Source organism: Pelodiscus sinensis, chromosome 1 (assembly GCF_049634645.1).
Source record: "Pelodiscus sinensis isolate JC-2024 chromosome 1, ASM4963464v1, whole genome shotgun sequence".
Classification (NCBI taxonomy): Eukaryota; Metazoa; Chordata; order Testudines; family Trionychidae; genus Pelodiscus; species Pelodiscus sinensis.
In genome coordinates this window covers 205787984-205932162 of record NC_134711.1, presented here as the reverse complement: position 1 = coordinate 205932162, position 144179 = coordinate 205787984, and the positions used below count along the sequence as shown (strand labels likewise).

The 144179-nt window shown below is 43.1% G+C and overlaps 1 protein-coding gene across 3 annotated transcripts; it reads left to right on the top strand.

Annotated features, from left to right (window-relative positions):
* The first annotated feature begins 55956 nt into the window (after positions 1–55956).
* PTCHD1 (patched domain containing 1) lies at positions 55957–105139 on the top strand. Of its 3 annotated transcripts, none has more exons than XM_075913318.1 (4): positions 55957–56448; positions 57722–58025; positions 73654–74314; positions 103061–105139. In XM_075913318.1, exons 1-4 carry the CDS (start codon positions 56381–56383, stop codon positions 104713–104715), a joined length of 2688 nt encoding a protein of 895 aa, XP_075769433.1. In that variant the 5' UTR covers positions 55957–56380; the 3' UTR covers positions 104716–105139. The 3 variants fall into 3 exon arrangements, with proteins under 3 accessions (XP_075769433.1, XP_075769432.1, XP_075769434.1); XM_075913319.1 differs by lacking the exon at positions 55957–56448 and adding an exon at positions 68790–68869 and having other exon boundaries at positions 57885–58025; XM_075913317.1 differs by lacking the exon at positions 55957–56448 and having other exon boundaries at positions 57597–58025.
* The last annotated feature ends 39040 nt before the right edge of the window (positions 105140–144179 follow it).

Here is a 144179-nt window from a genome sequence, read left to right as displayed (position 1 = left end):
TGAATGTAGTCTTCGGGGTTCCATTGTCTGTTTGCATATTGATACATATGAGATTTGCATGCATAGCTTTCATTAGCATTATCTATCTCAGTCCCTCTAGTGAGGCAGTAAGTCTCCCCATGTTTCTTGCTTGCTTCTCACAGAAAACTAGCAGAATTTTGATCAAATAAATACTTGTCTGCAGGCACTGCAGTGATTAACCCTTCCTGTTTAATGTCATTCAGTATCTGCCCTCAACATAATTGACCTAAAATGGAACATCTTCATAGAAGATCAGTCATTATAAGAATTTGGCCTATTGTCTTCACATTGTGACACATAGGTTCCCACTCGTTGCAAACAACTTTTCAGAACTGATAAACTCACTAGATAAAATACACAGCTGCCAGAGGATTTGTCCCTACAATATAACACGGTGTTTCTGTTGAAAGACTGCATCTTATCAGTGTTCCTAATCATGCTGTGGTATGTGTAAGGGTGAATATTTAAAGAGCAGTATAACTATTCTTAACTTTATACTCTTATATTCTTCAGATTAAAAGGAGTCACCAGGGAGTGATATTACTCAGTGATGGCCTATTCATGCAGGAGAGAAGTGTCACACCCCTTTGGTTAGCCAATTATGTAATGTAGCAGTCAATTGCTTAACCTTGCCCTACCATAGACAGTCAAAGAAAACGGCAAAGACTCAAAACCACCTGCAGCTAAAAGAGAATACGAATAGGAGATCAGCCTGTCCCTGAATAAAGACAAAAGACTTTTTTAGTTTATGAGGGGATACAAAACAGCTCTCTATTCAGTGAGGAGACATCTTGCTGAGCGGGGGTGTTTTTCATAAAAGATTGGATTCTGGTTCCTGGGAAGCCGGCCAGCTCTGCAACAGACTGATCTTTGGGTGGGGGTGAGGAAACCTACTTGACTACATAGAGAAGATAACTATTAATAACATGTAGAGCCTAGTTCACATTTTATTATTGTTTTGTATTATAACCATTTGTTTCCATCTCTGTTATTTCTTACTTCATTACAGGTGTTGTGCGTAAACCACAAATGGTGGTTTAAAATAAATCTGGCATACAGGGCTCCTTTGGGGGCAGAGGACCTCCATGTCCAGGGTTGGAGATCACAGGGGAACATTTAAAGGAGACTCAGATGCACCACTTTTTAATCTGTCAGGCAGAGACAGGAATGTCATAGCCCTGAGGAGAGTGCTTGAGTGGCTGGCAGGCAGATAGCACTAAGAAGCCAACACCCACTTATCCCAAGGCAAAAGGGGCTAACAGGTGATTCACAGACCTGGTTACCCAGTGAACTGTCACTGTGGTAATATACATGCTTGGAATCTTATTGACTCATTATTACTTTGGCCCAATCATTGGGTTGATGAGTGTAACTGAGGGATGACATTGGTTCAGAAAACAGTTTTGACCTCTAGCTATGGATTCACCAGGCTACTATGGCCAATACTGAGCCCCACCCCCTCGTACAGGGAGCCCTCCCCTGATGTGAAGCCAGAGGAGGCAACCCTATAGGTCCCGTGCCACATGTTGTTCAGGATCAAGATGATGAGGGAGAATACAAAATACATTCTAGGGATAGATGGGAGTTCCATGGCAAAGCACTGTTTAACTATGACTGAGCCTTCACTGGAGTAACCATTCTAGAAGACCACAAATGGTGATAGCATTAAGTTAAGTTTGCAAAGGGGTAGGCCTAACTTGTGCTAGTACTGGATGGCTATGAATCAGAGATGCAACCAGTTTCCTGCAGCCACCCCTTTCAGCTCTGTCCAAGTGCAGAAGCAAACCCATATTTTCTACAGAGATCCTAGACTCAACCTTTGGCTGCAGGTACGAGGCTTTTGGCACAACTCTGAAGGGTGTGGGGAGATGATCATAAGGAGATATGAAAAAGGACTGATTAGAAAGCATTGCATTTCTAATTGTATGATCAATAAAGTACTATTCTCCATCCCAGCTGAAACATGATTTTGGCTACTTGGGGCTAATGAGAATATTTCTTATTTCTAAAAGTTTGGTCAGAGATGTCTTACGCTAATGCCACAAACTAAAACCCAAATATTACTTAGTTGGAATGTCTTGCTTTAGAAAGGGGGATCTATATGGCTGATGTCTGAGGCTACGGCTACACTGCCTTTTTTTTTCTGGAAGAAGATATGTGAATAGTGTTCATATTTACATATCTTCTTTTGATTCTTTTCAGTTGGCCTGTCTACACAGGGCCAAATACCGGCAAAACCTCTTCCGCAAAAAGAATCAGAAGATATGCAAATATGAGCATGATTTGCATATCTTCTTCCAAAAACAACCGGCAATGTAGCCATAGCCTGAGAAGTGATGGGTGATAACAATGAGGCTTAGAATTTATTGGTAGATCATCTCCCTAATTCTTAACACAGAAATTAATGGGTGCATTTAAAGGTCCTTAACTATCTGGCCTCAAGCTTTTGGCATGAGACATTGGCCATAGATCTCTCATAACTGATTAAAACATTCCAGGTTTTCTATTGTAGCTGCAACTGTTACAACCACAGGAGTAGACACAGAGGATCCTACCTAGGTAAACAGCAAGAGTTCTTAAGCCAATTGTCCTCTGCATGCAGTTTAACAATCCACGTGCATTCAGAGAATGATGCTGTCTATGATCTTCTGAGGCAATTCTAAAATGTTATTTTCCTGATTTAAAAGAAAATCAAATTTTTGGTCCAGATCCTCCACTGCCGTGAATTAGAACAGCTATATTGGCACATATGTGCCTCGTGAAGATCTGGCCTCCAACATGTTTCTGTTATCAGAAGTGAGCTTGGTGTTTCTTGTAAATGGCAAATAGAAACTTTGGGTGAGGAAAGAGAAACAGTAAATTATGTGTAATACAATTAGTATTCTATACATAGGTTCCCATCGTAAGTTTTAAAAATGTGCTTGAGAATCCAGAGCTCTTGTACTGGCTAGAGCTCATGTCATAACATTCAACCCTGCACAGAGATGCCATGGTATTTTTGCTGAGTCACTTTGAAATAAGGTACATTGATATCACTCAACTCCAATTCAAAAGTGTCTGTGGAAAATATAAAGCCAGCATGTTCCATGAAAATATTCCAAAATCATATTCATCTCACACATTTGAAAAAAAAATTAGGTTGTTTAGAAAGTATTGAAAAAAAAAATAAAAAAAGTTGATGTTCCAGTCTTCATTTTCACCTTTTATATCTTCATCCCCTTTTTCTCCAATGCTACTGGAGGAAGATGGGTGAGAGAGAAAAAAAACTGAAAAGTAGGAGGAAGGAAAACAAAATGAAGGCTCTGTCTTTTGGGGTTTCTTTGAAAAAGAACCTGAAAACTTCAAAAAGTTAATTGCACAGAAAAGAGAAAATGCCCTGGATAATATCTTTTCCACATGGAGCCCTGGAGTGAGTTTCCTTAAAGTGGAAGTTCCTGGGAGCATGGTGCACTTGGAGTCTCACTGTACACATCCAGATTCACTGCAGAACTCTGGGGCAGATCCTCAGGATCTACACAGTTAAGAGGTAAATTGAGTAGCCTGTTCCACAGATAGGGGCCCAGTCACTCATAAGTATGTACCTCTGACAGAATGACCTGGGTTTTGTCTCAGTGACAGAAACCTTGTAGCTTTTACTCACCTCCCTTTGCCCCAGTGCAGTTTATCCATAAGAGGCAGTTGTCTGGCACATGGCCCTCAACAGCAACCTCTCAAAACAGGACTATCAGCGATGTTATATTTGCCACAGTGCTAATAAATGCGCTCAAGCCAATTGAATTATCCGACTTGAATAATTTACCTGATGATTTTGGAAAATACATTTTCTGTTATCTGGCCTACTTTACAGCTGGCTGACTGATAGAAAGAGATATATTTGAAAAAAATCAAATAAAATTATTTGACATTTTTCTCATTATGAAAGTCAGCTCTGCTATGACCCACTAAGTAAAGATTGGGCCTGGTGCTGGAAGAGGTTTCATTTTCATTGTTAAAAATCAGAATTTGGCCAGATTGAGACAGGCTTCTCATATTATTTTAACATACTGCGCGGTTTAGAAACAGAGATGGCATCCTGCAGAGAGCAGAAATAATTTGCTTAGGAATACATCTATAAACTTGACAAGAATCAGCACTGAGAGACCTCTCTGACTCCTGTCTGCAGTCTTCAAAGATTTCAGCCAAACTAGAGTGAAAATGACTTTCTGAAGTGCTCGATCCTAACCAAACCAGAAAACAGGTACTGCAGGTTTCAATCAAAATTCTTCACAAGCCACTACACAGTCACTTGCTAGAAGAATGAGTAGAAAAGTAGGGGGGAAGTCTTGGAATCCCTGCTTTTGTTGGTATCGGATTGTAAAATAAAGCTTCCCACGGAAAGCTTTGCTAGTAGAATAGGAGTTCATATTAAAGTCATACATAGGCCCAAAGGTCATCTCCTGGGTAAGATACCAGTTAAGGAATCCTCCACAATTGCTGAATGACAACTTTGCAAATCGTAGAAATGCAGAAATGAGAGGATGATCGGGTTTTACCAATACTACAGAGGGCACAAAATGGAATCTAGGTTCCAAATCCCCTCAAATGTTAGGAACATTCAGATTGAGATGTGAATTTAAAGGCAAAGACTGGATCAGCTGTGCCCGCCAGCCAAGAGTTCATCATGTTCCTTCACCCTAGGGGTGGCAGATATGTGTCCAGTCCCTGGAGTAAGCCAGAGCTTCAGCTTTTAGGGTATGAGTTAGAAATAGGTCCAAGGCCAGATCTACACTAGACCCAACAGCTTGGCTTAAGGTACTCAACTCCAGCTACATAGAAAACATAGCTGGAGTCAGGTTAACTTAAGCCAAGCTTGGTAGTGTCCCCACAGTGGGAGGCCAATGGGAGAAAACACTCCTGTTGGGTTCCCTTATACCTCATAAAAGGAGTAGTACCAGATGCCAGCGGGGACACCCTCTGAGTTTGATTTAGCGAGTCTTAACTAGACTTGCTGAATCAAACTCTGGAAGATCGATTGCAGCAGTGGTGAAATTCCATGTAGTGAAGACAAGCCCTAAGTTACAAATCTTGGATTTGCACACACCTTCCCTCAGAGGACTTTGAATCTGAGTTTAGATGTATGATTAAAATGCTCAAGAAAGTGGAGAATAACCAAATAAATCTCGATTGGACTTGTATTCAGACATTATAATACCAGACAGAACAAACCAATTATGAAAATCTAATTGAGACTGAATGACAGAGGCCACAGAACATAGGACATTCCCAATTAGTTCCCATCTGAACTAGAGCATATCTTTTAGGAAAAGATCCAATCTTGATTTAAAAGTTGCCAGCCATGGAGATTATCCCAATGGCTGATTTTTAAAAAATTGCACTTTATATATAGTCTGCACTTATTTTACTTCAACTTTCAGTCATTGGATCTTGTTAACCTTTTTCTCTATACTACAGAGCCCTCTGTTATCAAGTTTCTCTTTCTGTATAGGTGTTTAAAAACTGATCAACTCATCCTTTAACAGTCTCTTGGATAACCTGAAAGGATTGAGCTACTATAAGGCACATTTTCCAGTTTTTAACAGCAATACTTCAAGGCATTGTGACTCAGAGCTGGCTGTAAGGGGACAGTGAGAAAGGAGCTCTTTCCTCATGGCACATCCCTTGCCAAAGTGGTGGCCCAAGAACTGGCTAGGGCATGGGTATGAAGGATGTAGCCAGATAGTCTCCTGTACAATCTTCGATTGCTGAAACAGCCCCTAACCTTTTATGAAAACTGAGGCCTGCTGTCTCTGCTCACTAAGTCTTTAAGCTCAAATGAATTCCCTTTATTCCAGTACTCTTTTTATAAAGGGACAATACCCATTTTTTCACTCCATGCACAAATACTATCACTCAACATTATTGCACTTATGAATCCACATATATCTATCAGCAGGACACTGTCATTGACATTCTTTCTTGTTTTGTCAGATAGAAAACTGATAGGTAAAAGTCAACAGGAGAAGCAACAAAAGGTTAGAGCACAGTTGGAAAGAAGAAAGTGACTAGGAATGGCAAGTTTTGACAAACTGCAAGTTTTTCCAGTAAAGGAATAGGGAACGTTATTTTTATTGTATTCAATGCTTAGCAAAGTGAGGGATTGTGATCCCTCTAAGCCTTCTAGGTGCTACCCCAACACAAATTATTAACAAACAAAAATATGTTGACTGATGGAAACATGTTACAGTCGCTTAATGAATTTTTAGAGAGAGTGTAAGAATTATATAAGGGTTCTAAAGAATAACCAAAATGGTTCTGTCAAGAAAAAAATCATGCCAAATTAACCTATTTTCTTCTTTGACAGGGTTATTGACTTAGTAGACATTATATACCTTGATTTTAGTAAGTCTCGTGTGACAACATCAAATGCCTATCACATAAGCAACGTAGGGAAATGTGGTCTCGAGAAATGTACTAAAAGGCGGGTGCACCACTGGTTGAAAGATCATATTCCACAAGTAGTTATCAATAGTTTGTCACACATGGTGAATGTATCAAGTGGAGGTTTGCAGGGGTCTGGCCTGGGTCCAATACCATTCAATGTTTTCATTAGTGATTGCTTAAAGGAATGGAGAGTATGTTCATAAACTGGGAAGTGTCTCGAGCACTTTGGAGGACATGGTTAGAATTCAAACCAACTTGATAGCTTTCTTTGACAGGGTAATAAGCCTTGTAGATAGGGAAAAGCTGTAGATATGGTATATCTTGATTTTGGTTAGGCTTTTGATATAGTCTCTCATAACCTTCTCGTAAACAAACCAGGAAAATACAACAGATTAACCTATTATAAAGTGGTTAAAAACTATTCTTACTGAGAGTAGTTATCAGTGGTTCACAAGTCATGCTTGAAGGACACGAGTGGAGTCCATCAGGAATCTGTTCTGGGTCTGGTTCTGTTCAGTATCTTCATCAATGATTTAAATATGGCATAGAGAATAGACTTACGCCATTTGTGGGCAATACCAAGTTGGAAAGACTTACAAGAGCTTTGGAGGTTAGGGTTAAATTTAAAAATGATCTGGCCAAACCAGAGAAATGGTCTCAAGCTAATAGGATGGAATTCAATAACGACAAAAGGAAAGTACTTTACTTAGGAAGGAACAATCAGCTGCACACATGCAAAAGGAGGATTACTATGGAAACGGATCTGGGGGTCATAACAGACCACAAGATAAGTCAACAGCATAACACTCTTGCAAAAAATAATGTTAACACAATTCTGGGGGTATGTCTACACTAGAAAGTTAGTTCGAACTAACGGACGTTAGTTCGAACTAACTTTCCTATGCGCTACACTAGCGCTTCGCTAGTTCGAATTTGAATCGAACTAGCGGAGCGCTTAGTTCGAACTAGGTAAACCTCATTTTACGAGGACTAACGCCTAGTTCGAACTAGCTAGTTCGAACTAAGGGCTGTGTAGCCCTTTAGTTCGAACTAGTGGGAGGCTAGCCCTCCCCAGGTTTCCCTGGTGGCCACTCTGGCCAACACCAGGGAAACTCTATGCCCCCCTCCCGGCCCCGGACCCCTTAAAGGGGCACGGGCTGGCTACGGTGCCCGTGCCAGGTGCAAGCCTGCCAGCACCCAGCCAGCAGACCCTGCACCTGGCACGGCACAGAGCCACCCACCCGATGCCCCCCAGCCCACCCCCTCTTGCCGGGACCAGGCTGGCGGCTCCCGGGAGCTTGCCCTGGACCGCAAGAGGCGGGCACCTTCCTGGGCTAGTGCGGACATCGTGGACCTCGTCCACGATCTCCGCACTAGGCACAGGAAAGTGGCCGTCTAGGGCAGGAGAGCTGCCAGCCTGGCCACCCAGGACCAGGTGTGCATGAAAATCAAGGGGGTCCACTGAGACCCCCGACACTGAGCCCTGAGCTTACAATGGCCGTCCTGGGTCAGACCAAAGGTCCATCTAGCCCAGTAGCCTGTCTGCCGACAGCGGCCAACCCTAGGGACCCTGGAGGGGATGGACCGAAGACAATGACCAAGCCATTTGTCTCGTGCCATCCCTCTCCAGCCTTCCACAAACTTTGGGCAGGGACACCACTCCTACCCTCTGGCTAATAGGACTCCATGGACCCAACCTCCATCACTTGATCTCACTTCCCTTTCAACTCTGTTCTAGTTGTAGCCTTCACAGCCTCCTGCAGCAAGGAGTTCCACAGGTTAACTATTTGCTTTGTCAACAACAACAACTTTCTCTTACTAGTTTCAAGCCTGCTACCCAGTCCTTTCCTTTGGTGTCCTCTAGTCCTTCTTTATGGGAACTCAGGAAGAACTTTTCTGAATGCACCCTCTCCACCCAACCCCTGCTTTTAGAGACCTCTCGCCTGTCCCCCCTCCGTCTCCTCTTTTCTAAGCTGAACAGTCCCAGTCTCTGTAGCCTCTCTTCATCTGGGACCTGTTCCCAACCCCTGATCATGTTAGTTGCCCTCCCCTCTCCCAGCCTTTCTCTTCCCCTCTCCCACCTCCTTTTCCCAGTCTCCCCCAGTTTTTTTCAATAAAGACAGAGTCAATGTTGGAAGAAACGTTATCTTTATTTTGTACATCAATAAGAAGGGGGGCTAGGGAAGGGCAAGTGGAAGGAGGTGAGGGAGGAATGGGGTACGAGCCCCCGATGGGGAGGACTGGGCTGGCTCTGCGGGCTTCTGGGGTGGAAGCTCTCCTGCAGCCCCCCAATTACTCCCTCTCCCCAGATGGCAGCCTGCGGCAAGTGCAGCCGGGCTGATGGCCGAGTGGTGTGATGTGCCCAGTGTGGGCACTCAGGGCACTCCAAGCCAGAACTTCTTTGCAAGCGGGGCACCCCTTAGAACTGTGTGTCTGGGGTGGGGGTCGGGACCCTTTAAGCGCAGCCCTCGGCTAGCCTGAGACAGTATCTCCATGCTCTAAGTCCTCCTTTTATGCCCTGCCGGCACTGCTTCCGGCCATCATTAAGCCCTGTTCAGAGTCCACTCAATGTGGACTTACTAGTTCGAACTAGCAAAACGCTAGTTCGAACTAGTTTTTAGTTCTAGATGCGTTAGTTCGAACTAGCTTAGTTCGAATTAACTAATTCGAACTAAGTTAGTTCGAACTAGCGCTGTAGTGTAGACGTACCCAGGGATGCTTTAGCAGGCATGTTGTAAGACAAGAGATGTAATTCTTTTGCTTTCCTCTCCACTGATTAGGCCTCAGCTGGAGTATTGTGTTCATTTCTGGGTGTCACATTTCAGGAAAGACATAGACAAACTAGAAAAACTCCAGCGAAGAGCAACAAAAATGATTGAAGGTGTAGAAAACATGACCTATTAGGGGAGACTGAAAGAAGTGGGTTTGTTTAATTTCGAAAAAAGAAGATTGAGAGGGGACACGATAACAGCTTTCAAGTCCCTAAAAGGATGTTATAAGGAAGAGGGAGAAAAATTATTCTCCTTAACCTCTGATGATAGAATAAGAACAATGGGCTTAAATTGTAGCAAGGGAGGTTTAGGTTAGCAAAACTCTGTGTCAGGGTGATTAAGCACTGGAATGAATTGCCTAGAGAGGTTGTGGAATCTCCATCATTGGAGATTTTTAAGATCAGGTTAGACAAACACCAGACAAGGGTGGTCTAGATCAGGAGTGAACAAGATATGGCCTACTGGCCAAATCTGGTCTGCCAAGCCTTTCAATCTGGCCCTTGGCCTACCCCACTTAGACCCTCAGAGCAGCCCCACACAGCTCAAAGTGGCTAACTGCTTCATGAGCCTTTCTGCACTGTGCACACGTGGGGGGCATGCTTCATGCACTACCCCCACCCCAGCATAACCTCAGCATGCCAGAAACCAGACAATGAACGCTGAGAGATTGTGCTGGGGGAAGGGGCAGTGCACAAAGCCTCTCCCAGTGCATGGTGCAGAAAGCCCATGGTGCAACCAGCCACATTGAGGATCCCGCTCAGCTGATGGCTGGGAGCCCACCTAGGTAAGTACCTCTTGGCCAGACCGTAACCAGGCCTGCATCTGGCACCCTACCCCTTCCCGTAACCCAACTCCCTGCCTCGGTCACAGCACCCAAACTCCCTCTCAGACCCCATCCACTCTCCCTGCCTCCAGTTCCCTACTACAGCCAACCTCCATCCCAGACCTGCATGCCCTCCACAGAAAAGTGCAGCCCTTGACCACTTACCAAAATCTTGGAGCAGCTCCCAATCAAAAATTATTGCCCACCCCGGGTCTAAATAATACTTAGTCCTGCCATGAGTGGAGGGGACTGGATTAGGCAAGACAACCTCTTGAGGTCTCCTCCAGGCCTATCATTCTATGCTCAATAAAGGTCTAGCTACCAACAGACTTGCTGCCCTATATGCCAGTGGGTGTGAAGGACGATGATGATGACCAACAGACTAGTATATAAGCAGGTGAGAGAGATTGGAGAAGAAAGAGGAGAAAGACGACTGAAGGAAGTGACAGTCTAGAATGTTGAAGAGCTAAATGAAGGTGCTACCAACAGCAGCAGTCATCACATACAGATCAGCAATTCAAAAGTAATCACTACAGGAAGTAAGCTGGTCATTTTGTAGTATATAACATAGTACAGTTTATGCTAGCTAAATATTATTATGTATATCCTCAACGTGTGTGTATTTTAATTGCCCTGTGTAAATTTAATTTACACTTTAAGAGCTACTGTCAGTGACCTATTGAAAACTAGCCATCTGCAATAGAGCTCATTGCTTAGAATCATTTAAGCGGGAATGCTAGAGTTGCTTAGATGCTTTAACTCACACAAATGGGATTTGTGTCTAATGTTTATTTTCAATAGTAGTAGAGATTGCTACTTTAACAGAAAGATATTTTGTTTTGAAAAAAGGCTGCTTGTGTCAACCACTTTATTGGAAGGTTATATCTGTGTCCTTTAATGTTTCCCTAACAATGCTGGAAACTTAGACCTCGGGGAGGACAATAAAAGCAGGCAGTAAGCACATAATAAAAGGCGGGGTCTCAAAATTCAATTTTCAGGGTAAATGTCACAGGGCAGGAAGCCCAGCTCCCTGGGAGGCCAGGTGGGGTGCTTCTTAGACCCCGTCTTCGTTGCCTCACTCCATAATCTGGCTCCTGCCTATAGCCTCTATCAGCGGGACGGTACAGCTTGGTGGCCTAGTCTATAGTGGCCCCAGTCCACAGGGCAGTGAGGCCCAATGGACTAGTCTATATGGCAATTGAGGCACACCCCCTTTTGGGGTCCAATAGGGGGTGGAGTAGGGGCACCCAGGCCCTCCCTCTCCACGAGGCCCCAGCCCACGGCCCTGCCAGTGGTGGGCATGTCCCACCACTAGCTCAGCGGGGAATCCGTCCAAAACATGCTGAGCTCGCCAGGAGCCTTCTCGCTCCCCACCCTGGGCCACTTCCTACTCTGTCTGATAACCTGCCTCTTCCACACCTGTGGTCTCTGTGCTAGTCGCTCTCCCTGCCGTCCACTTGCTGTAGTCGCTGCTGCTGTGACTGCTGTCCTTGTGGTCGTGGTGGTCGTGGCTACTGGTAACTGCAGCAGTGGCAGCGGTGCCTGCTGCTGCTGCTGCAGCTACTTCTGATGCGGTGGTGGCGATGGCTGCTTCCATGCTCGGGCAGAAGCTCCTTCCGCTTCCATGGTCAGCCCTGACTGAGCTGCTCTCTTGGCTTTTATATGAGGCCTGCAGTTGGAGCATGCCCAGCAGGTCTGTGGGGGAGGGGCTCTCTCAGCCAAGCAGACCGATCAACCTCTCCTGGCCAATGTGGGGTTGGTACACCCCATCACAGTAACTTACCAGGGGCCAGACTAATCCACCACCAATAAGATAATCAAGAGGCCTGCTATCTCAGATACCAGTGGTAGATTTACTGAAGTTGGCTGTTACCCCTCAGCAAAGGCTGTAGTTGAGCTCCAGTCTTTCATATAAGTGACTACATCTGAATAAGAAGATGTGCATTGAATATGTGCTTAAAGCAGTCCATCCATTGAGTACTGAAAGGTAGTTGCTGATCCATGAAGCCTGAATGGCATAATCTCCAGCTGGAAGAAAAATGGTGTTGCAAAGCTCTTTTTGTCCTGAGAGTCAGGTGTCAAAAGGGATCTGCCAAAATCCCTTCATTAAATCTATCTGGGATGAACTGTGTTTCTCCCAATCAGAGCTCATTTGTTGGATAGGTATCAAATTTTGACACCACATTTCACTTTCCTAATGTCTATGCACAAAAAGACCCCAAGCTGGCTTTGGAACAAATACAATAGGACCTTTCCATGTGCTTTGCAATATTTCAATTACTAGAGTTCTAGCCATGCTTTGAGGGATAGTGGAAAATAAACACAGTCTGACAGACTTGCAAGTAGCCGTCTTATCACAAACCAGCTCTACAATCCAAATACACAGAGAAGCCCTGGAATCCCAGTTCATCCACAAATTCAATTCACATGCTAATGGACTCAATCGTGATATCAGCTGGTGGGGACTCTATCTACTTAATAACCACTGAAGGTGCTAACAGCTCCCTGAGTGGTATCCTTCCCATTTTAGGAATCTATCTATTGACTTTGATTTTTATCTGCTTAGCTTTAAGTACCCATTCTCCAGATACTTACTGATAATCTGTCTCCCACCCCCTCCCTTTTTTCCTTCTCTCCCCTCTCCTATTTATTTTGAGTTTTCATATCCCCAACTCATAACTCCGGTCATCTAAAGAAGTGGGCTGTGCCCACGAAAGCTCATGATACCATCTACATGTTTCATTAGTCTATAAAGTCCTACCAGACCATTTGTTGTTTTTTCAGTTTCCTTGGTATGTCACAATGCTTCAACTATTATTAAAATCAATGCTGATATGAGACTGGGTCATATGGCCTCCTGGGATAAGTAGAATACACATTTGAATATGCAGCCACAATTGGAGTGTACTTCAGTAGAGTTACTGAGTTGTAGTCCAAGCTCCAGTTTCTCAGGGTAAAGCCATAGATGAAAAGGCCTTCCTCGGCCTTCCCCAGCTTCAAATTTGTGTTATAAATCTGTTCTTTCTTTCCAGTTGTTGCATCATAGAATGAATCGTTTCTTCCTTTTCACCACTTCCTAAAGCCTCTACCATTGTTTTGATTCTGAGATTAAGGAACAACTTGTTGTCTGGTTGGAAGACCTGTAGAGCAGAGATATTGCCTTCTTAAAATATTGGTGCTGAAGTTACTGTGCATTCTGGAGGCTCTCTATGCTCCCATAGTCTCTATTTTAACAGAGAAGATTATATTGGAAAGCCCTCAGTTCTTGAGGCTTGGTTTTCTCACATCTCTCATACAAGATCTGGTATTTCACTGCATCCCATATAACAGTTCAAATCAAAAAGCTTTGATTGGTTATCCACATTTAATAGGATATAGAGGCCCCAGTCCAACATACATTGAAGTCAATGGGGTTTTGTGCAGGCCTCTAGGGGCAAACAGATTCCATGTTATTTCTTTGTACATCTGAGCATTTTGCCAGACAATAGACACTATGCGTGTGTCTACAGGGTTTTGTCGACAAAAGTGGCCTTTTGTTGACAAAACTATACCTGTGTCTAAACTACCGCCGTGTTCTGTCGACAATAAGTCAACAGAATGCGGCAGTTTTGTAGATGGTGGTAAACCTCGTTTTACGAGGAAGAACGTCTTTGTCGACATCCCCCCAGCCCCTCCTGCTCCCGAGCCCTCATAGGCCCAACAGCTGCTGCCCCCGGTGGAACTGGCTCTTGTTCCACCCAATCCCAAGGCCAAGGCGATGCCAGGATGCAGGAAGGTGGCAGGACCCTGTGATCAAGGAAGTAGCAGCTTACTTGAGCTCCCTCCCCTCTCCAGGTTTTCAGTTCCCCTCCCCCCTCCAGGTATTCAGTCCCCTACTACCCCAGTTAAAGGACATTTCAGTTATGTTACAAAATCTTTATTTTTGACTGACATTTACTTTGTGGATAAACAGGTAAACAGTTAAAAGAGAAAGTTTTGTTAAACAATTCACACATTTTCTTTCCTGCTAGTGTTTCTAATAAAGCAAATTTCTGTTTACAAAGAAAAGTGGGTTTATATATGTTCTTAATGGGAAGCGGGTGAGGGTAGTGGAGGGACAGGTAGGGGTGGGCCAGGCCAAACCCCCCATAGAGGAGGCCCTGGGGAGAGTCAGTGGTCTCCTTTTGAGAATCTCTCCCTCAGGGCCTCTCAGATTTGGACACCAGTCTGGTGAGCCTGGCGGATGGCAGATGTCCGGGGCTGCTGAAATGGCCTCTCCTCGCCATCAGCACCTGTCCTCCACCCCGGCAGGAAGGCCTCCCATTTCCTCTCCACCATGTTACAGAGGGCGCAACATGCAGCCACCACCTCCGTGATGTTGCGTTTGCCCATCTACAGGCATGTGAGGAGGCAACAGAACCTCCCTTTCAGCCTGCCGATGGCGCATTCCACCTGGATGTAAGCCTGGCTAAGATGCATGTGGAAAAGCTCCTTGTTCACATCCAGGTGGCCGGTGTAGGACTTCATGAGCCACAGCATCAGGGGTTAGGCCACGTCAGCCACTATGCACACCGGCATCTACATGTTCCCAGTGAGGTGCTGCTGGGGGAAAAATGTTCCTGCCTGCAATCTGCGGTACAGGTAGGAGTTCCGGAATATGCGGGCATCATGTGCCTGCCCCAACCACCCAACACAAATGTCCATAAAGTGTCCCTGGTGGTTGACCAGGACCTGCAGCACCATGGAATAGTAGCCCTTCCTGTTTATAAACTGGGCTGCTCGATGGGGCAGTGCACGGATTGCGATGTGTGTCCCATCAAGGGCTCCTCTGCAGTTTGGGAAGACAAGGGCGACAAACCCGGCAATGGTGTTGTCCAGGTCCCCGAGACGGATGAGCCTCTTCAGCAGCTCCACATTGATGGCCCTCCCCACCTGCAGCACGAGACAAATAGACAGAAACCAGTGAGTTAAACAGGTTACCTAAGCACTTGGGAGGAGAACCCTCCCCGCCCCCCAACTCACCCCTCCCCTTATTAGGATGCCCCCTTCCCCTGAATTAGTGCAGGGGTAGCCAAGGAGTAGCTTCCAAGTGCCACTCCATCCCCCACTCCCTCTTGCCCTTGCCTGGCAGTCCCCCTTTCTCAACCTCCCCACTCAGCAGGGTCTGTCCCCTGACAGTGACTTACCTCCATCAAGACGGCCCTGATAGTAGACCTCCCCACACCAAACTGGTGTCCCACGGAGTGGTAGCTTTCAGGGCTGGCCAGCTTCCACAGGGTGATTGTGACCTGCTTCTGCGGTGTCCTGGTGTCCTGCGCTTCTGGGTGTCTTGGTGTTCCAAAGAAGAGGTGAGCCAGGCAAACAGCTCCAGGAATGTGGCCTTCTGCATCTAGAAGTTGCAGCGCCAGTGGTCGTCGTCCCAGAGCTGCATGATGAGCCAGTCCCACCAGTCTGAACTCGTCTCATGCCTCCAAATCTGCCTCTCCACAAAAAAGTTTGGGGGCAAGGACAGAGCTCCTGCATCCCAGAGGAGGGTCTCCTCGGTGCGGTCCGGGTCCATATGGGGCAGGAGATTCATGACAGAATCATGCAGATGCAGCAGAAGCTGCAGTATGGCAGTATGGCCAGGGGCAGCTCAGGCTGCATGGCCAAAAACAGTGAAAATCAGAAAAAAAAAGAGGAAAAAAACCCAGAAAATAAAGTGCTGTGATGTCCGAGGAAGCAGGGCAACCAGAACAAGAACTGCAGCAGCTTTGATTTCCTTCTAGGAGGTAGGCAAGCCAGAATCAGGAGCAGAGCAACGGCTGTCCAAGGGGATCCCTTTAAGCGTGCGTCTCTGCAAAGGGCAGGCAGCAGCACCTGGAAATAAAGGCTGCCTCCATGCCCTGCCAGAAGCACTTCCGAGTGCCTTCTTTTTTCAACAGAGCGTCTGGCAGTCTGGACGCTCTTTTTCGAAAAAACGAATCGATTTTTCGATCCGCATAATGTAATCTAAACGCTCTTTTTCGACAGAGGCTTTGTCGTCAAGTATCTGTGGACAAAGCCTCTGTCGAAAAAGGCATGCAGTCTAGACGTAGCATCTGTAAATACAATGCTTTTTATTTTAAGAAGTATTGCCACATTAATTGTACCTTTTTCTGAAAGGGTCCTGAAGAAGGTTCCTTGGTACAAAACACTGGTTCCAATTAATGAAAAAACAATCTGGTGAATTTCTTTGATGAGAATTGAATATTATTTTACTGCAATTTTAAACAATTTTTGAAGTGTGTAAGATTATACAGAACCTGTCAGAGCAAAGAGCTATCTCTGAATAATACATGGCATCCTATAAATTAAGGAAGGAATGATCATACATAATAAAAGTGAACAAGAAGTTTATTGAAAGGATAGGAACCACATTAGCACTGAGCAGAGAAACTCATCACCTATGAATAAAGTAGTGGAAAGAGAAAATGACGATAGTGAGACTGGAAGAGTAAGATTTGACCAAGAATTTATAAGATATCCTAAATATTCAGATGCTTGTGAAAATCTAAATTAGGGCAGTCTCATAATATTCACAAATTTACTCAATAATTGCTCAATTAATATTTCTGACATTCATCAGTTTTCTTCACAATGGATTTCTGGCTGCCAAAATGGAATAATGAGAAGACGAATAAAGACAGTGGAGCATTAGCCAGAGGCAAAGATCTTTCACTATGCAAGTACTGCCAACCATGGTTCGTGGTCTCTGAAATGGAATGTAGCTGAGATCCAGTCTAATCAGACGCAATTCTTGAAAGAAAGAAAGAAAGAAAGAAAGAAAGAAAGAAAGAAAGAAAGAAAGAAAGAAAGAAAGAAAGAAAGAAAGAAAGAAAGAAAGAAAGAAAGAAAGAAAGAAAGAAAGAAAGAAAGAAAGGGGAAAAACCTTAGTTGCACAAGTTATTCACTTGTGTAACTCCAGAGGTCCAGTAGAGGATACTGCATGTGATCCTGTAATGAAGGACTGTTATCACAATGCAAAAGCATTGAGAGCACAAGAGAGACAGTGTCTCTCCTGCATTAGCAATTGCATATAACATCCTGCTCAGCCCCAGACTTGAGCATGCCCAGTGCAAATGAAATCTTTGAGGAATTTAGCTACTAAATTAAATTAAATTGCATTAAATTAAAACCTCTATTGAGCATATGCAAACTGCTTTTTTCCTCACTGTTAATTGCATGACCAAATTTGTACAGGTTTGCATGGGATGGTCAGAGGCACATCCTGAATACAAAGGCCACCTGCTGCTATATTTAAAGTCCTGTTCCAAACATGGAGGCACTATCTTTTCAAAGAAAAGGATGCCAGAAATTTTTAATGAGAGCAAAAACTTCTCCCAGGATCATTCTCTGAAATGGCTAAACTGTTTTGGCTGAAGTTTTCTTATAACAATTCAGTTCAAGGCAGATCTCTAACACAGAAATCTTCAGCCCAAATGGTTATAGTTTGGCAATGTTATAAACAACTGAAAATAGACTCTTATAATTGGAAGTGCCAAGCACTCTTAATAGGTGGCATTTCCAGCTCTTCCTATACTAAAATTAAATACAGAGATACAGCTTTTTATTGCATAACTGTTACTCCATGCATCCAGATACTGTAGCCCTTAGAGATATGTAATAAACAATGAAGAACTCCTGAATGCTTGATATCTCTCATTTATCTCCTCCTAACTTTCTAGATCTCTCACACTGTCACAGTAATAGTGGTATCCTTTGAAAAAAGACACAGATACCGGGTTCTTGAATAAAGAAAAACTGATAGATCCATCTTTTCATGATGCTGTTCATCATTAGCATGAGCTAGACTTTTTAGGTCCCATTGAATATTTTTGGAAACTCTTGCCCTTATAAAGATCATTTCAGTTATCAGAACTGTTGGTCTGAGTGTTTCAAAAATGTCTAGAAGTAAAGCCTGACCTCAGGTCTAGCTGATCTTCAACTCCCTCTTCCAAAATCAGCTTGTACATGACCTGGTAGGCAGCAAAGAGTCACACATCATTTTCTTTGCAGACCGCAGTTGCTAAATTCAGCTAACTGTTCCTGTGATAAACTCTCCCTTTTAAGCTAATTTCCTCCAAGCACAGCAGACTCTGCAGGTTTGCCTATTCAGTACCAACTGAGCCCTGGGGAGCTCATTAGCCTTTTCCTGGTTGTGATAGGGTACGCCTTCATCCCAATCACAAAATCTGGATTTCTCCCAAGTCTGTGGGCCAGATCCTGGCTGCATTCCAACCATACCTAGTACAGTTTGGGTGAAGAGAGAGAGAGAGACAGAAAGAGAGAGAGAGAGATGTGTATTCAAGCCCCATCTACTGCATAACTGTGATGCAGACGAGCATCTGTCCCCCTGGGACTGATTCTCCACTGCCTTGCACCTTGTCAGCTGTTTATATGTATGAATACAATGTGGGGCAGAATGTTGCTGATGAGTGTGAGTGGATAATTTTGATTTGGCAGCTAACATTCACTTTGCACAATTGTCCATGACAACTCAGGGTATGTCTACACTACCCCGCTAATTCGAACTAGCGGGGTAATGTAGGCATACCGCACTTGCAAATGGAGCCCGGGATTTGAATTTCCCGGGCTTCATTTGCATAAGCGGGGCGCCGCCATTTTTAAAACCCCGCTCGTTTGAACCCCGTGCAGCGCGGCTACACGGGGCACGAACTAGGTAGTTCGAACTAGGCTTCCTAGTTCGAACTACCTAGTTCGTGCCCCGTGTAGCCGCGCTGCACGGGGTTCAAACGAGCGGGGTTTTAAAAATGGCGGCGCCCCGCTTATGCAAATGAAGCCCGGGAAATTCAAATCCCGGGCTCCATTTGCAAGTGCGGTATGCCTACATTACCCTCCTAGTTCGAACTAGGAGGGTAGTGTAGACATACCCTCCAAGTGCAAGAGAATCAGACCCATATGTTATTTCATCTGCCTGAACTTGACAACATTGAACTGAAGTCCAGACAGAAATAAGCTTATGCAAAGAAAGAACATACCAGGGTATCTGAATGGAAACATATAAAGATATATTTTCAAATAAAGACCTAGCAAAGAGCAAAAGTAAATAAAACAGATGCTTTAGTTTTGCAAAGAGCAAAAGTAAATAAAACAGGTGTTTCATCTTACCTCTAAACCAGGGATGGACAAATTTCAGCCTGGGAACCAGATCCAGTCTGCCAGGGTTAGCCGACATATTTACCTGTGCCTCTGTAGGTTTGGGGGATCACAGTTTTTGTTGACCACAGATCATTGTTCCTAGCCAATGGGGGTATGTCTACACTACAAAGTTAATTCGAACTAACAGACGTTAGTTCGAATTAACTTTGATAGGTGCTACACATGCAAACCGCTAGTTCAAACTTAATTCAAACTAGCGGTGCGCTTAATTCAAACTAGGTAAATCTCATTCTACGAGGACTAACGCCTAGTTCGAATTAACTGGTTCGAATTAAGGGCTGTGTAGCCACATAATTTGAACTAGTGGGAGGCTAGCCCTCCCCAGCTTTCCCTGGTGGCCACTCTGGGCACCACCAGGGAAACTCTTCTGCCCCCCTCCCGGCCCCGGAGCCCTTAAAGGGGCACGGCTGGCTACGGTGCCCGTGCCAGGTGCAAGCCTGCCAGCACCCAGCCAACGGACCCTGCACCTGGCACGGCTCGAGCCAGCCACCCGCTGCCACCCAGCCCTCCGCCTCTTCCCGGGACCAGGCTGGCGGCTCCCGGGAGCTTGCCCGCCTGGTCTAGTGCGGACATCGTGGACCTCATCCACAAACTCCACCCTAGGCACAGGAAAGTGGCCGTCTAGGGTAGAATAGCTGCCAGCCTGGCCACTCAGGAGCAGGTGTGCATGAAAATCAAGGTGGTCCACTGAGACCCCTGACCCTGAGCCCGGAGCTTAGAATGGCCGTACTGGGTCAGACCAAAGGTCCATCTACTCCAGTAGCCTGTCTGCCGACAGCGGCCAACACTAGGTACCCCGGAGGGGATGGACCAAAGACAATGACCAAGCCATTTGTCTCGTGCCATCCATCTCCAGCCTTCCACAAACAGAGGTCAGGGACACTGTTCCTACCCCCTGGCTAATAGCACTCCATGGATCCAACCTCCATTAATTTATCTCACTTCTCTTTAAACTCTGTTAAAGTTCTAGCCTTCACAGCATCCTGCAGCAAGGAGTTCCACAGGTTGACTGTTTGGTTTGTGAAGAAGAACTTTCTGTTGTTAGTTTGAAGCCTGCTACCCATTCATTTCATTTGGTGTCCTCTAGTCCTTCTATTATGGGAACTAATGAAGAACTTTTCTTTATGCACCCTCTCCACACCACTCATGTTTTTATAGACCTCTATCATATCCCCCCTCCATCTCCTCTTTTCTAAGCTGAAAAGTCCCAGTCTCTTTAGCCTCTCTTCATATGGGACCTGTTCCCAACCCCTGATCATTTTAGTTGCCCTCCCCTCTCCCACCCTCTCTCTTCCCCTCTCCCACCTCCTTTTCCCAATCTCCCCCAGTTTTGTTCAATAAAGAGAGTTTCTATTTTTGAACACACGTGTCCTTTATTTTGTACATCAGGAAGGGGGGCTAGGGATGGGTAAGTGGAAGGAGGTGAGGGAGGAATGGGGTACGAGCCCCCAATGGGGAGAACTGGGCAGGCTCTGCGGGCTCCTCGGGGTGGAAGCTCTCCTGAAGCCCCTTGATTGACCCCTTCCCCCCCCCCCCCGGATGGCAGCCTGCGGCAAGTGCAGCCGGGCTGATGGCCGAGTGCTGTGATGTGCCGAGTGTGGGCACTCAGGGCACTCCAAGCCAGGACTGCTTTGCAAGCGGGGCACCCCTGAGAACTGTCTGTCCGGGGTGGGGGTCGGGACCCTTTAAGCACAGCCCTCGGCTAGCCTGAGACAGCAGCTCCACGCTCTAAGTCCTAACCTGATGCCCTGCCGGCACTGCTTCCGGCCATCCTTAACCTCGGTTCAGGGTCCACTCTGTGTGGACATGCTAGTTCAAATTAGCAAAACGCTAATTCGAACTAGTTTTTAAGTCTAGATGCGGTAATTCGAATTACCTTAGTTCGAATTAACTAATTCGAACTAAGTTAGTTCGAATTAGTGCTGTAGTGTAGACATATCCTAGGAGCGCTGATCACCCGTACCTGCAGAAGTACAGGTAAATATAGCAGCAGCCCACCAGGGGCTAATCCTGGTGAGCTGTTGCCATTTTATTGCCCACCTCTGTTCTAAGTACTTCCTTATTTCTGATGCCTTGACATTTTAACACTTGCTTAGTATCTAAAAATAGAAACACAAGTCTTTCTTCCCAGCCTTGAGGAGAAATGGTTTACAATTTGGGACACAGAAGGAGAAAAGGGGTGGAGCATCTATAGGTGCAAAGCTTGAGGGAAAGCTACATCATAGGGATGACTCTTGACTTCAGTTCTAAGTACATTAAAATTAGTACTTACTCTTATTCCATGCCAGAGTGAGTTCCTGTTCTAGCACTCTGGCTGTAATAGCTAAAATATGGGAGATTTCTTGGCAACATTATCTGTTGCCTCAGAAGAGGAAGAATGCCCTTTTAATTATTTAACAAATGATGCTCTCAGCTATTTAGCATGTGGACTTTCTAAATGTAATATACTATCTTCTAATAACAATGCTTAAAATCACATTTTAGATCATTTTATGTACAATGCATAGGTCTCCAAACCTTTGTAATTGCTTCATTATAAAACTATTAGTTACTATATAATTGTTCCTGCAACTCCCCCTACTACCGTCCATGATTGTTGCAGATCTCTCCTTTCTCATTATCAGTTTACAGGATGATGCATTCAATGATCTGTCTCCAGATTACTGTTTCCTTCTCTATCAACTCTGAACTACTCTCATTCCAAACAACCAAAGTAATTACAATTCACACCTGCATCCTCTGTTTATGCATCAATTTGACTCTAGTTGCTGTTATGGTTTCATTATAATGTCAGCACCCAAATCTTTGTTTTTAGCTTTCCGCTTCTTTTAATACCTATTAAAATATGGGGCCAGATTCTGGCGCCAGGGTAATGGAGAGAAATCAGCAGGAAGCCATAGGAGTTACTCCTGATTTGCCTAATATAGCCGAGAGCAACAACCAGCTGATTTTATACTTTACAGTTCATCCTCTATGGACAAGCGAGTTTACAAATTTTATACTCTTCCTACTTTCCTGTTAATTTATAATTTAAATGCAGGTTGAACCTCTCTGGTCCAGGACTCTTTGTCCAGCAACAGGACCACAGGGCAGTGGAATCCTGGAGCCTCAGGTCAGCCTTGGGGCTGCAAAGTGCCAGTGACCCCATGGCTGGCAATGGAGCTCTGGTGGCCCTGGATCAGCAGAGCCCTGGTGGTGCAGAGCAGCTGAACCCTGGCAGCCTTTGGGCAGTGGAGCCCCAGCATACCTGGGGCTGGCTGAGGAGCTGGGAGCACAGTGGCCCAGGGGCAGAGGAGCGTGGTGATTGGCTGACTGATCCCAGGAGAGCCCGGAGTCTGTCAGCAGAGGGGCCAACCTCCCTTGGTCCAGCGAACTCCCTCCTTTGGGCCCGGTCATGTCCTGAGGGTGCAGGACCAGGAAGTCTAACCTGTACTGAGAATACTTTACATTGAGTAATATACATGAATATGAATGGTAGGTGATCTGAGTCTCAGGAATTCATATGAAAAGAGACCCAACAACTACTTTTAAAACCCTTTTATTGCTCCACTGTCTGTCACCCTCTCCCAATGTATCCATTTCTAAACAGTTTGGACCAACTTCAATACCTGGTCATGCAAAGCAGCCATAAGCCACATCTCCCACGCCAGCCTCCTGACCCTGCGAGACCCACTGGCACTGCTAACCCCACAGGGACCTCAAGAAGGAACACACAGCCTTCCTCCGTTCCCTACAGCAGTCTCTGGAGCAGCAGGACCAGAGGTTGGACGCAAACCTGGAGGAGTGACATGCTGACTATGAGCTGAACTGCACCACCAGGCAGAAGCTGTCCCAGAAGGCCTGGAGCATGTGCAGCCACCCACCACCTGGTTGCTGAGATTGAATGGTCCCACAGCCTCCCCACTCCTGCTCCTGTCCCTGCCCTCCAGCTTCTCCCCCTAGCTGCCCTTGTAGCCATGGAAGGCCCCACACATGACACAGTGAGACCACCCGAGGCAGGCGCCACTCCCATCCCCATCCCTGAGCTTCTTCTTTCCCTCCTCCCCCTTCTACCTCCTTCCTCCCCTCTCCTAGGTTCTTTCCCCAGTCCTTGCCCAATTATATTTACCTCAATTTAAAATTACAGAGAGTTTATTGTTCCAAAACAAAAAATCTTGTTTATTTTATCAGCAAGGGAGGGGGAGAGGATTTAGGAGAAAGGGGAAGAGGGAGCATGGAAAGGGAGGGTTGGGGAAGGAAAGACACACTGGGGCACTGCACAGGCCCCTTGTAGGGAGGCCCAGGAGCGAGTCTCACAGGTGTCTGAAATTCTCCCTTAGGGGCTCTGAGATGTGCACAGTTCCCTGATCGGCTTGCTCTAAGTCCCTTGCAAGCTGATCACCCTCTGGCCCCCACCCTAGTTGGAATGTCTCCCCCTTATTTTCACAAATATTGTGGAGGGCACAGCAGGCCACCACCACTTGGGGGACGTTCTGCTCACCAAGGCCCAGCTGGGTGAGGAGAAAGTGGAAACTCCCTTTGAAATGGCTGAAGGTGCCCTCCACAACAATGCAGGCCCCGCTGAGCCTGCCATTGAAACTTTCCTTGCTTTGGACAAGGTGTCCCATGTAGGGCTTCGTAAGTCAGGGGAGCAGAGGGTAGGCTGCATTCCCCATGATGGCATGTCCACATCCACGTCCCCGATGGTGCAGTCGGGGAAAAATTGCTGGCAGGCATCTTCTGGTAGAGGCTGGAGTTACAGAAGATGTGGTCATCATGTACCTTCCCCAATCACCCAACGTTGATGTTGGTGAACTGCCCATGGTGGTCCGTGATGGTCAGCAGACCCATTGAAAAGTCCCCTTCTGATTAATGTATTCGGCTGCCCCGTGGTCGGGGGTCTGGATGGGGATGTGGGTGCTGTCAATAGCCCCCCTCCCCACAGCTGAGGAAGCCCTTTTCAGCAAAGCTGGTGACGATGTGATCCATGTCACCCAGGATGATGACCCAGAGCTGCAGGATGGTGTTGATGGCCCCCACCACCTGTAGAAGGAGACAAACAGGGAATCACAGAGTTGCCAGAGCTCTCAGGAGTTCCTCAAGCCCAATCCCACTTCCCACACACCAGGGCCAACCTCCAGCTTACCCCATCCCTGGGAAGGGCTTTGTGAGCACGGGACTGAAAAATCTTCCAGGGAGGGAGCTTCCACCACTCCCCTACCCCCTTCCCTAGGGAACCTTATTCCAGCAGTTCACCACCCTCCTGGGACAACAGCACAAGAGTGCCAATCCTGCATGAGACCGCCCCGATGGTCAATCTCCCTGCACCGAACTGGTTCCCTATGGAGCAGTAGCTGTCTGGCAAGCTTCCAGAGGGCAATGACCCACTTCTGGAGGGGGATTTCAGGTTGCATGTGGGTGTCCCATCACCTGAGGGCAGGGGCAGGCCATTCACACAGCTCCTGGAAGGTGTCATTCCACATGCTGAAATTCTGGAGCCATTGCAGGTCGTCCCATCGCTGATAACAATCCAGTCCCACCAGTCGGAACTGGTGTCTCAGCACCAGAAGCAGCAGTGCCAGTGTGCAGGGCAGACAGGAGGGGCTATACTGCATGAGCAGCATGTGGAGAGAGGAGTGGAGGTGTCCCAAAGGAAGCTGGAGGTCCTGTTCCTGCAGCGCCATGAAGGCAGCCTGCAGTAACTTCACCAGGAAGTGTGGCAGCAGGTCTAAGAGCTGGCAACTTCTTTCTAGCAGGTCCGGCTCCACAGTTGGAGTGCTGTGGTATCCGCAAGGGCAACCAGAGCTGTCAGTGAGAAAAGTTTGCTTTCCCTTGAGGAGGTAGGAAAAGATGAAGAGCCTAAGACATGACTGTACAGGGGGGTCCTTTTAAGCACAAGCCTCAGATAGCCTCAGGCATCATCTCCAGTAAGTGACTTCTGTCCTGATGCCCTGCCCGAAGTGCTTCCAGGGGGCCTTAAATGTGATTCAGGCTCCAATAAGTGTGGACACTCTATTTCGAAATAGCTCAGTGCTATTTTGATGGGTATTTGTAGCATGGCTGTGCTATTTCAGAGTTTTTATGCCAAAATAGCTTATTTTGAAATAAGTGCATAGTATGAACATACCCTGAGAGTGTCCTGGAATGCACAGTTATCTGGGATACCACCCCTAACATGGTAGCACTAACGTCAGGTACTAACAAGGGACAGTGAGGATGCAGGTTCATGCATGTACATAGTATGCACCCATGTCCAGAGCAGCATATGCGGATATTCGGTGTGGCTCTGGGGTACGTGCACTAGCATTACATGGGTAACTAGATGTAGCCTTAGAAACAAATTAGGGGATTGGATATGGAAAAAAAAAGTCTCACATGAGGTGGAGTTTTCTTGTAGCAGAAACAGACCTAGCTAGCAAAAGAACCCTTCTCTTCACTCCTGAATGGTGGTATGGCCACTTTTCATTTCATGCAGTGGCAGAAGGGAACTCTAGCACTGCTTGGGGAAGGTGGCTGTGAAAAGCCAAATCTATCAGTTCTTCTCTGCTTGTCAGGAGAGCTTCACCACCTCTGTCCCCACTCAATTAATACCAGACCCTAAGCTGCTGCCAGAGCAGAGCTCTGCAGCCAGTGGCATCAGAGAGCTGGCACTGACTTCCCCTGGTCCTGCAAATTCCCTGGTTCAGGGCTGGTCAGGTCCTGAGGGTGCTGGACCAGGGAGGTAAAAGCAGTAGTACAATGGAACCAGATTATATCTCAGAGGGTACGTCTACACTACAGCACTAATTCAAACTAAGCTAATTCGAACTAACGCGTCTAGAACTAAAAACTAGTTTGAATTAGCGTTTTGCTAATTCGAACTAGCATGTCCACATTAAGTGGACCCTGAACCGGGCTTAAGGATGGCCGGAAGCAGTGCCGGCAGAGCATCAGAGGAGGACTTAGAGCGTGGAGATGCTGTCTCAGGCTAGCCGAGGGCTGCGCTTAAAGGGACCCGACCCCCACCCCGGACAGACAGTTCTCAGGGGTGCCCCGCTTGCAAAGCAGTCCTGGCTTGGAGTGCCCGGAGTGCCCACACTGGGCACATCACAGCACTCGGCCATCAGACCGGCTGCACTTGCCGCAGGCTGCCATCTGGGGAGAGGGGGCAATTGGGGGGCTGCAGGAGAGCTTCCACCCCCAGAAGCCCGCAAAGCCAGCCCAGTCCTCCCCATCGGGGGCTCGTACCCCATTCCTCCCTCACCTCCTTCCACTTACCCTTCCCTAGCCCCTTTTCTTGATGTACAAAATAAAGGACAATTGTGTTCAAAAATGGAATCTGTCTTTATTGAACAAAACTGGGGGAGACTGGGAAAAGGAGGTGGGAGAGGGGAAGAGAGAGGCTGGGAGAGGGGAGGGCAACTACAATGATCAGGGGTTGGGAACAGGTCCCATATGAAGAGAGGCTAAAGAGACTGGGACTTTTCAGCTTAGAAAAGAGGAGACGGAGGGGGCACAGGATAGAGGTCTCTAAAAGCAGGAGTTGGGTAGAGAGGGTGCATACAGAAAAGTTCTTCATTAGTTCCCATAAAGAAGGACTAGAGGACACCAAAGGAAAGGAATGGGTAGCAGGCTTCAAACTAGTAACAGAAAGTTGTTCTTCACAAAACAAAGAGTCAACCTGTGGAACTCCTTGCTGCAGGAGGCTCTGAAGGCTAGAACTAGAACAGAGTTTAAAGGGACGTGAGATCAAGTGATGGAAGTTGGGTCCATGGAGTGCTATTAGCCAGGGGGTAGGAGTGGTGTCCCTGCCCAAGGTTTGTGGAAGGCTGGAGAGGGATGGCACGAGACAAATGGCTTGGTCACTGTCTTCGGTCCATCCCCTCCAGGGTACCTAGGGTTGGCCGCTGTCGGCAGACAGGCTACTGGGCTAGATGGACCTTTGGTCTGACCCAGGACGGCCATTGTAAGCTCAGGGCTCAGGGTCGGGGGTCTTAGTGGACCCTCTTGATTTTCATGCACACCTGCTCCTGGGTGGCCAGGCTGGCAGCTCTCCTGCCCTAGACGGCCACTTTCCTGTGCCTAGTGCGGAGATCGTGGACAAGGTCCACGATGTCCGCACTAGCCCAGGCGGGTGCCCGCCTCTTGAGGTCCCGGGCAAGCTCCCGGGAGCCGCCAGCCTGGTCCCAGGAAGAGGGGGAGGGCTGGGGGGCATCGGGTGGCTGGCTCGAGCCGTGCCAGGTGCAGGGTCTGCTGGCTGGGTGCTGGCAGGCTTGCACCTGGCACGGGCACTGTAGCCAGCCCGTGCCCCTTTAAGGGGTCCGGGGCCGGGAGGGGGGCAATAGAGTTTCCCTGGTGTTGGCCAGAGTGGCCACCAGGGAAACCTGGGGAGGGTTAGTCTCCCACTAGTTCGAATTAAGGGGCTACACACCCCTTAATTCGAACTAGCTAGTTCGAACTAGGCTTAATCCTCGGAAAATGAGGTTTTCCTAGTTCGAATTAAGCGCTCCGCTAGTTCGAATTAAGTTCGAACTAACGGAGCGCTAGTGTAGCACCTATGAAAGTTAGTTCGAACTAACGTCCATTAGTTCGAACTAACTCTGTAGTGTAGACATACCCAGAGAAACTTCACTATATGCTATACCAAATGCAGACCTGATTCAAGTCTCACTGAAGGCAATAGAAAGATCCTACAGGAACTTTTTCTTCACTGCTGGTGAAATATGCCTATTAGCATAGGGAGTGTGGAAGGCCTCACATAATGATGGAACTATTCCAGATGTGTTCTACAGAGGAGCACACACAATGAACAGCTGTGCAGAAGGATTTCCACACACACTGCAAGTAGCAGAGCTGGATTCTGTGTTAGCTCCATATGGCAGAGTGGCAGTGAGTTAGATAAATGGGGGCATGGTTGCTGGATCCACAATTAAATGGATCCAGTGGCTACAAATGCCCACACAGGGAGGGAGGTTGTGCACCTAGGTTACAGCTGCTACACAATCCCAGGGGGATGGCAGAGGAGCTGGAGAACTGAGTGGCTTATTGTATTATTATTTGTATTGCCCTAGTGCCTAGAATTCCATCGCAAACTCTTCCTGCAGAGTGCATTCATATACAGCTTGTGCCTAAGCAAAATTTAACTATCACCAAGTTACAAGCAAGTTCTGATATATCGCCATTAATAATGCTAATAGCGGAACAAATCCTGTAATATATGCTTACACTTTTTTAAGGGTTGTTGTGCTGTAAGAAATGTGTGCCTGGGGAAGCAGCTATGTCCCTCCAAGAAAGGAACATAGGATAAAAAGGGAGGGTAGGACTAAAATTTAGAAGCAGTGTGGGAATTGCCCAGATTATGATATTTTTTAAAGTATGCTCTTTTCTAAATACAGCTATAAACACTGCTATTAATAATTAATACTGTTTCAATAGTATCTAGAGCCCCCAGGTGGGATCTTCACATCACTGTGCTGGGTACTGAATAAACACATTTCACCACTCTAGAAAACAGACTATAAAACAGATTGTGACTCAGTGGGTCACAATCTGCCTTCCAGTTTCCCCCAGCTCTGTGAAAGATACACCCTCTTCCAGATTTATCCCTGGGACAATGTACTTTCCCCCATGTACTGGATAGCTGTAGGGTGAGCAGAGCCAAGACTTAGCCTATTTCTTATCCCCTCTCTGCCCATATATAGAGTGGGGGAGGCAGCATCGCCTACTGGCTACATCTCCCCATATGTTGTAGAGTAACTGCACAGCTGAGTAAGAAAGCATTTTATGCATCCTCAGTCTACCAGGTGCCACATGAGCAGGCCCACAAATTTGCCCACAGTGAGAGACAAGGATCATTTACCATCTAAATAGGCACAATAGACCTGGCACAAGAGAAAGAGGTTCTTAGTGTGTGTCTACACTGGAAATAAGATACATAATTTGCATATAGCATATTTTGTCATTTTGAAATAACCTGCTATACTGAAATATCCCTTACGCCTAATAGAATGAGGTTTACAGGGATGTCAGGATAGCGAGCCTGTTCTATTTTGAAATAAAGGGCTTGCTGTGAAGACATGGGATAGCTATTTCAGGACACTAGAGTATCCTGAAATAGTATTGCCATCCAGACATAGCCTTAATGGCCTGCTTTTGAAGAGAAAACTGGGAAATACAAGTCATTTTTCCCAGATTACACAGAAAGGATATGTCTCGACTGCGGCACTATTTTGGGATACTTCTGATATCCCAAAATAGCTATTCCATGTCTTTTGAGTGTGCCTGTTATTTCAAAATAGATTTTGAAATAACGGAATCGCAATTACAATGATCCTGAAACCCTCGTTCCATGAGGGTTAAGGGATGTTTCAAAATAGTGGTTTATTTCAAAATGAGATTAAAATAAGATACGCAATTTGCATAGCTCAAATTGCACATCTTATTCCAAGTTAAGCATGCAGTGTAGACGCACCAGAGAGTGTGGCAAAGCCAGGAACTGAGGCCAGATCTCCAGAGCCACAATCGAGTGCCTCAACCACAAGACTATCCTACCTGTTAAATAAAGCATTTCAATTTCTATTGACATGCATCTGACAAAGTGGGTCTTTGCCCATGAAAGTTTATGCTCCAACACTTCGGTTAGTCTATAAGGTGCCACAGGACTCCTCGCCGCTTTTGCAGATTCAGACTAACACAGCTACCCTGCTGATATTGAAGAATAGGTGATCATGTTTTATGTCATTTTCAATATAAATAATTTTTGACAAGGTCTGGATTACTTGGCATTTGTAATGGGTTACACTTTCACTTGTAGGTAACCAGTAAAAATCAGCTCGGATTGGTGGGGATGAATGCTGATTAATCTCTTTGATCCTATGACCAGAGAAATAGCTGTGCAAATCAGTGCCCTGTCCCAAAATCCTGTCCCCCAGCACCTGCAGTCCAACTCCTACTATGTCATCCTTTATACTGAACAAGTACATCTCTTCAGTGCCTCCAGCAGGCATACACTGTCTCTATGGTAATGGGAACCTGGAAGCATCTATGAAAGATGCTGCAAAGAAATACAGTGTATGGGTGTCAGCAGGAGAATGGAAGAGTATATAGAAGTATAAAAGAAAACATTCTCTGCAGGCTCAAAAAAAATGATCCGAAGTGACAACAGGATGATATGGAATGACCAAGAAGATCACAATAAAAAATTTGCTGTTATCCTTTAGTTAATCTTTTATTTCTACTACTGAGTGTTGTTCATTTTTCACTATTCTCTTTATAATTTGTTAATTGATAATTACTAACTGCTACAAAAGTGTTTACAGCTATTCTCTGGAACATGTAGATCAAGAGTCATCAGCCTACTGTAAATTGAAAAATGGGCCACAGAATTCAGAGTTTTCATTTGCAGAGTTCAGTAACACATTATTTGCTTGTTTTTACTGTGGGAAGGACTACTGTGAAATATCAGTTCTGGGTATAATTGTACCTTTAAAGTAGTCTCTGTATTTCTATCTGTAGTTGTGCCATGCTTTTCTTCGGTCTGGAAGAACGGTAAATAAAAGGAAGTGTCAGGTTGAAAATCATATTTAAAAAACTAATTCCCTTACTCATGTTACTAGCAATATGTTAAAATATTGAAATAAATATTATAAAAGTTCTAATTCACTCCACTCTGTTTGCCTCCTTTTTAATATTATGCTCAGACTGAACAATGAAATGGTTTAATCAGATTTATTTTTTGCTTATCGTCACCTTGTGGTTCTTATATACTAGCACAATCTTACCATGTTTATATTAAAAAAATAGCATTGTTATGTTTAAAGTGAAAAAATTGTCTTTTTTTTTTAAATGTCAATGAAAACATTAGCGTGAGAGTCTATAACCTTTGGAGGAGCCAAAACTCTCAAACACTAAGCAGTTGTTTTCTGGACTGTAAGGCAATACAGCTGGAGTTATTGCTCATTTTCATTGTTACAATTAATATTCCTTAACAGAAAAGGGAATTGTTTTATTTTAATCCTGCACGCACACAATTGCTCTCTACAAACTACCAGCATCAGGAAAGACATATGTATATGGAACATTATCTCTGTCCCCATTAGAAGGATATTATCCACAGGACCTAATACAGTTTGCATGTATAATTTTAGGGAGCAGATAAGGGGTCCATGTAAATTCTGCCTGGTTATTGGTACCAAATAAAACAAAAAAGCAGAACTGCATGTGTTTAAATGCTTATTCACATTCACTACATTCTTACTGCATGCTGTTTCACAGTCACAAAATCTCTACCATATGAAGGGTAAAACAGTGGGCAGACTACAAATATATAATCATGGAACTATGGAAGAAACTGGTGGTTATATCGAAATTACACATCTGTGCAACTACAAAAGATCAGAACAAAGACATAATTATGAATGTGGTGTGCAGGACATCTGGAACACCTTCCTTAGAGCACACATTGCTTTCTGCTGCTGCACATTTTAAACCTTAATCTTATTTTAAGGGAATAATATCTGAGACCAGTACATTTGTGGAGTATTTCACTGGCTCAGTTTCCAAAGAAATTGAACCCATTCTTTACCATTCAATGGCCTATACCATTCAAAAGTAATATTACTAATACAATGAATACTTTGAAGAGGAAAAAACACTCATGTCTGCACTGCAGATTTGCAACAACCAATTAATGGCCAGAGAGAGAAATGTTTCTGGAAATGCCATAGCCTCTATCACAAAATTTTCAGTCTGTCTCCCTACACCAAGCAAACAAGGCTTTACTCTTGATGCAAATATTTCGAAACCAAACCTAGACTGCTGTCTTCACGCACCACTGCACTGCCTACATGACGTGTTTTCTGCATAAGTGAAAGAAAGTTGCAGACATCTTGTACTGTTGCCAAGACACTCTGACACTTGCTCTGAGACACTCCCCTGCTGCTGCTACTCAAAGATTCTTTGACTCCAACACTTCAGTGTTGCATCAGTGTGCCCCTGGCTGCTTAAGCTTTATCTATTGTTTTTTCAGTGGTTTCGGATGTACCTTCCTTCTTTGTAACACAGTCCACCCATCTCAGAAAAATTCCCCCAAGAAAGAGCCCTGACAGTCTCCCTTTGGCAAACATTTTTGTGTATCATACAAACTATGTTATGCTAGTTCAATAACCTACCCACTTCCCAAATTCAAAGCAACTTAGTGCAAGTAAATGATACATCCTCTTTCATCTGAACTGTTTAGATATTGTTTGGAGCACATAAGGCAGTGTGTGATCCAGCGATGCTATGGACCTATATGGTACTAAGCTAGCACAGTTATTGTGTCTTTATAATCTATTAGGCGCATATACTTTAGAGATGTGGGGAAAAAACACTAGCTTGCAGAAATAAGTTATTTGGACCACAATCATTATCTATGTTTTGTTTGCATTGTGGGTTACTTTAATGCTCATTAAAGTGAAGTGAGACAAGAACAAAACCATGCAAGATCTCTGCTAGCTTGGTTACTAAGCTTTGCCAACCCTCTTCAATCTAACTCTCAGCAAAATTTTCATCCTAGCATGGCTCTTTCTCTGGATCACTGACTGCCAGTATGTTGAGGGCAAATAGCCACGAGGGACTAGGTTGAAATCACCAAACTCAGTTTTACTTGTGACCTAATAGATAGTGAAACCTGCCTTTCTTTAATGTGTTTCTTATTGGCAACAGTCAATGTAATTCCCAGTGATTCAGGCTGAAAATTGTTCCCAGAATAAGAGTATACACTAATGGGACTCAGCTTAGTCCCATAGAAATTCACGCCCCGCCACCCCCAACTCTGACCATTTTTAAAAATTGTGCCCTTCCAGCTTTGTGGTTAAGGAGAGTGCCAATTTGTTGTGATTTTTCTAGTACTGGAAATCAGTTCAGTCTGGGGGAGAGCTGGGGAGCAAAGCTGCCCCTCCTCTGTAATAGTCAGTGGTAAGGTCCACTATCTTCTCCCTTCCCAGACCACACATCAGTGCCTCTCCCACCTCCAGAGGGCTGGAATGTGCTCCACTGCCATTTCTAATGCTTGGAGTGGCTGCTGCAGGTGCTCCTCAAGCTGTGCCTTACAGAATGCTGCACAAAGCTATTTAGCTGCTGCACTGCTGCAGCCAACCTGCTGGGCCTTCCTTTCTCTCTCCTCCCCAACCTCACTTCACCTTAGCCCCCTGGCTCAGGAGAATTGTAGCCCCATCGAGTCACTGGAGATGCAGACAGGGACAGTTCCCAGATGGCCTTCTCATACACGCCAGCTGCAAGCGGCAGTGAGCAATGGGAGATGTGATGAACACACTGCCATCCTATCAATTGGCAAAGATTAAAGTAAAGGGGTGTGTTGGGAGAGGGAATATTCAAAGAGGAGCACTCACCTTCCTACTGCTCCCCTCGGCCTCTTCCCTATTCTCACCTCCTAACTGGGTGGGTAAGAAAGGACCCAGAAGGCTAAGGAACCTGGAGTAGAAGCATCAAAAAGAACCAGTGCCTAACTAGGAAGCATTTTGGGTTTCCACACCTCCAGCCAGTTGGCAGACAAGTAGCAGCCCCCTGGCAGAAAAAGGTTTCCCAGCTAGGATTACTCTCTTGGCCTCTTCTACAGAACAATCTGTTCCCTCCTCCTCTTCATCTTCTACACCCAGACCTCCAAAGACAGAAACCAGGTGACATTTACACCCCCTTCCATAGGCAGCAAGTTATATGGGCCTGTAGTACCTGTGCTCCACAAATATTGAGGAATATGGGCCTGGCTCCACCAATGTTTGGGCTTTTGTTTTCAGAGTCGTCCATCGGATAGTCTGGGGCAACTGCCCCAGACTCCATGCTTTGGGGGGAGCCACATTTTGGAGGATTATGGGGTCCAGGGTGTCTTGGAGGGTTCACAGTGGGCCTGGTGCCAGCAGCAGCAAATGACCTGGCCCTGCTCAACCCCACCCCCACTCCACCCCATCCTCCAAAACTCCACCCCGTCTCTTCCTGCCATGTTCCTGTCCCAGCTGACCTCTACCCGCACCCTGCCCCCATCTCACCACTTTCTTCAAGCATTCCTCCTCTCCCCTTCCCCGCCACCCTCCCGCCCCACCATCTTCTTTCCAGCTTCCGCCATCTCCTCCAAATGATGCCAGGAGCCAGCAAGGTGGAGCAGAGTGAGGAAGGCTGAGGCTGGGTTGCTCACTGCTGCCGGTTTGTATTTTTATTAATAAATGTTGGTAAAAGTTGATTTCACCATACATATTCACAAACCAACAAAAAAAATCCAACAATAATAATCAAAATGTAGACATAGCAAAAGTAAGAAAAATGCTGCTTGAGAAAATATTAGCACTTGATTTATGGATATTTACTTGGTATATTTTGCAATTCAGTGTTAACAATTTATGTGCTAACTTTCTGAATCTGAAAGTTTTTTGGCATTAAATCTTTATTGTCTGGCCCCTGCTATTGTTGCAGCACCATCCCATAATTTCCCACTTGTGAAAATTTAAATTGTTAAATATTAACAAAAATGCTTAAAAATAAATATCAAGATTATCTGTCAAAATTATACAAAAATATAAATTGAGTTCTCCCAGGCTTAAATATTCCTTAATGTTAGATTTAAATGCCAAAGACCATGACAGTATAGGAAGAGTGGAGACGGAAAGATCGTACTGTAGATGGGAGATGAATAAAGCTAGTCAGAACACAATTTGTGAAAAAATATGCTAAAAATACCTGTCCCTGTTTTCACTGAAAAAAAAAATTCTAAATGAGAAATGATTTGACCAGCTTTAGAGATGAGCTCAGCATTTTTATATCTAAAACCTGTCACACCGGGGTTCATTTCAACCAGGCACTTCAGAGGAGCTCAGCTTGTGAAGAGAGCTGTAAGAATGCACTAAATAAGTGTCATGGCCATGCACTCACCAAGCAGAATCCATTAACTCTTTAGGCTGTGTTGGCTCTCCAGAGCCTCAAGTACAGGGCGGGCTTAAGGCTGTGGCTGTCTTTTGCTATTGAAACACACACCCACCCCCCACCTCCGGTCAGTTTTGTGCCACATGTGCCCTTCTATCTTTATTTGTTGCCAAAAGTCAGTGTAAAATATGAATGAGTTTGGTTCATTACAGGCTTAATAAATCTAACAACCCCTGGCCATATTTTATTCTTTTATCCTGTATTCGTTTGTCATATTAAATGTCCCAAACATGGGAAAAAATTACTCTTGATTTCCCAAATGCTCCTCTCTTCCTGTGTACAGGCAAATGATTATATGGTATATCCTTTATATTCATCTCCTTTTCTCCTTTCACACGTGCACTTTTTTACTCTTGCTTTTTTTATTGTGCTTCATAGGATGTTTATGAAAGGAAAGCTAAATACAGGTGCCATCTGGCTTTAGACTGACTAGGCAATGGGATTGCATAGGAGAAAGAAAGGATTTGGCCCACTATGTTCATTCTTGTCATACTACACAGATCACTTTTCCAGTGTGTTTTTGTAAGTGTGGGTGAGGTAAAGATGCTGCCACCAGAGCAACTGTATACGGAAGGTGTTGTCTCCTCTTTATACAAAGCAACCTTCTTCCTTCCAATCATCTGTGTCCACCTAAGATCACTGGCTGCAGACGTAGCAACCAGCTGATGTTATCCAAAGTGACAGTGACGACTGCCACAGTCTCAGTTATATTGCTGCCTAAGGCTAAATACTGTGGATAGAAATGAGAAAGAAATCCTCCCAGAGAGATGATGTTTGGCAATCACTTTTATGCCTAAAATTCCACCTTATATTGATTGGTCTTCCATTCAAAATATTTTTTCAACACGTACTGTACTTATGACACAAAGTTTCAGCTACTATTATCTCCTGCTAAATGTCTTCCTTCTCTCTGTCTTTCAGGGTACAGTTGGTTTCATTTAGTTCCAGAGTATAGATTCAATTAATTTCAGCCACCCAGGTTTCTGGCTCCAGATTAATGCCTAGGAATGGGTGCTTTTCTTAGCTTGCTTTTCTCTTTCCACTTCCAGACTGTACCCCTGCCTTGACAAGAAAATATATAGCAAATGTCAGGACTCAAGGCTGAATTCAGTTACCTAGTGCAGTTCTTTCACTACTGATGCATCTTCCCCATACATTTTAACACTGATGAAATTATACCTAATATACCCAGAAAATGGTAAAGTACATAGTAAGACAAATCCTCTTAACAGCACCTTGTCAAAGTAACTTGTCTTAGCGGTGGGGAGGAAAGGCTAGGTCAGACTCTAAGGCTCACCTCTTTGGAGAGGAAGAAGTGGAACATACACGTACTGCTTTTTCCATCTCACTAGGCCCTGTTCATATTTTTGTACAACAGTTCCATTGTTGGGGCTCTCCAAACCCAGAAATGAAGGCCAGATTTCCCAGACTTGAAAAAGAGCTCTGTGCAAGCTTGAATGCTTGTCTCTTTTACCAACAGAAGTTGATCCAAGAAAAGATATTACCTCACCCACTGTGTCTTGCTAATATCCCCCATTTTACAAATGGGGATCTAAGACAGAGAGGTTAAATCTAAAATTGTCAAAAGTGTCCACTAATTTTGATTGCCCAATTTAAGACAAGGACCTAATTTTTCAAACTTTTTATACCACTGTTCAGCTCCAGTTGACCTCAGTTGTACTTGTGATGCTGGGCTAATCACTTCAACTATATTGGCCACTAACTGTGTGTTCCTCATTTTCTGAGCACCAGGTTTACATCGCGGGGTTTGATTTGCACATATGCCAGCACATACTATGGCAGAAGCCGGGATGGAATCCAGTTCTCCAGATTAAATGCAACTCTCTAAACCCAGAGGTGCTGGAACAATTTTTATAATGGGGTGCTGATTATGGAAACCATAGAATTCATGTATTTCGTGTTTATCATTACTACAAGTTAAGGGATGGTAACACCCCCAGAATCTCTAGTTCCAGCATCACTATCTAAGCCATAAGACCATCTGTTCCCTTCCTACATTTTCCTGCCTTGTTCATTACACACCTTCAAACTTCTGCAGCACATGAGAGAGGGTACTACATTTTCATTCTTATGCAACCCTGATTTACTCCCTGAGTATCATTCATCTTGTGCAGACGGTGAGGAAGGGGGTCCTATGAAACAATAGTCTGTGGTCATGTATTTAAATGCATAATCATAAGGCAGACAAAATAAGGTTGCACAGGCATACTTCATTCTTACATTCTCTAACTTCTGAATGTTCAACTTTGAAACCTTAATGTGCTTTTAATAGTTTTTTTGGAAGATAATTTCCCAGTTTTTAAAAATTCAAACTAACCCCCCCCCCCCCCCGAAAATTCATCATGTGGCCTCACAGTGACCTTTATGTGAGCAATAAGTAGATTTGGAACCTCCATGTCTCAAACCATCACCACTTGGGACAACAAATGATAGTAGTCGTAGGCTGTCATCTCTAGGTGGACCACTAGTGGGGGATAAACTTAAAAAAATAGTCTGGTAGCACTTTAAAGACTAACAAAACATGTAGATAATATCAGGATGAGACAAACACTGTGCTGTCAGATGTTTGCTGACAGCAGAGGACTGCTGAGATTCAAGAATACTGGGTTCTGTAGAGGCTTTTCTTTTGTCTGTTCCACCAGCCTGTCTCGTTCTTTTGCCCCCTAATATGTCTCTCCCAGGCTGCCTCCATCCCTATCTCCTGGTCTTGTTCTCCCAACATGCCCCTGTTTTCTCTAAACCTCTTCTTTGCAGCCTTGCTTTCCTTTCTCTCCTCCTACTGAACAGTGAGGCTGATTCATCCTTCACACTTTTAAGGTGCCAATAGGAGGAGCTTTGAGAACCCAGGGAGAGGATTCTCCCTGCTCTCCGTTCAGGTGCCAGGCATTACAGCAGCCCTTGGCTACCAGGAGAAGCAACTGCAAGGACAGTCTTATTCAACTCTTGCAGCCATGGGATGGAGCATTTTCAATGCCCATGGAATGCTGTGCAATTTTTAGTGGTCTGCCCCGAAGAACTTGCTATAGGTCATGTGCAATTTGTGATTTTTGAGGTTCTTATAATTTGGCCAAATTTGGATAGATTTTTACAGGGACAGCAAAATGTTCTAATACAGTAGGCACCTGCACTCCCCTGGTACTACTGTACCATAAATATTAAATAATAGTGATAATAACACTTCTCTTAATCTTAGTAAGCACAAACATTTACCATAATCTGAAATATATACGTGTTGCAGCCCTGAGGAAAAAAGCTTATAAGTTGTTCAGACCCTAAAGCAAAGATCACTGCAATATAAGAGAGGCTTTTCTGTTATGATATTCCTGTACAGTCAAAAAAAAGTGTGTTTTCAGGTGCAAAGCCAATCTCAATTAGTATTATACACAAAACAGAACATAGCCTGAATTCTGATTAGAGGCAAACAGATGATTCATACTGCAATGGTCTGCATCTTCTTGTTTGCTTGGAAAGCCAATGTATGAATTGATAAGGGTTTTCAGGCTCAAAATAGGCATATATATATATATATAAAAACATTTTCTTTACTAATTGAGGTTTTTGTCACTATGGCTTTTATTTTGTGCTGTCCAGCATTAAAGGCCAAACATCACACTCGAACACCAGCTTCCCAACTAAAATATTAAGTAACGTTCTACAGTTACAATAATAATGGATCTCTATTTTCATCAAGGAAAGCTGTGATCTGTCTGGAAAGTAGCCTTTCATATCTGAAAATAAAAACATCATCAAATGTTCTTTTTAAATTAGTAAAATTCCTTGCTGCTGTTTATATCTAAGGAGCATTTAAGAGCAACTGAAAGATCACCCCATCCCTATGAAAAACAAAGAGGGGAACACAAGCATCAGATGTGGGTTTTTTTCTTTTAGCACACACTTGCTTAAATATTTCAAACTCCTGGTAAACCAAATAACTGAATATATGCAACATATGAACAAGTACACATTGTCAGAAATTATATTTGTTCCAAAGCTCATGTAATTAACACTGGTAGCTTGCTTCAGTGTGGTTTTACTTGCAGTGTGGGTTGTCTCCTGGGTACAAAACAAAACATTTTTCTCCCATCTATATTTCTTATATCTAAAAATAAAACACTCATGTTTTGTACGCAAACATAAAATAAAAGTCTTTAAAGAGACTTTGAACTAGTCTCCTGTACATGCTCTACATTGCAAGACAACAAAGTAAGTAGGAAATTGTCTGGGTTATTAAAATGTGGCTGGAGTCTATTTTTTTTTAATTATCCTCTCAGTTCGGACAAGTGAGGAGCATGAATGATGGAACTTAGCCTGAAAAATATCTAATGCAGCTCATGGAAAGAAAGCTTTCACACCCAAGAGAGCAGCAAGGCAGATGGGAAGGATCACCTGTACCCTCTAATCACAGGATCCTGGAGCAGTTTGAATACCAGGGAGGGAATGTGTCCTGCCAAGAATGTAAGAGATAGGATCTTGGAGCAGGAAAGCTTGGGAAGGGGCACTTTGGACCCAGGTTGGGCAGCAATGGGAACAAGAAAAGAGACTTGGTCCCCTCAAAAAATAAAAATAATAAAGAGAGTTTGACAAGTAAGCTACTCCAACTGACACTTTTCTGAACAGCAGTTGCTGTGATGAGAACCACCCTTTTAAACTATTTGAAAAATTGCACAGTGAGTCAGCACAATTATGTCTGTAACTGTGACACCACAGGAATATTCACAGCTTAAATGGCCCTCCAGCTCACACTTCTGCATAGGTGGTTGTGATAATCTGGGAAATCTATGTACTACTTATGAATTTAAGTTTGAGTAGTTAGTATCCTTCTGGCTTATGGCTACCTTTACTGTGTGCTTACTTTTCCCTTTTGTGCTGGGGCACCTGGGTGACACCAGGAGGTCTGTCTTTGGCCATTAAAAACTATCAGCAATTGAATAGAACTTGCTTAGGCAGAACTGCATCCTAGATAAAACTAGTTTTCTCCAACTTTTCTGCAGAGGGCTAGACTTTGAGAAAATGGAATTCCCCAGGAGAGGGAACAAAGGGATGAAATGAAGCTCTTTAAAAACACAGACACTAGGAGAGTGAGAGAGACAAATGTAGCTTGGGGTAAAGGAGAGAAACAGAGGAACAGTCTTTTGGAGGGAGACTGGACTTTTTGGCTATGAAACCAGCCCTGGCTGAAGTAAGCTAGCTGGAGTTGAGACAGAGGTTCCATAAATCAGAGGAGAAACCATCTGCTGTAGAAAGGGGATCCTGGATACCCCAGATGGTGCTGACAAAATCCCAAAGAATGCTTAGAAGTCACAAGGACCCCGAAATAGGGGATGGCCTGTAAGGTATTTTACTGTTGTTTCTTACATCTGTGTATCTCTTGCAGTATCTAAAGGTATAGAAAACCTCTATGAAAAACTTACAACTATTTGATTCACCCTTATGTGTGGAGAGGTAAACGGCAAAGCAGGTGCCCACAAGACTGGAGTCTAGGAAATGGTGTGCTTAAGCACCTGAAGAGTTTGGGGAGGCAACACTAATTTCAGGGTCTAAGCACTAGGATTCAAATGGGAGTGGATGCTAGAAAGAGTGACTGGACCCAGAGAAAGTGCCTAGAAACCTTGTGTATCCTGAGAGCATGCCTGGCCTCTGCTCAGACTCAGGAAAACTTAAAATCCCTCGGTTCCAGTGTGGGTGCCTGTGATAGGCTAGCTGGCCCTTTAAGACAAGCCAGGTTTAACCTTGCCTGTGATCTAGCACATGCACACTGCTGGTTGTGATGTAGAAACCTAATGATAATTACTGATAGAAAAGTAGCTGTGTTAGTCTGGTGTAGCTGAAACAAAATACAGGACTATGTAGCACTTTAAAGACTAACAAGATGGTTTATTAGATTATGAGCTTTCGTGGGTCTGGACCACGAAAGCTCATCAGCTAATAAACCATCTTGTTAGTCTTTAAAGTGCTACATAGTCCTGTATTTTGTTAATGATAATTAGTGAGCCCAGCTTCCGGACCTAAGGCAGGACTACTTAAATAGATCTGGAAATTCAGTGTAGGGAGAGAGACTGTAAAGGAGGTAGGATCTTGTTGCAAAGGAAGCTTAGGAGTTGGGTGCTGGCTGTAGCTAGGGAGCTGAGCCCTGTGGGCAACTGCTGCAAGAAGAGGCCAGGTGTCCAGGTAAACAGTTCTGGCATTAGTATTCTGCAAGTCAAAAGGTGGATAGCAGAAAGCACATTTGCCTGCTGGAAGCAGGGAGCACTGAGATAGGGATATCATTGCTGTGAACCAGCCTGCGTCCGATGGGGAAAGGAGGCTGTGGAGAAAGCTCTATAGCATAAGTTCCCAAACTGGGGGGCATGAAGAAATTCCAGGGGAGGGACGCAAGGGCGTGCCCCCCTTTAAGGGTACGTCTAAACTACATGGCTCCGTCGACGGAGCCATGTAGATTTGTTGTTTTGGCAAAGGCAAATGAAGCCGCGATTTAAATGATCGCGGCTTCATTTACATTTACGTGGCTGCTGCGCTGAGCCGACAAACAGCTGATCAGCTGTTTGTCCGCTCAGCGTGCTAATCTGGACGCTCCCCTGTCGACATCAAAGCCCTTTGTCGGCAGCCTCAGTAAACCTCATCCCACGAGGAATAACGGGGCTGCCGACAAAGGGCTTTGATGTCGACAGGGGAGCGTCCAGATTAGCACGCTGAGCGGACAAACAGCTGATCAGCTGTTTGTCGGCTCAGCGTGGCAGCCACGTAAATTTAAATGAAGCCGCGATCATTTAAATCACAGCTTCATTTGACTTTGCCTATATGTCTAATCTACATGCCTCTGATGACAGAGGCATGTAGTCTAGACACAGCCTAAGTGCCCTCCCAAGAAAGAGCCTGGTCCGTCTGGTAAAAAAAATTCAGAAAATACCATGTGAAATGTCCAGCATTTTCTGTTTTTCCTGGCTTGGCCATCCACTGGAACACGCGCAGCTTGGGCTGGCTGGGGCAGGAGGGAGGATGGAGTGTCCCAGACAGACTTCAAAATGGCCGCCTTAAAAGGCCTGTGCTGCTCTTAAAAGGGCCTTTTTTTTTTTTTTTTTTTGGTTCAAATTTTGCTGCTATTTTTTGGAGGGGGGGCATGAGGGTTTCTCAAAATGAGGGCATGATGTCAAAAAGTTTGGGAATCACTGACCTACAGGAAATGAAGCCAAGAAAGCAGAGAACTTCGGTTTGGGCATTTGTTTTAGACTTTCAGCTGGTCCTTTATTCGTCCCAGAAAGACAGTGAACTCATGTATGGCTTGGCTCATGGGGCAGTTGATAGAAGACTCAGCGAGACAGGCCACTGCAGGAGTGAAGAAGTGACCACTGCAGGGGTACCAGAGATGAGAGCTTTGGTAATCTCACACCCTGAAATGAGGGGGTACTATTTGACATGAGGCAGTGCCATTACTGGGCCCAGACACAACAGCAGGGCAAATACTGAGAAGGCAAATACTGCTCAGAGCTGTGGCAAGGTTTATTTAGGATTAGTATTTTGTACTGTAATATGGAAAACAGTGACTGGCTCAAGGCCAGTTAAATCTTTTCTCACTTTTTTCTTTTTTCTTTCTATTCTCTATTGCTTTCTTTAGCACATAACAGCAATCAGCTAATTATTCTGATTCTGTAAACCCTTATTTACATAAATCCCATTGATTCCAATGGGATTACTAATAGAAGAAAGGGCTGTTTATACGTGTAAAGAGTTCCCAAAGCAAGCTGTATAAAGCTTACTAGTAATATAGCATTACATTTTCTAATCATTGTAAAAGCATCAAGTAATTATCCTCACAACACTCCTATGAAGAAACTGAGTAAACATTATTCCAGTCTTTGAGATGGAAAAACATAGACACAAGATGATCAAGATCACAAAATAGCAGAACTAGCTTTTAGAAGATTCTAGTTACTGGTTCCATCCTCACTCCATTAGACTATGCTGCATCACTAAATGAACTATAAACTGTGTGATGATATAAATACAGATCATATGAAGATGAAAAGAAAAACCTTCTAAGAAGCTAAAATATGTAATTTATTTATTATGAATCTGAAAATCTCTCATATGATTGCAAAGTACATTGTCAGTATAACTCAATATGCACAGGTGAAAGAATGTGACTGAGAGGTGATGATTCTTAGTCAGAAATGCAATGTGCTGAAGCTGTGCATCTGTTGTTTATATTTACATAACTGGTTTTACTAAATACAAAACCGAAGCAACAAACTAAAGGGGAAACAAGTCAGGTGTGAAAAAATCAAGGTGGTGAAGCATACCATAAGAGAAAGCAACAAGCTATATAGGCAGTATATAAATAGATTAGTATAAAAAGTTATTCATTCATAATCCAACATCTTGATACTCAGCTAATGGGTATTTTAGAAATACTGAAGATGATAAAACACATGAAACTGAAATGTGTTTGCTAGCCTTTGCCTACAAAGGGCTACTTTCTGGGGATCAGGGAACCTAACCCTGCAAAGACATGCCCACAGACATAATTAGGACTGTTCAAGAGTGTACCATCTTTGCAGAATCAGGGCATATGACATTAACTGACCTACCAGTGGTATCCAATCAAGCATTGTCTAACACTGTCTTCTGATTGAAGAATACAGGCAGTCCCTGGTTACGTCAGTCCGACTTAAGTCGGACTCCTAGTTATGAACTGGGGGGGGGCACAGCTAGTGCGGGCTGCCTCCCCCACTGTCACCGCCTCCAGCGGCATGGGGGGCACTTCCCCCCAGCAGATCAGGGAGACGCGGAGCTAGCGCCGCCCTCCCCCCCCCAGAAGACCAGGGAGACACGGAGTGACTTTTCTCGCCGCGGAGGACGCGGGCGGCGGGACTGCCAAGACGCGCTGCGGTCTCGCCGCCCGCATCTTCCGCGGCGAGAAAAGCCACTCCGTGTCTCCCTGGTCTACTGTGGGGGGGCGCAGCTAGTGCACACACACACCCCCCCCCAGAAGACCAGGCTTTTCTCGCTGCAGAGGACACGGGTGGCGGGACCGCGGCACGTCTCGGTGGTCCCGCCGCCCGCATCCTCCGCGGCGAGAAAAGCAGCTCCATATCTCCCTGGTCTTCTGGGGGCGGCGCAGCTAGTGCGCCCTCCCCAGCAGACCAGGCTTTTCTCGTCGAGGCCTTGGGTAGAGCAGCTGGGGGGCTGCCAGGTTGGTCCCACAGCGCCAAAGTGCAGCGCTACTGGACCAACCCAGCAGCACCCCAGCTGTTCTGCCCCAGGAGTCCCCAAGTCAGCTGCTGAAACTGACCAGCGGCTGACTACAGGAAACCCGAGGCAGAGCTGCTCTGCCCTGGGCTTCCTGGAATCAGCTGCTGATCAGTTTCAGCAGCGGCTGACTTGGGGACACCTGGGGTAGAGCAGCTGGGGTGCTGCTGGGTTGGTCCCCGCAGCACCGAGGTGCGGCGCTGTGGGGACCTACCCGGCAGCGCCCCAGCTGTTCTGTCCCAGGCGTCCAGATTCAGCCACTGTTGAAACTGATCAGCAGCTGATTCCAGGAAGCCAGGGGCAGAGCAGCTCTGCCTCGGGCTTCCTGTAGTCAGCCGCTGGTCAGTTTCAGCAGCAGCTGACTTGGGAACACCTGGGGAAGAGCAGCTGGGGTGCTGCCAGGTTGGTCCAGTAGCGCCAAGGAGCGGCGCTGCAGGACCAACCCAGCAGCACCCCAGCTGCTCTGCCCCAGGCATCCCCCAAGAGCAGCTGGGGTGCTGCCGGGTTGGTCCCGCCGCGCCAAGGGTCGGCGCTACCAGACCAACCCAGCAGCACTCCAGCTGCTCTGCCCCAGGCATGTCCGATTCAGCCGCTGCTGATCAGTTTCAACAGCGGCTGAATCTGGACGCCAGCTCCGACTTACATACAAATTCAACTTAAGAACAAACCTACGGTCCCTATCTTGTACGTAACCCAGAGACTGCCTGTATTGTACAACTGGAGCTGAGGAACTGTCCACAGTGCTGAAAAGTAAGTCCAATATTAGTCTTTGTTTTTATATTTGTTTTGCGTCCCTAAATATTAAACCAGATGCCAATTTATGCGTCTGCATATGGTGAAGTGTACAATTCAATTTGTGTCTATTTTATGTGAAGATAAATAAACAGAAATGAAACAGTCACGATGTATGGACAGAGTTATTCTTTTCCCACCAAAAATCTGATGCCTGCATACTCTAAACAGCTACCAAACTTCCTAGTTATAGTCTACCATACTTTACAACTTGTTTGCCATTTTACTCATAAACCATAGTATCTGAGCCTTTTAAACAACTAACTGTGATAGCTAGATAATGAAATCCTTTTTCCCACAAATAACATGTGTGTGAATGGTGCCATAGCCACTTCTATCTCTGTGGGTCACTTTTACATATTTAATAGAAAAACTGTTTTACTAATATTCACACAGGAATCAGGGTTACCGTTAGGATGTAAATTTTGTATTTATGAACAAATGACAGTAATGCAAGACCTCTGTCTTTCATTTACATTAATATGTTTAAATGCTTTCACAGCATCTTTATAGAAATTCATGTCCCAAATAAAATATTTGCATTTTCTATTTTCTAGTGAGCTCTGTCACCCACCTATCTGATCTAACAATGTTTAATGTCAACTGGGAGTGGTCCACCCTAAAGGCAGAGTTATTGTATGACTGCTTGTTAAAATGTGCTATGTTAGTTGTATTGACTTGTTTTTTTATATTAGCTGTTACGTTTCTGTACATTGAAATTATTAGGCTGCTTTTTAGAATACAAATTGAATTCATCTTTCTGCAAAAAAGGACCCTTTGTCAGCCTAATATTGTTTTGGTGAAGGAAAGATCTGCCTAACAGATCTGAATCAGTACTGACATGGACGTCTGTCAATCGGCTATGTTTTAAAATAAACAGATGGGTGGGCCTATTGAACAATCTGGACTGCCATAAATGCAAGCCATATGTGGTGAAATCAAGATATACCATCAGAACGGAATTCTGAGCTCCAAAGATTTCAGTGTAAGAGGTAAATCCAGATGAAATATAATATTTGAAGAGCTCTGACTAGAGCCTAACTCTCTTTTCATGCAGTCTGTGCCAATGTGTGAGTAAGTGAATTCATTTCCCTACTACACTGAGGCTACATACAAACACAAAGCACCCCTGACACACAAACACTTTTGTTTCTTTTTTCTATCTGTTCATAGTAATAGTGCAATCAGGGGATCTCCAGTCCAATTTTAGTATCATCACTGCCAGAAGCAGGCTAATGGAGCATCTCAGAGATGCCCATGAAACTACATTCCTAACAACCTAGGACACTTCCCCTTTTTTATTACACTCCATAAAAAACAAGTCACCCAGGCTTTCTCTTAGCAATCTTCATGAATCAGCAAAGAGCTGCTGAAGAGTGACTATCAGGGGCACCCAATAAAGAATCGTGTGTCAGCTATCGAAGTATTTCTTGGTGATTTATGTTCTTTTTATATATCTACTTAGCTAGAAGGCAGGACAGTCCAGGGAAAGCATGCGGATTTGCATTTTACAGAACAAACTACAAAAAAGATACTTTCAAACAATATTTATATTTGGGGATTGCTTTAATTTTTGCTTATTCAAAAGGGGGAGCCAGTTTATGTGATTTCTCCCTAAGATATAAATTTGAAAATTCAGATGTATTCTCAGCCTGTGTATTGTTATAGACGGCAAACCATCAGCGTCTGAGGGGACTAGAGAATGAAGCTTTGAAGTATATCCAAAACTAAAGAATTAGTTCATTCTTTACCCCTTTTCTTCCATTATCTGTGATTAACATGAGGTGTTCACATACCATACGTGAAAAAAAATCAGATTACATTTTTCTTGTCTGCATCACACAATTTGTACAATTTGCAATACTCTAGTCTACAGCAAAAATATTACCTGCTTTAATCATGTCTGCTAGAAATTAAGAAGGTCAGCAATGAAACCTATGACTGCAAATGATGAGGGGTATAGACATATCTTATCAAGTGTGCAGTTTCTTTTTTGTATCCCATGTCCATAAAAGTGCACAACCCTAAAATCTCAACCCTAATGTCATTCTAACTCCCTGGAGGGCATGTTCTCAGGGATACTGCACATCCTTAACAATATTCTCCCTTAATCTAATCTTTCACTGCATTTCTGCTTTTTTTTTGGCACTGTCATCAGGAGGAAAACAATCACTCTTCTTCAGGGTTCCCCAAACTGTGGTCTACACAGCACTTGGTGGTGGTTTTAAGAGAGTTAGCTAGATCCATGAAGTTGGCTCTGCTCCTTGCTGCCAGCTGAGAGAGACAGAACAGATGGGAAGGAGAAAGCAAATGAAAAGCAAAAGTAAACAGTGTGATTAATTTTATTCAAAAGGAGAAAACATGTATTGCATCATAACAAAGCTTAAAATACAGCAATAACAATTTCCAATATAAGCAATCACTGTAGTTGCCACAGGGATACTACATGAACACGGAAAAAAGATGTGGGAAGGTACCCAGCAGCTAACCTGCCTATTAAAATGTGACCCACACTGTGAAGAAGTTTGAGATCCTCAACTCTGTTTTATATGTTAATTGCAAACTGACTAAGACTACAAGTGTGAACTTTCCTCATTCACCAACAGTAGGGTGTTACTTTTATAGCCTTCTCTGCACAGTCAATTTCTCAGTTGACTTTTAAAAACATCATCCCAGATCTTCATCTAAGGAGCACTCAGCAGAGTTCTCTGAGGGTATGTCTACACCAGGGCTACTCAACTTTGGAAAACCCAGTGGCCACAATGATACTCAAAGCACATGCCTAGGGCCACAACTTCAGTGTGGTTGCATGGCATGCAAATATATGCAAATATATACAAATAGCTTCTTTCACACTGAGGGGCATGAATACAAAGATTAAGCCTTAAGCCATGGCACCGACCCAAATGTGGCCAGTGTGAGCCAGTCGGCACCTCTCAGGATCTGCCCACAAGGCTACACAGCCAGCACTTCCCACAATGCCCCGGTGCTCCTGGCACCTCCTCCCTGGAGGCTAGAAATGCCGACACCCTGTACCCGTCTGTTCCACCTGGCCCATACGTTTGCATCTTTCAATGCTCACCCCGCCTAGGAAACGCCTCACCATTGTGGAGCATGTTCCCAGTGGAGGCCATGTTCAAAGGATCCCAACCGGGGGCCGTGTGTTGAACCCTACATAAACCCAAACCAAACCAGAAGCTGCAAACAAACTGGTACCTCGAAATAAGCTACACAATTTGAGCTATACAAATTGTATAGCTTATTTTGAAATAGCTTATTTCAAAATTTGGCGCCGCCTGCACAGCGCTAAATTTTGAAATAAATCGCTATTCCGGCGTCTTCCTTAATCCTTGTACAACGAGGTTTACAGGAAGCCAGAATATGAAGCCTGTTATTCAATTGTATTTTGAAATAATGGACTTCTTGTGTAGATAGAGCAGAATGCTATTTCAGAATAATGGACGTTATCCCTAAATAGTGCCGCTGTGTAAATGTATCCCAAGGGAATGTAAAGGTGGACACTGTGCTTCCACCATACATGGGCTAGACACATACCAGTTTTGTCCCCCAGAACATATCTGAACACCTTCTTCATCAGTTCTTATCACCATATGGATGTTGGGACAGATTTTCAGCTTATGTAAACTGATGTAACTCCAGTGATCTTCGATAGAACTGATTTATACCATCTTAAGGCTCTGGTCCTAAATCATATAGGCTTAATCTCGCCAACATCACTTACATTTTCCTTTTCCTCTTCATCACAAAAATCTTGAGCTTCATCTTCACCCTAGATTGCTGTAAGCCCACTTCCTTCAGGCTCCAACTGAAGCCTGCATCACACAATTTGGTCAATACTTTGGTCAAGCCTATATGATTACAAAAATCACCTACCTCTCTTCATGCTAAGAGCACAGAGACACTCCTAAAGTCTCTGCACTGGCCAGCTGCTATCAGGGTGCTTTTCTTGATGTTTATCTCTTTTAGCTCAACAAGAAGAAGGTTATAAAGAACAACCTGATCTTAGTTTATAAGTATCTATATGGAGAACTAAAATTGAATAGAGGTTGAACCTCTGCGGTCCAGAACTATCTGATTTGGAATCATCCGCTCTCTGGAATGATTCTAGTTAGCTAGATCTCCAAGTTTCCCATGGCCCCATAAAGATTGTTTACAGCTACCAGTCCTGGCTCTCAGTGTTCTGTGTTGTTAGTTAGCTCTAATTTGCCCTTAAATGTCCTATAACAGCCCAGTAAGTAGGGGAAGTGTGGGTAATGTTGCTAGACAATATTGACCTCACGTTGTCTGGAAAATTCTCTGGTTTGGAACCAGTCAGCTCCCAAGAGTGCCAGACTAGAGAGGTACAACCCGTAATGGGCTCTTCAATCTAGCAGACAAAATCACAGCAAGAGCCAATGGTTGGAGTTGAAAATAACACATTCAGACAGGAAATAAGGCAAAAATTTTTAACACTGAGGGTAATTATCTATTGCGACAATTTACCAAGAGCTGTGGAGGATGCTCCATTAGCGGCACTTATTAAAAATAATGGATTTTTTTCTGAAATATGCCCTCAAGTTCAAACAGAAATTAGTTAAGAGAAGTTTTATGACCTATGTTATCTAGTCTATCCTCTTAACACATTGGTCCCTTCTGGCCTTAGAAACTGTGAAAGTCCTTACAGCTATCTATACCCTGTTTTTAAATGGAATTCCCTCTTTATTTATAACACGTTAGCAAATAAACCAAACTCCCATGGTTCTCTGTAGATGAACCAAAGTCCCAGGCTAAATTTAATGGATTACGTGTGTCCTTTTGCTTTGATCTGTGAACCTTTAGAAAACATGTTCAGGTGTGCAGGAAACTGAGCAACTGAATAATTGTTTCATGTGTTCTGTGATTAATAGGATGACTTGATCAACTGATGTCTTTAGCTCATCAATTATGTAAATGGAGATGTCAGAAAGAAACATCAACAGGTATACTATGAGAGTGAAAAGAGACAAAGAAATTCTATAAACATGTTGGACACGTCTACACAGCAGGGCTAAAGCTGAAATAAGCTACGCAACTTGAGCTATGTCAATTATATACCTTAAGTTGAAATAGCTTATTTCAGCTTTTGGCACTGTCTATGCAGCTGGAAGTCAGAGACAGAACGTCTGTTATTCCAAAATAACACTGCTGTGTAGACGTACCCATGCAGAATATATAAAAGGATGAATTTCTAAAAGATAGGTGGAACAGCAAAAGATGCAGATCTGCTTCCTGAATTGATGATGTATTAATTGATTTGCTGCCTTTCAGTATTATCCTAATTAATCTTTGACTGATCATCTTTGATTAATAAAATTGAAGCTATTTACCTGCCCTCTTATTACCAAGAGAACTGAACCTTTATCTAATAAAGGCCACCTCTCCTTTTTTATGTTCTTTCTCAAAACTATTTCTTATCTGTCCTAAAGACATATACTCTAACCTCAAAAGGAAATGCACACTCATAGTATTTTCATCCTCATTATTCCTCTTTCCCACCCTTCCAGCCCACAATGCTGTCATCTCTCCCTGTTGTTCTTTTCTTAATTAGCTGTCTGGAACTATGAAACATAATTTTCTATGTTGTAAAGTCCTTTTCATATCTTTGGAGGGATATAATTAATAAATAATGGAAATCATATTCTTAAATCTTTCTAAGGCTTCATCTACATTGCAGAGTTAAATCGGAAAATTGCATATCTTTTTCCGAGGCTCTTTTGAAAGAGGCTTTTCTGAAATTTGGCACATCTACATGGTGTCAAATTTCGGAAAAACCTGCTCTTTCAACACATCCCTTATGCCTTATAGAACAAGGTTTACAGAAATGGTGAAAGAGCATGTCCGCGTTTTCAAAAAGTTTTTCAGAAAAGCAGACACCTTCCTTGGATGCAGCATTGCTTTTCCGGGATACCTCTGGTATCCCAGAAAAGGGGTGCAGTCTTGACGTAGCCTAAAAGATGTGTGATGTTAACATTGGTACTGTCTGATTCATGGGAAGCATACGTGCTATAGGCAGCAATAAAGAGATCCAGACAATCAGCCCAGATCTTCTAGCAGACATAAGTGCAGAGCCTCTATTAAGCTTCACTATCTATCAAAGGGCAATGGGGGACCTGCAGATGCTAGTGAACTACCCTTTTCCTTTAGACCAGTGTTTCCCAAACTATGGGCCACAGCCCGGAAAAAAATACCAGGCATCAGTGTGGCTGCAGGGAGGAGAGCGGGGCATGCTGGGTGAAGGTGTGTGTGGGGGGGGGGGGGAGGAATGGCTGCCGGGAAGCAGGGCTGGGGGCAGCAGGGCTGTCCGGCGGAGATCGGAGGGGCGGCCGGTGGAAGCAGGACTGGATGGGGGGGCGGGGTGGGGCTGGCCGGGGGGAGATTGAAAGGAGGACGATGGGAGAACCAGCCACCGGAAACAGGGCTGGATGGGGGCAGCAGGGCTGGCCAGGGGAGATTGGGAGGAGAAGAGGGGGAGAATTGGCCAGCTGGGAGGGAGTCGGGGGGAGCGGGGCTGGTTGGGGCGGTCGTCGGGGGGAGCAGGGCTGGCTGGGGGAGATTGGTGGGGGGCAGGGAGGAATCAGCCACAGGAATCAGGGCTGGATAGGGGAGATTGGGAGGAGAAGCGGGGGCAGGGAGCAAATCGGCTGGCAGGAAGCGGGACTGACCCAGGCACATGCAGACCCGGGCACACGAGTGAGTCCGGCCCCGGGGATTCCATTCCCCCCTCCCCCATATCCTCCCTCGAGTAGTTGCAAACTGTCTGGCTGATAGACACACTCATGCAGCGTGAGCACATCTACCAGCCAGGCAGTTCACAGCTAAGAACTGATACACCTAATACTAATAAAACTTACCTAATTAGAAAATATCGGACATTTTATGTGTCCAGTATTTTCTCAATTTGTTTCCTGGACACCTGGCAACCATACCCCTCCTTGAACCCTCCCTCCTAGACAGATGCCCTACCCCCAATCTGCTCCTGTTGCTGTCTCCTGGAGTGCCCATGCTGTGCCGGGTCCCCCAAGTCCTGGCCCAGGCTGGGCAGAGGATGCAACCGGGTGAAACACTGAACATTTATTTATTTTTCATTCTTTTTTTATATGCGTTTATATTTTTGAGCTGCAAAAAACAGTACTGAAAAAAAAACAGGTTCCAACTAAAGTAAAACGTTTGGGAAACCCTGATCTAGCCAGCTTTCTATCCACCTTGCAGTTCATTTATTCAATCCATATTCCCTTAACTTGCTGGCAGGAATATTGTGGGTGACCGTATCAAAAGCTTTGCTAACCCTGGCACTGGGGGCTTTGGGAGGACCAGAAACAATTTATTTGAATATTCATCATTTGCTTAATGAATATGCAAATATATGTTACAGGTCCTCCAAAAGCTTTAGACCATAGCATACCTCGGCTGGATAGCAGATGTTATGAATGGCTGTAGGAATGGCAGAGCAAATGTTGATCAGGTCTCATTTCTTGTGTGGTCTAAAGCATGCTAGCAGCAGGGGCAGATGACAGTTTTGCAGGGCCCCGGGCAGCATAATTCCGCGGGCCCCCCCTTTGCCACGGCGCATGCGCGGGGCTTTTTGAAGCGCGGGGCCCGGGGCAGCCGCCCCGTTCGCCCTGCCCTATATCCGCCCCTGGCTAGCAGGATTCAGTTGCAAACATTAAGACTATCTACAGTAAAACTGTGGTTTTGTAACACTCTTCTCTGACCCAACAACAAAAATGATTGAATTATGTCTGTTCAGCAACATTTTTCAAGCTACCCTATGTCTGACACCTATGTATGTGCATGTTTTTTGTCCACCATGTGTCCCTCCAGTGGCAGAATATGGTGTAATTTCCCTGCATCAGAGGGAGGTGGAATTTGATGGGAAAGGGTTGAGCACAAATATCTTCTCCAGGATGGCTCACTGTACAACATTGTGCCGTAATTCCTCGCTTAACATGTGCCCGCTTAACACATTTTCGCGATTGCACAATTTTTTTGGGAGGGAACATTTTTCAAACAACATGACCCGTCCCCGCAATAACACGATTTCCCCTAGGGCTGGCTGGTGGCCGGCAGCTGCACAAGGCTTTCCCTGCAAAGCAGCAGAGGTTCTCCGCTCGCTGTGCTGTTCCCCAGAGACCCCCTCTGGTCAGATGCTTTGCTCCCTCTCCTCCGCCCCCCGCTTGCAACTGGCGGCTGGGTTTCCCCAGCTCGCCGGTCACTGCCAGCTGCGCAGGGTTTCGTCTGCCTCCTTACAAAGCGGCGGAGGTTCTCCACTTGCCATGCAGTTCCCCAGTGACTCCCTCTGGCTGGACGCAAGGCATCCAGCTAGAGGGGGGGGTCACCGGGGAACTGCGCAGTGAGCAGAGAACCTCCGCCACTTTGTGTAAGGAGGCAGGGAATGGCGCAGCGAGCAGTGAACTTTCGGAGGCAGGGTAAGCTCCGTGCAGCTGCTGGTGACTGGCAAGCTGGGGCAACCCAGCCGCCGGCTGCAAGCCTCCTCCCCTGTACTTCCCTTCCCTTCCCCAGAGCCAAACACCTTCCCTCCCTGCTATAACCCAGTCTCCTTTCTCCCCCAACCTTATGTCCCGGTCCCAGCTGCTAACAAATGCAGGCTGGAGCTGCAAGTACATGTGCACTTGCAACGCAACCCCCACCTTTTCCATTATTTTCAATGGGAAAATTGACCCTGCATAACATGTTTTCACTTAGCACAATCATTTTCTGAAACGTATCTACCATGTTAAATGAGGAATTACTGTATGGGGGGGGAGGGTGGCAGTATTGAGACAAGAGTGGGAGGAATGAGGATGTCTCCAGATCTGAATCCTTCTAACCTATCTCTCTGCCCTAGTAAAGTGATTATATTAGGATTGGGGTGGCTGCTGCCATTTGGGACTAGATTAGTGATCCTCAAACTAATTGGATTTAGGCCTTAAAAGTCACATTACTGAGGTGTTTGGAAAAACATGATATGATGACATAGCTACAGCATACAGAAGCACATTGTTATACATGTGTGTGTGACACTGAAAATTGAAATAACAAAGATCACTGTTCCACGTTGATGACAAAATACCATGCAAAGCATATGGCGTGTAATGCAAATAAATCCTACACTGTAAGCAATGTATAGCTATAGAAAGATGACCTCTCTAGCTGATAAGGCACTGGACTAGGAATCAGGAGGTCTAGGTTTTATCCCTAGCTTTGCCACTGACCTGCTATCCTGAGCAAATCACTTCCCCTCTGTTTCCCTTTACCCCTTTTTATTTGTCTTGTCTAGTTAGATTAAGTTCTTTGGTACATGGACTGTCTCTTGCTATGTGTTTATACAGTGTTTATGTAGTTTTCCTGCAGCTCCAAGGCAGAGGGCAGGGGAAGGCACAATTGGGGTCTTTGAACATTACCATCATACACATATATCACTAAATAAACATATATGAAATTGTATTATGGAAAAGTACTGGACATCACATTTGCTGCAACTAAGAATATCTTAGTGTATGAATTCTGGTGAAGTATTCCAATTAATGGAAGCCTGACATGCAATAACTTAGTAATGCCATACTGTTCAATCAAGTTCTCATTTGAATGTGGTTTTCACATTCAAAATCATCAGGGACACAGAAGCCAACTCTGCACTCAAGTTTGTATGGGGACAATATGAAACCTTCCATAAGCCAGATGTCTATCAACAGACCATCAATCATCATTTTAGATCACACATTAGTGAAACCTGATATTTCTGTGGTATCGAATCTGATATTTCTCTTTGCACCAACTTATAGTACAATGATGGAGACATAAAGCTGCCACTATTTTGATTCACCAATACGTGCAAAACTAATCACATAAAAAACTCCCTTTTCACTCATTCTTAATGTTTCAGGAATGGGTAGTAATTGGTCTATTAACAATGAAGCCTTTGTGATTTGTGCAGTGATGGCTGGCATGAAGCAAAGAACAACTGTTTAATTGTAAAAGAAATATGTGGATATATGGGTTCCAAATATGAATGTTTTAAAGCAGTTGCAAATGTATTTCTGATTTCTTCAAATTGTTTTTATGGATATAGTTACACCATTTATTCAGATTAGACTGTAGATGGAGCTAGGTATACAAATAAACTAGGTTATAATATTGCACATCACAAGGAAAGGGGAGGTTTTTTTACTTTTTGCAAAACTAAATAAAGGCATTGGTAAGGTGATCCTTCAACAAAATTATTAACATTTATAACAGGTAGCAGACTTTTGACAAAAGCATTAGAAAATCTGCTAGTGAAAGGTAGTAAAAAATAAGCTGTAAACACCCCTGTGAAATAAAGATCCAACCTATATAAAAATATTGACAGAAGGAAAGCTGAATCAAAATCTGAAAGTCACTCCTGGGAGACACCATTAGAAATCTTAACTGACTCATCTGCTGGCTATGTCATCTCCAAGGGAGAACACCACTGTGACATCACTACACACCTCCCAACTAATCCCAGCGGTGGGGAAAATATCCAGGCACTTGACACTGTCTGTGTCAGTGCGGCTTCAACTTTTGATGGCTCTCTGCATGCCCCACCCTGCCACTATTGAATCCAGACGGGGAATTCGATGCCCTGCTCCGAATTGCACATTCCTTTCGGTTCGGCATCGCCTACTCCCCACCCTCCTCCTCAGATCAGCTGCTTAGCTCGCCCTCGCACACCGCGATCCCCCGACCCTTCTCCGTCGCCGGGTCGCCACGGCGCGGTTGGGGAAGGGGAGTTTTGCTGCAGCTCCAGGGCAGAGGGCAGGGGAAGGGCACCAGCTTCGGCGGGGCTTCACTTTGGCAATGGGCATGTGCAGACACTGTGCACATGCCCATTAGGGCCGCATGAGGCCGGGCGGATTCTGCTGTTCCACCGGCGAACCCCTCGCCCCACGCCGCATCCCGGGAGAGCGGCAGAGCCAGACAGGGGAGACCCAGGCTCGCTCGCACACAGACGCGCGGCCAGACAGGGCGGCGGGAGGAGCCGCCTAGACGTTTCTGGCTCTTGCTCTTTTTCTCCAGCGAGCGGCTCCCCGCCGCATGTGTTGGCCGGGCTAAAGGATCGCGTGATACCAATGAAATACACCAAACTGTATCTCTGCGCTGAGCCTGGGCCGGAACAATGGGACCCGCGGCCGCCGGCGTGGGGCCCAGCCCCCCAAACCTGCTGCTAAGAGGCTGTTTGCAGAGGTGAGGCTGGAAACTTTCCGGAGGAGCGTTCCTGTGCCACTGGCATGCCCGGCGCCCTCCTGCCCTGAGCGCCTCGTGATTGTCTGATTGGCAGCTCGTCCCTTGGAGGCTCACGGCGGCGCTGCCATGGGGCTGACCTAAAGCGAGCCCGGGGCGGGAAGGGGGGAATCCCTCTGCCCCTGTTGGCTACACAGCGCTTAGCCGTGTGGCTTTGCAACCGAGCTGCCGCGCCTTCTTCCCGCCGACTTGCTCCCCGCCCGCCCTCCAGCCGCGGCGGGGTGGGGGTGAGGGGGAGACTGTCCGAAATGCATCCGCGCCGCCTCCCGCAGCCAGGACGTTAGGAGCCGCGATGGGGCGAGGAGGCACCGCGGCGAGCCCCCGGGGCGGCGGCTCGGGGTTGAGCCACTGACTAATCGTCGTGTGGGCGGGGCCGCCAGCTGAACAACTTGTGGCGAGGAGGGCGCCCGGCCCTGCGCGCTGCTGCCCGGGTCCCTGCGCGCCGCGGGGGGGCTTTGCTGCCATTGCTGGGGCAGCGGCAGGGTGGGGGCCTGGCCGCCTGACACATCCCTTCAGCACCGCCCGGGCCACTCCCAGCGGGCTCCTACCACAGAGCCGCCCGCCGCAGCCCTCTGCCACCCCTCCCTCCCCCCGCTAGGCATCCGGCGTGTGTGCGCGGGAGCGAGGGGGCTGCTGCTGCTGCTGCTGCTGTGGTGGTGGCGGCCAGCAGCACGCCTCCCCTCGCTGCTCCATGACGGGGAGCGGGCGCTCCGCTCTCCTCGCTGCCGCCGCGGGCTTGGAGACCAGGCGGCCGCCAGCGGCCAGCCCCCGCCTCCCCGACCAACTCGGCTGTGGCGTGGCGAGAGCAGCGGCGGGGTCGGGGCTCCTCGCGCTCGCCCCAGCCTGCAGCCCCGCCGCCCCGGGGCGCGCTCTCCGCACGGCCGGCTGCCCGGCTGGGTGGGTGTCCGCCAGACAATGAGGCGCTGGGAAACTCCTCTCGGGCACCGCCGCGGCACAGGAGGGAAAGAGCCGTAGCACCCCCGCCCTGTCCCCCCGCCGCACACACCCACCAGCGCCTCGGCTCGGCCGGATTTCTGCCCGGGTGTCTTTCAGGCCGGAGGGGCAGCTCCCGTCTGCCTGGGCTGCCCCCGATGGTTTTGCCTCGGCTCTGGGAGAGCTTCAGAGCCCACCGCGCGCACCTCGCCCGCCTGAGCTCCCTCTGCACTAGGATGTTGCGGCAGGTTCTGCACAGGGGGCTGAGAACGTCTTTTTCCAGACTCGGCCACTTCATTGCCAGTCACCCGGTGTTCTTCGCCTCCGCACCCGTGCTCATCTCGATTTTGCTGGGGGCCAGCTTCAGCAGGTACCAGATCGAGGAAAGCGTGGAGTATCTCCTGGCCCCCAAACACAGCCTGGCCAAGATCGAGAGGAACCTGGTGAATAGCCTTTTCCCGGTGAACCGCTCCAAACACCGGCTCTACTCTGACCTGCAGACCCCTGGGAGGTACGGCAGGGTCATCATCACATCCTTCAGGAAGGCGAACATGCTGGACCAACATCATACTGATCTGATCTTAAAGGTAAAACCTCTGATGCATTCCCAGTTGCTAAGAATTATAACCTCGTCCACACCTCATCTCTTTCTCTCTCTCTCTGTCCCACCCCTCTTCTTCGATCCAATCTTCCCCACCACCACCCCCAATTTCTTATGATAACCCAGAAACTATTGAGACACTGTCCAGATACACATTTATGCCTGTGGAGGTATACCCTGCCTTCTATAGATCCTGTGTGTCTTGTGAGCACAGCTACTAAGTCACATCCCTGCAACAGTTGGGATGAATACTCATTTTAAAGGAGATTAGGAATCTTCCTTTTTTTTTTTTTTTTTTTTTTTTTTTGGTATGAAATAACCTAGACAAACGTGGGAATAAGGAAGTCAAGGCACTTCGTTAAACAATTCTTCCAGCACTCTTTTATATTCTTTCTATAAATTAAGTTCACTCTCGATTCAGTAACTGTTTTTGAAGTTTGAGTACAAATCTGCAAACTGTTTAGAAGGGTTCTGGGAAAGGGCTTCGTAAGGACTGAAGTAAGGACTGCCTGTGACCTTTGGGTACAGAATTGCTTGAAAGCTCCATTTCTTGAGTCTTGGATCCAAATTACATGCCAAATTGATTATTTTTAACTGGTGGTATGTCCTCCATTCACCCTTACAAGATCCCTCCCCTCCCAACCCCCCGGCTTTTTTTTAAGAAAAAAAACCAGCCTGGTTGTAAATCTGAGGCATTGTGCAGTTTGTGATGTGTGAGATCAAGTTACATCAGATTACATCTTGTCATGTCTTTTACATTGCATGGAATATATAATCTGACATTTCACAATACAGTATACCCTACCTAATATGTTAGACATATGAATTTCTTTAATTTCATTAGCTTCAGAGGGAAAGCCAAGTTAGTCTGTGACAGGTCATCTGAAGAAGTGGGCTGTGCCCACAAAAGCTCAGAATACCATCTGCATGTTTTGTTAGTCTTTAAAGTGCTACCAGACTATTTGTTGTTTTTTAATGTCATTATATAGTTTAGACTGGGATAGTTTGAGTAGATTTAGGGACAGGGAAGGGAAAGGAGGATAGATGCAAAAACTGGGCCTCAAATAGATCAAGTTCCAGAAGGAAAGAAGGAAAGAAGAATCTCTGGAACATTTAGAATTAGTCCCAAGGTGTGGCTCTCAGAATCTACACACCTATGGCATTACACGATAGAACTGCATGTTCACATTGTTCCCTTGTGGAAGGCATACAGACTGTCAACACTTTTCTATTTGCTGAATATCAAACCATCAAATACACACAAAAGATAGTGTTATGAACAGTAGTTAAAAATATATATTCTTACAGAGTTCTGGGAGATTTTACTCTTTTCACTAAACAAAATGAGTTTCAGGGATTTATATATTTGTATTATTTCATCTATAGTACTTCTGCACCGATCCACTCAAGTATTCATATTTTTCCTTTTTGTTGTTGACAAACAGCAATCAGCAAATAGACTTAATGAATGTCATCTCAGTAAGTCTAGTAACATTTCAATAGTAAATAAAAGAACTCCGGAGAAAACAATTGTATTCCTTCATTTCCAGTCTTTCTGAACTGTATTTGCATCCAGTATGTGCATATTCATTCAGTCACCGATTAAAAATTATAATGGATTTTTCCCCTGTAGTGCTATCTCTAGAGATCTGTAGTTTAATCAATAGAATTGTGACACACAAATAAATGTTACTCTGAATCTTTCTGCAAGCAAACTTCTGCATTGGATCTATCATATCAAGGAGAAAGCTGTAATTTAGAAAGTTCTGTCAGTTTTAAATGCTGCCTCTTTCTTATAGCTGGAATGTGCCCACAAAATTATTATTTTTCACTTACTGAGATCATGATTAACCACCACACTATTGTCATTTGATTCCATTTACTTATTGTTAATGTGACATAATCAAGCATATAAAATATAGTTTTACAGAAAATACAAAACATGTTTGTTCTAACTATTGGTCTGTTTGTGGGCAGACCCAGACACAGCAACCTAAAGAACCCTGTGGATGGCTCAGGATTTTGGTTATGAGTAGTGGATATAAACAAATCAAATTAGGAGACAGAGCTCACGGCTTTCACTCTTGTGTGGTCATGCGGCATTGCGTGATCTTGTGATGAAAGGGCGCAGCAAGTGGAAGAGAATGTGAAATAGATATGGGTTTTTATGCTGTACCTATCACCACTATATACAAGCACCTAAAGGAACATAAGTGTAATCTGAGGGGCATTCACATTTCTATGCCAGTCCAAAGACAGCCAAACAAAGTACTGTTCTTGGAACCAAATTACATGCCGAATTGATTATTTTAATTGGTAGTATGTCCTCCTCCATTCATACAATGTGTGTGATGGTGAGGTGCTCACCCCACTGTTTTACAACCATTGCCACATAAATATGATCAAGATAAAAACTGTGTCTAGTAGTATTCTGCATTTTAAAAGATTAAGACATTTCAAAGAGAGAAGCTGAATGAATCACTTTGCATTGTTTATCTGCCTTCTGTAGAGAAGGGGAAGTGAGCTTAGGGATAGAGCTTGCTTTAGAGCAGTGATTCTCAATCAGGGGTATGTGTACCTCTGGAGTTACACACAAGTCTTTCAGAAGGTACATCAACTCATCTAGATATTTGCCTAGTTTTACAGCGGGTTGAGTGAGGCACAAGACTTGGGGATACACAAGACAAATCAGACTCCAAAAAGGGGTTCAATAGTCTGGAAAGGTTGAGAACCACTCCTTTAGAAGAGGCAGATAGGAGAATTCAGGATAGGACACCTTGTCTTCTTACATCAGTTGCTGCCACTCCAGCTACTGTCTGGAGCACTGGAAGTCACAAAAATTTCCTAGCCAGGCACCAGCTTCTTCTGCTGAATCTTGTCTAGATTCTCCTACCTGGTTAGTCTTCACCTCACCAGCCAAGGAGAAAGTGACGAGCCTTGAGGAGTTAGTGGCTCCCTACTCACAGAAGGAGAAGGAAGCTCTCCCTCTACTTTTACCAGAAGGATAAGTGTGCTGCCCCCTCAACCTGGTAATGATAAAAAGCATTTAGGTCTGATTGGAATCAGGATAAAGTTGAAAGTACTAATAGTTACCATCTAATGGCTTTTTGGTGGCTAGCTGTGGTTTGGAGAGCTGTGTCCAGTTCCCAATGGACAAATGTCCACATCAGGGAAGAGGGGAAGGAGAAGCTATCTTCACAATAGGCACTGATGGACACCTTGTTGGCAGTCTGGGCAGAGAGGTATAAAAGAGAATACAGTGGAGTCTGAACTAGATGTAAAATTCCATTTAATTAGTTAACCAGTTAAATTTTAAGTTTAACCAGTTAACTGACTAAACGGGGGGTGAGCTGGAGTGGCCCCCTCTGCTATGAACAGGGGCTGCCCCAGATCCCGTTTGGGGTTGCTGACTGCCAGCCTGCGTGGGGCTGGAAGAGACAGCCCTGTGCAGGGCCGGAGCAGTTCTTGTCCTGCGGCGTTACCCATAAGCAGCAACCATTAAAGGTGATCCTTACCGGATAATTGGTTACCCCGTTAGCTGTCAGCATCCTCAATCTGTACCACCCTGTCATTGGGCCAGTTCAGCCAATGCTGCCGAACCCAGAGATCCAACTCACCCTCCCTCTCCAGTGGGCATGATGCATGATGGGTGTTAGTGTGGTGTTGGTGCTCACATCTCAGAGCCAAGTACTGCTGAATATAGAAACTTCTACATGTTGACTCTCAGTTCTGTGATGGTGACTAGGTGCCTTGCAGAAAATCAGACCATCTTGTCCTTTATTACAGCCTGGCTTGGACACAATGCTGATCATCCTTTTCCTATTTAAGATGAAGCCACCAGCCACTGTTCCCCTAATTCCCTCCACAAACACACAAACCAGTTCTAAACACACTGCTTATTGCCTTCCCAAACTAGCACAGAAATTACAAAGTAGCTACAAAATAGCTCTACGGGCCTGCTACATTCATGTTATATCTTGTCCCTCTCACATTACACTGAGATAGATAACGGTAGTAAGGCAGCACAGGAATTTTATACTTCCATTGCGTATGCTGTACCTGTTCAGTAATTAAATAGAGGGCACTGGCATCCTTCATTGTCAGTCCAGATCCTTTTTCTCTCAAAAATTTATTATTTTGTGGGAAGGAGAGAGAAACATAATATAACCAAAAATTGTTTCATATCTGCACATCAACACAGACCTGGAAGAAGAAAAAATGATTTTGACGTTTAGTTCAGGAAATCATCCAAAAGTTAAGATTTTATACAAAGTTTATCTTATTCTCTTTAGTCTAGAAATGAAGCTGAAAATACTGCCTGGGTTTCTTCTATTTTAGTATGCTATTTTCACTTGTAGAAAAAACAAAAAAAATTAAAGGCATAGAAAATCTGCAAAAAGCACGAGTCAGGCACTTTTAAAAAAAGTTTGATATAGATTTAGCTGGAGTTTGATGTCAGTATCTGAGTCTTTTACTTAAGCCTCTGTTCAACCTTAGTCACAGAGAATCCACTGTACTATACTACTTGCACATTGATTTTAAATTAGCCTTTTTTTTTTGCTTTACCTCTTATTATTACATTTAGAAGAAACATTATGAGAATATTTTTAATAAATTTAAAGTGACTTACACCTGAAGTAAAAGAGTAATAAACCCTAATATGCCTTATAGCAAAAAGTTGTATATATGAGGATATAGATGTGGTGAGTTTTTAAGGTGAACTACACTAACTTCCCATTTTCAGCAGCAATGTTTATTTACCAGTTTTTTCATTTAGTTTGCCATAGTTAGATATAGATGCTTAAGTAAATAGCTAGACATATGTGGAGATAAAAATTGGGATAAAATATTTATATTTTGTAATTCATAGCTCTAATTACTAATAAACAGGCTAGTTACAGGATTTTTGTGCCATTATATGTCCTATTCTTATGTCATTGTCATTTCTTCAATAGTTTTATTATTTCATATGTCTAAATATCTATATTTACATATGATAGATACTATTTTTTTAAGATTTCTTCATTCATATTCTGGATGGATAGTTTCTACAGATGGTGAAACTCATGGGGAAAATAATTCCATTATGCTCCAATGTTTCTGTTATCTACTCTCATTATCTTACAGATATACTGCATATATAAGATAGCATTTTATAAAATCAGTGAAAGCTCCTGGTTGCTCAGCACTTTTGAAAATTTGGCTGCATAAGATTTTGGGCCATAATTTTAAGTAACCATTTTTGAGATTTTGACCACCTCTCAGCTGTTGTTGGTTACTTTTACTAACCCAAAAACACATGCAAATGTACGAGAACTATAACTATGTAATACTGTGCATGAATATGAATATAGCAAATTTTAACTATTTTTCTCAAAAATTGAAAAATGGTTCTAACCAGGGACAATTTGTAGTGAATTGAAAATAAAGGGCCAAATCATGCCTTTAGGAAAAGGCTGCAAGAAGAGGGAAAGAATCCTAATGTAAGAGGAAAGTATATGAAAACAGTGGAAATGTAAGACAGTTGTCATAGCAGCACAATACAATGGGGTTAAAATGTGCCTTCTGCAAAAACAGAGTAGAATTAAGATATGTGGGTGAGATTTGGGCACATCCAGGTAAGAAAGAAAAATACATAGAAATATGGTACAAGAACAGCATAGATTACAAGTGCAGACAAATCAGTGTAGGATTGACATACAGTGACTTTGGGTGTGTGAGATGATAGGCTATCAGGAACATCTGGCTGCACCAGAAACCATAAAGTTCTCTGCTGCCTTTGATTCACATACACCTCTCATTTACTCCCACACATGGGTGCCTCAGAATCTCTTTTTCCTGCCACTTAACAATTGCTCCACCAGCTACCCTTTACCTTAAAGAAGTCTCCTGTGCACTTTGACCCTTTTGATGATTTTTAGCAGCAGCCACTGTCCCCTGTGTGGGATGGCAAACATCATGGCTACCAAATTCACAGTCATGAAAGCCACATCATGGACCATGAAATCTGGTCTCCCCCTTGAAATCGTGTTTTTTGTGTGCTTTTATCCTATATTATACAGTTTTAATGGGGAAGAGCAGTGTTTCACATATTAGGGTTCCTGATCCAAAAGAAAGTGGCAAAGAGGGTCTCAAGTTTATTTTAGAGGGCCTGAAGTATTGCCACCATTACTTCTTCATTGCCTTTGGAGCTGGATGGCCAGAGAGTGGTGGCTGTTAGCCAGGCGCCCTACTCTGAATTAGCAGGAGTGCAGAAGGATTGCAAACCTGTACTGTACCTCCTTTACTGCTGCACTGCTATCTTCAGAACTGGGCAGCTGGAGAGTGACGGTTTATGGCTCAGGGCCCAGCTCTGCAGGCAGCAGCACAGAAGTAAAGGTGGTAATAGTATGCCCTACGATCCTTACTAATGCACCGCTGCAGGTAGCATCTCTGCCCCCAGGCCTGGCAATTTAAAAGGTTCTAGGTCTCTGGGCCATCACTGCCAACATAATGGCCAGCGCCCTGGACCCTTTAAATCACTGCTGTAGCCTCACACAGCACAGTCCAAGTGACACTGAGGACTGGATAGAGTAGGCTAGCCCCCAGTCCTGCCGCTGCTGTCTGAGGCCTCACGCCTTCTGGGGGCCCAGCATCAACCCCCCTCCAACAAACATCTGGTCCAGGGCCTGGTAAAGTCTGTCACCAGCCCTGCTCCGCTAGCAGCCACCATTGTCCAGCTGCCCGGCTCTGAAGACAGAGTTGCTGTCAGCAACAGCACACAAATAAGGCTACATCTACACTGGGCGGTTATTTCAGAATAAGCTATTCTGGAATAGTTATTCCGAAACAGCTTATTTCAAAATAGCACATTTACACCGCAGGGAAGCCTCAAAATTAGTATGAGGCAGACTTCCCTAATGTAGATGTGCTATCTTGATTTAGAGCCCAAGGAGGCAGTGGGCAGGAATAACTTAGAATGGCCTTGGTGAGGGGCTATTTTGAAATAGCAGAAGTGGAGCGTCTACACGCTCCTTATTTTGAAATAGCCTGGGCTCGCTGAACTGCGGCGAGCCCTGCTCGCCAACCGCGCTGTCTGGTGATCTGCGCATGCACAGATTGCCTGAACCCAGCTCTTCCGGGTTATAATCTACTCGCCATGAGCGAATAGATTGTATTATTTGTCGAGCCCTGGAAATAGCTATTTTGGAATAGGCGTTATTCTTTGTAGAATGAGGTTTACAGAAGTTGGAATAAGCCAGACATTATTATGAAGTTATTTCAAAATAATAGAATTGCTGTGTAGATGCTCACAGCCGTTATTCCAAAATAACTTTGCTGCGTAGACACACCAGTAGCAGTACCGCCCCCTCTACAATAAATTTGTGATCCCTTCTCACCAGCTCCTTTTGTGGTCAGGACCCCTCCAGTTACAACAGAATGACATTTCAGATTTAAGTAGCTGAAATCATGAAATGTAGCATTTTTTTAAAACCTATGACCATGAAATTGATCAAAATGGACTATGAATTTGGTAGGGCCCTAGTCATGGCACTAATAATAATAATAATGCTAATAATCAATTCCTAATACAAATAATAGCTCAATGACTTTGAAAATCATTGAAGGATTTTGATTACATTGAAAATTATTTATTAGTTTCAGACAAATATAATTCTATTTCCTCCCTCCCCTCCCCCCATGTCTTTTGCAGGTTACAAATTCTCCTGGTGAAAATATGGTTTATTCAATTAATTGTAATGTCTCTTTTAGAGACTTCACTGTCTGTGTGAATATATATATATAAAGTCCAATATCCCATACTTTTTCTTTATTGCATATTCTCGGAGTTACAGGCGAGTGATCTCTTAGACTTTAATGTTTCCTTGTGAGATGTTATGGTCAGTTGGTTTCATCCATCTGTTTGTATGCAGGATACAAACACATGATGAACCTTCTTGTGTAAGACATTGCTTTCCATCATATTGGCCTATGCGTGTTACTCTAGAAATGTAAAAGTGAGGCTGAGAGAAGAATCTGGCCCATTATGAGATGTTTATGGCATAATTACACATCTTTCCTCTTCACCCTCCATGTGGTCATGGTTTTTTTTTAATAATTAAGAACCCATATTTAAAACTTTGCTAAATATTCAATGATCATTTCTGTCCATATTTGTGCAATATGCAAAATATTTCCTCCTACAAATTAAGAGAGCTCTGTAAATCTGTTCTCTCACCTAATTCAGATGGATGCATTCCTCTTGACTGGGACAATCTTCTGAAAATATGCAATCAAAAAGCACTATGCAAAAATCGCCGAAGCTCATAGGGAAAGCAGAACAACATTATAATAGTTTAGTAGAGGTTTTTTTCTTCTTTTTTCCCTTTGCATTGGCACAAGTTAATCATAAAAATTACCAAAAAAAAAAAAAAAACCCAGGAAAAGGCCATTTTAACTTGAAATGCAATCATAGTTTAAGTAGTTTTTTGCCAGCTGCAAACATTCAAAAATCATGAGATGGTAATCAATAATATATTGTCATTCCTAATACAGGCAGTCCCCGGGTTACGTACAAGATAGGGACTGTAGGTTTGTTCTTAAGCTGAATCTGTATGTAAGTCAGAACTGGCGTCCAGATTCAGCCTCTGCTGAAACTGACCGCCAGTTCTGACTTACATACAGATTCAACTTAAGAACCCCAAGCGTCCCCAAGTCAGCTGCTGCTGAAACTGATCAGCAGCTGATTCCAGGAAGCCCGGGGCAGAGCAACTCTGCCTCGGGCTTCCTGTAGTCAGCGCTGGTCAGTTTCAGCAGCGGCTGACTTGGGGACGCCTGGGGCAGAGCAGCTGGGGTGCTGCTGGGTTGCTCCAGTAGCGCCACTCCTCGGCGCTACTGGACCAACCCAGCAGCGCCCCAGCTGCTCTGCCCCAGGGTCCACAACAAAAGCCTGGTCTGCTGGGAGGGGGGCGCACTAGCTGCGCCCCCCCCCCCCCCCCGCAGACCAGGGACACGGGGAGCAAAGCCACACGGGGAACAAAACCCCTCCGCCTCCCCGGCTTTGCTCCAGGTGTCCCTGGTCTGCTGGAGATGGTCCCCAGCAGACCAGGGGCACCCGGAGCAGCTTTTCTCGCCCCGGAGGTCGAGGTGGCGGGACCGCTGCGTTCTGGGCGGTCCCGCTGCCTGCGAGCTCCGGGGCGAGAAAGCCCCGTTCGGAAGTGCGGATCCGACATAAGTCGTATCCGCGTAACTCGGGGACTGCCTGTATACCTTTTGGGTTTTAAACTTTGCTTCACTCCCAGGAAGGTACAAGTTTGTTTGTTTGTTTGTTTGTTTGTTTTTATGAAAGTTAAGATGCTCAAATAACCATATGACTTCAGGAGCTGGAGCATTAAGAGTTGGCAAAACTGTCTACGCCTAGGTCTGCACTAGGGTGTTATTTTGAAATAACAAGTGGAGTGTCCATACTACCAAGTCCATTATTTCAAAATGGTCTTATTATTTTGAAATAATAACTCCTGCTTTCCATGAGGAATACTGCTTATTTCGAAATAGTTATTTTGAAATAGTGGTAGAGGCTCCACTGCTGCTATTTCAAAATAACTACTCCACAGAGTTATTCTAAGTAATTACTCCACAGTGATTCCTGGGGCTCTAGATCAAGGTAGCGTGTCCACATTATGGAAGCCTGCCTCAGACTAATTTTGAGGCTTCCCTATATTGGGGAAACGCTATTTTGAAATAGTTATTTCAGGAATTATTATTTGGAAATAAGGAATTTCTAAATAATTTCCTAGTATAGACATGCCCTACATGTAAGGTCATCTCCAATAATGACCATTAAAAAATTTGTTGATCCTGGCTTTTAAAGACTAAACAAATCACAGCAAAAATTGTTTTTGTGATATGGCACTGCAAAGATCAGACTCTCATAACAACATATGTCCCTGTTTTTGTCAAATTACTCATGTTACAGGAGGAAAGCATATTCATCTAGCTAATTTTATCTAGCTATATATCTACCATATGTCAAGTGACACAGAATAATCCAGAGTGATGCCACGTATTGTCACCTATAAAACATTGCAAATTATAATTTGAAAACAAAACCAAAAACGATTACATTTTTGAAACCCATATGCATTGCAGAGAGCAAGCTGAAATATTGTGTGAATCAGATAAAATACAGTTCACTCATTACACTATCTAAATTATGTCTGGGTAGTTTTACACATGCTTAGTTTTAATAATCTGACTCCATTGAAGTCAGAGTCTCTTTAATGGGAGTTGAATTAGACCTTAAGATTCCAGTTGATTTTTGGTAGCTCATTTGCCTGGAAGTAAATTTATACCATTAACTACAGAGCCTTAAAACCTGAGGCAGATACAAGACTTTCTGTGGTTCTCATCTCCTTTTCTCTCTGCTGTTCAGCTATGGCTTTGATCACAGTATCATGTTGTATAGTATGGTTTACAGGCGTTCCTGGAATGCATCATTTTGCAAATGAATCAGCAGTTTCAACCTTTCCATCTGAAATATAATTTGTTTACTTTAAAGAAACATTGCTTTCTTGTTTTTTAAAAATATATATAACTTGATAAGAGCACCATTTACATAGTATATGCAGAGTTTTATATCAGTTCCTTTTGTGAAAGAGGGAGGTTTTTTCCCCTCTCTGCATTTAAAAGGGTCTTCTAAATGGGCATGAGAGCAAAAACACGCTCCCCTTTCTCCTGAGTACACCCCTGACTGCTGCCTCTTTGCTTTCAGTTCCAGCGTTGCTGTCACTGATGCTTCTGGTTAATGCCCTCTTGCAGTTCCTGGAGAAGGACTTCACCATCATCAGAAAAGTAAAAATGACTGTAGAGAAAGGTCCTGATTCTCAGTTTCTCCATTCCTGCACTTGGGGCAGATATGGGGGGACTGGGAGCCAAATGTAATTTTAAACTGCCTTTGCATTCCCCATATTTAGAGCCATGATGGGACCTAGATGATCACAGTGGTCCCTTCTGGCCTTGGAATCCATGAATCCATGCCCTGCCCAGCCCCTGCCCTAATGTAAGTTATAAAAGCCTTACTTTCTGCTTGCCTTTGGCCTCCTATAGGTCCTGGGGAGCAGAAATGTGGGGCACTGAGAATGTGAATTTCAGTTAACAGGATTCCTCTAATCAAGAAGACTTGAAAAGTGTCAATTTTTATTTAATTCATGCCAGGTGTACTTTCAGAGATAAAAACAAAAGCAGCATGCTCTCATGGCTGAAGTGATACTATACAATTCTCATACTGGTTTCTAAAGTTATACTGTAAGTTAAAACTGAGAAACCTGTAATCCATGACAAACCAGCACCCCTTGCCCTTTGAGGATCTTGGATGATACATATTTGTGTAGATTACATTCATATTACTTCAGTTCTCCCTTTTCAGATATAAGATAGTTGGGGATGGGAAAACTGATTAAGAATAAATAAGACTGCCTGACCCATCCTTAGTTCAAGCTTCAAATGTCACATCTGTTTAAATCCTAGTTACTCACCTTTAAACTATTTTGCAGTGACTAAATGTATGCTAATGCTGTCCCAATTAAACAGTGGTCACTACTATTCACTAAACTAAACACTTTCCCGAAGGGATGTCATAATATACCATGTTCAAATAAAGCCGTAAGTAATGTAATCACTTAATATCACCTTTCAGCACAAAACACTTTACATATTCTATATCTTATGAAACAAAGAGGTTTCCTCTAAATGAAAAATTCCGTGCAAGCTAAAAATCAAGTCCCTAAAATGCCTCCCATATAAGGAGAGCCTTGGAACGACAACTGTCTCTGGGGAAGAGGGAAGCAGCCCTGGATCAGTACGGAGAGGGAGATATTCTATGATCCTGCTGCACCAAACCAAACTCTTACCAAGTGTATTGTGGGCTCTTCAATATCACTCACAGTAAAGAGTGATTTAGTGTTAAGATGTGGTCTGAAAACAGTACACAGTAAACTTCAGGTTACTGAATGTATCTGCTTTCAGAATGAAAGTGTGAGTCAACCTTCTTTATGGCTGGAGCAGTGCTCAGTACACCAAGGGGGTATGAAGGGAAAGGTGGTTTTATACCACTTCTTCACCCATCACTGATTCTAGGCCAGGTATGGGCCAGTTTGTGTCTCAGAACAATTTAGCGCAGCCTCAGCATTGCTCTACATTGCACCATCTTGTAACAACCTTCAAGGGACATTATACTGTCCAGGAATTGCCGAAGGACAATGCCTTCTCCTAGGTCAGGAGACATCCCATCTGTCTGGCTAAGCCAGTATATTCCATATTTTCTGCCTGTACAGCAGAGAAAGACCATAGTGCATGATATGATCTGGACTTTGAGTCAGAAATGATGGCCTCCAGGGAGAATGAGTATTTCAAATAACATGTTTAGCTATTAGCTTTTTAGTAAAGATTTTTAAAAAATGTCGGAAGTACAAAATATTTTCTAGCCTAAGATTTCAGACACATAAGAAAAAGAAATACAGCAGAGTTGAAGCAGTATAGATAAGGAGGTAGAGAGAGTAAATAATGTGTATTATTTTTAAAGTTATATCATTGTTTGGGGGATTAAAATGCAGCATCCCACTGAGTGCATCCTTCCTCAAAGAGATCAGTTGTTAATCTAATACACTCATCTAATTCAATTTTTAACCATTTTTATTCTTGTCATTTTTATAAATGGCATTTTGTTTTTAAAAACATAGTTGATTGAAATATATTCATTGGCTGCTACGACAAAAACTCTAAGCAGATATTGTCATGTGATTTAAGTAAATCGGGACTCTTCCCTAGCACTCTAACAACATGGACTTGAGGAAAATATCCCTGCAATAATCTGACATTAGTTTTCTAACAGAGCAGAAGCCTTTAAACTTGGCACAGAGAGATGATCCATTCCCTCCAGCATTTTCCTGTGAAGTTTTCTGTCTATTTTGTTTTGCAACTGTGTTGTGCAGAAAATCTTTAATCACAAATTCCTGTTTGTAATCTCTCCATGAGGGAAAACTTGGCATACTCACCCTAGTTAACATTATATCCTTCCAGTTCTCTGGAGAGATCTGTTGGTTCATTTCTTTTCCCAACCTAGCTTCACTTTGTCAATGTTGGTCTATAATTTTACAGAAAATAAAAGCTACTTAGATGCAAGTGAAATAAGACACATAATTGCAAGACAGACAAGTTAAATTGGCAGGAATTTTGTATCTTCTTACACATAATATATTATTTATATCATTGTAAGAATTAGAGACAATATATTCCAGTAGTGGACTATGTAAGATAACTACATGTTAATCAGCACTCTGGTAAAATTAATAATACATGGTATGCACATTTACTATAAAGATAATGAAATTCTGGCTGCATTGAAGTCAAGGGCTACCAGTGACTTCCAGAAAGCCAGGTTTTCACCCATGGTGTTTAGACAGCTATTCCATCTCCACCAACAGAGCCTGCAAGCTCCATTGCTCTTATGGGTACTTTCATTCATTCTCTTTTTCAGTCACTGTTTTTCTTCTACAGAAAAAAATGTGTGCTAAATATTGTTTCAGTTCAGTCCCTTCACTGTCTGTATAAACTAGGAATCTCCCACTACCTTGGAATTCTATGGATAGCCAGACATGCAATATAGACATCTCAAATTAATCTAATCTGAAGAAGTGGGTTATGCCCACGAAAGCTCATGATACTATACATATATTTTTGTTAGTCTGTAAGGTGCCACAGCACTACTCGTTTTTTTCAAAGTTGTTTTTAAAGACTAACATGGCTACTTCTCTGAGACTTTTAAGACCTGCAATATAAAGAGGAAGGGCTTTTTAGCTCCCCAGGACAGTGCTCTCTGTCCTGCCAAGCAGCAAGTCAGATTATAATTACTCATCATTTAAAAAAAATAGAGACATTCCTAATTCAATCTCTCAAGTCATCAGTAGATGTTTCCTCATCAGTAAAGCAGGGATATTAACACAAGAGACTTTCCTAATGCCAAAGAACTATGAGTACCAAGAGCTTTTAATTTACCACCAAACCCTTGCACTTTACAAGCAAGTCATTGAGCTTTGCCATATGTCAGTTTACTTGTCTTTAATGAGAACAAGTTAGAACAGCATCAGCACTTTTCTAACTTCTACCACCCTTGACAGTCCTCAAGGGGTTGCTCCATCAGCCAGGATTGTCAGACATTCTCACTCAGACCACGCCCATTCCCGTGTTAAGAGTGGCTAGAGCCAGGATGACTATTCATGGAATCCTGCCTTCTTAAGGCAGGTTTGGATTGCCAACCCTACAGTATTGGCCTAGTGTCTCCCGAAATCAGCATTAATCCCCTGGTGATTGTTGAAATCAATCCTGGATATTTTAAGAAAATGACATTACATCATGTTGGGAAAAAATAATCTCCCCCAGAATAGCTTCAGTTCGAATTGTCCACCCTAGACAGGTTTAAGTACCTTTTGCACCATGACAGCAACACGAAGAGAACTTAACGTGCTGAAGACCTGGCTCTGTCAGCTTATCTGGGAACCATATGCAAAACAAACAATATAGTTTGCAAAGACTCCTAACACTACCAAGTTAAAATATTTTTTCACCGGAATATTGAATGGGCCTTCACTATACGTAAGGCTATTCCCCTGCCAAATTTCAATCTTTTAACTCCACCTGTTTTAGCTGAAACAGAAAGTTAGTTGAAAAGCACAGGATTTTATTTTATTTTTCCCATGAAGACTGCAATTTTCCCACTCTTTTCTCTCTTTCAAAAATAACAGCCTTTTCTGCTTAAATTCTCCAGAACTATTCACTTTTGGTCAGAGATTAATCATGGAACTCTTCAGCCTAAATGGCATGCTTCAGAAGGATGCAAGCATTTTAGAAAGGGAGCTGGGATACATCTGGAATGATAGTAGGTCCCAACTGCAACCCCCAAAATAAAAGGTTTTGCCAGCTAATACTTCCTTCCAAGAGGCTCTAACTTCAGCCTCCCTCATCATTTCAATTCTATGCTGTAGTTTGGGTGGATAGGACTACAATTTAATTAATCCCAGATAGTTTGGTCTTGCTATCCTGGCACATAGGACATGCAGCTGTGGTCTTTCCTTTATCCTGAGAGGTTAATCCTCCCCATCACTAATAAACAGGGTCTATAACATCACACCTTAATGGCACTTTGAAATGATCTGTCATGTTGTTTTTCTGTAATGCATTCCTGATAGTTATCTGATGCAGTGGTAATTTTGCAATCCTGATTATTACTAAATTGCCATAATGTGGTTGGTCTTTAACTGTCCCTTTTGCTTGACTTGGAATGAAGCATTCTCGCTTATTGGAATGATACTTTGTTTTGTTTTTGGAAAGGGTGAACAGCAGATGCACCTACTATTTGCAGAAGTCAAAACATAAAATAATTATGAGTAAAGGACATGGGGTGGGGGAATATCAATACTTTAAAGCATGCTTTGCATTTTTATTACTTGCTTACCATTAGAAAAAAAAATTGCCTATATAAAATAGGAAATGGACTGAGCTAGCAAAGCTGCTGTCATTCTGCCTGGTGTGGTGCACGATTAACTGATGAATAATGTGTGTGATTTTTCTCCCCCTTACAGTTACACTCAGCTGTGACCAGGATCCAAGTACAAAGACCTGGTTTCAATTATACATTTGCCCATATATGTATCCTGAATAATGACAAGACTTGCATAGTGGACGACATAGTGCATGTACTGGAGGAGCTAAAGTCAGCTCGATCTTCTAATCGAACTAATTTTGCTATCACATATCCAATAACTCACTTAAAGGATGGCAGGGAAGTATATAATGGGCACCAGCTTGGCGGGGTTACCGTACACAGTAAAGATCGAGTGAAGTCTGCAGAAGCCATTCAGCTCACCTACTATTTGCAGGCAATCAACTCTTTGAATGACATGGTAGCAGAAAAGTGGGAATCTATCTTTTGTGACACTGTTGAACTTTTCCAGAAATCCAACAGGAAAGTCAAAATGTATCCCTTCACTTCGTCTTCGCTAAAGGAGGATTTCCAGAAGACTAGCAGGGTGTCAGAACGTTACCTGACCACAAGCCTGGTCCTTGTGATCACTTTGGCCATACTCTTCTGTTCCATGCAGGATTGTGTCCGCAGCAAACCCTGGCTTGGCCTTTTAGGATTGTTAACCGTGAGCTTAGCCACTCTGACTGCAGCTGGAATCATCAATCTGACTGGTGGGAAATACAATTCCACCTTCCTGGGAATTCCCTTCATCATGTTAGGTAATTATCTCATTCTATTTTTTGTGGGGGTTTCTGGTTCTTTGATGTACAATATTTCATGGCCAGCAGAAAAGAAGCCAAATATTACTGCATGAATCCCAGTACCCCATTCACTGTGAACTGCAGGGTACTCATCCTCATCATGAATTCATCGGCTGTTTGTAATAACAGTGCTTATGGACATTTTAAAAAATAACTCCACAGAGACTCCCTTGTTCTGTAGCACCATTTGGTATGACAGTGTGCTCATGTGGTAGAGGCGTGCTAGTGAAGCATGTTATGCACAAAAGAAAAACCAACAGCAGCTTCACTGTGGAAATTTGTTTATGGTTTTTCATACTCAGCTTTATAAGAAAACCTTTGCACTGTTCCTTTTTGTGAATTAAAATATCAGCTGCCTTGGTAAATAAAAGGAGCATTTTTCCTTTACAGAACAATAACTGTACTCCTTTTGAGTACGTACTGTTGTTTTACCATGGCCTTATGTTTTAATTAATCTGTCTAGAGAATAAATGCAGTAGTAGACAGTTTCTTTGTGTCATTTCACTTGAAAAGTGAATTTGCCAGGGCAGTTTAAGTAGTAATAGGCACTGCTAAGTTGCAGAGCTCTGTCTTTTGCTGACCAGGCCAGCTCACACCATTCAGCATCAAGCTCTGCAAAAGATTAAAGTATTGACAGATCACAAAGTCCATCCCATGAGACCTGGTGGTTGGTAGTGATTTCTGTCTCTATTTTTATACTCTGCTCACCCATCACAATTTTTGGGGTATCAAAACCAGGAGAGTCAGATTGTGTCTGATCCGAAGCCAGTGGAAAGACTCATATTGGCTTCAAGGGTCTTTGAATGAGGCACATTTTGGGGAAAACGGGGCATTAAATCAGAACAGGCAGAGGACTTCACTAGTGGACATAAAAAGATAGCTGGAAAGTGTATTCTGTTTGATTTGTGTTTAGTTCATAAATGGTAGGAAAAACTTTGTACGCTGCAGGTGTCTGACATGTTCTTGTTCACAACATTTTTCATTTATGAAGAATACCTCATGCATTGACTTGATAACAACTTTCTCAGCTGAAAATCAGTGTGCAGTACTACAAATTTTTCAGCATAAGTAGATCTCCAGTTACTAAGACACATCATGTAGTGATGTTACATGTTTCAGTAGGGTTCTTTTACATTCAAAGTAGGACCACTATGAGGTGCATATAATATATGTATGCTCCTGACATGTTTAATTTAAAAGATGGTGTGTTCTATAAAGCAGCCATTTAGATGCAGAACATACTAGTAAAAAGTAAGTAAACAGAAAGCAGACCCTCAAGTGTCACATCAGAGGCACATGTAAATCTGATTTTCAAATCATTAAATTAAAATAAAATGTAACATGATTAAAATGAAATATTTTGAATCACAGGGAGGCTAGCCATCTGCCTTGTTTTCTTATGTTTAACTTTATATAATGGAAAAATACCTTGATCAAACTAAGGAGATTATGCAAAATATCCTGTTTTTCTGTGTATGTTATACAGAGAATATTCACTGCAGAAATTAAATCTGAAAGTCCATCCATAGAAATGAAAGTATTTTGCATGGAGTGACTTTGAAATATGAAATGTTAGCTACATTAAGGGATCAAAACTCCCATTGCCTGAGGACAGCCTTCCAAATCTTTAATTCATTGGCAATGAAATGCTGTGATCTGCACTTCTTACGGGGGTGGGGGTCAAAGTTAACTATGGTGAGTTTGCATTCAGTGTTTTTGTAGCAAGTTGGTCCCAGGATATTTGAGAGCTAAGGTGGGTGAGATAATACAGTTTTACTTCAGAACTCCTCTTTATTGCCAAACACTGTAGACAAACATTATTTTTTAATTCAAGTGTATTACTACTGTTTTAGGAGTGATTTTTCTAGCAAGGAATTAAACTCTAAAAACTGTCAGCATCTAATGGCCCATTTCACTTGAATCCTACATATGCTTTGCATGGATTAATATAAACTCCTAAAAATGAGACATGGACATACAAGACACATTTAGAGCAGGGGCTAAATAATTTTTCATGAGAACTAGTTTAATCAAATGGACAGTTGGAAACACAATTTTTTTTCTTCTGACAGCAAAATGAAGCAAAACATTGAAAGATTCTGCACAGATTTTATTGAATATTTCACGTGTGCACAGTTAAAGACAAAGTCTCCCTTAAAGTAACTGAGATCTAGAAAAGTGATAGAAATGTAGCCATGTTAGTCTGGTGTAGCTGAAACAAAATACAGGACTATGTAGCACTTTAAAGACTAACAAGATGGTTTATTAGATGATGAGCTTTTGTGGGCCAGACCCACTTCCTCAGATCAAATAGTGGAAGAAAACAGTCACCACCGTATATACCAAAGGATACAATTAAATTTTTAATTGTATCCTTTGGTATATACGGTGGTGACTATTTTCTTCCACTATTTGATCTGAGGAAGTGGGTCTGGCCCACAAAAGCTCATCATCTAATAAACCATCTTGTTAGTCTTTAAAGTGCTACATAGTCCTGTATTTTGTGAGAGCTAGAGGTACACTCCAATGTTTGATTGTAGTCAATGGAGATATTTCTGATCAGACTGGATCAGACTGTAGATTAACTTGACCTTCAGAAAATATAGGACTTCTGGTCTGAGGTTTACTGTTGTAGCTTTTCTTGGCTGAACATGGGCTCCCAGAATAACATTGTTGCCAAATGAGTTAACATGATCCTGGGATGTATAAATAGAACAATCTCAAATAGGAGCAGAGAAGTTATTTTACCTTTGTATTTTGACTTTGGTGGAATACTGTGTCTAGTTCTGGTGCCCACAATTCAAGAAGAATTTTGATAAATTAGAGTTTCAGATATCCATAAGAATGAGTAAAGGGTTAGAAAGCATGCTCAAAGAGCTCAATCAGTTAGTTTAACAAAGAGAAAGAAAGTTAAGAGGTGACTGGATTACAGTCTGTGAGTATCTACACAGAGAACAAATATTTAAAAATGGCCTCCTCAATCTAGCAGAAAAGGGTATAAATATAACACAATCCAATGACAAGGAATTGAGGCTAGAGAAATTCAGATGGGAAATAAGGTATAATTTTTTAACAGTGGGGGAATTAAACACTGGAACAATTTACTAAAGGTTATGGTGAATTCTCCATCCCTGACAGTTTTTAAATCAAGATTGAATGTTAAAATATATTCCCAAAATTATTTTGGACAACTTCTGTTGGTTGTAATATACAAGAAAGTGATCAGAATAGATTGTCACAGTGCTCCCTTATGGCTTTGGAATCTATGAATCCATGATCTCATGACTACAAGCAAAGAGTTGACAGGGGAAAAAAACTTACATATGATACAAACCTTGATGTTATACAGATGCCACCATTATGATCAACTTGCAGCTGGTCAAAAAATATTTCTCAACTACTGTAGTCATAAAATCTTACAATATGTGTTCAGTTATTCACTGAATGTTTTAGATGATTTGCTCAGTTATACAGCCAGTTGGATAATTCAGGCAATATATTTGCAAAACAAAGTATTCAATGAATTCTGCACTATTTTTAATGTAATATTGGCACATCCTTCTCTTCATTATTTACCTCATGTCAGCCTGCATCCCTTCCAACAATGAACAACCTACAGTGCAGAAAGGATAGCTCAGTTTCTGTATTTATTGAATCCTTTGCCTCACTAAGTCTTGATTGTGATAATGGCTTTTTTGTTGTGGGCAGGCATATTTACCACCAATAGGATTCATTAATTGCTTATTAAAACAAAGCAAAAATCACATAAAGTCATTGAAAGAAACAGGCTTCTGAGATATGCTACTTGGTGAGCTTCAGTACTAGTGAGAAATACAGCAGGAGCCTCTCCACCTGGTCCTAAAAGGGTAGGTTCAACTTTCACCGTATCAGAATGAGATTTTAGGGGCAGGAAGAGCTGCATAGATTGGAATCTTACAGTATGCCTACACATCATGATAGATCGGCACTGCAGCATTTGATGCAGCAAGTGTCAATTTACCTGCTTTGCTGAAGACATGCTAAATAGATGGGAAAGCATTCTCCCATCAATCTGTGTACTCCACCTCCTGAAGAAGCATAAGGGAAGTCAACAGGAGACATTCTCCCATTGACAGAGTGAAGTGTAGCCTCCACAGTAAGTGGATACAACAAAATGGATTTCAGTTACATTATTCATGTAACTGAAGTTGCGCAAGTTAGACGGATTTACCACAGTAGTGTAAACAAGCCCTTATATAGCACAGATGAGATGCTGTCTGAGCCATTGATCTAAATATGGGAATTTTTGCAACAGTCTTTTATTTTCACTGTGAATATTTTGTGAAGCAAACTTGGGAAATTTTACACAGCTCTTAGTTAAAGGTGTTCATTGCAAAACAAAAACATCTTTTTTGAAAAAATCAATTAACTAAATTCTGCTCTGTTACATCTGGACAACCCCAGCAGCTTCCATGAGTTACCTGAATATAAGTGGGAACAGAGTATATCTGAATAATTTAAACGTTATGGTCCCAATTCATCAACACACTTAAGCATATACATAAATGCTTTGGTAAATAGAAATAAGATTACTTAAATGTTTAAAGTTTGATACTGGCATAATAATTTGCTGAATCAGGGCCTGTCCACTTTTAGCCTCCAGAAGTATGCAATGACAAATCAAATTCTTCATAATTATATTAAACAAATTATATAAGTGGGCATGAGCTACAAAGCAGAGATCCAGATTTTGATTCATCATAGCCTTCCCAACCAAAGTTTTGGGGTGTTTGTGATCTGGTCCCAGGCCAAAATGCTATATTAAAATACCTAGAATCACCATAACTAATAAGTGTAATTTAGTTATTCCTGATCTTTAAAAGTATATCAACTTCATCAAAAGCACTGTGTGTTACATCTCAAACCATTACAAATAAGCAGTGCTCATGAGACAGTTGACATGTTATATCATTCATTGACAACTGAAATGAAATTTTAAATGTTGGTCTTTCTAATTCAAAAAGGCAGTCTGTTATTCCTTTAGAAAAACTTTGCAATTTGTTCAAGAAGATTCAGCTCTTTTAAACAGCCAAGTTCACTGAAAAAAGCATCCATGTAAAATAATTGTGGGATGTCAGACATTGCCAAATATGGGGAAAGAGGCAATAAATGTTCCACTGACTTATATTTAGCTTCTGATCTAACTGTGCACTAAGACTTTCAAATAGGCATGGAAAAAACAGATACAAGAATGGCCTGAACTTTTAGCCATCTGTAAACTGATGAACCATTTTGCTAGGTTTGATAAAATACAGATGAGTGCAGTGCCAACATTCACAGTCCTCTATCAGCCTCTCCTTTGTCAAAACATTCTTTGCAGTCTCAGCAGGTCAAGGACTCTCTACTAATCTAGCAACTATGTTCATAATTATGCAACTTCTCAGACTTCCTTAGGCTCAGAGGAGAAGCTAGTTCACGTGGCAGTTCAAAGCCTAGAACATGACATTTTAGCAGAGTGGCCAGACAGAACTAATAAAACAAACTGTCAGATCAGAGAACTTTCTCTTAAGTAGCAGCCAGTTAGAGTTTGGACTGGGAGAGAGGGAGCAGGAAAACTTGTGGCCTTGTTAACATCTGGAAGAAGCAGCTAGAGATAGGAGAGGGAAACCAAGACAAAAAAAATGGTGAATTATGTTGGTGTCCAGATTAACTTGAGCATTGTGAGCAGGAGAAGGCAAATGTGGGGTAGGAAAATGGGGTAGGAATTGGCTGTTTTTGAAGGTGAGAGGGACAAGGACAGACTATGAAAGCATAAAGGTCTACAGATGCTCAAGCCTGTGTGTAACTAAACAAAATCAGAGAGGCTATGGACTGGGTAAAAAAAAATTAGAAGAGCAGTGGAAGTTCATGTGGCCCTTCCCAGCACAGTCTGAAATACTAAGTGCAATTTCCTGCACTTCAGAAGATTTTAGACCAAGATTTGAATAAACAAGTAGTCTACCTGCCATTTCTCTGGATCTCTGAAGTAAACTGTGAGTGTTAACTGCATTGTGTTAAAATGTAATCATGCTGAAAAATATCCCAGGCTCTAAAATCACTCATCATATTTTCCATCGGACACAAAAAAATTATATTCTTTTAAAACCCTGTGTCAACGTTAGTTTTACATACAGGAACATTAGCGTCCCAAATCAAGTTCCTGAACAGCTCTCCCAAGTACTATTAATTCCACACTCAAAGGTACAGTATACACAAATGTTTGACTTTGTTGAATATTTTTCCACCAATCTTTGTCATAAATCAATAAAAATTAGACTCTTACTGTGTCTTCCTCGTTTTTATTCTTTTCACTCAGCTTTCTTTCCTTTTCTATCAGCCTGTCTCTTTTCCATCTCTCTTTTTCCTAAGGAGAATTTTATCTTCCCTCGAAATATGTTTCTCCTCGAGTTTCTGTACTTATGCATCTTCTCCTTCTCCTTCCATCTCATTCATTCCTACTTTCCCCCAATCTTCATGTCTGCATACTTTTACCCTTCCAAGGTTTGTTTTCCCTTGCTTCCACTCCGTCTGTTTACTGTTCCCTCATGTTGTGTCTTCCTGATCCCATTTCAACCTTGTATTCTGATTTCTCTCCTATGCTTCCCTCATAATTTTTGCTTTTTCCCCCTGCCTTTGCTTATGCGCCCACCTTTTTCTTGACTTCATCTTCCATTTCTTTCTCATTCTTTACCAGCCCAGTCCTCTGCCCCCAAGCTAACTTCAACACCAATTTAAATAATCCATCCTCTGCCCCCTCAGCCTCTACAATTGCTACTCTGCCCACAATACATACCCTTTCCATTCATTTCTGTAGTGAATGGTCTGGCCCTGAACAGTTTTTTTCCCATGATCCAACTTCTGCCCCCAATACATCCCTGAATACATGCTTTGCCTTCTCATACCCTCCCCCCCATCAGTTCCCAGATGGTCCTCCACCCAACCCACCCTGTTTAGACCCAATGCTTCTTTTGCCCACAAATGTCCATTCTGTTCTTCATCAATCCATCCTCTGAACCCCTCAGTCCCTGCTCTGCCCTCTCAATCCAAAGTGATCCAACTGAATTCTGTCCCCAATTGATTTTTCTGCTTCTCTCATCTCCCTGCTCCCTAATTAATTGATTTGATTCCCAACAAACTGTGGTGAGATCCAAAGCCAGTAGTACTGTAGCAAGAACTGTGTTTTCCCCTATAAAAGGTCAGGAATCAAGAATACCGTCTACTCCAATACATTTCTCCTTATCCTGAATAAAACTTACCAGAGAGATGGCTCATTGTTCTGAGTTAGCACAGAGATAGGCATCAACCTAGGAATACAACCTCTGAGGCAAAACTAAACATTGTCTGAACATACCTGGTTTTGATCTCCTGTCAATTTTCCCATTTTATACAAAAATGTTCAATGTCCATGAATAAATTAATCAAAGTTGGGCATGAATCTTTTGTTTTAAAAATAATTTTCTAGAATCTGAACATTTGGAGACAGAATTATGGTGCATTTTGAAATGGGTTGGTTCCTCGGCAGAATGTGAGTTTAGATGGTATGTATTCATATTTGCTCATTGACTGAGCCTGTCTCATGTGCTTAAGAGGGTCAGCTGAAACCAATTAGGCTTGTCTTCTCAGATCTATGTGTGATCAAGAGAGGGTCCCATGTGTTATAATACACTTCTGGAGGACAGGGATATGTCTGAAATACCAGAGAGGGGAGCAGACCCATCTCTCCCAACCTGACCTAGCCCAAGGATGAAGTGTGTGACTAAGCCTCAAAAAGAGAGGCATAGAAAATTATTTATGTAAGAAATGTAAATGCTGTGGGGTTCCTTCCTTTAATGTAAATAACACCAGTCATAACATCAGTGTCGTGACCCTGTTGTAAATAATTTGCAAAAGTAAAATGAGACACTAAATTTGTATGAACTGTAGCTCATTTTGGACCTAAAGTGAGAGGCAATTCTCAAAAGGGGAGAAAACTGTGATATATGTGTTGACCTGCCATCTTCAGGCAATTGGACTTTTTCTATGAAGAGGACACACTAGGTGCTGGAAGGGTCAAAGGAAGAGAGTCTGAGACTAGGCCTGTGGGAGCAAGGGTGATTGTGTAGGATCAGAAGTCCATGACAGGTTTGGGGAGTTGCCCTTCATTTGGACATTCTAGGTAATTACCCAAGTTGTTCTCTGAACCTGAGGTTTCCTCATCACTAAATTTACTCTGTCTCCTGTTTTTATGAAGTTATTCAACATTAAGAGCAGTTTACTGTATGGTTTTCTATGTTAATATGTTTTATTCATTATCCCAATGCCTAACATTTTGCCCAAACTAAAATAGCCCTTGCCTCATTCCAGCCTAGGTATTCCCATGTGCGGTACCAAACAGTGGTATTTCTGTTCTATTACTCAAAAATTATTTTTACTACGTAGATTGACATAGCCTCATTTTTTTTGTATTGCCGTTGCTTCAGTTTTACACATTTTTTGTAAGGTCTGTAGGAAAACTCATTCTCTGTAAAGAAAGTTAGCTCACAATATCTTTTGCTGCCCTTTGCCTAATATTGTTATTTTATTTAACTTTCATTTGCTAATCTCCAGTACTTTGACTCTCAGCACATAGAACAGAAGGAAAAATTGGTAATGCTTTACATATGGTTAACATGACAGCAATGGGAATCATTGGGAGGTTTGTCTCAGTTTGTACCTGCTGCCCATCACAAGCTGCTGGCATTCATGCTGAAAGCTCCTCTCTCTTGATTAAGCATTGTTTGGAGCCCCTGAACACCAAGGAAACTTTTTCTGTGTGTCTGCATTGCCAGAGTCCTCTTAGGTTTCCTAACACCATAGTTGAAGTCTCTCATATTCTATGCAACTAACCTGGTACGTCATGCAAGGTAAAGTATCCCCACCCCTTAGGTATTCTATGGTCCAAACACCTGCACCATCCTCTTCAGCCACAGCATACTCCTCTCTTCCTCTCTGTATCCATGCAGGTGTGTGATTATCCAAACAGAATGTTTCCCTTTCTGTTCCTTCATTGCTCCCTCCCCAGCTAACAACTCAGCCACAGAACGGTATAATGGAGGGGGTTTGCTCATTTTTCACACATTTCAGTGTGAAAGACCACCTGGCAGGTTTTCAATGGTACAAATGGCTCAACTCCTATTGAAAATCAGCAGGAGTTAAACACTTGGCTGCCTTTTGTGCTCTTGAAGATCTCTCCTCTAAAGAGCCAAAAGTTTGTTTTGAAGCATAGACTGATATTTATTAGTGATCAGCAAATCTCCAAAAACTTTAAGCCCAGATTGAATTCAGAGAAGAGTGTAAAAAGTTTGGATTCTCAACAACATACATACACATAATCAGCCAGCAGCACAGTACTTCTATTCAAATCTTTTTCAGTGTTCTAAAAGAAACATACATTCTTACATTTCAGCCTCAGCCAGTTCTCTGTGATTGAAGTAATCCGCAAGTTGAAACAGAATTGACATCCTGATGTTTAAACTCCAAAACAAGCCTTTGATATGGAAGTGTTTTGGATTATTTTTTTAAAACAAATATTTGAACTATGAGAAGTCATTCTCAAATGGTTTTATGCTACCAGATTAAATATTCATTTTAAATAAATAAATAAATAAATAAATAAAAACAGATTTTGAACCATATCTTTGCTTTGCTTATCTCTGCTTCTCAAAATAAATTTGTCTCTCAGATGTTTTTCTATTTATAAAATGTGCTGACATTCTGCTATCATTATAATAACAAACATTGCATTGGATCAGTATCCAAAAAATGAAAGCTCCAAAAGAAATTATTTCCACCCGCATTGAAAATAACATCCTCTGAACATCCAGTCTCCCAGACTACCTAATCAGGTCTCAACTCCATTGAAGAGGGCATAAAGTTAGCCATGTGCAAATGTTTTTGCTGGAACAGAGCTGTAATACTTGTACAATCACCACATGTAAATCTTTTGTCTATTGATTTTAATTGGATTTGGTATGATGCATCATACACTGATTGGAAAACATAATATATGGGCAGAGGGATTTTTTTTTGAAGTGGACAAGATTAAAATATGCATATTATTTCAAAGTTGAATGATAAATCATGATCTTATGGATTCTAGTTTATGTTTTTCTGCTGTTATTGCTCATGATCATAGTAAAACTAGGAAAAGAGATTGTGACTAAATCGTTGGAAAAAAACGAACTAGATAAATTCACGGAGGATTGTTCCATCAATGGCTGTTAGGTTGGTCAGGGATGTAATCCCATGCTCAGGTAACCCTACACATCTAACTGCCAGAAGCCAGGAGGGGAAGATAGGGTGGATTTAGCAGTCAGTCATGTTGCTCTGTTCTCTACACTCTCCTGACACTCTGTTACTGGCCACTGGAGACAAGACACTGGGCTAGATGGACCAATGATCTGAGCCGGGATGACTGTTCATATTTACTTCCAGTATTTTACACATATTTCTCCTTTTCCACATTCCTCTCTTTTATATAGATCAGGATAGAGAGACAATAGAGAGGAAGTATCCATCATTTGCATGCGTGACTTTGTACATACTTACTAAGGCCAGTAATTTTGGTTTGAATGGTAATACAGGTAACATAGTTTGTTCTTTTTATAGAGTTTTCTAAAGTGTATGTCCATTGTTGTTTGCTTGTCATGATCAAACACTTGTTTATATTTCAGTAATTTTATAGAAATATTTTGGTTTTTCTCGTTAGAAAGATAACACCGTCCACCCTGGTTTATTAGTCTGCGAAAGGGGGTACTAGAGAAGAGTTACATATGCTAGAGCTCTCTTTGTGTAACTTTGGGAGAATACAAATCAAAAAGGGCGATATTAAGAAGGAAAGAAGGCCTGTGCAGTTTTTCCAAAAGAGGTGCATTTGTCAGAAATGTGGGATAGGTGAAATATTCTTTGTCTGATGAGGAACATCCAAGGATGATATTTACCCATGGCACAGGGCCCACGCAAGTCCTATTCACCACCTGAATGCCATATCAGATATTTTGAGGCCTTGTGTGGGTCCTGAGTGATAAATAAGGCATGTGCCAGTGAATTTCATCATGAATGTGCAGTAGAAAGTAGTATGTAAATGAGTTTGACTAATGGCACATGCATGTCTTTTCCAAAGATCCATAACTATAAGGTGGGTGCTAAATTGACTGAAAGACCTTACTCAAAGAGTAGGTATCTTTCACTGTCATACTAGAAGGGCATATCTAGCCACGCACCAGTCAGTCCTGGATCCAGTGCTACAGGTTGTACCTCCCTTTACTGGGACTCTCTGTGGTCAAAATCTGTGGTCCAGTGGGACCATGGGTGTTCCTGGACCACACAGCCCAGGCATAGGGAGGTTGGGGCCGCAGGGCAGGAGTGGCAGGGGGGCGCAGAGACTCAGGTAGGAGCCAAGGCACAGAGGGGCAGGCGGCACAGCAGGAAATTCTGGCCTCTGTGGCCAGGCGGTAGTGAAGCCCGGCAGTGGCAGCCATGGAACTCTGGCTCCAGCCAGGGAGCTTAGGACGGCAGTGGCAACCGCAAGAGTTTAGGGATGGCAGCGGCAGCCAGGGAGCTCTATCCCCAGCTATGGAGCTCTGACCCCATCGTCAGCCACATCCGGGCTGACAGAAGCGTGGCTAAGCTGGAGCCCTAGCCGGGGCAGCAGGACAGCATGGGCCATGTTGGGAGAGACCTCTCCTGGTCTGGCAAATCCCCTTGTTTGGGACCAGTCAGGTCTGGAGGGTGACAGACGAGGGAGGTCCAACCTGTGTTCGGTATTTTCGTTTATGATTTGGGTAATGGAGTAGAAAGCCTGGTTATAAAAATAGTGGGTGGTACCAAGTTGGTAGGGGTTGCAAGCACTTTGTAGGACAGGATTAGAATTCAAAATGAGCTTAAACTAAAAAATTGGTCTGAAATCAACATGAACTACAATAACACGTGCAAAGTATTGCACTTATGTCCAATTACAAAATGAGGAAGAACTGGCTAAGCCAAGCGTGGGCAATCTTTTTGGCCACATTTCAGCATGGAAACTGTATGAAGGGCCATGAATGCTCACAAAATTGGGGGTAGGGATGAGGGCTCTGGTTGAGAGTGCAGGCTCTGGGGTGGGGCCAGAAATGAGGGGTTCAGGATAGGGATGTAATAGTATAATCATTTAAGCATGAGCTTCTTGCTTACCGTAATGGTTACACTCCGGCTCCCGACCCTGCTCCCAGGGAGCTGGCTGCCACCCTATGCTTCTGCCTCTGTTCCCAGGGAGCTGGCTGTGCTGTGGGCTTTGTGATATAAGTTTTACTCTGCAGAGCCTGCAGCATGTAACTAGGGTTGCCAGATGGCTGAAACAAAAATACCGAACACCTCCCTCTCCCCCACAAAAAAAAACGGGAACAAATTTTGTTGAAGGGAAAAAAAAGGAGGGGGAGGCCAAAGTTGTTGAACAACAAAAAAAAAAGACTCCAAGAACCTGGATCACTGATAGGGGTTACCAGGTAGTCATTTGAAAAAAAAAAGGACACGCTTCATGGGGGGGGGGACTGGCCAGGAGGTGGGGGGCCTGGAAACAGCTAGCCGGGGCTGGCCGGAGGAGATGGGGGGCCAATGGGAAACAGGGCTGTCGTGGGGGGAGGTGGGGTTGGGCGGAACGGGGCTGGCCACGGGATATCGGGGGAGGGGAGACCAGATGGGAGGGGGCGGGGATGGCCAGGAGTAAGGAGGAGCGGGAAGCACAGCTGGGGGGATCAGGGGCCACGAGGGTGGCCGGGAGGAAGAGGGGGCAGGAAGCAGAGCTGGCGGGGGGCGTGCAGCGGCACTGGCCGGGAGGAAGGGGAAGCGGGAAGCAGAGTTGGCAGGGGTGGGGAGAGGTGCAGCGGCGCTGGCCAGGGAGATCAGGAAGAGGAATGGGCCAGCGGGAAGCAGAGCTGGGAGGAGTGCAGGGGGGCTGCCCAGGGAAGATCAGGAGAGGAAGTGGGAGAGAACCGGCCGGCTGGAAAGGAGGGGGGTGAGCAAATTGGCCGGCGGAGTACAGGACTGACCTGGGCACTTGCTGCCTGTCCCGCGCAGGCTTCCGGCGATGCACGAGCGAGGAGGAGGCTTCCCCTCCTCCTCACACTCAACCGACTGACGGCTCCACGGCAATCTTGGCCTCGCCTCCCAGCTGGGACTCCCAGCTGCTCCCCACGCCAGGCTTCCGTCCAGTGTGCAGCCAGAAAAATCAGAAAATACCAGACATTGCCCATGTCCAGTATTTTCTGATTTTTTTTACCGGACAGAGTGTGCAAATACCAGATTGTCTGGTACCATACGGGACACCTGGCAACCCGACGTGTAACCAGTAACTGCTAAGATTTTTAATGGTTCCATGGCTGCCTATTAAACTGCTTTTTAGCATCCCTAGTTCAGGCTGTAAGAGGGTGTTCTGGGCTGGGACTGAGGATTTGAGAGAGCGGGAGAGGCTCTTGGGTAGGGCAAGGGATTGGGCGCACGTGGGTGAGGGCTCCAGCTGGTGGTGCAGGGAGAGGGATTTAGGATTTCCCAGCCAATGGGAGCTGCAGAGCTGGTGCGTGGGGCGGGAACAGCGTGCAGAGCCTCCTAGCTGCCCCTACTTTCAAAAGCTGCTGCACATGCAGAGCAGGGCAAGACAAGCTGCCAACCCTGCTCCCCAGCTGGAGCACCAGAGTGGGGCAAGCTCCCAATCCAGCTCCCCAGTGGAATCTCGTCAGATTAAAAGGTCCAGTCAGCTGGATGCAGCCCATAGTCTGTAGTTTGCCCATCCCTGGGCTAGGTGATAGCACTGCTAAAAGGGGGGGGGAGGGGCTATAATGGATCGAAACTGAATACAAGTCAACTATGTGATGCAGTTGCAAAAAAGCCTAATATAATTCTGGGGTGTAATCTCAGCAGTGTTGTATATTAAGACAATGTAGGTAACTGTCCTATTCAACACTGGTGAGGCCTCAGATGGAGTACTTGTGTCCAGTTCTGGCTGCCACACTTTAGCAGAGATGTGGACAAACTGGAGAGAGTCTAGAGGAGAGCAACAAAAATGATAAAAGTTTTAGAAAACCTGACCTAGGAAAAGATTAAAAGAACTGGATAGTTTAGTTTTGAGACTAGCAGAGTGAGGGGGACCTGATAACAGTCTTCCAGTATGCTAAGGGCTGTTATAAAAAGGCCATGGTCAGTTGTTCTCCTTGTCTAATAAGAGCAGGTCACAAAGTAAAGGGCTTAATCTGAAGCAAGGAGATTTAGATTAGAAGATATTAGAAAAACTTTCTAACTAGAAGGGTAATTAAGCTCTGGAATAGGCTTCCAAAGGAGGTTGTGGAGTCCCATAACTGAAGGGTTTTAAGAGCAGATTAGACAAACACCTTGCACGTATGGTCTAGGTTTACTTTATCCTACCTGAGTGCAGGGAGCTGGACATGATGACCTTTTGTGGTCCTTTTCAGCCCTACGCATTTCTCTAATATTCTACTTTGAGGTCCACAGATCTAAAATAATGCTGTCCTTTAAGAACAGTAAATGGTTACACATTGGCTGTAGTTATCCTTATCAACATGCACTGATTATGTTTGTGTATGACCATTTTTACCCCTCATCAGTGTTCCTCTATTCAGCTAATTAACCATGTGTGAATACAACAACATTGTCAAATATGGCAGCCACTAGCCATTATTCAGGTGTACATTGTTTAATATTTCAAATTCTATTCCTTCACTCCCAAGCGGATACAATGTAGGTCTCAGACAGGTAATGTGTCCCGAAACAAGGGGACAGATTCTTAGCTGACGGTAAATGAAAATTTGGCCAATGCACTCTGACTTTTGATCCATGGAATAAATCATTGAGTGAACCCTAAAACCTGGTGCATGTGAGCATGCCTGGTTTGTGATTATGATAATGGGTCTTTTATAAAAATTCAAAAGCTCATCCTACAAAAAGCATGCCATGGATGATCTGCCCTGATTATACAAGGTAAATGATGAATACCAACAGCAGCATTTGGACTAAATGCAAGACATCCTTGAGACCAGTTGACAACTATGATGTTTAAATACACTAATCCACAACAAAGTGGAATGACTAATTTCAAACAATTTTTTTTAAATATGTGATATAGGAAGATCATAAATGGAATGTTAAGAGCACCACAGATATAATGTCTCTTTTTTGGCATAGAAGACAACTTTCTCTAACCCTGAGCCTACCTGAAAGTTATGGCTATAACCTAAGTGTGCTGTAGTTTTGTAGTAAACAGTCATGCTATGCTCATCTGATCTTGTTACAATAAACAAAGGTTGAGTCCATGCAGCATTTTTCATCAATACACAATCATGTTCCGCCCATATTTGTGTGCCTGTACCCACCGTGTTACCTATGTTTGTATAAATGTACTCAGGGACAAGCTGGGGAGCTGTCTTTTAGTGCCTCAGCAGAGGAGAACACCCAGCGGAGACAGACCGCACCTAGAGTGGTACTAGCAGAACATGGAATACTGGGAGTTCTTCCTCTACAGAAAGGAGAAAGGTGGGCCTGCCATCCTACTCACACAGGCACAATTGTGGGAAGTCCCACTGGCATGGCAAAACAGAAGAGTTATGAGTTTCTGTCAGGAAGGCTGCCATGTTTCAGACTTGGACAGCAGCCTAGGTATGGTTTGCTGCCATCTTCAGTGTGGACACAAATATTGTAGAGTGCTTCCCAGGCCACAACATGGTTACAAAGTCAGTAAAAAATGAGTGTAAATTAACTGTTGTTCTAGTTCAGTCAGCTTCTTTGAATTTTATTTTTGGGGTCAGAAAAATTTTATCTAATGTGTATGCTAACTCTTTTGCTCTATACGCATATTCATGGAAGTTTTGAGATTGCTAGTCACTGGTTTCAAATTATATTTGTCACATCCAGCAAGTCACGGAACATTTTTAACTTTGTCACTGATTGATTGTTCCTAACCTTGGTGCTCAGGAAGGTCAGCAGTGGCCATTTCGTTTATCTTCAGAGAGGGGGGAGCTAGGTTTTAGGTGAACTATCTGATCCAGCTGGAAAAATTGTGGAGGGAATTATCCCAGGCTCAGTGTCTAACTCTGGAAGGCACGCACATGAAAGAGCAGTGCATTGTGTTATTCTTAATTCCATTAGCTAGTTGAATCAAGCATGTCTTCATTATATCATAAACTACTACTGTTACAGTTTTGTAAAAGAAAATTCTTTGGGCCTGATTCTGATGTCCCTTGTGCTGGTTTTACATAGGTTAGCTTTTTATATTTAAATGGAATTACTTTGGATTTACACAGATGTAAGTGAGAGCAGAATCAGACCAAATGAGTCTATATGTAGCAGTTTCCCCGCACGTGCATACACCATGCATCAAAGTCTGCACTTACCTCCTGTGACTATCTCAGGAGGCCAGTAGCATAGATTAGCTCATTATTATTCTTAATCTCATCAGTTGCTGATAATTGTGTGTATTGTTGTGACATGTAACCTCATTAATGCAGAGGTAAAGCATTATTAGTGCTTTGGCTATGTCTACACTACAGTGTTATTTCAAAATATCTTATTTCAATATAGTTAATTCTAAAAAAGTTATTTTGAAATAACATGTCTACACACAAAATAAATTTTGAAATAGCGTTTTGCTATTTCGAAATAGCGCATCAACACTGAGTGGACATTGAATCGCATTTAAGGCTGGCCGGAACCAGGTCCAGCAGGGCATCAGGTCAGGAGTTACTTTGTGTGACTGTTGCCTGAGGCTATCTGAGGCTTGTGCTTAAAGGGACTCCCCCTGGACAGCTGTTTCTCAGCTTTCCCTGCTTGCTTGCCTACCTCTTGAGGGACAGCAAAGCATTTTGTCCCTGCGTGCTGGACACCACAGGACTCTGCAATATGAAGCCAGAGCTGCCCCTGGGCACTCTGGTGCTTCTCGTGGACATGTTGCTGCGAGCCTAGCTGCACTTTCTGCAGGCTGCCATCTGGAAGGTCCATCGGAGGGCTATCAGTATCCAGGAGGCCCTGTGGAAGAGCTTCCACCCTGAGGAGCACTAAGAGCCTCCCTGGTCTGCCCCACTGGGGGCTTGTGCCTCATTCCTCCCTCACATCCTTCCACTTACCCCTCCCTAACCCCCCTTCCTGATGTCAAATAAAATACATGTATTTTCATGAACACAAACTCTCTTTATTTAACAAAACTGGGGGAGGAGGGGATGAAACTCAGGTGAGACTGGGGAAAGGAGGCGGGAGAGGGGAGAAAAGAGGATGGGAGAGGGGACGGGGAAACCTGGGAGGCGGAAGCTGGAAGGGGGAACAAGAGGAAGAAAGGGGAGGGGAAGCTCGGGGCCCAGGGTTGGGGGTCTCACTGGACCAACTTGATTTTCATGCAAACCTGCTCCTGGGTTCGCATTTGGCCTTTGGTGGCCAGGCTGGCAGCTATCCTGCCATTGACGGCTGCATTCCTCCATCTAGTGTGGAGATCATGAATGTTGGGGGCATCTCCTCCAAACATGAATAAGGTCCATAATCTCCACCCTGAACCAGGAAGGTGCCTGCCTTCTTTAGCCCCTGGCAGGCTCTTGGGAGCTGGCAGACTGCTCCTGGGGAACGGTGGAGGGCTGGATGCCAGTGGCTTGCCGACTCATGTTTTGGGGCCACAGGGTCAGCGGCAGTGACTGCTGGCTCTGGGCTGGCAGGCTTGGAGCTGGCACAGGCACTGTGGCCAGAGTCAACTCCTTTAAGGGCTCCAATGGATGTGGGGAGGGAGTGGAGTGTTCTTGGTTGAGGCTGAAGTGGCCACCAGGACACCCTGGGGAGGCTGGAGGCCCCCTATTTCAATATAAGTGTCTATACAGCACTTATTTCGAAATAGCTATTTTGAATTTGGTGTTATTCCTTGTGGAATGAGGTTTACCAAATTCAAAATAAGCACTCAAGGTTTGGCTGTGTAGACACTAGTCAAGTTATTTCAAAATAACGGCTGTTATTTTGAAATAACTTTGCTGTGTAGACATACCTTTTGTGAACAAGTGTGCTAAAACAGGGCAAATAAAACTATTACCCATAAAATTGAGTGGAGTTTGGGGGCTAAAAGGGGCACTGCACCTCCATAATTGCAAGCCTCAGGCAGGCAAGGAGCCTGAGTGTGCAATGTAATGAGTTCTGCAGAGGAGAGGAGACAGGATACTTCTCTCAGCTTGGGCCCCTGGGGCAGGGAGTCAGAATTTTGTTTCTAAGCAGAAGGATTAACAGGTAATTAAGATAAGAAAGGGCTGCTGGGATGTTTCCTAAAGTGAAATGATCTGTTTTGGCAAACTGCAAAAAGTAAGTAGTCCAAATGATAGGAAACAGATTTTCCTACAGTTATTTCAATTGTTGGAATCAAGACATAGTAACAAAGTTGTGAATATTTTTTAAGAAGATAACTGATTTTTGTAGACCAAAGGAAATCTAGTAGATATAATCTACCGGGATGTCAGTAAGGCATTGGATACAGTTCCAAGTGATAAATTATTAATTAAATTGGAGACGATGGGGATGAGCACTAAAACGTGGATAACTCACTGAAGGGGAGACTACATTAGGTCAGGCTAGAGGAGGGTTACTAGTGGAGTTCCTCATCAGTTTTTGGACCAATCTTATTTTACATTTTTATTAATGACCTTGGTACAAGAAGTGGAGGGTGTTACTAAAGTTTTCTGATGACACAAAGCACTCCACTTAGGAAGTGACAATCAGTTTCACACATACAGAATGGAACTGATTGTCTATGAAGGAGTATTACAGAAAGGGATCTAAGGGTGATAGTGGACCACAAGCTAAATATGGGCCAACTATGTGACACTGTTGCAAAAAAAGCAAACATGATTCTGGGATGCATTAAGAGGTGTGTTGTGAGCAAACACGAGAAGTCATTCTTCCGCTCTACTCTGCACTGATTAGGCTTCAGCTGGAGTATTGTGTCCAGTTCTGGGCACCACATTTCAAGAAAGATGTGGAAAAATTGGAGAAGGTCCAGAAAGAGCAACAACAATTATTAAAAGCTTCGAAAACAAGAGCTATGAGGGAATACTAAGAGAATTGGGCTTGTTTAGTTTAGAAAAGAGAAGACTGAAAGGAAACATGATAGCAGTTTTCAAGTATCTAAAAGAGTGTTACAAGAAAGAGGGAGATAAATTATTCTCTGAGGATAGGACAAGAAGCAATGGGCTTAAATTGCAGCAAGGGAGGTTTAAGGTGGACATTAGGAAAAACTTCCTAACTGTCAGAGTGGTTAAACACTGAAATAAATTGCATAGGGAGATCATGGAATCTCCATCACTGGAGATATTTAAGAGCAGGTTAGATAGACATCTGTCAGGGATGTTCTAGAAGGTGCTTGGTCCTGCCATGAGGGCAGGGGACTGGACTTAATGATCTCTCGAGGGCCCTTCTAGTTCTAGTATTCTATGATTCTGTGTCAGAATTGGATGGGTGTAATATTTTTTAACTTTCTTGATATAGGAGTAGCCTGTAAATCTAAAATGGTGCCCCCGTGGGTTAGCACGGAATTTCTCCCCTTCCCCAATATGCAACCCCATTGGCTTGATTGGAGCCATTCCTCCAAATATAGAAGTCAGTCTACATCTATGCATAAAGTGCTACTATGTATAACAGACAGCCATGGAAGAGCAGAATGTCTAATTCCATCTTTAAGGGCTGTTGTCCCACTTTCCAAGAAAAGTAAACAAACACACTTGAAAATGAAAGGTAAAACACAGTGCTGTTTCACACCACAACATGCTGCTATACTGTATCTATCTGCACATAAAACTACGGCTATTTCTACACTAGCACTTTTGTTGGGGGTTAATTATGCTAGCAGAAGAGCTCTCTCCTGCTGGCATAGAGTGGCTACACGGGAGACATTACAGATGCACAGCAGCAGTGATGATGCTGTGTCACTGTAAGGTCCATAGTGTAGACATAGCCCTGTGAAAATGCAACTAAAATTTGATTCCCAGTCTCTCTCCAGTCATCTGAAGAAGTGGGTTGTGCCCACGAAAGCTCATGATACCATCTAATGTTTTGTTAGTCTATAAAGTGCTACCAGACCATTTGCTTGCTGTTTTTTTCCGTTTTCCATTACTGAAAAATTCTATTCCTTTTTTCCGTTAAGTACATAAAATTTTGTATGTAATTAAAGATAGTACATTCCATTCTTTAAATGAAGAATATCTTAGAGTAACGGTCATTTTAGGCTAGAGGTGTTGCCTAGTGGATAGAGCATTGGACTGGGGCTTAGGAGATCTGCCACGGGCCTCCTAGGTAACCCTGTGCAACTCATTTCACTTCACTGTATCTCAGACTCTGTGTTTGTAAAATGAGGATAATAATACTGACCTTTTTGACAAAGTACATTGAGACCTACTAATGAAAAATGCCATTTAAGTGCAGGGTATTATTTATCTTATTTTCTAAAGACAAAGATGGGTGAAACTTGGTCTGCGGGCTACTGCAGGAAGTACAGTCAAAATTACTCCAGCGTGAATACACAGAAGGGCTTACGTCCTGTGACACTGATACGACACTGATATGCATAAGTTCTTTCTCCCTCAGCAGAGCTATGTGTACTCAGACCACACCTACCAGATGGGGTCCCACTGAGATAGGTGAGGATCACATGGGAGCTTGGGCATGTATATGTATTCTTGTTCCTGGCTGAGGCAGAAATGTAGGCACCTAAAAATCCTTTACAGCAGACATTTAGGCACCAAGTGAGTTTAGGTGCCTACAGGTTTAGGCTGCAACTGAGAAGGTGTTTTGTGGATTACAGTAGCACCTAGATAAGGGGTTTAGATGCTTATGACCCTCTTTGGCTCTGGGCCTAGTCTTTGGGCCGCTTTAATCAGAATTGCTGCAATAGATCTCAAGTAACAGCACACATAACAAGGAGGTATCCCTGGTGTCCCAAATATTGATTACACCCTTTTATAGTATTTTGTTCACTTGACGGTAATGCACACGATGTTGTGTGCAGGAGTCAGACATGTTTGCCTGCAGGACATATGGGAACCATAAAGACATTGAACCTCTCATTCCTCACTTTGGCAACTGTTCTGTTACTTTTAAATAAAGGTCAATGTCTCCAAGCTTAGCAGTTTATCCTACTGAACCTAGAGTATAACTATTTAAAGCAGCATTTCTCAAATATGGCCTCCAGGGGCTTTTCTTGTGGCCACAGCCTCTTGGGCTGTGATGGGGGAGGGGCAAAGTAGCAGTCCAGCCCCTTCCCCTCCCCGTTGTTCTTGGAGGCACTGCCTCAGTGTTGGTTGTTGGGACTGGCAGCAAGGACTGGGCCCGCCCGCCTCTCAAGACACCTGGGGCACAGTGCTGGAGGAGCAGGCAGCCAGTGAGCTCCTTGGTTTCCTGGGGTGGTTGAGCTCAGGCTTTGAGGTCTGTTTGCAGGCTCCATGCCCCTGCCACAGGGCTTTGGGCACTGACCACAGGACTTAAGACACCAGCTCTCTGCTGCTTCCCCCTGGTCCTGCATCCAGGGGTTAATTGAGTATTTTAGAGAAGAGTTTGAGAGCGGCCACAGGAAGAGTTGGTGGCTGCAAGCTGAGGCCACCAAAAAAGTTGTCCCAAGAACCCTTTGATTTACAACATAATTAACAACAGGGCGTCAATCTGATGTCTACACTAGCACTTCTGTCGGTTGAGTGTAGGGGGAGAAAAACACACCACATATTGGGGATGGTTTAATTATGCAGACAGGAAATCATTCTTCTGTCGCCATCGAGTGGCTACGCAGAAGACCTTACAGTGGTGCAACTGTGCTACTGTAAAATCTGTAGTGTAGACATAGTCTGTCACTAATTGTACTTTTTCCATGTGTAGGGAGTTTTGTCATACCAAATTAGTCTTAATAGGGGACTCTGTATTAACTATAAAATTGACAGTCTTGACCTGCCCTCCATGCGCAGCTATAAAACAATATTTGGTCAAATTAAGATAAATGACTCATTGGAAATGCGATTCCAATTATGTAAAGGTTCTGACTAATGGAACGGCTTAGGCAGGGATGTCAAACATTCAGCCCACAAGCCATATCTAGCCAGTGTTTTGCATTTATGTGGCCGTCATGACACAGATGCTCAAGAATTGAAGTATTTATTTTTTAAGAAAATGGCCAACACTATTGACAGAGATAATCTTCCAAATGTGAACCAAATATTAAAGATGCCATGATGTCTGCCTGAATTTGCGGAAAGTATGAAACAGTCATCAGAGATGTGAATGCCTCTGACCCTGGATCAATTATTACAGTCCAATTTATACTTTGATGCCCTCATTAAATGTTTTAATTGCTGAACATTTTGTTGGAAGGAATGAGGATAAAGATGACAACAAAGCCTACTGGTTTGGAAATTGGGCATTGCTGAAGGGAAGAAAATGCAGAAAGGAAAACAGAGTAGATTCACAAAGGCAGGGCAGGGGAGAAACACAGAGACAACAGGAAGAGAAAAGAAGAAAAACAAAAGGGAGATGCAGTGGTTGACCCAAAGAGGAGAAGACTTATCACTGTATAATAAATGCAACAAGAAGAAGAAAACATAAATAACTAAATTTTTAGACTGAGCTTCACAAAGGGAGTAGATTTTGCCCATGAAAGCTTATGATACTGTGTGTGTGTGTGTGTGTGTGTGTGTGTGTGTGTGTGTGTGTGTGTGTGTGTGTGTGTGTGTGTGAGTCTCTAAGGCTATGTCTAGACTGCAAGCCTCTTTCGAAAGAGCAAGCCGCTTTTTCGAAAGAAAGCACCCAGTGAGTCTGGATGTTCTCTTTCGAAGAAGCCCTATTTACATTCAAGAACGCCTTCTTTCGAAAGAAGCACTTTCGAAAGAAGGCGTTCTTCCTCGTGAAATGAGGTTTACCGCCTTCGAAAGAAAAGCCGCGTTCTTTCGATTTAATTTCGAAAGAACGCGGCTGCAGTCTAGACGCAGGTGAAGTTTTTTCGGAAAAAGGCTACTTTTCCCGAAAAAAAACCCTGAGTCTGGACACAGCCTAAGGGTATGTCTACACTACAGCGCTAATTCGAACTAACTTAGTGCGAACTAAGCTAATTCGAACTAACGCATCCAGACTAAAAAACTAGTTCGAATTAGCATTTTGCTAATTCGAACTAGCATGTCCACATTAAGTGGACCCTGAACCGGGGTTAAGGATGGCCGGAAGAAGTGCCGGCAGGGCATCAGATGAGGACTTAGAGCGTGGAGCTGCTGCTTCAGGCTAGCCGAGGGCTGTGCTTAAAGGGACCCGACCCCCATCTGGGACAGACAGTTCTCAGGGGTTCCCCGCTTGCAAAGCAGTCCTGGCTTGGAGTGCCCTGAGTGCCCACACTGGGCACATCACAGCACTCGGCCATCAGACTGGCTGCACTTGCCACAGGCTGCCATCTGGGGAGAGGCGGTAATTGGGGGGCTGCAGGAGAGCTTCCACCCCCAGAAGCCCGCAGAGCCAGCCCAGTCCTCCCCATCGGGGGCTCATACCCCATTCCTCCCTCACCTCCTTCCACTTACCCTTCCCTAGCCCCCCTTCCTGATGTACAAAATAAAGAAAACGTGTGGTCAAAAATAGAATCTCTCTTTATTGAACAAAACTCGGGGAGACTGGGAAAAGGAGGTGGGAGAGGGGAAGAGAGAGGGTGGGAGAGGGGAGGGCAACTAAAATGATCAGAGGTTTGGAAGAGGTCCCATATGAAGAGAGGCTAAAGAGACTGGGATTTTTCAGTTTAGAAAAGAGGAGACTGAGGGGGGATAGGATAGAGGTCTATAAAAGCATGAGTGGTGTGGAGAGGGTGCATAAAGAAAAGTTCTTCATTAGTTCCCATAATAGAAGGACTAGAGGACACCAAAGGAAAGGAATGGTAGCAGGCTTCAAACTAGTAACAGAAAGTTGTTCTTCACAAAGCAAAGAGTCAACCTGTGGAACTCCTTGCTGCAGGAGGCTGTGAAGGCTAGAACTAGAACAGAGTTTAAAGAGAAGTGAGATCAAGTCATGGAGGTTGGGTCCATGGAGTGGTATTAACCAGGGGGTAGGAGTGGTGTCCCTGTCCAAAGTTTGTGGAAGGCTGGAGAGGGATGGCACGAGACAAATGGCTTGGTCACTGTCTTCGGTCCATCCCCTTCAGGGTCCCTAGGGTTGGCCGCTGTCGGCAGACAGGCTACTGGGCTAGATGGACCTTTGGTCTGACCCAGGACGGCCATTGTAAGCTCAGGGCTCAGGGTCGGGGGTCTCAGTGGACCACCTTGATTTTCATGCACACCTGCTCCTGGGTGGCCAGGCTGGCAGCTCTCCTGTCCTAGACGGCCACTTTCCTGTGCCTAGTGCGGAGGTCGTGGACGAGGTCCACGATGTCCGCACTAGACCAGGCGGGTGCCCGCCTCTTGCGGTCCCAGGCAAGCTCCCGGGAGCTGCCAGCCTGGTCCCGGGAAGAGGCAGAGGGCTGGGGGGCATCGGGTGGCTGGCTCGAGCCATGCCAGGTGCAGGGTCTGCTAGCTGGGTGCTGGCTGGCTTGCACCTGGCACGGGCATCGTAGCCAGCCCATGGCCCTTTAAGGGGTCCGGGGCCGGGAGGGGGGCATACGAGTTTCCCTGGTGTTGGCCAGAGTGGCCACCAGGGAAAGCTGGGGCGGGTTAGCCTCCCACTAGTTCAAATTAAGGGGCTACACACCCCTTAATTTGAACTAGTAAGTTCGAACTAGGCTTAGTCCTCGTAGAATGAGGTTTACCTAGTTCGAACTAAGCGCTCTGCTAGTTCAAATTAAGTTCGAACTAGCGGAGCGCTAGTGTAGCGCCTATCAAAGTTAATTCGAACTAACGTCCGTTAGTTTGAATTAACTTTGTAGTGTAGACATACCCTAAGGGTATGTCTACACTACCACCGTAGTTCAAACTAGGGTGGTTAATGTAGGCAACCAGAGTTGCAAATGAAGCCCGAGATTTGAATTTCCTGGGCTTCATTTGCATATTGCTGGGCGCCGCCATTTTTAAATGTCCGCTAGTTCGGACTCTGTGCCCGCGGCTACACGCGGCTCGAACTAGGTAGTTTGGATTAGGCTTCCTATTCCGAACTACCGTTACTCCTCGTTAGGGAGCCTAATCCGAACTACCTAGTCCGAGCCGCATGTAGCCGCAGGCACAGAGTCCGAACTAGCGGACATTTAAAAATGGCGGCACCTGGTAATATGCAAATGAAGCCTGGGAAATTCAAATCCCAGGCTTCATTTGTAACTCCGGTTGCCTACATTAACCACCGTAGTTCGAACTAGGGTGGTAGTGTAGACATACCCTAAGATGCCACAGGATTACTTGTTTTTAAAGTCACAGATTAACATAGCTCCCCTTCTGAGACTACTACGGTAGCTCATGAGAGAGGTTGGTGAGAGGGGAGCAGGCCCACTGACAGCAATTCCAAACACCAGAGCAAAACAGTCAATTGCCCCCATCCATGCACAGGTTCCAGATGCGTTCTCCTGACATTTGGGTGGTGCTGAGCCTGTTCTGACTTGCAGCGTAGCCAGGGCTTCCATACGCACACCTGGTAGGATTGCCAAGTGTCTAATCACACAAACCCAAAGACCCTTGCTCCACCCTCTGTCCTTCCCCTTTCCTCAGGCCACACACCTGTCTCCACCCTTCTCCAAGGTGACGCCCCCCACTCGCTCCAGCCTCCATCACTCATTCTTCACCACCCTCACTCACTTTCACCAGGCTGGGGCAGAGGGAGTTTGGGAGGGAATGTGGGATGCAGGCTCTGGGAGTAAGCTGAGGTGCAGCAGGGGATGCAAACTCTAGGGGAGACTGTGGCGAGGGTGCAGGGTTGGGCTTTGGGAGGGAGCTTGGGTATGGGAAAGTGTGGGGGCTCTTGGCTGGGAGGGGGATTGGGGTACAGGATAGGGTGCGAGGTGCCGATTCTGGGAGGAAGTTGGGGTGTAGGTGGGGGTGTGGTTCTGGACTCTGGGAGGGAGTAAGCTCTGGGCTGGGGCAGGGGATTGGGGTGCTGAAGGCAGTGAGGGCTGCGGCACTTATCTCGGGCAGCTCTCAAAAGCGACCAGCACACTCCTCTGGCAGTGGCTCCTAGGCAAGGGGAGCCAAGAGGTCTCTGCACTTTGCTGCCCACGAGCACTGCCCCTGCAGTTCCCAGAGTCAGCACTCAGGGCAAGAGACGCACATGAGACACACGCGCACACAGAGGCTGCAGGGACAGTGCACTCTCCGGGAGCAGAGCAGAGTAAGGATGTGTCAGAAGCCTGCCTTAGCTCCACTAGGCTGCCAAAGGCAGCCAGGGACCTCTGGGCCCTTTTAAATGACCCATGCCCCTGAGAATTGCCCCTTTTGCCCCTCCCATTGGCAAGCCTGGAGAAGAGTATCCTGAACTCCACCCCCTCTAAGAGTCAGGCACCTAAGTCACCTGACTCTAGCAAAGAGGTTCCCAGTTTGTGGCTCAGTAGTGAGATAAGTACTTCCCTGTAGTCTGGACACAGGACAGATCTACACTGGCAGAAAAAAAATCGATTCAAAATACACATTTCCACCTACATGAATTGTATAGCTGGAGTTGACATACCTTGCACCAATTTTCTGGGGTGGCCCCACAGTGGGAGGTTGCTCCCATCAAATGCCCTTACTCCTTGCGACAGCAATAGTGAGGAGTACCGGTGCCAATGGAGGCGTCTTCAGCATTCGATTTAGTGCGTCTTTAAAAGACCCACTAAACTGAACCCTGGAGGATTGATCGCCAGAGTGTCAATCCTCTGACCAGTGGAGACATGGCCTTAAGTGCCTAGGTCAGTTTCTGAGCGAATGAATTAGAGCCTGCTTCACTCCACACAACAGAGCCAAAGAAGATGGTGACCTCGCTTCACTTCTGAGTGGTGAGAGCACTCACCAGGCATGTGGGAGAACTATGTTCAATGTCCCCCTCTGCTGAGGGGGAGAAATTATTTGAACAGAGGTCTCTCACCTCTCTGAAGGTAGGGTGTTCTAACCACTGAGCTATGGGAATTTCTCCCATTGAAGCTGTTCCACTGTGGGTAAACACTTAAAGAGTTATTGGGCAAAAGAGAGAGTGTGCTCATGATTCTGCAGATTAGTGCTTAGAGCACATATCTGGGCATGGGACACCCATGCCCCTGTCCCCCTGCTGCAATGAATCCCACCCTTAGTTCCTATATAAAGGCCATGCTTTCATTTAATCTCTGTGCAGCCTTCAAACTGATATCAATGGATATTCCACAGAGCATAGTGAGGAGTATACAGTCCAGAATATATGCCCAGATTCATAATTAGATTAGTATTTAGTCCTCTCCTCTTGATGAGTTTGACATCCATTTACTGTACAGACCAGGGTGGCTCAAGGAATTGGTAAAGGAGTGCAGAACCATTGTCAAGTAGTTCAAAAACAGGACTAGTATCCCAGAAATCCTGAGTCTAAAACACCACAGTCCCCAACAGAGCATCTGGCATTTTACAAACTTCTTTCAAAGCATTATTTTTACAGCTCTTTTCTCCTCTAAATTAAACCTAGTTATAATTCAGAATCATTCCCATTGATAGCTCTTTCCTGATGTTTCTGAACTGAGTCTGTGTTCCCAGTTTAGTACTACTGCAAGCGAGCCGATGTCCACATCACCAAAATCACCATCACAATTGGTACCTTTGTTGGCAGGTCACAATAATGAGATAAAAGATTTAATGGGCATATAGGACAAAAGAACCAGAGACACAGGGAAAGCCATGCATTTGTCCAATCCTATATTTGTTCTGTGGCTTTAGTCCCCAGCTCTTTCATGAACACTATATTTATTTCTAGAGGTAATTAAATAAATTACAACATTTAGGAGACGGTGAAAAATTTAATGGAGCTGCATTTAGTTTTACAAATTGTAAATATACACATTAAGTAAGAAAAATGAAGTATTACCTAGTTTTGTACATATAAGCTCGTTATAATCCATGTTAATTCTGCCTTTCTCCTTTTGTAAAATTTATTCATGCTTTTTTAATTTGCTTTATTTCTACAAGTTCTTTTTTTTTAATCTAGCCAGAGAATGTAGCAAGGGACAAGGGAAGTCTGTGATTTATTCACCAAGCAAAGCTCAACTCAGATACAACATCTTTCCTTCACTTTATTTTTTAACCAGTTTTTCAGCAAGAAGTCCAAATAATGTCCAACCTCTTCTGGCTCCTAAACTTTTATTCTAATTACTAGTCAGATCCCACCACCCGCAAAGATTACAAAATGTTTAATTTCAAAGCATCCTCCATCACAGGCATGCATGAAAAACTAAAGTCAATGGCTGAGACAAACAAATATTGACACCTGGTTATCATCAACCACTGATGTGTGAAAACTCTAAAGAATTCTTGACATTCTGCTTCCACATGTTGATCCTTACCTAAAATATATGATGAAGATACTTAGGTTTGCTAACTGGGTTTTTTTTTGTAATTAAATGTTTCTATAATTTACAAAATCTTAATTTTTTATTTCACAACACCTTCGCTACTTAAATTAATGGCAATGAATAATAACTCCTTTGTGCCTTTTTAGCATGTCCATGTTAAAATTTTTCCATAATGTTTTGCCCTTCCTGACTAAAAAGATTCATTCCTTAAACCCTTGCTCTGTTCTTTATTCTAGGTCATGGGTTATATGGGACTTTTGAAATGTTGTCCTCCTGGAGGAAAACTAGAGAAGACCAACATGTTAAAGAGAGAACTGCAGCTGTGTTTGCAGACTCCATGCTCTCCTTTTCTCTCACCACTGCCATGTACCTGGTCACTTTTGGAATAGGTGCCAGTCCTTTCACTAACATTGAAGCAGCTAGGATTTTCTGCTGCAATTCCTGTATTGCAATTTTCTTCAACTACCTCTACGTACTGTCCTTTTATGGTTCCAGCCTGGTGTTTACTGGCTACATAGAAAACAACTACCAGCATAGTATCTTCTGCAGAAAGGTACCAAAGCCAGAGGTATTGCAAGAGAAGCCTGCGTGGTATAGGTTTCTTCTGACAGCCAAATTCAGCGAGGACACAACGGATTCAGAGGAAACAAATACTTATGAAAGTCATCTTTTGGTGTGTTTCCTCAAACGCTATTACTGTGACTGGATAACAAACACTTACGTCAAGCCTTTTGTAGTTCTCTTTTACCTTGTTTATATTTCCTTTGCCTTAATGGGCTACCTGCAGGTCAATGAAGGGTCAGACCTTAGTAACATCGTAGCAACTGCGACACGAACTATTGAATACACTACTGCCCAGCAAAAGTACTTCAGTAACTACAGCCCAGTCATTGGGTTTTATATCTATGAGTCAATAGAATATTGGAACACAAGTGTCCAAGAAGATGTGCTAGAGTATACCAAGGGGTTTGTGAGGATATCTTGGTTTGAGAGCTATTTAAATTATCTTAGGAAACTCAATATATCAACAGGATTGCCCAAAAAGAATTTTACTGACATGTTGAGGAACTCTTTCCTGAAAGCTCCCCAGTATGCCCATTTTTCAGAGGATATCATCTTTTCCAAGAAATACAACAATGAAGTTGATGTAGTGGCTTCTAGGATGTTCTTGGTGGCTAAGACAATGGAAACCAAGAGAGAAGAACTCTATGATCTCCTTGAAACCTTGAGGAAACTCTCTCTCACATCAAAAGTGAAATTCATTGTTTTCAATCCATCATTCGTGTACATGGATCGTTACGCCTCCTCAGTGGGAGCCCCCTTACAAAACTCCTGCATCAGTGCTTTATTTCTGCTCTTCTTCTCGGCATTCCTGGTGGCAGACTCTCTAATCAATGTCTGGCTCACTCTAACTGTTGCCTCAGTCGAATTTGGAGTCATAGGTTTCATGACCTTGTGGAAAGTGGAACTGGACTGTATTTCTGTGTTGTGCTTAATTTATGGGATTAATTATACAATTGACAACTGTGCTCCACTGTTATCAACCTTTGTCCTGGGCAAAGATTTCACAAGAACTAAATGGGTAAAAAATGCCCTAGAAGTGCATGGGGTAGCGATTTTACAGGGCTACCTCTGCTATATTGTTGGTCTGATTCCTCTTGCAGCTGTGCCTTCAAATCTGACCCGTACACTGTTCAGGTGCTTGTTTTTAATAGCATTAGTCACCTTCTTTCACTGCTTTGCCATTTTACCTGTGATACTGACTTTTGTGCCACCATCCAAGAAAAAAAGGAAAGAGAAGAAGAATCCTGAAAACCGTGAGGAAATAGAGTGTGTTGAAATGGTGGATATGGATAGTACCCGCGTGGTTGACCAAATTACAACAGTCTGACTTTTTTGTTTGTTGTCTTTTCACATTAGGTCTTATTGAGAGAAAAGAGATCATTATAGACTAAACATTGGATTTTTTTATTTTTCTTTTCCTAAACTAAAACCAAGAATAGCCAAAATAGTGGGTGGGGGAAAATGGAAATTGTACATTAATTGGCCTCCATAACAAAAATGTTATTAGTGAAAGAATTTATACCCACATGCAAAGAGTGTGAATTTTGGTCACTTGAGGTAAGATCTAATAAGGGAAGATGGGTTACTAAGCACTGTTCTGCCTTCTCTGTACTGCAGATACAGCTATTATTATTGCTGAGCCCAATCAGACTGAAAGGTCAACTGTCAAGGCAGAAGTAACGTTCAGTGTTCATCCAGAGGTAAAGGCTTTACAAACTTTCTGCACAGCAATAATTCAGCTCAATGAGTCAGCTGTGATAGGTCTTAGCCATCACATTGAACTTTTCTTTTCTCTTTTCCACGAATGAAAACATTTGTGCAAGTTTGTATAACAGAAAGCAAATTGAACTAGAGAAGAAGGCTGTATGCAGCTGTAACCCACACACCTTCTGGGTGTGGCACACTGTCTCATGTAGTGGCACGGAGACCACTTGCAAAGAGACTAATGAGTCTGCTCTACAGCCTTAGCTACTAGTCAGCTGGCTTTTAGCTCATGCAGTAGAGGCTCGTGTAATACGCTCCAGAGGTCCCAGGTTTGATTCTGCCTGCCAGTGCTAAACAGCAACCAGACACTTTTAGAACAAATTTGTGTTACAAATCACTTTCTTTTCTAAAAATACAGTTATTTTAAAATGTAATTCATCTCCAAGAACATTTTTAACATGGTTTTGTAGCTGCTCCTTTTTAAAAAAAAACAAACAAAAAATGTCAGTGACTCTGGGATGCTAGAAAATGTACAATTCTATTTTAAGAATGTCTTGCTACTAGCTAAACAAGAGATCTGCTTTACCAACCATCATTTTGTTAGTACTGTACTAACATATGCCAATGACTCTAACAGCAGATAAAAGATGGTGTACTGAATATTTCAGCACCGAAATCCATGAAACAAGCCTCAAATACCTAATGTCACCAAGGAAAAGTGAATGTTAGGGATCCTTTAATAAGAGTCTCTTTCAGGCCATTCACTAGTAATGGACACTAAGAGGATTAATGGATAGTTTTACATAATGTATAACTTAATCCTTCAATCTTCCTAGAGTAGCTGTAAAGCAATAGCCTTTACAGTGATGGGCTCTTCCAGGAGACAGGAGATCACAATGTGAGTTATATATTACAGTTCAAAGGTGGGACCACGTTAACTGTGTCACATTTAACTGTTTCCCCAGAGAGCCTGTACCAAAGGGGCCTATTGAAAACACTACATTATTTTATTTTACATTTCTGAGTCTTTTTGGAGCATTGTGTTATAAATCGATAATTATGTCAACATCTGTGATGTGGAGTAATGTGGATAAAGAAGCATCCTCACTCCCACCTCATATCCCCTTAAAGAATCACAGGACATTCTTGTGAGGTTTCATAGCAACCAATTAGACCCCCCTTCTGGGAACATAGGCCAATTGACTAGTTTTGTTGGAGAAGTCTTAACTGGTCAATAGAAACCCAATAATACTGAGCTGACTTCTGAGTGAGATGTTCTAGTGGCTATTCTTTGTTAACATCTGCCCAGAAAGTGAAGAAATACTTGAAAGTATTTCAATAACTGGCACAATGTTCACCTAAATCATAGGTTGTGGAACTCAAATTGATGTTTTCAGGGTGTGTGTGGCTTGGACTAACGAGAGTGCTTTGGTTTGAGGAGGCTGCATATGTTACACAATGATTAGTGTATCCGCTGCAACAAATTGGTGATTTGCCTCTCGCTGCGTAGTACAGTACTTCACTTCACTAATTCAAAATGGCTCCCATTAGACTTGTGTGAAAACCTCAGATTCCATTTTGTGAATTTTAATTTTCAAAGAGATATTTCTACAACTTTTTGCTTAGCCAAAAATTCAGACCTTTTACCCTGAAGCAAAGTCTGTTGACTCTATAGGAGCAACTGGAAGCTCTAATGCATGGGTTCCCAAACTGGGGGGCATGCCCCTCAGGGGGAGTTGAAGAAATTCCAGGGGGGGGGGCATGAGGCAACCCAGCCCCCTCTCCCCTCCCCATCAAGTTTTGCTGCCCTGGCCAGTTCCTTTTTTTTTTTTTGCTGAACAAGTTTTGCTGGGGGTGGGGGCGTGAGGGTTTTTCAAAAATCACAAAGGGGGTATGATGCCAAAAAGTTTGGGAACCACTGCTCTAATGCAACTTCATTCTTGGTAGAAAAACTGTCAGATATCCTCAGGCCTGGAGAAAAATAACAGAATGTGGGGGTGGATGGAAAGGTACTTTAAGAAGTCCTAGATAGCCTCTGTAAGCACCTGTTGTTTGCTTTAGTTTTTTGTTTTATTTATGTTTGATATTTTCTTTAGGCTCAAGCCATGGTTTATAGTTTCCAGCCATATGGGGGATGGAGAGAGATTTGTGAGCACAGAAAATCAGCTTTATTTCAGAAAAAAATCAAGAGTTTTCATGTGATTATTTTAAGTGTGATTCCTGTCTGCCAGTTTCACTTTCACTTTGAATTTTTTCCAGAGAACTCTAAGCACACTGATGCTTTCTGTGAAATAAACTTTGGGAGTCCTTTGAAAGGTCCAATTTTTCATATCTGTTTCTGAGCTTGATGTGGGTTAGTCTTTAAATTAGGTCCCCAGAGGCACATTTATTTTAAATTTTATGTGACAGTCATTATTGTCATCCAAATAACACCTAATTACCCTCCATTAGCACTGTTTCAACGGACAGGATACATTAGCTTTTAAACTTCAATAAATAGGTATTTAACTATCAGTAGATTTACTAACACCCACTATTATCAACCTCTTTACATTTAAGTTAAATGGCTAGCTGGGACTCTTTAAGTGCTACTGAGGGAAAAGATGGGTATTCAAGCTTGTAGCTTCATAGGTCTCTTATTAAATCTGAGCAAAGTGGAGCCTTTTGCTATCTCCTTGGAAGAAGGCAAAAAGGAGCTGGAATTCCAGCAGATTTAGGGACAAAAGAGTAGGCAAAGTGGTATTTTCCTCTGAACCCCAGAGAAGCCCCACCATAAAACACCATGCAATTACATTTGGGTGTACGCAAGTGCTGGACTTTGCCTTGCTTTACCAGAGATTGGGAAGAACTACTTTCTGCAGCATCACTGCCCCAAATAGACCCAGAAGAATTTTCACACATACTTTAATCATAACCTTTCCACTTCTGTTCCCCACCTTCAGAAAGAGATTGAGCTAGGCACCATCAGGAAGCCAGCATAATTCCTTGGGATGATCTGGGCCGAAGCCAGGCTATATTCACCAGAAACTATTCAAGTGGTTAAATAATTTAGGCTCATATATCAGCCCAAAGCTATTAACCCTGCAAAAGAGATAACCCTTTTTACCCTTGACAAACAACCATAAAACATCCCCAAGTGTTTGTGTAAAATTCTGCTTAACCTATTTTAGAAGTCCATCTTTGCTTAAGCAAACAATTTGGTCATCAAGGCTCGATCCTTTGCCACAGATTTCAATGTGTTTTTCTGTGCAATACAGAAAATCCCTTTCCCAGACACACACAAAAATTGTCAGTGTCTAACATTGTGGCAGGCAATGATTGACAGTTACATGAGATGTTTTATTAGCCTCAGATAAAACTATTATCTGGATTTTTTATTTTAAACAGGACTAAATATGAATACCATTCCAGTCAGAACATAAATTTACAAACACTACAATTTCTTTTTAATACATTATTGTTCAGAGCACATTTCACATAATGGACAAGCATATAAAAAAAAGAAAAAACTAAAATGCATATAACCGTTGAGTGCAATCTAGTCTTTCTTGCAAGATTATTCCCTATGGTGGCTTAACATACGTTTATTTTCAATTTACAAGTATTTCATTCTTGGAAAACACTGAGAGTGCATCTACAGCTGCACCTGTAGCTCAAAATAAGCTACGCAGTTTAAGCTATGCAAATTGTGTAGCTTATTTTGTGACAATTTTAAAATAGTGTATTTCATAATTTGGTACTGTCTACACGGCACCAAATTTCAAAATAACTTGCTATTCTGAAATGTCCCTTATTCCTCGTGGAATGAGGTTTACAGGGATGTTGGAATAGCAAGCCCGAAATAATGGGCTTGCTCTTAAGACGTGGGGTAGTTATTTCGGGATACCTCTGGTATCCCGAAAAAGCGCTGCAGTGTAGACATAGCCTAACAGAGGAAAAATTGGAACATCTGGAATCATTTCACTTTAAACAGAAATTGGCCATGTCAAAATTTTCTGCCCAAAGCTTCATCAGAGAATTTTCTAGTTAGATTAAATTTAGAGCTGTGAGAGCTGAGGAGAAGGAACAGCTCCTTTTCCAAACACAAACAAGCTCAGCAAGGCTAGCTTTATGAGCCTAAAGGGAAAGTGCATCACTGACGCACCTTGTATTACTATCAAACATTCCAGTATTTGCTTCAGAACTGAGAGCTTTCCTTATCCGGACTGAATTCAGAGAAAATGGCTAAAGAAATAGAAAACTGTTTAGTGACAGTTTTAGTCTGGATTCACTCTCCTTCCTGCCAATTGCCATGTCCTACCCCAGTCACAAATCTGATTCATTCATTTAACACAAAAAAAAACTGGTTAAAGCCATGTCACAATCCAATAGTTTGTGTTAAGAGTGATGTCTCCATCCTTAAACAAGGGAGAAGCAAAGCCCTCTGTTAAGACTGAGTTTTATAGAAGGAAAAACCCGAGTTATTTCTAGCTTTCAGTTGCTAACAAATACATGGTTTCCTGTTTCTTAACATTTGAAAGTAGATAAAAGTAGTATGGGCCAAACCCTTCCACAGTTAACCTTGTATACAGTTCTACGTCATGAGGATGGGGGGGGGGGGGGGGAAGCAGAGGGCCTGGATAGAGGCTCCAGGCTCAACTGTGTACAATGAAAGGGCTCCAGCTATTCTAGTGTGAATAGATTTTGGAGAGCAGGCTGAGGTACAGAAAGCATTAAGACGTGCTCCTTGCATTAGGCTGTGTCCAGACTCAGGGGTTTTTTCGAAAAAAGTAGCCTTTTTTCGAAAAAACTTCACCTGCGTCTAGACTGCAGCCGCATTCTTTCGAAATTAAATCGAAAGAACGCGGCTTTTCTTTCGACGGCGGTAAACCTAATTCCATGAGGAAGAACGCCTTCTTTCGAAAGTGCTCTTTCGAAAGAAGGCGTTCTTGAAAGCAAACAGGCTTTTTAGAAAGAGAGCATCCAGACTCACTGGGTGCTTTCTTTCGAAAAAGCGGCTTGCTTTTTCGAAATTCCACGTGCAGTCTAGACGCTGTCTTTCGAAAGAGGCTTGCAGTCTAGACATAGCCTTAGTAACTGACATAGGAGCCTATCGGTAAGCCCCTACACTCATTTTTTGTGACTTTGAATATTGGAGAGGATTTGTCCCTAAATATTTCCTGTATGGGATTTCTAGAGATTAATATTTATTCTAGTAAATATCAAATGATACTATTATCTCCATACAAGTCTTTTTCCTTTTTTTTATAAATACTTAAATTTGATAATAAATATTTCTAGTGATAAAGTTACCTATCTTTGAATGTTATTCAAATTAGGAACAATAGCTATTAATTTCAATTCCTGTCAGGAAAACTGACTACCCACTATGTCTTTGGTGAAACACACTGATAGCATCAGCAGGAAACTAACAACCCACCATAGTTATATGTATAGTCTCTGGTCCTTCATTCATCCACACACACACACACACACAGATGGCCCTTGTCCAAGTAGGACTCAGCGGTAGCACAGGGGTCAATGCTCCTGACTCTGATTGCAGGACCAGGGCCTTAGGTTTAAATACTGGCAGAGTATTGTGCATCGGAACCCCCCCATGAAATCCATTCACTGCAGGGGAAGTGCCGAGCATAACATTTGCACTCCTCTCCTTACTAGAACCATGGTCGAGGCTGCTTGGTAGGCCTTGCCTATCTGTAGATGCAAAGAGGTGCTCCTGACTGCTACACTGAATCGTCAGGCATGGCCCACATATTTTTGCAGATATGCCCCCTTATCTGGAAGTAGCAGCTAGGCGTGCACACACACATAGCCTTATATAGTTTCATTATGCTTCCTCACTATTGCTACGCAAAGGATGAGCGCACAAGAATGATGTCTTTGCATCATGTTTTGTGTGTCTTTTGGGATGCACCCATTTCTTAGACTTGAATATGTCTTCTATAGTCTGCCTTCTAAAAATTGTCACAACCATTTGTTTGGGGGAAAAAAAATATACAAAATTCTAGATCATTTTGAATTTTTCAGCTCCAAGATGTTCAAAGGTCCTAATCCATGTGGTAAATTAATGTCTTGCAAAATTTCAGGTGATTTTTTTGTTACTAATTTTGTATTGATTTAGGAAAAAACGTGTATAACAGATCTCAATGTACAGCCAATGCCTAAAATAAAATGTCTCTCTCTCTCTCTTTGCTTCCTGTGCTCCCAAACTGCTGCAGAATCCTATTCAGTCCCCCCCAATTAACAAACTGATTTATCTGACCTAATCTTAAAACGGTGCACTACGTTCTCCAGGAGGACCAGGTGGAGAAGAAATCTTCCCACGAGGCTGCAGGGTAACAGCAGAATTACTAAGCAGCTCTGGTGGCCTTAGTGAATCTCTCTCTCTCTCTATCTCTCTCTCTCTCTTTCTCTCATATACACACACACATGCTTACTTTTTCTCCATTATGCTCTTCATGCTCTACCAAATTCATGGCCATGAACATGTCACAGACGGAAATCTGGTCTCTCCCCATGAAAGCTGATTTTTGTGTGCTTCTGTCCTATCTTGTACAGATTTCATGGGGAAGATCATAGTTTCTCACATGGGGAGTCCTGACCCAAAAGCGAGTTGCAGAGGGTCACAATTTAATTTTAGGTTATTCTTACTTTTGTGCTGCTGGTGGAGGTGGCTCTGCCTTTAGAGGTGTGTTCCCAACCAGAGTTGCTTCTCTCTAGCTACCCTGTTCTGAAGGCACTGCCATCACCTGCAGCAACACAGAAGCAAGAGTAGCAGTACCACAACCCTTCCCATAACACTTTGTGACACCCCCTTTTCCCCTCACACACACACAGCTCCTTTTTGGGTGATGACCTCTAAAATCACCCCACTGAAATTTCAGATGTAAATAGCTGAATAATGAAAGTTATGATATTTAAAATCTTATTGCCATGAAACTAACTCAAAGAGACGATGAATTTGGAGGGCCCTACCAATAAGAGGTCGGTCGTCACAGCACATAGCCCAACAGCTGCACTAGGCTATTCACTCTCTTCATTGGGTCCCCATAACTCAGTACAATGGCACAAATACAACTCCACAGCAAGCAGGTCCCTTCATGTTCGTAGGCTTTGCCCTTTAAATGTAAACAATCATATTGGCCCTTTGCTTTAGCCACTGCCAGCAGCAGAATGCCAGCCCATTTCTGAGCAACAAATTATTTAAAATAAACATCTGGGGATAGTTGCAATTTGTCTGAGTGGCTCAAAATGCAGCATTATCTTCATCATCTGAACAATGGTGCCACCGTTATTGCCAAATGGACTGCTCTTCAAATCTTTCCTAACAACATTCCCAGCCCTGAGAGATACTCTCCTCCCTACAATTAATAAAAATGAGGCCATCAGGGCAGATCTCTGCCTATCCACATCTGTCAACTAGAGATGTTAAATATCAGTTAATTGAATAGTTGAGTAACCTCATGAAATTGTATCAGTTAGTCGACTATTCTGATACAGGCTAGTCCCTGTATCAGAGGCAGCCGCATGGGGTGCCAGGTGGGAGCTGGTCCACGAGGGGAGCCAGTTTAAAAACCAGCTCCCCTTGCGGACTGGCTGCCGGTCGCCCTGTGCTGCTGCTTCTGAGAATGAGGCAGCAGTGCGGGATGGCAGCAGTCCTTGTCTAGGGGTGAGTCTGAGCTTCAGGACCCAGTGCGAGTCTGAAACTGAGCTGGGCTGCCTGCCTGCCCAGCTTCCAGTACACTTTAAATACAGAGCTGCAGAGGAGGTAGGTCCCAGACCCGTCGCAAGCCAGGACTGAGCCAAGCTGCTGGCCAGCCTGCTAAAAACTGTACTGGCAGGGAAGGGAGGGAAATGCATGTCATCTATAGCATTAACCTATAAGCTTTTGCGTTTTGGTTAATTGATTAATCGGCTATACTATTACATCCCTACTGTGAACACTTCCTGTGCATGTCTTTCTTCCCTCTCACACACACAAGCCACATTGATACCTGTGGCCTTGTCATTTAACATAGGTGGCCAGATTTCCAGAGAGCTCCCACTTATGTAACTAAATTAAAAGACTAGTAGAGCTGCTCAGTGTCTCATTCTTTTTTCAAATCTGCTCAACCACCTGTATTCACCTTTCTCCTTTTCCCATGCGGAGACTCCAGCCATTACTGTAAAGTCAGAAGCCACTTCCCCTCAGTGCTTTCCCTGCACTGACTCTTAGACCTCGAGGTCCATTTGGACTGACTGTTTCAGAATGGAAGTAAGCAATGACGCTGAATGACAAGTGTGCTTGTGCCAGTTGTTCTGCTGCATCCAGGTGTGACAATCGGTTGAAAAAAAAAAGTCTACTCAAAAGAGCAAGTGAGCCAAACATAAGCTTAAGACACAATGAGAAGCAGCAAGTCTGGGAGCTGCAAAGGGTTTGGCTGCCAGAATTTTGTTCTCAGACACTTTAATGTAAATGGAGATTGTGAATTTGGAAGTCAAATGCCAAATTCAGAGGTAGATTAACTTAGTTGTTGCTGCTGCCCTAGTCCCTTTCAATCATTCTTTATCAAATTATCTTAAAATCTAGATGTTCATGCATTGAGGGCAGAAATTCTGGCTGTAACAAAAAAACATTGATTTTCTGATTGCTAGTCTAATGTAAGAGAGAGTACATTGTCTTTCAGGAACTCAAGGAACAAAATTTTAGTACAGTACTAATGTGTATCTACTGTCAACATAACCAAGAGCTGTATGACTAATTCTCCATGCACGTAACTGACTAATAATACCCTTTTAAAATGTACAGTTATTCCTGAAACACTCATCCCTGCCTATCAGCATACTATTAGGAAGTGGCACACTGAGTCTGATTTTTTTTAAATAAGTGAGATGTGCAATTGTGCACAAGTGACATGCCTACATTTCATGTGAAATTCCTGTTAGGGTATGCAAATCAGATGGTTTTTACTACAACTTACCATAATTAGCCACTTGTGCAATGACCTGATTTACATGAACAATTGCAGTAACTTGCACAAATAAATAAGGCATAAATTGCCTGTGCACAAACATCTCTGTGTACACTCACCAGTTAAGGGTGTGTGCAAACTCATTAGAAAGAGCTGGGTTTATTTTGTTTATAGAAATATAAATACTTGCTGGTGTTAAATAACAAGCTCATGCACAAGTGTTACCTTTGTAGCAAGTGTTTGAGTGTGGAAAATGCAGATGCATACAAAATTTTATGCACACACACACAGATAGGTACCGGTAGAGGTTCAATTTAAAGTTTGCCCCTAACGGAGATATATAGCTAAAGAACTATCTTGCCATTTGTCATATCCTATGTGTATATAACATAGTATAAAAGTATGCAAAAATATTCCATAAATGTTCTCTTTGTCTATATGCACTCCCCTTTGTGTCAGAACTGAGTGGGCACAAATCATCCCAGAAAGCAAATATCAAAGTTGCATCAGTGAGTTTTCATGTAACTAAAATTTTACATTTATATATATAAGGATTTGTGCCACAAGTATTTGAACACTGTCCAACCAGGAAACAGAAGTAATATGATGTGACTTATCTGACCTATCACAACTGAACAATGCAGCTTGAATAACAAATACCAAATATTTATAGAGAACTATTCACAATCAATCCACAGACAGTTACAAATAGTGTGCAAAAAAAACATCAAATGCTTTCATAAAGTGACTACATTTGAAAATATTTCAATTTGTTTTCTGGTACTATAAACAAAAGTGGTTAAATTTGTCAGATAAAATATTTAATAGCAGTATGTCCAACTAATAAATACATACGCACATCATATAATATATACACACACTCAAAGACTGCAGTATGAAATGTTAAATACGTTTCAGCTTATATGCCCAACTCAGCTCAGGCTGACAAGTGTAACAGGAACAGCCAATCCAGAAATGCACTATTGAATGTTAGCTGGCAAAGCTAAATTAGTAGCTGAAAGAAGTAATGAATCAGCAAGAGGGGGAGCAACAGGGAAGCTGTCAAGGAGCTCAGGAAAAGAGAAGCTAGATGCACAGGTGCACAGCCAGAGGAAGAAATAAACAGTGGTTACTATCAGATGACCAGAACAGAAAAGGTGGAGAAGCTGTTGAGTTTGAAAGAGAAAGGATGCATTAATGAGCATAGGGAGATAGCAGTATTGCTTCCAGGAGGTTGTAGGATATGGAGTTGGAACTTTTATTAAGGTTACTTAACATAATTTACACAATAAAAAAAGTCTATAATTCCATCTCTGATTTGTACGGGTAACTACAGAAGATGGTCTAGATTGACTCTCATTCTACATAATATTAAATGTCACTGCTGCCTATATGCATAACATATATAAAATCAAAACAAAAGATGATAAAAGTATAAGTAGATAAAATATGGACCCTCCGAATCTGAACCTAGATCCAGAACTAAATTCTGGAGAACTCAGAACCGAACTCCTCACTGGTATATATAATTTAGACTGAAAAACTATCTGACAATGCTGTGGGTCAAAACTCATTAACCAATTATTTCCTTTCCAAATAGCTGTATTCTAATCATTGAATGAGAAAGATATTTAGAATCATAGCAAAGGGATATGATATATAAAGAATTCTAAATTCTAGAGACACAAATGACTTAACATTTTTAAAACCTACCCTGGCCCTATAAAATATTCAAGTGTCGGGTGGTTTTTTTAAATGTCATCAATCATTCTTCCTGCTCAAAAGTGAGTCCATGTGGTACATTACCTGTCACAGGAAATGGGAAATGTCAGTTCTCTCTGAAGATTCTTGAGTTGGGATCATCTGCAGTTGAATTTCTTCCTCTTTCCTCCCCCCCCCCCCCTTTTGTTTCTTCTCAACATGTTATTTATTTTATCATATTGCAAGCTGCCCCAGCATTGCCTATTCACTCCACTCTATCATTCAATTTACCGTGACTCTCACTGTGACTTTTGAATCTCTCCATCTCTGCTGATGGCTGTCCTTACTGTGAGCATCCCGACTGCAACTACCATGGGAAGTCAGACACTGAACTGCTCTCATGTTTCTGATATGAGTAGCTAACACAGTGGAGCTAGTGGGGTTATTCTGGGGTATTCTTCAAAGCCATATGGCCAGTACACACCTTATTATTGTTTATTACCTGTGTGCATGCATATGTAGTTTCTAGACAAGCCAGACATTAGACTTTATAATGGGGAATTAGCAGAGGAGTGGAATACAAAACAAAGATGTGATGCCTCTTTAGCTATGCGTTAGATGCATGTGAAATACCTCGCGTAGCAATGAGGGAGAGATTACTGCCTTGCAGGCAGTGATGACCAACCCTGAAGAAACTGATTTGTCAGGAAAGGTTAAAGGAACTGGGCTTGTTCTCATTGGGAAAAGAGAAACTTGGAGTTGATGTAATAAGAGATTTTAAAATGGTGAAAAGGAGAGAGAAGGCTTACAGAGTTCATTTGCCCCTCAGATATGTGTTTCAAAGGCCCAGCCCTAGGGCAAGGTGAGCAAGGTAGTTGCCTTGGGCTCCGCGCTTTCAGGGTCCCACGCTGCCCAGCGCTCACCCACCTGGCTGGGAGCTGCCCAGCTGCATGGTGCAGCTAACCACAGCGTATCACCTTGGGCCCTGCAAACTGTTTGTCTGGGTCCGTAAGGTACTAAGTCTAAAGTAGTGTACGGAGTGAAAAGTATATAAAAATGTTTGGAGATAAGTATTTCACAGAAAGGATAACAAATATATGTTTGGAATGGATAGTTAACAGGAAAGGCTAGTGGAATGGAGACAAAAAGTGAAATCAAGAAACATCTAAATTTATTTTAGAGAAGACTGTAGAAAAGCATGATGTAAAAATAGCTAAGCAGAGAAGAACATTCAAATATAGTCACACACCCCTGAACAAATCTTCAGATGGTTTGTTGCTGGGCTGAAAATAAGGTAAGAATTTAAAATTATTGATTTTTACAGCCTGCCTCCACTTTAAACTGAGAAGGGAGTGGGAGCACAGGTGAAAAAGAAAAATATAAAAAGTGACTGGGGATATTCTTTTCAATAAATAACTCTTAGGATATGTCTACACAGCAGCGTTATTTCAGAATAACTCACATTATTCCAAAATAGCATAGTTGTGTAGCTTAATTCAACTTTAGCTCTGCTGTGTAGACCTCCCCTTAGTGATTAGTGAGTAATTAGCTGGAGGTGAAAAGATGAAATTTAATAATATTTAAAACTAAAAGGCTAGAATTCAGTTGGTGTAAATCAGTATATCTGAATTGGAACTATGAAGATTTATGCTTGCTGAAAATTTGGCCTGAAGAGTTAAAATATCAATTCTGCCTTCATTTAGCTGCCAAGGGCTGAGTTTAGAATGATCAGTTTCTCCTCCAAAGGTGATGGCATCTTTAAAAACAAACTGGAACAGTTGGAGCTATAGGAAATGCATCCCCATAATATCTCAGTGGATAGAAGATCATGAGCTGTTCAAGGAGAAACAACCAGAACTCACTTAAAAATGCAAAAAGTCTTTAGTTAACCTTTCATTTATAAAATTGAAAATATAGGGCTAATCTTTTTAAAGGAAACTATTTTAAAAAGAGTTCTTTACAAGCTCACAAGAAAAACTAGCTGCATCTTTTTTGAACTCATGTGATGTTTTATTAAAGCAGTAACAGAGACATTCACACTGGCTGCCTGTGCTGCTCTAGCATTTGATGGCTCTCAACCTTTGGCTTCATACCTTGCAACCCACATTTTGTTCTCACAGTTGCTTTCTGTGAAAAAAAACTTTTATTTGTGTGTGAACACGTATTTTCATGCATGAAATAGTGTATTTGCACTACAAGTGCTAACCCATCCATCACATTTATTGGGTTTGTGGTTTTGGATATGAGGGTGTCAGAGAAAGAAAGAGAATAGGAGTTTGAGAAAAACAATTTTTAAAACAAACAAATGCCTAGTTTTGGAAAGTGACCTCTGAGTCAGGTGCATCGGTTTTAGGTGTCTAACTTCACATACCTACGGTCTGATTTTCAAAGATGTTGAACATACACAAATACAGCTGAAATCGATGGAACCTGGCATTTTCTGTACTTCTGAAAATCAAACTATGGTAAATACTGCTGCTGGCTAGAAAACATTCTTCTCACTGAAAATCTCATCAACCATGAAAAAACATGTTTTGTTTGAAATTTTCAGCAGAACATTTTTCACTTTTCAATATAAAACAGAAATCCAACAATTTTCAGATTACATCCTTTCCATTTTCTGGTCAAAAATTAAAATTTGAGGAAATAAACACATTCTGGAGAAAATTTCATTTGGTCACAAATCCAATTTTCCATGAGGAAACAAAAATGTTAATGAAGAGTTGTCTACCAGTCCTTTTGAGTACCCAAAACTTGAGGCACACAAAATCAGTTGACATTTTCTTTTAAAAAGTGGCCTAAATAAGCACAACTGAGTGATTACTTATCATGAGCCACAATTAAGAGACACTAATGATAGACAGAAGGGGAAGAATCTGTTTGGAAGTTATTTCTGAAATGTTTCAGTCCAAGGTGCAAGGTGCTTGCAGGTTGGCCAAATACCAAGGCAGTTGGGAAATCAGTATCTAGACACAACTGCTTTATGGAACAACCACTAACATGTATATTGTCCTGTGGTTACAAGGATCCCCTCAGGCTGATTTTAAGATGCTTCTAGAAGGAAGGGAAGCCACCAGCCCTAACTCCCTCAACAGGCAAAAACAGGAGAGGGCAAGGAGCACAGCTAGCAGCAGTATCTGTCAAGAAAGAGGAGGCTCTGAGCAACAGCAATTACCTGGTGTGAATGTGACAAGAGAGAACTGAATACAGGCAACAAATAAATATTAGTTATAACTTTCTCTACTCCTCAGTAAGGAAAGAGTTAGTCTACTTTCTGGTCTCTACTTTGCCACTAAATACTCATTCTTTTGCAGAAAGAGACAGAAAATCTTTTCAAAGTCCTAAAATTTCTTAAGACTTGTTTACCTCCTGTCTCTCTCACTGAAGTCTCTCCAACTAACTCTTTCTCTGTCTCTCTCTCATTCAAATCCTCAGTTATTTTCTTAGGTATTGCCACAACTTCTATTTATACATTAGGACATCCAGTCAGCAAACATAAACCATACCACATAATCTAACTGATCATGCATAGAGCTCAAATAGAAAATACCAAAGACTGAATGTTTGAAAGATCACTTGCTGCAGACAACTTGCAGACATTCTAGAGTTCCACATTTGTAGAGAAAATGATTTATTTAACAATTATGAATAACAAACACTTCTGTAGATTTGAGAGTCTGTTTATGGGCAATTTGCTTATAAAAATGGTCCAAATAAAATGAATAAGCTGTTCGCAATAAATAATTTCACAAGCTCTAATTGTCAAGATAAAATATCTCTATTCAGATTGATCTAGAGAAAATGATGGCAAGATATATAGAATACATGAAGAAAAAATAAATCATGCATATGACCCAGTGTACCTCTTTAGAACCTTGGCAGTTGACCTTCCCTGGCTGAGAATAATGAGTTGTTTGGGTAACTAGTACTGTATCAAGTGGCTGATTTTATTACACACACACACAATGTAATCTAACAGAAATAAATAAATATTGGCCATGGGAGGCTTCAGCATTAGCATCCTTTCAAGGAGCATGAAAAAAGAATCAGGTAATTGAACAGTGTAATCAAAGGAATTGATGATATCTCTTCACTTTAAATTTCTTTAGAGTTTTTTTAAACCACTGTCAAGGGGGTGGGGAAAATAAAAAATAAAAACGTTTAAAAGTTCAGCATTTACTTTAATATATTTTTCCTTATAGACAAATTGTACTCAACCTCTTCTTCTTCTGTTCTTATGAAATTCCCAGTCTTCAGCTATTGCGACTCAATAGCTCCCCAACACACATTTGCAATTCTAAGCACTCAGGGGTTCCACTAAAAGGGTGGCTGGATGCAGCTTCAGGACAAATTGTATCCTACAAGTTATAGAATTATGCACCAACAGGTAAAAGGACTCAGTTACAAGTTGAACTATTGTGACACACACTGTGTAATGTCATAAATCAAATGCAATGTTTAGTAAACATAAACCTCTTTGTCATTTTGTATTTATTTATACAGGTTTAAAAAATAAAGCACACATTTAAAAAATATAATTTCTCTACTGCAACTCTGTAATAATATGCAATTTTTCTGAACAGCTAAAATATGGGATGAAGATGAGTTTGAGAAATCTGAAATGACTATTAGACTGCATTGAATTGCAAAGAGAATATTTTAATTCAGCACCCTGTCATAGCCTTTTGAGGGGCTGTTACCACCTATCATTTCAATTAAGAAATTCTGTGATTAGCAAGACTTTAACTAGGTCATCGCATAGAAGACTGCAATGTTCCAAAGAAGTTGTTATGGCCCACTGGGTTTAGAGAGAAATACTAAAGAGTTTATAAAGCTAGAGCCCCCCTTCTGCTACACAGAAAAGGAGTAAAAGGAAAGGAACATGGTATGAAATGTGAAGCCAGTGGACAAAGAGACAAGCCATGACATACTTCCTTCCCTTCCCATAAGCAGGTGAAAATTACTGCAACGACACCAAATGGTGGGAAGTTTGAGGGAATAATGTGGCTTCATGAGAATTACCTTGGGGGATAGCTGCTGTCTGCAGCAGGCTCCTTATAAACTCAGCAGATTTTAAAACTCAGGAAATTTCCACGGGGTTAATGCTATTCTAAGAAGCCAAACTTCCAAATTGAATCTTTTGCACTGTCAGAGGGAGGGGCTAACATACTGCAACAGCCAAGCAGCACAGGTCCTCAAAGCAGGAGGAGGACACGGAGCGGTGCAGAGAGGCAGTATCTCAACAAGTTGCTTCAAGATCCATGGATTTAGAGCATGATATTCTTCCAAAGTCTCAGATTCCATGGAATTTAAAGGTTGTGCCTCTCATTTGTATGAATTTTTTTTTCCATCAGAAAATTCCCCTCTCTCTTCTCCCAGCCCACTACATCTCCTTATGGAATATATCATAGCAAAGGGAGCACATAGGTCAATTCCTACATTTATACTACAGACCTTTCAGAACAAATATAGCTGGGATCTAAGTTCCTTCTAAGCCGTGCTGCTGCCTGTTAAGTGCTATGCAGGCGCTCAGGACTGCAGCAGGGAGAGATGCCTCTCCCCAGCTCTAGACCAGGGGTGCCATTTCAGATTTTGTTGAGAGGGGCAACCTCTTCAGCCATAATAGGGGGGCAGACTGAGGACAGTATTACTGAGCATGCTCAGTATAAGCCGAGCACTAAATGGGGGGAGGGAGCCAACCCCATCCACCCTCCCCTACACACACATCATCTCTACCTAGAAACTACTAAGGTACTGAAATACTTTACTTTTTTAGCAGATAGCTTAGCAGTTAGCTGACAGGAACACTGTATCTAATTCCTATATAAAAGAAAGAAAATTAAATAAATATTATACCCACTCAGCTGTAACACTAACATATTCTGCAATCTTGTGGCAAGTCACTTAAGGGACATAGTTAGCCTTAACATTTTAATGTATATTCTTACTTTGTTACTAACTCTGTGGAGAGAGACAGACCCCATCAGGACTCCTGGGCTCTGTCTCAGCTCTGGAAGGGGAGTAGGGTCTAGTGGGTAACAGCAGGGGTCAGATACATTTCATACATTATGAACATCAGAATGGCTATGCTAAGTCAGACCAATGGTCCCTCTACCTTGTATCCCGTCTTCCAACAGTGGCCAACGCCAGATGCTTCAGAAGGAATAAACAGAAGAAGCAATCATCATAATCCATCACTGGACGCCCATTCCCGGCTGCTGGCAAACAGAGGCTAGGAACACCATCTCTACCCATTCTGGCTAGTAGCCATTGATGGACCTTGAACTTTTGTTCTTATTGGAACCCTGTTATGGTTTGGGCTTTTCCACCATCTCCTGGCAAAGAGTTCCACAAGTTGACTATGAAAAAAAATGTATTTTGTTTGTGTTCAATCTGATGCCTATACATTTAATTGGGTCAGCGTCTTGTGTTATGTTAGTGAAGGAATTAATAACATTTCCTTATTCTATTTTTCTATGCCATTCATGATTTTCTATCCTCAAACATATCCCTACTCCACCCTTTAGTCATTTCTTTTCCAAGCTGAAAAGTCCCAGTCTTGTTAATCTCTCCTCATATGGAAGGTGTTCCTTAACTCCTAATCATTTCTGTTACCCTTTCTGTATGTTTTCCAATTCAATATATCTTTTTTTTAGCTGGAGAGACAAGATCTGCATACAGTATTCAACATGTGGAAAATAACTTTATACAGAGGCAATATGGTATTTTGTCTTCTTATCTAGTCCTTTACTAGTGATTCCCAATATTCTGTAAGCTTTTTAGTTTAGAGACTGTCACTGCACATTGAGCAGATGTTTTCAGGGAACTATCCACAAGGATTCCAAGATCTCTTTCTTGAGTGGTAACAGCTATTTTAGACCCCATCATTTTTGTATCTATAGTTAGGATTATATTTTTCCATGTGCATTACTTTGCACTTATCAGCACTGAATTCCGTATGCTTTTGTGTCGTCCAAACACTCGGTTTTGTGAGATCCCTTTGTAACTCTTTGCAGTCAGCATGGATAAGTCCCTGTTCATCCCTTTTGCAACATTTATGAGAAGTTTAACAGTAGTGGTCCAAATGCAGATCCCTGCAGCACAACACTCATTCCTGTTCTCTTTTTCTTCTCCTATGTTGTAAGTGGAGTACCCAGAAATGTTTTCATGATGATCTAAGGAGCCTTTAATTACTGGAATGCCCAGCCTTTGGTTATTCTTAATCACCTGCCTCCCTCTTTTTATAACAAATTCCTCACCCAAAGGCAAAACTGCAAGCTGCTCAAACTCTGTTGCAGTTAAAACCTGCCTCTGGAGTCAGAGCATGCAGCTTTAAGCAGACCTCAAGTATTGCATCAAGGCATTCCAACTTCAGGGGTGCTGCTGCCTCCCTAGCTCCCCATAAATGGTGCCCTGGCCCCAGACCTGCCATCATGGGAAAAGGCACCTCTCCCCATTATCCCCAGTCCAGTCCTGGACCTGCTGTGATCAGTGGAGAGGTACCCCACTCTTGACCCCAATCCAGCACTGGCCCAGACCTGCCACGGTGAAGGGAGAACAGTTATCCTGTGGCCCCAGCCACAGTGGGGAGAGACAACTTTCCTTCCATTCCAAGTGTTTCTGCAGGGAGAGGAAGCTGAAGGAGTTATCTCTTCCTGCCATAGCTCTGGGGAAGCTTGTACCCCATCCTGAGCCCCACCCCAAAGCCTACTCTACTAGCTGGAGCCCCAGCCTCTTCCCCAACCATGATCTTCCTCCTACACTCTAAATCCCTCAGTTCTACCCCCACTACACACTGTCTACGTGATGTATCACACATTGCTTCCATATCGGTGCACAAAACAAAATTAATTCCACAAATACATGGGGAAAATTACTGGGGAAAATGGTTCTGACTGAAATACACACAACTTCCGTTGGTTTCCATGGAAGGTCAATGATGTTTTTCATGAGATAGGCCTATACGCTCCTCTTTCTATGTGAGAAAACAAGGAAGAGAAGGTGAGCATATGGCCCTAACAACAGTATCTTAAGCATCAGTAAGAAAGTTATCATGCATATAAGGAGACTTACTACCTTAAAAACAAATGAAGGCCTCAAGCCTGCAAATGTGATAGATTCAATGGGATTATTCACATGCTTGAAAAATGAGTAGTCCTGTAGCACCTCAGAGACTAACAAAAATATATATAGTATCATGAGCTTTCGGGGGCAAAATCCACTTCTTCAGATGAGCATCTCTGCACTCTGCTCATCTGAGGAAGCGGGTTTTGCCCATGAAAGCTCATACCCATACTTTGCATATATTTGTGTTAGTCCCTAAGGTGCTACAGGACTATTTTTTATTTTTAAAGTTACAGACTAACATGGCAGTGAGACTATTTGTGCTTTAAGTTAAATACAAACTTAAGGGCTTTGCTGGATGGGCTCCAGAAAGCTCAGAACCATTCAGGACAGACGTCTCAGACAAAGAACAGAAACAAAACCTAGAGTCTTACATGACCTAACATAACTATGCAACACAGTCCACGTAGATGTAAAGCACATATTTAACTTAAAGCACAAATAGTCTCACTGGACTCAGTGGGATTACTCACATGTTTAAAGTTAAGCTAATGCACATGTGCTTTGCTGAATCATAAAAGGGCATTCAGTACCTTGAAGGACTGAGTCCTGGATGTGCTTCTGAACATTTTCTGGTGCAAATACTCAGACATGTTAATTTAAAATTTGATTTTCACAAATACTTACACATAAGACTTTGACTTTTCAGGAACATTCATAGCAGTTCACTTCAATTTCACAAATGTTCATGGTAAGCAAATGTTAAAAGGGACATGAATGTGGTCAGAGGGATGCATTTAAAGTTAATATGCATAGAAAGTGTTTAATGTTGAATTTTTATTTCCAATCACCTCCTGCAAGGACCCACATTTCAATTCTCTCTCCCTGTAGTTGACATGTTGTTCTTCCCCCATTAGAATCACCACTGTACTGTGTCATGTGTAGTCATTTGCACTTGCCCTGTACAGGAGTAAATGATAACAAAAGACACAAGGCAGTGTCAATTTGGCCCAATGCTATGTCTAGATTATGGGGGTTTTGTGGGGAGGTAGCCCGCAAAAACACCTGCTGTGTCCAGAGAGACGCCTTTGCGCCTCTGCTTTTTTTTTTTTTTTTTTTTTTGTGGAAGAGCAAACGTGCACTTTCAGGGAGCCCTGTATTCCTTGTTTCACGAGACATAAGGGCTCCACCGAAAGAGGAGGCTTTTCCACCATTTAGCCATGTGTAGATGGGGCCAAATTGCAAAAAAGCCCCTTCTGAAAAAAAAGTGGAAAAAACTACACAAAAACACCGCAGTCTAGACCTAGGAAAGTTTTACAATTGGCTTCAGAAGAAACAACGTAAGGTTCCAGCCTCTAAAATAATGTGCTAGTCCAAAGGGACTTATAAGGTTTCCTTTCATTTCATTCTAGCATCACAAAATCCATCTTTATATTCTCCATGTAATATGCAGACAATTGCATTATTGCTTTAGTGGAAGGCTAGTGAGTACCTTGAGACTGATGGTAATCTATACATTAGCCAACAGGAGGGGCTTTCATTCTACTCTCTCCTTTAGAAAATGTCCTAGATGGAAAAAAAATCAAAGTTGTCTCTTCCATGAGATTTGAGGCAGCCAATGAACATTATAAGGTGAACATTTTGAAACACGTGTGCTACAATTGGTACTTCATAGCTGCAACTTCCGTATTATATGCTTAACATGTCTTGAGCTATTAGACACCTCATCATATTATTGAAGAATCTCTTTTGCATCCTTTTCAGTAGATAAGTTAGATGCTCTGCATTCAGGAGCTACTTTATACAGGCTGTCTCACCTGCATTTTCAGAATGCTCTTCAACCCAAGCACACTTGGGACCACCTGTTTCACTGTTTCAAACTGCCAGAAAAAGTCATTTCCAAATGTCAAGAACACACTGATCCATGGAGGAATGTCACTTGGGAAAGACATGCTTTCTTTACAAGAAACCAGATGTCAGCTGAAACCACTGATCATTCTGTTAACAACCCATCCATTAAAAGTGAGTCACATAAATCTGAATAGTGATTAGTTGAACTAATTAGAATCATGAGAGTGTTGGAGAAGGGGGCTGTCTGGGACAAACAAGCAGAGAAAAATGGGGAAGAACAGAGAAAAGGAAGGAGCGATTGAGAGGAAGTAAAGATGCTAAAAGAACATAACATAAATAAAAAGACAAGATGGGAAACAGATCAGAAGAGGGGGAAAGACAGAAATATGCATTAGAGACAAATACACTTGGGGGGAAACAAAAAAGAGACAAAATGAACTACAATATGATCTCAATGGAAAGAAAACAAGAGTGAAGAAAAGGAATAAAAAAGAATGAAGACAAATACAAAGGAAAAATGGTAAGTTCAAATCAATCATTAAAAAAGGGTAATGTGAAAATCCCAGGCTTAAGAAGAATATGTATAGTGCATAGGTCTGTTGGGGGCTTACTGAATAAAGATGGATTTTATATCCAAGTTTACATCTAATTGAACTGTGTTGCATAGTTATGATTGGTCATGTAAGACACTAGGTTTTGTGGATTCCAGGCTTCGTTGACATCAGTGGGAGTTATGCTCTGATATTTAAATCTCCACCTGAAATCAATGCTATGGGTCCTTGTGTATTTGTATATCTCACTGAAGTCAATAAGAGTTTGTGTAGGGCAAAATTTGAACCTATGCCTTTTTCTTTTTTTCATTGAAAAGTGTATACATAACTTTGTTTCCTCAATTGTCCTGCGGGGCTGTCTGATTATTTATGACCTATAAAACACATTTTGCTGAAGCCACATAGATATTCTTTGTGCACACACAGCACTGTTACTAGTCCTTTTCCAATAATGGCTTCAGGTGGAAGAGAAGGCAGAAAGCACATACTGTCTGTGCTCAGCACATAATCATCCAGCAGCAGCACTAGAGCAATCTCAGATAACTGGTCCACCAGCCTTGAGTCAGCTCTTCTGCACTTTCTTCCTGTTGCTTGCATAATTGAACACCACTTTTTACTTATTTATTTTGTCCATAAATACTGTTCTCAGCTGAAAAGTGTTGCAAACTCATTCAGATTTTATGAATTCACAATCGGTCTTTTGCAAGGTATCCATGAAGTTGTATAGAAGAAAACAAATCTAAAACACAACTTTTCTCCCCTAATTTTCTAAGGACAGTGACAAATGTCTGAATAACTGAAAATTATTAAACTATTTAATCCTTCTTCAGGCTTGCAGCCTTAGTCACACACAATGCCAATTCAAATGACTGGAATATTATACCATGACTGCTGGAGTTAATGCATATCCAGCCCATTCACTAGATTATTGGCTTTCAACCTGTAGCCCATGGATCCATGGGAGATCCGTAGACTATGTCTGAAGAGTCTGTGAAAGGTAGTCATTACCTCAGAACTGAGATTTTCAATATATGGTCTGTAGACTCTGTAACTCTTACACATAATCTGCAGGGTCCCCACACCTCAATTCAAAATTTTAGGGATCCACAAATGCAAAGAAGGTTGAAAGCCACTGCCTTAAATGTTTCTGGTCTGATGAACCGACCAGAAGTAAATGTGTTCAGAACAAGGATTCAAAGTTACTATTGCTTTGACATAAATTGGAGACAGTGACTTTGCATAACCATTTTTGAGTGAGTTACCAAAACACTCAAAAATGCAAGTTTAGATTTTCAAAGCAGATTTGTTAATGAGCAGGTCTAGAAATTCTCTTTTTTTTATAGTAGTTTAATTCTGAGACAACACAGCAAAATATACAGGAAGACTCCAAATCTATTGACTTTACTATTTTTAATTTGATTGGGGTCATGATAACATAGATAAAATGTGTACATACAATTAGTGAAGAAGACTGATTTTCAGCTTCTTATATAGTAGGTGCACTTTTACACTTACAATTAGTCGTGACTACAAGTAATTGAGGGTGTGTATTACACTGTTGAGGTATGTACATATCTGCCTATGCAATCAGGTACAGTAAAACCTGTGTTATCTGGCATGCCCGGGGATTAAGGCATGCCGGTAACCTAAAAATTCTGGTTATCTGAGGGTGGGGGTGGAAGGCGTGAGGGACATACGAGAATGGGGGGGTACGGGAGCTGTGCAGGGGCTGGGATGTGGCCTGCTGGTGGGGCCTCGAGCCGCGGGGGGGAGTGGGATGTGGCCTGGTGAGGGGGGGTGGAAGCCAAGGGATGGGAGGCGTAGATGGCAGGGGTGGCCTGCTGATGGGCAACCACAGGGGGCTGGCCTGCCAGGGGTGCCAGGAGCTGCAGGGGGAGCTAGAATGCTTGCTCTTGGCTGCCGTTCACCCCTCCCCCAGGTACATGCTACACGCTTGTCTGAGGCGTGTCCCAGCATTTAAAGGGCCAGTTTCCTTCCCTCCCTCCCCCCCCCCCCCCCCCCCGGCCTTTTTTGCCAGTTTCTACAGGTTTCCGAATGCTCAAGTTCCGGATAGCACAGGTTTTACTGTTTTTAGATATTTAAAACCACAATTTGTGCCTCCCAAATAGGAGGCAGCATTGAAGTCCTTTTAAAAAATCAAGGCTTTCAAGCTCAAATTAATGAAAGTTGGAGGATTTGACTATGCCTACACTGTAAAACACTCAATGATCTTTCACAAAGATGCTCACTGAGTAGCACAACTATCCATATATAAAGAAAATAAATATCAATTGAATGAAAAATACAGAACAATGTTTATTTTTTCCTAATATCAATTCATGTATTTGAATCACATTGTATCTTTTCGTGATTACTACATAAAAGCATCCATAAAAATCAGAACAGGTGGTCGTGTTATTAACAGAAATACAGTTAAACCAATTAAAGGTCAGGCAAGTGGAATTCCAGTGAAATAAATAAACTAAATTCCATGCTCTTCCTAAGGGCATCTAAGTTGCACTCAAAAACCCCTCAGAGTTTCCATGAATATTTCCATCATGACTTTACAGTTCAGAAGTTCTCCTAGGTGTCACACTCAGGAAGTAGAATATAATAGTTGTAGTGAACATAAATGTGATGCTAAACTCAGTCTGTTATTTTGCAAGAAAAAAACTCTATGAAACATTAGTGCAAGATTTCACTATACTTACTATTATATACTATCCATAATGTTCTACCTGTAAAATATTATTATTTGTACTGTAGGTGCTTCTGGAAAGACTTTGCTATATCTGACCTAAACGTTTTTTCTCTTCCTGTCTACTCCTTTTAATGAGCATTTCCTTTTCCAACCTGCCTCTTTGACAATAATAATATAACATTTCCCCCCCATATTTACATGGAGAGCAGTCAAATCCTGCCTGCCTTACTCATGCAAGGTGACTTAAGTAGGACTACTCCAGTGACTAAAGCAAGCAGGATTCAGACCCAGTCTTCTTTAACATTTATCTGACATTTCTCTCATGGATTTTTTTTTGTTGGGATTTCAGTCCTTAACACCAACAAGTCTCATACCTGCTTCTCTCTGCATGATTACAACTACAAACCTGATTACGATGTGTTTTTTGATGCACAATTGGCCTTTCATGTACACCTGTCAGATGGGACTGTATATTAGCTCTGAAGATGGAAACTAAACAAGAATCTCTGCTTGTCACTAAATTGGATTAGGGACAGCTTCTGATGCATTCCCAAGTACTCACCCCATTTGCACAGCCTATGTAAGAGCTGTGTTCCGAGGTCATTTACTCCACCCAAGTCCCCTGATTCCCCAAATACCAATGTCTCTATGTGCTGACCAGTGACATTGAAGTCAACAAAGCAATCCCATTTCACACCAGTGAAGTATGCAGACCAGTTTTTTTCTTGTAGAGGTCTGTGCTACTATATATTGATTCCACACTTCTTTTTTTTAAATATATTATTGATATATTTACTTTTTGAAAGCACTGAGAACTGGTTAAACACATGTGAGGAGTATGGAGTTGTAATATCTGTCTCTGGTTCTGGGTTCAGAATAATTTAGGGCAATAAGTATTAACTCGTTGTCCAAAAATCATAATATTGACTTAAACATCATGAGATTTTTAAATATAAGAAATTTGAGGGACGGGGTTATTTGCTTTGTGGATTTTAAGTCTTTACAATTCACAATTTTCAAAATGTTCTCTGCAAGTATTCAGGCCAGAATCTTTAAACATGACTCCAGGAGCTGGATCTTTAAGAAACATCAATTATCATGAACATCCCAATAAAATCACAAGCAGTTGCAATACCATTATGTATGGCCTGATCTTCAAATGTACTGAGCGCCCATATTTCCTATCAACTTCAACAGAACCTGTGGATGTTCAACAAGTTTGAAATTTGACTCTTCACCTTTCTGTTCTTCAATTTCCCCATCTATAACACACTGATAGTATGTTATGAAATTCACGAGTGTGTCAGGAGTCTTTATTAATGTTTGTAAATTATCTGGAGATCCTGGAATGAAAGGTAACAATATTCCAGAACCTTTTAAAGATGTCAGCAGTTTTCCCCGAAGAAGTTAACAAAAACGTATTTGTTTTAGTCCCCTGTTGAAAGTTATCTTCTAATTGGATACAGTGCTATCAATTATTCTATAGCTGAGGGTACAGAAAATTAAAGGAAAATGTGACTGATGCCTTTGGTGAAGTAATTATCTTTTTTACATGTCATTTTATACATGATTCCTGTGCAGCTATAATGCAGGTTAATAAAATCAGGACCAAGATGCCTTTGAGACAAGGTAGCTATTTCTTAGCAATAAAATTTAATGTTGCACAGCTAATTTATAGGAAACATGGACTTCATTATGTGCTCTAGGGTACTCACCATGCAATAAAGTGTTATCCAGCAACAGACGCCGTCTTGCTGTTATGGCTCTGCTACCATAGGATGTTTGTCCCTAAGTAATGAAAATGCATTTTATCTGAGTAAGAGTTATGAGCAATTTGAGATGGTTCTACACCAAAATGACCTACAGGAATTTATATTTGCTTAATTATTCTCCAATTATTTTTTTTCATTTACAGGACTGATTATATAGATAAGAACATAAGAACGGCCATACCGGTCAGACCAAAGGTCCATGTAGCCCAATATTATTTCTTCTGACAGTGGCCAATTCCAGATGCCCCAAAGGGAATGAACTGAGCAACTAATCATCAAGTGATCCCTCTTCTGTCATTTATTCCCAGCTTCTGACAAGAAGAGGCTAGGGACACCCTTCCTACTCGTCCTGGCTAATATCCATTGATGGACCTGACATCCATGACTTTATCAAATTCTTTTTTTGAACCCTGTTAAAATCTTGGTCTTCACAACATCTTCTGGCAAGGAGTTCCGCATATTGACTGTGCATTGCATGAAGAAATTCTTCTCTTGGTTTGTTTTAAACCAGCTACCTATTAATGTCATTTGTTGGCCCCTAGTTCTTTTGTTATGAGAACAAGTAAATAACTTTTCCTTATTCACTTTCTCCATACCTGCCATGATTGTATAAATCTCTATCATACCCCCTCTTAGTCTTTTCTTTTCTAAGCTGAAAAGTCCCAGTCTTATTAATCTCTCCTCATATTGCAGCCATTCCAAACCAACTAACCATTTTTGTTACCCTTTTCTGAACTTTTTCCAATGCCAAGATATCTTTTCTGAGATGAGATGACCACATCTGTACACAGTATTCAAAATGTGGGCGCAACATGGATTTCTATTTTTTAATGGATTTCTATTTTTAAATGATATTTTTAAATGATTCCTAACATTCTGTTTGCTTTTTTGACTGCTGCTGCACACTGAGTGGATGTTTTCAGAGAACTATCCACAATGATGCCAAGATCTTTTTCTTGAGTCCTTGAGTCCCCATCATTTTATACTTCTAATTGGGAATATGTTCAGAGTATGCTAGCCCCAAAAATATTTACCCAGGGTTCCCAATGGGTTTGTACAGCACATGCTGATACTCACAATGCCATTGCTTCACTGCTTTGGGACCTGTGCTAGCTAGATTAATGCTAATGTGGGTATATCAGTGTTTAGTGATTATGGAATTCCTGGTCCTCCACAGATACCAGAGAGGACCAAGCAATATTGCAACAGAGATCTTAATACGCAGGGGAATTTGCTGGTTAGGAAGTTCTCATCTACTTAATGCATGCCTTTGTGATTATACCTTCACACTACATGGTGTCAGAAGTGAATGAATCCCTCTCTCTGAAGAAGTAAAGGACAGAAAACAGACCCTTCCTCCGCTCCACAGCCCGCATGATGAGTGAGTGAGGAAAGTGGAAAATCAGACAGGAGACCTGTGAACGCTGCACCAAAAAGGAGGCAGAGCCCTGTGTCAGCTCAGCAATGAAGACCAGAACACAAACGGCTCAGTTAGGTACGTCTATGCAACATCTAAGCAGTTCTTCTACACAGTACCTGCTTGTTTGTCCAATGGAGACCTCTGTAAAACAGGAGGTGACAAACTGGCTGACAGTGACCCATTTGGTGACCACCGGGCTCTTCTATTGATTTATCAAGGACTATGATTCCGTTTCTTCCTGAAAAATTTCACGAAAAACTGGAGCTTTGACATGGTAGCTATTGCTTTGATAAAGACCAGGGTCACTGAGCTCCCCTCCTGAATCAGCTGAACAGTAAAATGTAGTGGGTTAGCAATGGTCCTCCCCATCTGAGTGAATGGGAGGTCACTCTGCCTCACTGCGGCATCACCCACCGTTAGGGACAGCACACAGTCTGTGGCTCTGGCTGGCAGGCTGGGCAGAGTGGCAGTCATTTGGGGTCTATGGCCTGCAATCAGAGCAGAGGAGCAGACAATTGCAAATTTATGCCCATAGTCAGAGCAGGGCAGCAAAGAGTCTATGGCTCAGGCTTGTATTCAGGGCCAAGCAGCAAGAGGACTGGGCACCCTCACTACAGCAGATTGCTGACAAATACAGGTTTCTTGTCCCAGAGTGGGGGATTGCCACCCCAAGGCTGCAGTGGGAGTTATAGGGAGACATGGGTCCTACCAATTCCACCGAGTTCCAGCAAAGGGCCCTAACGGTGGCAAAGTATTCTGACACTAGACCAGAGGGGAATCCAGACACAACATTCTGACTAGGTTTCCAGCAGCGACGCCCCTGAGTCACTTCTTCTCTTCCCCTCAGAGTGTACCTTGATCTACAGGGGGTCCTCTGGTTTGTCTGGCAGTGACTTTCCCAGAAACTCCTCAGTCCAGTGGTCAGCTAGTTCTCAGCTTGGTGGGAGTCTGCTGCAGTCTCCCATCTCAGGAACAAGCAGTAAGCATCTGTTTCCTTCAGCAGCAGCAGCCCAACTGGGCTCCAGAATCTGCCCTTTATACATCCTGTTCTGCCCCTGGATTTCTGGTGGCAGGATTCACAGAATGGTCCCTCTAGTTCCGTGGTAGCCCTCTCCACCTCACTACTTAAAGCTGGTCAAAAGTTTTCTAAGGAGAAAAAATTTTCATCGCATAATGGCGGTTTTTGTTTTTTCAAAAACTGAAATATATGCTTTATGCCTAAAGAAACACTTTCATTTTTTTTCATTTTTTTCAGAGAAAAAAATCTACTTGTCAAGTAAATTTTTTTATTTGAAAAATTTTAGCCAGCTGTACTGCTCAGCTGATTTAGAAGTGGAGCTCTTGAGTCACTTGATGAGTTTAATGAAGACCAGAATCTTTGACAAAGCAAGGGCTCTGTTCATGCAGAACAAGAGCTTTGCTATGAAGCCAGCTGGGCTCTTTGATGAAGATCCTGTTCCATGTGAAATTGCTTTGTCAAAGATGCTATTTTTTTTCAAACAGCAAATGTACACAAAAACACTGTGTTGCTTGATAGTTAAGATTGCTCCCTTGAAATTGACCTCATTTAAATCAATGGATTAATGCCAATTTAAATCAGCAAAGAATCAGGTCTATATATTTTTAAATTTATATAGTTATATTAAAAATCACTTATTAAATGATGCCATGCTACAATGACTAAGTGCCTTTAACTTTTTTTCTCAAAAAAACCTGGCAATCCCAGGTGAATACTATAGCTGTCGGAGAACGCCTACCTCCCACTTCCACTCACTCACCCAACTATTCCCCTTTCCCCTTCCCCCATCTCCCTCCTGCTACCCCACACACACAAAAACCTCCCAAGTTATGCAACAGGTCTCCTTCTCAACATATTGATTTTAGCCTTTAAAAAAAAAGGCAGAAAGAGTGGTGAGATGGAATGGAAACAAGTACAGAAATTGTTCAAGCGTAAGAATTTTTATATTCATTTGCAGCCAGATAGCATTTGTCTGTTTTGTATAAAAAAGAAAAAAATCTTGAAAACTGGGTTAATATAGATAGAAACTTAATTCTAGTTATCACCTTTGCAAATGTACTTTTGGCCCATTTATCTATGGCTTCCTAGTGAGCTGCATTTTTATAGACCATCATTTAATTTTATGTACAATTATAAAGCTCTAAAGGCAAATTTAGTTGTTGCAAACAGACTCTGAACTGAAAAGAAAATACTTCCTAATATTCCATAGTGTTTTAAAGTAGGATTCATCTATTCAGCACCAATGAATTATGTATGAGTTACAGATTGATAGATTTTGTCTGATAGGTAGTGCTTTCTATATTATATTTATATCCCCAGGGTTATTGGAGGAGTGGGGAAAGCTTAACACCACTCCACCAAAAATTGTTTATGTAAATGGTCTTATTACATAATCTATTTGCACCAGCCAATTCTCAGTAGAAAGAGCATTTATGCAGCCCAATAGATTGGTTTCAAAAGGCCATGAAAATACACTCCAGGACATAATGCAGTATAATGAAAAAAAATGATATCTGTACTGCAAGCTATCGCAGTGGTCAACTTGTTTATAATTAGACTTTCCATCTTTAAAAAACTACAATGGGTTATTAATGCAACAGCCTTTGCAGCAAATGTTTTATGCTTCATAGTTTGGCATTTTTCATGCCATTGGAAAAACGAATCAGTATTGCCCAATTCCATCACTTAAGAAAATGTCATCAAGGCCAAATGACATTTTTGCAGTTCACAAGTGGCTGTTTTTATCCCAAGAGACAGAGAAACTACTAAGAGTAGAAAGAAAATTGTGATAAATTAAGCACCTTTTTTATTTAGAAGCTCCTCAGTTCCTTTCTGGAATTTTAGGGGGGTGTCTGGGTTTGTTTGGATTTTTGAGGGGTTTGTGTGAGTTGCAGAAATTAATAACAACCACACTGTGCTGACATGAATTACATTTCAGTACATAAATGTAATCTAAACCCTCAATATGATATAAATGTGTTTTTGTTTGCAGATATTAACGTGGTAATGAAGGTTAAACTGATACTTCAAGCCAGCATATACACTTTATGTGTCAGAGTTTTGCAAATCAATCAAAATGTGATTGATTATGGATACAACCTAGATTCTTAACACAATAATGAAGTAGGATTTTTCTTCTGCTTTCCAGTTTTAACCACAGTTGTTTATATCAGAAATATGTAGTCAAAACTGGATTTTTATGAAAAATCCCAATAATTTAATAATCTTTTGTTGGTATCAGACTGACTCCTTGGGCCTTTCATTTGCTTCTGGTGAGTAGAGCTACGTCTAGACTGCAGGCTTCTTTCGGAAGAAGCTTTTATTGGAAGAGATCTTCTGAAAAAACTTCTTCCGAAAGAGAGCATCTGCACACAAGCGCATCAAAAAAAAGTGGTGTGCTTTTTCAAAAGAGAACGTCCAGACTGATTGGATGCTCTCTCACATAAAAGGCCACCCAGAACCACTTCAGGCAGGGCTTTAGGTCACCAGTTGCTTCCAAGTGCTGGTGCTGGAGTCTTGCAGAGACACACGCTTACAGGGATCCCTCTGGACAGCCATTTCTCTGCTTCTGCTACATGCTTGCTACCTCTTCGAGGGATGGCAAAGCTTTCACAGTGCCTGCTGTGGTTGCCCTATTCTTTTTTGGATGCCACAGCTTTGTTCTTTGTGCCATGGAACCAGAGCTGCCCTTCAGCATGCGATGACCCCACATGGCCATGCTGCAGTTTTTGCAGCACTTTGTGCCAGTTGTCTTCCTGGTCCTGCACGAGCTGGACTCTGAGCTCATTCTGGGGACCCTCTCCCTGGGTGCAGGAGCTACACTCTGGCAACTGCAACCCACAGAGGAGAGGCATTTTTGGAGGCTCAACACCAATTTGGATTGGTGGGTCCAGCTGATCATGGAGCAGAGGGACAACCAGCAGTGGCTCCAAAACTTCTGCGTGTGGAAGGCCACCTTTTTGGAGCTGTGTGCCTGCCTTGTCCCTGCCCTCCAGAGACGCGACACCCACCTACGGCCCGCCATCCTCCTGGAGAAGCGAGTCGCAATCGCCCTTTGGAAACTCGCCACCCTACACAGCTACCAGTCAGTGAGCAACCAGTTTGGGCAACCTCCTGTGCTATTTCCTGGAGGCCTTTTCTTTAAAAAAAAAAAAAAAAATCCCTCCTCCCCGTTTACACATGCCTTTTTCCAAAAGAGCTTTTTTGGAAATGGCATTCTTCTTCATAGAATGAGGCTTACCAATGTTGGAAGAACTCCTCTGTTCTTTCAATTTACTTTCGAAAGAACGCGATTGCAGCGTGGACATTCTGCAAGTTTTGTTGGAAAAACAGCAGTTTTTCCTACAGAACACTGTAGTGTAGACATACCCTAATGCTGCTTACAAGGCAAGTTGTCATGTTTACCATCTTGTTTTCCCATGTTTGCCATCTTCTCTTTCCAGATTGCTTTAACCCTCATGTAGGTCATATTGCAGTAGTCTACTCTTGAGGCAGTAAAATTATAGATAATGGTAACAGGGTCTGCATCCTGAAGATAAGGTCACAACAATCTGACCCATAAAGGATGTGAGAAAAGCCTTTCTAGGCATTGCTTCTATGGGATCATCCAGCAGCTCCCCCAGTCTGTGAACCTTGGCAACAAAGGACACACAGATATCTTTATTTTAAAAAGCTGACAATTTTCACTACATCTGCTGTCCTCAACCCACCAGCATCACCTTAGTCTTATCCAGATTGAATTTGAGCCTGCTACCCTTCATCTGTGGCCAAGAATACAACTGCTCATTCTAACCCTGCTCATGATCCCATATACATGCTGGACAAGACAGAAACAAAAGGAAATTCTGCAGAACTCCCCACACAAAAGAAAGCTCTCCAGACAGAAAAGCAATTTCCCCAAATCTTGAGATCTCAGGATCTCAAGGAGGTAAGAGGAAAGTCATGAACAAAAAATGTTTCATTTCATGGTTGGAATCAAGAAATGGTACTTATAACGGGAACCTAGTCACAACCTGAATTATGAGAAATAGCTCTCTAATAATGAACAATGTAAACAGATAGGTGGGATCTACTGAATTACTTCTGCTAATATAGTAAATAATATTTAATCAAGATAAATGTAGAAGCACAAGCTTTGGAAAAAATTAATAAATCAGGGGCCTACTTCTTAAATGTAATGATGTTGCATTCTATCCACCAAGACAGGGGACCAGCCATCATTGTAGAAAAAGGGTCTATACACATACATAGATGCAGCTTATGTCTACACCTCATGGCTATTTCGGGATACCAAAGATATCTCAAAATAGCTACCCCACATCTTAACAAGCCGCCTATTATTTCGAAATATTTTTTGAAATAATGGGCATGCTATTTCAGCATCCCTCGTTCCACAAGGATTAAGGGATGTCTCAAAATAGTGTTATTTCTAAATTTGGTGCTGTGTAACTGCTCAAATTTCAAAATAAGCTATTTCTAAATAGAATCAAAATAAGATATACAATTTGCATAGCACAAATTGCGTATCTTATTTTGAGTTTACTGTGCTTTGTAGATGCACCCACAGTAAGCAGAGAAATACAGAGAAAAAAGCAAATCAACCACAAAGAGTATTCATTGCTAGAGCATTACAACAAAAGCTATATGCTATTATAGTATATTGGATGCTAAATGATGAACTATTAAAGATTTAAGTCCCAATTTTGTCCTGAATGGGCCATGCCTCCCATGGATTACAACTGTGCTTCAACGGACAAACTTTTCTTGTGACCTAATAAAAAATGTTTAGGTTCTGAAGCATAGGGGGCTAGAACTGCAAAGGTATTTAAGCACCAAAAAGAATTCACAAAAGGCTCTAAGCAGGATTGGCACTTAAGTCCCATTAAAGTCATCGGTGTTTAAATTGCAATGAAATCAATATGCAAGTAGGAACTTCTAAATCCCTCTAAACATCTATCTGCATTTTTAGGCGCCTAAAATATCTTTCTAAATCTGGTCTTAAGACATGTGCTAGTAACTGAAATCAGGTTAGAAAGAGAACACTACCATTACCAGCAGAGAACTTCATAAGAATTCTGATGAATTAACCCTGTAAAAACCAAACACTGACACATCACTATTTGTGGTTATATACAGACTTACTCTAACATTTATACTACAAATGATATAAAGCATTTAAAGATCATTATGAAAATATTATAGTAAAAATGTAGGAATGTTCTTTTTTCACCTCACTTCTTTATATTTATATATATTGAGATTGTAGCTCTTGGATCGAATTCTAATTTCAATTTAAACCAATATAAACACACTATTTCTTTCTTTTTCCATGGGTATGTCTACACAGCAAAGTTATTTCGAAATAACAGCTATTATTTCACAATAACTTTACCAGCATCTACACAGCCAAACAGCTATTTCGAAATTAAATCGAAATAGCGGAGGGCTTATTTCAAAATTGGTAAACCTCATTCCACAAGGAATAGCACCAATTTTGAAAATGCTCTTTTGAAATAAGCGTTATGGGGATGTTTATTTCGAAATAGGGGCCTCCAGCCCTCCCCCGCTCTCCGGAGCCCTTAAAAGGGTAGACTCTGGCCACAGTGTCTGTGCCAGCTTCAAGCCTGCCAGCCCAGAGCCAGCAGTCGCTGCACCTGACCCAGTGGCCCCAGCATGAGCCAGGCAGCCAGTGCCAGCCAGCCCTCCACCGCTCCCCAGGACCAGTCTGCCAGCTCCCAGGAGCCAGCCAGGGGCCAGAAAAGGTGGGCGCCTGCCTGGTCCAGTGTGGAGATCAGGGCCCTAATTCAGGTTTAGGGAGGAGCCTCCAATGTCCATGATCTCCGCACTAAACAAAGGAACGCAACCGTCTACAGGCGGATGGCTGCCAGACTGGCCACCAAAGGTCACATGCGAACCCAGGAGCAGGTTTGCATGAAAATAAAGGAGCTGCGGCAGTCGTACGCCAAGGCCACAGGGGGCAGCTCTCAACCAGGGGCAAACCCAGACCCCTGCTCCTATTTTGATGCCATGGACCACATCCTGGGGGACAGGATGGTCTGTGCCTCCCAGGTGGTCATCGACCCTGGGGCAGAGCTTGCTGTCACCTGCTGCTCCAGCCCCTGCTGCCTCCCCAGCTACCACTCCTCCTCCCACTCCTTCTCCCCCTCCCGTTTCTTCCTCCTCACCCTCCCCACACCCCCAGGGACGAAGAGGCCCCCGCACCAATGATGCTGGGAAACAGTTGGGCCAGTGAGACCCCCAACTCTGAGCCCTGAGCTTCTCCTCCCCCTTCTTCCCCCCTGCCAGCTCCCACCTCCCAGGTTTCCTCCTCCCCTCTCCCACCTTCTTTCTCCAGACTCACCTCAGTTTCATTCCTCCCCACCCCAGTTTTGTTCAATAAAGAGGCTTTGTTGTAATGAACTCATTTCTTTTATTGTACATCAGAAAGGGGGATTAGGGAGGGGTAAGTGGAACGATGTGAGGGAGGAATGAGGCACAAGCCTCCAGTGGGGCACACCAGGGAGACTGTTACTGCCTGCAAAATGTGCTTCCAGGCTCGCAGCAGCACGTCCAGGAGAAGCACCAGAGTGCCCAGGGGCGGCTCTGGCTCCATGTTGCAGAGTCCTGTGGTGTCCTGAGTGAGGGCAACCAGAGCACACAGAGAAAAAAATGCTTTGCTGTTCCTCAGTGAGGTAGGCAAGCAATCAGGGAAACCTTAGAACCGGCTGTCGGGTGGGGGGGAAGGAGGCGGTTCCTTTAAGCACAGGTCTCAGATACCTTGTGTGGCTGCTGCCCAAGGCTAACTCCTGACCTGATGCCCTGCCAGAACCAGTTCCAGCCGGCCTTAAATGCGATTCAGCATCCTATCAGTGTGGACGTGCTATTTCAAAATAGCAAAACGCTATTTTGAAATGCATTTTGTATCTCGATGCGTTATTTCAAAATAAGCTATTTCGAAATAACTATTTTGAAAGAAGATATTTTGAAATAATGCTGTAGTAGAGACATACACCATATGCTTACACTGATTTAGTGTGATTTAAATCTTGGGTAACTTAATTTATCAACAATCAGAAGAGTGCAAAAATATTTAATTTTGTTAAATGAACTTTTCCTTGATATGTCTGAATGTTCCTATTACCTTCAAGGAATGCTATTGACTTATTCCACAATCTAAAACTTCATGTTAATTCCCTAGTTCTGTATGCTAATCATAAACTATTTAATGAATAAAGAGACTCAGTTTACAAATACCTAGTTCAAACTCTATAAACATTACAATTTTATTTTTTTAAATCCATATGCATTTTTCTCTGGTCAAACTCTGATCCCACCATTCTGTTAGGGTATGTCTACACTACCGTCCTAGTTCGAACTAGGAGGGTAATGTAGGCATACCGCACTTGCAAATGAAGCCCGGGATTTGAATTTCCCGGGCTTCATTTGCATAAGCGGGGAGCCGCCATTTTTAAAACCCCGCTGGTTCGAACCCCGTGCAGACTAGGAAGCCTAGTCCGAACTACCTAGTTCGAGCCCCGTGTAGCCGCGCTGCACAGGGTTCGAACCAGCGGGGTTTTAAAAATGGCGGCTCCCCGCTTATGCAAATGAAGCCCGGGAAATTCAAATCCCGGGCTTCATTTGCAAGTGCGGTATGCCTACATTACCCCACTAGTTCGAACTAGCGGGGTAGTGTAGACATACCCTTGGGGTGCATCCACACAGCACCCTAAACTCGAAATAAGATAAACAATTAGCTCTACGCAAATTGCGTATCTTATTTCGACTGAATTTCAAAATAGCGTATTTCAAAATTTGGCATCTGTACAACACCAAATTTTGAAATAACGCACTATTCTGAGACATCCCTTAACTCTCGTGGAACAAGGGTTACAAGGATGCCGAAATAGTGCATCTGCTATTTCAAGACCTATCTCAAAATAGCAGGCGCATTCAAAAGACACAGGGTAGGTATTTTGGGATACTTCTAGTATCCTGAAATAGTCCCTCTGCGTAGATGTATCCTTAGTGTGTGAGACTCTCCTTCAGTGGAATGGAGATATGCAAGCACTTAAAAAAAGAAAAAAATAGTTACTAACCATTCTGCGAGTGTTGTTGTTCAAGATATGTTGTACCCATCCATTCTATGACCTTTCCTCCTACATCTCCTCAGAGTTAAGAGTTGGGCAGAAAGAGGGAACTTAAAGGGGTGCAAGGTTGGCCAATCCCTTTATACAAGTGCTATGAACTCACAGCACCAGTATCACTGAGTTTTATAATTGTCTCTTATTGTGTTCTACCTCATGCTTCTGGGAGTAAGGAGACAGTGGAGCGGTGCTGTTATCATAGGCATGGGAACTAGAGGTGTGGGGGGATGGGTGTGCTGTAGCATCCCTGGGCTTCCATCCTAGCACCTAGAGTCCTGGCAGCTGGCCCCTCGTGCTGGGGCTTTGCTCTCAGCCTGAGCTGGGGGTGGGTGCAGACAGGGAAAGGGGGTTCAGCTCCCTCACTTTTAAAAATGTTCTTGTGCCACTGGCTGGCATGCCTCCGTACCAATAGGTCAGTAGTTAGTGCCTCTCAGCACTGACCTGAAAAGCTCTTACCTAGGGAGAGATATAACTGCAGTCTAGATTTAAACCAGTTTTCTCCAACTTCTCTGTATGGGATGGGGCTGGAGTTTGAAGGAATTGAATATCCAAGGAATTGAATTTCCACAGAAGTAGGACAAAGGGACCAGGTGGTACTGGAAAGATCTGAAATCTCTGCGAGAGTAACAGAGACAAAGGAAGCTTGGGCAGCAGTGAGGAACAGACAGGCCTGCTTACATCAGACAAGGGGTCCTTTTTAACTACATGAGCAGCCAAGGAAGAAAGATGCTTGTTGGAGAGGAGAGGCATCATGACTCAGGCAAAGCAATGTTCAGGGCAAAGGACTGCGCTCCTTAGAGGACTCTGCTCAACACCCAAAGACTGCACAAGAATGCTGAGAAAACTGAAGCAGGGGAATGGGGCAGAGGTGTTTCATTGTTTGGTCTAGATCTGTCTCTTTCTTCTGTTATTTACTAATCAGATCTACCCAGCATTGCTTTGGTCCTTCAGGGCGGAAGGCTGTAGGTTTGGGGGGGGGGTGCAGGAGTCAGGGCAGGGGTTTTAGGATGTGAAGGGCCCAGGGAAAGGGGCTGAGGATATGGTGGGTGCAGGAGTCAGAATAAGGTTTGGGGAACTCAGGAAGGGGGAGAGGGTGCAGGAGTCAGGGCAGAGGTGGAGAACCAGGGAAGGGGAGTGGAGGTAGGGGAGGCTCAGGGCAGGGGGTGCAGGATTCAGAGCAGGGGAAGCTCGGGCCCAGGGGCTGGGTGATTGGAGGGCTTACCAGGGCTGCCCGTGGTGGTGAGAGTCATGTAGCTCCAATGGTGGCTCCCCTCAGGGGAGCTAGGGCTGCGCTTCTCTGGCTTCCCGCAGTGGCTCCTTGCAGGGGGAGAGGGTCAGAGCTATGTTGTCTGGCTCCTAGCCAGTTGGCCAGTGGGTGGGCAGCTCCTAATGTGGGGGGTGGGGGGACTGGGCTATCCAGCCCCCCCAGCAGCTTGTTTCAGGGTGGGGGAGGCTGGGCTGAGCTGCACAGCCTCTGGCCAGTGGCTGGGTGACTCCTCTTGGAGTGGACAGAAAATGGGCTGCCCAGTGGCTTCTGGCTAGTGGAGTGGGGGTGGACCAGCTGGCATTTCCTTGGGGGGTGCAGGGCATTTCCTTGGCCAGTGGGGCTCCCCTCATCCAGCACTGCAACCTGCTGCCGGGGAGAGGGGTTTAGAAGCAGGGGCACCACTTACCTGAGCTGGTGGCCAGTCATATGAAGAGCCCTGACCCCAGCTGGCCACTCCCTGCCTGGTGCAGCCACCTTCCTGTTGTTACTTTGCAGCATAACTGTCCCTTGAGCATACTGTCCCCAGCGGTCATTGTGGAGCATGACTGTCCCTCCTATCGGACCCTTCCCTTTCCATGTAATGGGAAACAAATGTATTCCAGGCACTTCCCGTTTTCCTGCCACAGCCAAACCTTGGCCTTGCTTTATGGTAGGATAAGAGGAAGCTATATACCAAATGTTGGTGGTCTTAGCTCGTGGGCTACGTCTACATTGGCAGCCCTTTCCGGAAAAGGGATGCTAATGAGATGAGTCGGAATTGCAAATCTGCGGGGGATTTAAATATCCCCCACGGCATTTGCATTTACATGGCTGCCGCTTTTTTCCGGCTTGGGGATAAGCCGGAGAAAAACGCCATTCTAGACGCGATTCTCCAGAAAATAAGCCCTTTTCTGGGGGATTTCTTATTCTTTCAAGTAGGAATAAGAAATCCTCCGGAAAAGGGATTATTTTCCGGAGAATCACGTCTAGACTGGCGCTTTTCTCCGGCTTATCCCCAAGCCGGAAAAAAGCGGCAGCCATGTAAATGCAAATGCCGCGGGGGATATTTAAATCCCCCACGGATTTGCAATTTCGACTCGTCTCATTAGCATCCCTTTTCCGGAAAGGGATGCCAATGTAGACGTAGCCTTACTGTTTAGGAGGAGTTCTTGAACAAACAGACTCACAGATGGATGGACAGAGTCACAGCCAGGCAGAAAGACAGATGCACGAACTCTGTAAAATATATAGTGTACTGGGCTCTGGAACAATTTGCAAAGCTCGTGCGGCTGTTTGCTTCCACTCTCTTGTGTCCCTGAAGGGGTGACGGTAAACCAGAGAGCCCACAATGTAGGAGCTCTAGGCCAGCGTACGTCTAAGCACTGATCCTGAGGGCCTAGGGCAGCTGGGCTGTTAGGTCCCATTTCCTGAAGGAGTAACAGACAATCTGTAATCAATAAGGCTATGTCTATACTGCACAGTTATTTCAGAATAAGCTATTCTGGAAGAAATACTCAGAAATAACTTATTTCAAAATAGCGTGTCTCACTGCAGGGAAGCCTGTAAATTAGTCCAAGGCAGGCACCCCTAATGTGGATGCACTACCTCGATTTAGAGCCCCAGGAAGCACAGGGGAGTAATTACTTTGAATGGCCTGGGGGAGGAACT

Bases quoted from the DNA above. Each gene is read 5' to 3' on its own strand.
- PTCHD1 (XM_075913317.1), top strand. From the start codon at position 57,597: ATGGTTTTGCCTCGGCTCTGGGAGAGCTTCAGAGCCCACCGCGCGCAC. The intron at 58,026-73,653 runs GTAAAACCTCTG...TCCCCCTTACAG, and splicing joins ATACTGATCTGATCTTAAAG to TTACACTCAGCTGTGACCAG. The intron at 74,315-103,060 runs GTAATTATCTCA...TCTTTATTCTAG, and splicing joins AATTCCCTTCATCATGTTAG to GTCATGGGTTATATGGGACT.